At 45.3% G+C, this 108590-nt stretch overlaps 2 protein-coding genes across 2 annotated transcripts; both read right to left on the minus strand.

The window, feature by feature from the left end:
• Positions 1-16795: 16795 nt before the first annotated feature.
• On the minus strand, positions 16796-39444 carry LOC141048620 (cytochrome P450 4A4-like). The gene is made up of 12 exons (XM_073544387.1): positions 39180-39444; positions 35580-35724; positions 32818-32862; positions 31233-31360; positions 30615-30739; positions 28974-29125; positions 28269-28375; positions 26610-26800; positions 23262-23395; positions 22428-22492; positions 21405-21487; positions 16796-17795 (listed from the first exon to the last, which is right to left on the minus strand). The coding sequence occupies exons 1-12, from the start codon at positions 39369-39371 to the stop codon at positions 17618-17620; spliced, it is 1545 nt and encodes a 514-aa protein (XP_073400488.1). The 5' UTR covers positions 39372-39444; the 3' UTR covers positions 16796-17617.
• A 2222-nt stretch (positions 39445-41666) lies between these two features.
• On the minus strand, positions 41667-92183 carry LOC141048621 (cytochrome P450 4A6-like). The gene is made up of 12 exons (XM_073544388.1): positions 91891-92183; positions 77610-77754; positions 74696-74740; positions 74405-74532; positions 74205-74329; positions 73564-73715; positions 72774-72880; positions 69811-70001; positions 69266-69399; positions 55207-55271; positions 44671-44753; positions 41667-44347 (listed from the first exon to the last, which is right to left on the minus strand). Exons 1-12 carry the CDS (start codon positions 92080-92082, stop codon positions 44158-44160), a joined length of 1557 nt encoding a protein of 518 aa, XP_073400489.1. The 5' UTR covers positions 92083-92183; the 3' UTR covers positions 41667-44157.
• Between the last annotated feature and the right edge of the window lie 16407 nt (positions 92184-108590).

The following is a 108590-nucleotide window of genomic DNA, read 5'->3' on the forward strand; positions in this document are numbered from 1 at the left end:
TGGGCGCTTGGTGTCACATGTCATTTCACCGTGTTACAGCCCTGAGACCGTGAGTGTCAAACCTCTGGAATGGCGCCGGCACGGGAGGTGAGTATAGGCTTTATTATTTTATCAGGACAGAACATTTAGTCTAAGAAGGGATGGTCCTAGTAGTGGACAAGCCCTTTAACTATAAATTATTAATGATACTCTAAGTTATTCCACTTTATTTTCTAATGCGGGACTGTACACATTCCTGTATTATTTCTCAGGGTTACATCACTCCTCTCTTCTGCTCCTCTTTTTATTGCAGACATGTGTTTTTGCATTTCGCACTCCCCTATTTTGTCAATGATTTCACGCCCAGGGACACACCTGTCACAGGACGGCTTCACAGTGTGAACTCTGCTCTCTTAATGACTCAGCAGGTTGTTCTCTGCAATGATGGGAATTGCAAGTAAAGTTAATGAACTATCTCCAAATAATAAGGAAATTATCTAAAATGGGGTTTACAGGGTCCCCTGATATGAAAAAGTTTAGTAAATACTTTCATTCCCTATGGAATAACAATTCTGTAGCATCTCTTGTTAGAACTTTGCATTGTCCTGTCCCTCTGTAATTCTTCCGGTAAATGGATGAAAGCATTGACAACTGATTTCCTTTATCAATAAAGTGTCTGGAGACAGTGTAAGGGTGCCGTTACACTAAACGATGCACCAGCGATCCCGACAACGATACGACCTGGTCAGGATCGCTGGTGCATTGCTACATGATTGCTGGGGAGCTGTCATCCAAGGATGCTGGTATCCAAGGTAAATATCGGGTAACTAAGCGCGCGTGTCGCTTAGTTACCCGCTGTGTATCTTAGATACCAGCGTGCTCGCGCATCGTTGGTCTCCCGCTGTCAAACGCAGCAATGCGCGCCAGCCAGCGGGAGACCAACGATCAAAAAATGGCCCAGGACATTGCTGCACGATCAGCGATACCCGGCGGGGGGGGCGGTCGCTGATGTGTGTCACACAGCGATTGTTAGGTGTCGGATTCCTGGCACTGCACAGCGGGAATCCAGAGCCAGACATCCTGTGGTCTCTCATTCTCCTCCAACTGCTCAGACTCCTGCTCAGCAATCACGGCGAGCCAGGCATTTCCCTCAGACTCGTTCTGTGAGATTGGATGTTGCTGCCACCTCTGGTGCAGCAATGGTAGCGCAACCTGCTTTGCAGGGAACTGCTCCAGAGGCTAAGCCCTCGTGCCGTGCTACTGGGCATGCCCACAACTTGTCCTCTCAGTGGAGAGCAGGGGTCACATGTGCAGGTCCTATGTCGGATCTGATTGGTCCTTCCCAAAGCACTGGAAGGTCCCGGAAGCGCATGGCTATAAAAAGCCCGCATGGCGGCTCGGCCATGCGCTAGTGTAGCATATTATTCTGTGTGTGTATGGTGATGGATGTATGGACTGGTGACTGACTCATTATGATCCCCTCCCTTGGTTATTACGAATGGTGACAGTGAGTTGGATTAGTCAGGTTGTGGCAAGCTGCACGCCACTTGCTCCACGCCTACACTAGCGTCCGTCGGCGCCCGGTCCTCGGCGCCGACACTTGCAGCTCCCTCTGCCGCTGTGTTGTAGTAACAGCAACTGATGGTGTTCGCGGCTGCGACGCCATACGCAGGCATCTGTGACGCTAACAGGGCCAGCGCCTTTTCTTTAGCGTTCAGGTGACGTTAACCCGAGCGCAATACCACACCTACTAGGTGCATCTGCCATTGTTCCGCAGCGGTCTTGTCACCTACCGCACGGTGGACCCCGGGCGGCGAACGCACCTACTATTATTTATATTTGGTGCATTCCGCCATCCATAACATTACACTAGCGCCAGGGTCTGGCTGGCAATGGCAGACGTGCAGCAGCTGCAGCGCTACATTCGGCAGCTGGAGAGCAGGTTGGCGGCTATTGAGAGCACCAACTCAGCTGCGAATGCTGCGCTAGCTGCTGCTCAGACAGTCGCTGAGGCTGTCTCACGTGTGCCCACACTTTTGCCCTTGCCGACAATGTCTCGCCTCCCGCTCCCCGATAAGTTTTTGGGTGATAGTGCCTCCTGTAGGGGATTCGTTAGTCAGTGCTCCATTCAGCTGGAGTTGCTGGCTCCACGGTTTCCTACAGAGTGGGCTAAGGTGGGATTTATTGTCTCCCTGTTGTCTGGCCGGGCATTACAGTGGGCCACGCCATTGTGGGAACGTGATGATCCCGTGGTACAGGGAGCTGCTCAGTTCCTCACGGCTCTGAAGCAAGTCTTCTTGGAACCACGGGTCACACACGATACGGCTCTCCAACTGTTATCCTTAACACAAGGGTCACTTTCGGTTAGCCATCATGCTGTCCGGTTTCGGACACTGGCTTCCGAGTTAGAGTGGCCGGACAAAGTGTTGGTCCCGGTGTTTTGGAGAGGCCTAGGCTGAGCACGTAAAAGATGCTCTAGCTACTAGGGAAATTCCCACAAGTCTGGAGGAGTTGATCGCCGTTTCCACCTGCATTGATCTCCGCTTCACGGAGCGTGGGTTGGAACGAGCGCAATCCAGACTTAGGGTTAATTTGGCTCCCACCTTTACCGAGCCGCTGATATATCCTGCACAAGAGCTCCCTTCCTCTGAGCCTATGGAGGTGTCTCGCACCGGCACTAAGTCGCGTCCGATGTGAAGCTCTGTGCGCTGTTATCAGTGCCGACAGTTTGGCCACTCGGCTAGCACATGCCCTCAGCGGCCGAAAAGATGACCGCGTTCAGTGGCCGTAGGTGGTGGTCAATCCAAGGTGGGACCCTTTTCACCCAAACCGGTGTTCCGGGGTACTTTAGATAGTGGGTCCTCCATGTCCTCGACTTTTGCCCAGAGACACGCTATCCCTCTGGTGTTACTCTCCCAACCTCTGACCATCAGGGTGGTAAATGGGTCACCGTTACCATCTCAGGTGACCCATCAGACAGCCCCACTCGGACTCTCTATTTCACCCTCACATCAGGGGACTCTGTCCCTGCTTATTATGACCAATGGCATCGATCAGGTGCTCCTCGGAGTTCCCTGGCTTCGTTGCCACTCCCCTCATATTGACTGGGCTTCGGGGAGGATACTGGGTTGGGGCAAGGACTGTGAGGGAAGGTGCCAAGGGGCAGCGTTCAGGTGGCTTCCACTGAAGTGCCTGCAGATCTCTCCGCGCTCCCCAAACCCTACCACCAGTATGGGAACGTCTTCTCTAAGAAGTCTGCGGAGACGCTCCCGCCGCACCATTCCTATGATTGCCCGATTGATCTCCTGCCAGGCACAGAGCCTCCCCGAGGCTGTGTTTACCCGTTATCACTCCCTGAGACGGAGGCTATGTCCCAATATATCCGGGAGAACCTGGCTAGGGGTTTCATCAGAAAATCTGTGTCACCTGCTGGTGCAGGGTTCTTCTTCGTACAGAAGAAGAACGGAGAGTTACGCCCCTGCATTGACTACCGAGGTCTCAATGCTATCACGGTTAAAAACAAATACCCCCTACCGTTGATCTCGGAGTTATCTGACAGGTTGCGGGGGGCCCGGATCTTTACTAAATTAGATCTGTGGGGTGCATACAACCTGATCCGCATTCGCGAAGGAGACGAATGGAAGACAGCTTTTAATACCAGGGATGGCCATTATGAATACCTGGTTATGCCCTTTGGCCTTTGTAATGCGCCAGCTGTCTTCCAAGATTTTGTCAACGACGTCTTCCGCGACATGCTCTCTACCTCGGTGGTGGTCTATCTGGATGACATACTCATCTTTTCGCCAGATTTGACCACCCACCGGAGAGACGTCTGCAGGGTCTTCGACCGTCTGCGGGAGAACTCGCTATTTGCCAAGCTGGAGAAGTGCCAGTTTGAGCAGGAGTCCTTGCCGTTCCTGGGCTATATCATCTCGGCCCAGGGGCTGGCCATGGATCCTGCCAAACTACAAGCGGTAATGGACAGGCAGGAAACCCCATTCCCTCAAAGCGGTGCAGCGCTTTTTGGGGTTCGTGAATTACTACCGCCAGTTCATACCACACTTTTCCACACTGGTGGCTCCTTTGGTTGCTCTCACCAAGAAAGGAGCTAACCCCAATGCTTGGTCAGAACAGGTCTCCAAGGCCTTCTCGGCTATAAAATCACATTTTGCTGGCGCTCCCATATTACATCGTCCCGATGTGGATAAGCCGTTTATCCTTGAGGTAGACGCTTCTTCCTTCGGTGGAGGAGCAGTCCTTTATCAAAAGGATGCTCAAGGTCGGAAGCATCCCTGCTTCTTCTATTCCAAGACCTTCTCACCGGCGGAGAAAAATTACTCCATCGGCGACAGGGAGCTGCTAGCCATGAAGTTGGCTTTTTCTGTGTGGAGACATCTCCTGGAGGGAGCCCGGTTTCCCTTTCAGGTATATACGGACCATAAAAACCTGGTCTATCTACAGACGGCCCAACACCTGAATTCCCGTCAGGCCAGGTGGTCACTCTTCTTTTCCCGATTCCGCTTCACCCTCCACTACCTCTCTGGAGAAAAAGAACAAAGTAAGGAGAGACAGCGAAATTACCCTATATTTATAATCTTCTTCTTCTTTATTATATAGCGCTAACATATTCCGCAGCGCTTTACATTTTGCACACATTTTCATCACTGTCCCCGATGGGGGCTCACATTCTAAATTCCCTATCAGTATGTCTTTTGAAGTGTGGGAGGAAACCAGAGTACCCGGAGGAAACCCACGCAAACACGGGGAGAACATACAAACTCCTTGCAGATGTTGTCCTTGGTGGGATTCGAACCCAGGACCCCAGCGCTGCAAGGCTGCAGCGCTAACCACTGAGCCACCGTGCTGCCCTTATAGATTTAAATAATAATGTGAATAAACAATAATATATCGCTGACAGGTATTGGACTAATAATAGGACAGTCGTGTTAAAAACACCAAACTACAAAAACAAAACAAAAACGACCATAAGTCCAAAGAAAATATTGTTTATTGAGTCATTATAAAACATTATTAAAAAGAAGTTCCATTAAAATAATTGTATAATACATATATCTCTGGAGAGAAGAACGTCCGTGCGGATGCTCTCTCATGTTCAGTGGTCTCAGCGGAAAAAGGAGAAGCTGAGCCTCGGTTAATTCTCCCGCCGGAGAGTTTTACGACCGTGGCTCCAGTTGCTCTCGAGTCAGTACCACCGGGCAAGACCTTGGTCCCTCCTCAGCTACGGCCGGAGGTCCTCACCTGGGCACATGCCTCCAGGGTGGGTGGCCATTTTGGTAATAAACGGACCACTGAAACTCCTGGCAAGGTCATATTGGTGGCCACATATGGCTCGAGATGTCAAGGAATATGTGCAAGCATGTGTTTCGTGTGCTCGGAACAGACCCTCTAGACCAGGGGTCCCCAACCGCCGGTCCGCGGCCCAGCACCGGGCCGTTGCAGTGCCCTTGCCGGTCCGCGGACACAAGGGGAGCCGGGGGGCGGTGCAGCAGCTGATACTCACCCTGCATCCCGCGGCGGCTTCATCCAGCGCTGAGCGGTCACGTGCTACCGCTCATTTAAGGTCATGAATATGGACGCCACTCCTCTCCTATAGGCGTGGCATCCATATTCATGGTCCTTAATGAGCGGTAGCACGTGACCGCTCCGCACAGGAAGAAGCTGAAGCGCCGCGAGATGCAGGGACGTGCAGCGACGGGAAGGAAGTTCAGCGACGTGAGGGTAAGTATGATGGGGAGGATGGGGGAGGATGGGGGAGCCATAAATATAAGGGAGAGAGAGTGGGAGCGGAGCCATATACACAGGGGAGGGAGAATGGGAGCGGAGCCATATACACAGGGGAGGGAGAATGGGAGCGGAGCCATATATACAAGGGAGGGAGAGTGGGAGCGGAGCCATATATACAAGGGAGGGAGAATGGGAGCGGAGCCATATATACAAGGGAGGGAGAATGGGAGCGGAGCCATATATACAAGGGAGGGAGAATGGGAGCGGAGCCATATATACAAGGGAGGGAGAATGGGAGCAGAGCCATATATACAAGGGAGGGAGAATGGGAGCGGAGCCATATACACAGGGGAGGGAGAATGGGAGCGGAGCCATATATACAAGGGAGGGAGAATGGGAGCGGAGCCCTATATACAAGGGAGGGAGAGTGGGAGCGGAGCCATATATACAAGGGAGGGAGAATGGGAGCGGAGCCATAAATACAAGGGAGGGAGAGTGGGAGCGGAGCCATATATACAAGGGAGGGAGAGTGGGAGCGGAGCCATATACACAGGAGGGAGAATGGGAGCGGCGCTATATATACAAGGGAGGGAGAGTGGGAGCGGAGCCATATACACAGGAGGGAGAATGGGAGCGGCGCTATATATACAAGGGAGGGAGAGTGGGAGCGGAGCCATATACACAGGGGAGGGAGAATGGGAGCGGAGCCATATATACAAGGGAGGGAGAGTGGGAGCGGAGCCATAAATACAAGGGAGGGAGAGTGGGAGCGGAGCCATAAATACAAGGGAGGGAGAGTAGGAGCGGAGCCATATACACAGGGGAGGGAGAATGGGAGCGGAGCCATATACCCAGGAGGGAGAATGGGAGCGGAGCCATATACACAGGGGAGGGAGAATGGGAGCGGAGCCATATACACAAGGGAGGGAGAGTGGGAGCGGAGCCATATACACAGGGGAGGGAGAATGGGAGCGGAGCCATATACACAGGGGAGGGGGAATGGAAGCGGAGCCATATACACAGGAGGGAGAATGGGAGCGGAGCCATATACACAGGGGAGGGAGAATGGGAGCGGAGCCATATATACAAGGGAGGGAGAGTGGGAGCGGAGCCCTATATACAAGGGAGGGAGAGTGGGAGCGGAGCCATATATACAAGGGAGGGAGAATGGGAGCGGAGCCATAAATACAAGGGAGGGAGAGTGGGAGCGGAGCCATATATACAAGGGAGGGAGAGTGGGAGCGGAGCCATATACACAGGAGGGAGAATGGGAGCGGCGCTATATATACAAGGGAGGGAGAGTGGGAGCGGAGCCATATACACAGGAGGGAGAATGGGAGCGGCGCTATATATACAAGGGAGGGAGAGTGGGAGCGGAGCCATATACACAGGGGAGGGAGAATGGGAGCGGAGCCATATATACAAGGGAGGGAGAGTGGGAGCGGAGCCATAAATACAAGGGAGGGAGAGTGGGAGCGGAGCCATAAATACAAGGGAGGGAGAGTAGGAGCGGAGCCATATACACAGGGGAGGGAGAATGGGAGCGGAGCCATATACCCAGGAGGGAGAATGGGAGCGGAGCCATATACACAGGGGAGGGAGAATGGGAGCGGAGCCATATACACAAGGGAGGGAGAGTGGGAGCGGAGCCATATACACAGGGGAGGGAGAATGGGAGCGGAGCCATATACACAGGGGAGGGAGAATGGAAGCGGAGCCATATACACAGGAGGGAGAATGGGAGCGGAGCCATATACACAGGGGAGGGAGAATGGGAGCGGAGCCATATATACAAGGGAGGGAGAGTGGGAGCAGAGCCATATATACAAGGGAGGGAGAGTGGGAGCGGAGCCATATATACAAGGGAGGGAGAGTGGGAGCAGAGCCATATATACAAGGGAGGGAGAGTGGGAGCAGAGCCATATATACAAGGGAGGGAGACTGGGAGCGGAGCCATATATACAAGGGAGGGAGAGTGGGAGCGGAGCCATATATACAGGGGAGGGAGAGTGGGAGCGGAGCCATATATACAAGGGAGGCCGGGAGAGTGGAAGCAGAGCCATATATACAAGGGAGGGAGAGTGGGAGCGGAGCCATATATACAAGGGAGGGAGAGTGGGTGCGGAGCCATATATACAAGGGAGGGAGAGTGGGAGCGGAGCCATATATACAAGGGAGGGAGAGTGGGAGCGGAGCCATATATACAAGGGAGGGAGAGTGGGAGCGGAGCCATATATACAAGGGAGGGAGAGTGGGAGCGGAGCCATATATACAAGGGAGGGAGAGTGGGAGCGGAGCCATATATACAAGGGAGGGAGAGTGGGAGTGGAGCCATATATACAAAGGAGGGAGAGTGGAAGCAGAGCCATATATACAAAGGAGGGAGAATGGGAGCGGAGCCATATATACAGGGGAGGCCGGGAGACTGGGAGCGGAGCCATATACTGTATACAAGGGAGGGAGAGTGGGAGCAGAGCCATATATACAAGGGAGGGAGAGTGGGAGCAGAGCCATATATACAAGGGAGGGAGACTGGGAGCGGAGCCATATATACTAGGGAGGCCGGGAGAGTGGGAGCAGAGCCATATATACAAGGGAGGGAGAGTGGGAGCGGAGCCATATATACAAGGGAGGCCGGGAGAGTGGGAGCAGAGCCATGTATACAAGGGAGGGAGAGTGGGAGCGGAGCCATGCATACAGGATGGGACGGGGAGCCATGTATACAGGATAGAAGAGTGGGAGCAGAGCCATGCATACAGGATGGGAGGATGGGAGCGGAGCCATGTATACAGGATGGGAGAGTGGGAGCAGAGCCATGTATACAGGATGGGACAGGGGAGCCATGCATACAACAGGGGGAGCCACACAGAGCTGGACGGGGGGACCACACATACATTTTCTGATGATTAGAAAATAATCAGCATGTACAGTACTCCAGTACAATTGTTCTTAAGTGCTCAATGCTCCATTTCCTTGTAGGTTCCAATCATCATTAGCAGTGACGGTCATCAGTAGAAGTAGCCCAGTGCTCCCACTGAAACAGAAACAAGCCAGGTGCTCCCACTCATTCAAAACCTATGGTGAGTTGAGTCACATTAAAAATGTTATAATTAAATGATAAATATGCACTGCTAAACTACAACCGCGTCCATATCCCCGCCCCCTTATGACCAAAGCCCCGCCCCTGTCACACCTCCATCCCCGCCCTGCCGGGCCATGGAAGAATGGTCTTGGTTCAAGGCGGTCCCTGGTGCAAAAAAGGTTGGGGACCACTGCTCTAGACAGAGGCTGGCGGGGCTGTTGTTTCCCCTGCCAGTGGCGGATAGACCTTGGGAGATGGTTGGCATGGATTTCATAGTTGGCCTGCCCAAGTCTGGTGGCAGTACGGTCATCTGGGTGGCCACCGACCATTTTTCCAAAATGGTGCATCTGGTGCCACTCGCACGCCTGCCTTCCGCTCGAGGTCTGGCCACCTTGTTCATTAAGCACGTATTCCGTTTACATGGCATGCCGGACAAAATCGTGAGTGACCGCGGTCCCCAGTTTGCGTATCGGTTTTGGAGGGAGCTCTGCAGTTTACTCAGCATTGAGCTAAATCTGTTCTCCGCTTACCATCCCGAGACGAATGGCTTGGTCGAGAGAGCCAATCAGACCTTGGTCACCTATTTACGGCATTTTGTCTCTGCCAGGCAGGATGACTGGGCATCCTTGCTACTTTGGGCTGAATTTGCCCTAAACAATGCGGTGGCTGATTCCACTGGTCAGACGCCCTTTCTCCTAAACTATGGTCAACATCCACGCGTCCCTGTCCCGATGCCAGTGTCCTCCACCGACTCCAGGGTGGCAGACTGGGCAGTGGAGGCCCGGGACATTTGGGATCGCACTCAGGATGCTATCCGGGCATCTAAAGAAAGGATGAGGGCGTCCGCCGACACGCATCGGCGGCCCGCGCCAAGCTTCTCCCCTGGCGACATGGTATGGCTTTCCACCCGAAACATTAAACTGCGGGTCGAGTCTCCCAAGTTTGCACGGCGATACATTGGACCATTCAAGGTCATCGAGCGACTTAGCTCGGTGGTCTACCGCCTGGCTCTTCCTCCACATTTTGCCATTTCAGACGTGTTCCATGTGTCCCTCCTCAAACCAGTTCACATGGTCCGGTTTTCTGAGTCATCTGCCGGGTCATCAGACTTATCGTCTGATGAGTTTGAGGTTAACACCATCGTGGGGCGCAGGTTTGTCCGTGGCAAAAAATTTTATTTGGTGGACTGGAAGGGTCATGGGCCCGAGGCTCGGACCTGGTGGAAAACATTCATGTACCGCTCCTGATCGCGGCCTTTGAGCGCAGTGAGGCTCAGAGGGGGGGGCCCTAGGAGGGGGGTGATGTTAGGCGTCGGATTCCTGGCACTGCACCGCGGGAATCCAGAGCCAGACATCCTGCGGTCTCTCATTCTCCACCGACCGCTCAGACTCCTGCTCAGCATTCACGGCGAGCCAGGCATTTCCCTCAGACTCGCTCTGTGAGCCTGGATGTTGCTGACACCTCTGGTGCAGCAATGGTAGCGCAACCTGCTTTGCAGGGAACTACTCCAGAGGCTAAGTCCTCCTGCCGTGCTACTGGGCATGCCCGCAACTTGTCCTCTCAGTGGAGAGCAGGGGTCACATGTGCAGGTCCTATGTCGGATCTGATTGGTCCTTCCCAAAGTACTGGAAGGTCCAGGAAGCGCATGGCTATAAAAAGCCCGCATGGCGGCTCGGCCATGCGCTAGTGTAGCATATTATTCTGTGTGTGTATGGTGATAGATGTATGGACTGGTGACTGACTCATTATGATCCCCTCCCTTGGTTATTACGAATGGTGACAGTGAGTTGGATTAGTCAGTCCCAGGTTGTGGCAAGCTGCACGCCACTTGCTCCACGCCTACACTAGCATCCGTCGGCGCCCGGTCCTCGGCGCCGACACTTGCGGCTCCCTCTGCCGCTGTGCTGTAGTAACAGCAACTGTTGGTGTTCGCGGCTGCGACGCATCTGCATCTGTGACGCTAACAGGGCCAGCGCCTTTTCTTTAGCGTTCGGGTGACGTTAACCCGAGCGCAATACCGCACCTACTAGGTGCATCTGCCATTGTTCAGCAGCGGTCTTGTCACCTACCGCACGGTGGACCCCGGGCGGCGAACGCACCTACTATTATTTATATTTGGTGCGTTCCGCCTTCCATAACAGCGATGTCGCTGGTGAGATCGCTGTGGCGTCACAAAGTCAGCGATGTCGCTAGCGATCTCGCTGTGTGTGACGGGGCAGTAAGGCAGTTGAATTAATGCTGACATTGTTAAAGGGAGTCAGCACAAAATGACTGTTCAAACCAAGCTCATGCACTCTGTACACACTTGGTGTGGACAAACAACTCACTACATTTTCACAGATACTTGCTTTCCATCCATCTCTGCTTAAGATGGAAAACAATTAGGTGGGATGGTGCACTAAAACCAAGGGTACACCCAGCAGATGTGCTTGGTTTTAATAATCATTTTGTGCTTGTAAGAAGATGGACACATTGCCCAAGTTCCACCTTGGAGATACAAGTGTTGTTGTACTATCTAATGAGAATTGTAACTTTGTTTGGGAATGTTGATAATGTTTGTTGTTGACAATAGGGATAGCAAGAGTTACTGCTTGGGACTAGCCCAGAGTGGGAAGGCCTAAGCTGAAGGGAAAGAGACCATTTCCTTTTGAGTGGTAAGATAGGGCCTGGAGTGCATAGAGAAGAGACCTAAGGTCTGAGATGAGCAGTGCCGCATTCCTTGGGTGTTCCTAGCCTTAACTTTTTAAAAACCCAAATTGACTAAATTGGAAAAAGAGCTCAAAAAAGCCATTAAATGATAAAAACATCCGAAATTTATCAGAAACACTGAGGACTATTTAAATGTAAGAGTACACGGATAGCACAATCTACTGGGACCACCAAGCCTTATACACACCGTGGACTTCAACCCACAGGTTCCCAATCATCTGGATCTTGGACCAACTCTACAAGATTCTCTTCCTTTTTTAGGAAGAAGATGAAGAAACCAAAAAAGAGCGGATTACCCTCACTGGAGAAACCGCAGATCCACTTTCTAAAGGTTTGTCTTTTTATCCGAGAACAGGTTTTGATTATTTTGGACTTGATATAGATCTAAAAAAAAAAATTACCATAATCTGAGGCTTTTTCCACACTTTGCAGGTTCGGAGAGATTTCAGGTTACATGTAATACAGATTCAATATTAAAATTGGATGATTTTGGTTTGAGATCTAAAAGTAATTTTAATCCTCCAAAATTGTATCATCCCATGAAACATATGTACCGGTAAATCTGGTTGATACAGACATTGGAGTTATTTTACAAAGGATAAAAAATTATAACTTTCATATATAGAATAATTTAAGCAAAATAGAAAGAATAGCTTTGAAATCTATTACAGAGGATAATGCTTTAGTAATTAAAACTCCTGACAATGGTATTTTTGTTTTTAAGAATGAGCAAAAAATTAATTTCTATGAATGAAAGCATTATTCTTTAAAAATAATGGAAAATATTATGCATGTTTTATATTGTTCATAACAAATTTATATATATATCAAAGTGTATAATTTTATCCCTTTGAAATCCTGTTTAGTATATTTGTTGGTTAAATGGTTAAACCATAGAGCTTTGAATAAAGACTTTGTTAATTAGTGCCAATCGTCTGGATGTATACATTAATTGGGAGGTTACTTTATAATGTGATGAAACCTATTTAAGCTGTAGCTTGCACAATGTCTTAGAATTTGTTTGAAAAAGGCTTGTGTCTAAGCAAAAACGCGTCACATTTGATTATACATGCTGAAGGATATTATTTATACAAGTGAGTACCGGTCTTTTGTGCCATTTTGATGTGGGACTAGGGATGGGCGAATCCTGAAATACTCGGACTCGCTAGACTCTAACGAGTCCGACTCGGAAACTCGCTATTCGTTGCAAGTCTAGCGAGTCCAATGTTAATGAATGGGGATGCGAGTATTGCAGCGATTCCTGTGCTGCCATTTTTTTTACTCTTTACTCTCGCAAGTGGCCCCTAGCTTAGCGATTTAGAATTCATCCCTAAAGCACAGAAAATCGTTTCTACATCACGCTAGAAGCTAAACGGGAAGTCGCCTGTGCTAACCGATTTACTGCACAGGCTGACCTGATATTCTGCACACACAGGCAGATCTGATCTGCACACACAGGGCGATCTGATCTGCACACACAGGGCGATCTGATCTGCACACACAGGCCCACCAAAGATGTGTAGCAGACGTGATACAGAGAGGCTGATCGGCCTGGTTGAAGAGTGGCCCCAGCTGTGGCAGCCCACCCACCCTGGCTATGGTGATGAAAGACAGCGAAATATGGCTTGGAGGTCCATCGCCAGAAGTATGTTCCCATCATTTGATCATGCTGGAGAAGATGGGCAGGCAAACATGGGTAAGAGTTATGTGATGTCATTTCTTCTATTTTCTTTTACTGTACCCTTTTTTGGATTAGGAGAGAGTGAGATTTCTTGTGTCACCATTGGCGTCTGTGACGCACTGAAACCGTGGCTATTAGCTGGTGGGATAGATAGCAGCAACGCACTGGTCTGCCACAGAAACAATAACGCTGCAGGGGTAAATATGACCTCAATAATATCTGGTGGAAAAAAAGAAAATTTGCTCAGCTATGCTTCTGATTTCAGCTCTGATGGAAGCTGAGTGAGTAAGCTAAGCTCTGAGGATGGTGCTGTATGCACTGTAAGGCTGCTCCTGCCTTTCTCCCTGCCTACAGTCCTCTACAGTACTCCTCCGTCCTGGTAGTTCTGAAAAGAACTTTTGTGTTATATGTGAGGAATCTTGAGGTCCTACACTGACTAACAGTCCCTAGATCTGCTCTATGTCTCCAACTCGCCCTGCACTAGCTCAGATCGTCACAGGAATGTGCCCAAAATGGCAGGGGCAGGGTTTATATACAGCCTTGCCTGTGATACGTGACATAGGCATCACGATGGACAGCAGCCAATCATAGTAGTGCTCTTCACAGTTTTCTCACCTAACAAACTAGGCTGTCTCTGAAAATTAACATATTCTGTATTCTGCGAGTCCCGAATACAGTATATAGGAGTCCTAGACTCGCTAAGACTCGCTACTGACAGCGGGACACAAAATCGCTAAGAAACTAGGATTGCTTGTATTACACTCTGAAAAAACTAGGATTGCCATTGATTTGCATTGGACTCGTTACTGTGCGAGTAATCGCTTGGAAACTCGCAGAGTGCCGACTCCAGCGAGTACCCTACTACTCGCAGAGTAACGAGTCCTAACGAGTAGATTCGCCCATCCCTATGTGGGACGCCATCCTTAGACACAGGTTTAATTTTATCACGACTGCTGATTGGAATTAATTTATAGTGAGAGGAGACTGAGAGAAAGAGATAGCGTGATCCGGAGCAGAAACGAGGAAGAGTAACTGAGAGACAGAGTGATTTACTGGAGATGGATCCTGGGCAGAAAGGCCAAGAGTTGATAACTCCTAAAGGTACTGGGCCTAGACAGCACTGAGTATGCTAGAATAGAGTTCCCTGCACCGAAGTTCCAGAGTGTCAGTAGAAGGGAAGATAAGCATCAACCATAATGGCACCATAGCTCCCCTAACGGGAAAGAAGAAGGATGAAAAGCTGGTTGAGAAAAAACTAGTGTCAAAGCTGGGTTGTGGTGAAGTAGTGAGGAATAGTGAAGACAGAGGACAAGTAAAGAGAGAGAAAAGAAAGGTAAATTAATCTGTGTGAGGAAAATGTTACACATTATCAAGGAAACTTTCGAGAAGATATGTACCTGTATCTACTGTATTTATACCCTTCCCAAGTTAACGTTCAGTAAAAAGTTTGTTTTGAACTGGTGATCTCCCTTCTTGAACTGTCAAATATCTGGTCCTGGCAAACCAGCATGGTCAGTTACATCCGGCCTGCACGGGTATAGCGCCTTCATAGCCCAAGTCCATACATCCAAACAGGACCCCCAAAAGAGCAGAAGAAACCGGTATCAAGAAGGCTTGCAGAGGAAGATGAATATTGGATGGTACCTGCAAGCCAAGGGAAGCTACACTACCTCCCCAGGATGACCCAGAGAACAGGCCAGAAGTTGAACCTGCGAGAGAAAGGTGTTACGAGACCCAAGTGCTACTGTAGGAGTAAGCCAAGAGGGGTCCTGTAAAACTGAGAGCACCAATGCTGGTGTCACACCCACCAGGTATATGGAAGATGAATACATCTGGCAACGCATTGTGATAGAGTCACAGGAGTGTGCCTGGATACTATCTATTCTGCCCCCCCACAAAAAAAAAAGTTTTTTAAGGTCTGAAGTGATCTTTCCCGCTTGAGGACTGGCGACTTTAAAGAGAGGAAGAATGTAAGGAGATGAACAAGAGAGAGCACCCATGCAGATAATGCCTAAATGAGTAGCTGCAAGCAAATACTGCCAAAGACTATAGGGAATGTGAAGGAAAAAATAATTACAATAGTAGGAACCCAAGAGTGAAGTACATGTTCCCTCAGGGAAGAGATTGGAGAAGACACCAGGTCAGGTGATAGCTGTGGCACGGTTAGTAGTTATAAAAGGTCTAGGATGGCAGTGAAGTGGAGGAGTTGGCTCCTGAACCTGTAGCAGGACAGATGTGGTCAACAATGAGCTACATGCTTGGTTTGTCATCTTTTCATTTTTTTTCATTTTTTGATGGTTTTTTAATGTGACTAATAAAGATAACTTTCTATGATTAGTTTAATTTTTGATGAGTCAACAGTGAGCTGGCTTATAGCTGTGATTATAAGAGATCAGATGCGAGTGAAGAGCCAATCTGAGTTGTCAGATACAAGTGAAGAGACGAGAGACCTGATAGAGAAGATCCAAGCCAGGCCTGAGAGGGAGATCAGCTGCAGAGGAAGGACTTTCGTGTGAGCTGTTACTTCCAGTGAATACATAATGTACAGAGTGTGGGCCAGGGTTGCGCATCAGGGAATGAAGATGGTAGTGTGACGAGCGTGCAAAAAGTAACTTACCAATCCGCGATTTGTGGCCTAGCGGGAAATACTGGTGACCCCTGTTAGGGATAGGGCATGTGTGATGTTTTGAGCCTCCTAGAGAAAGATAACAGTGATCGGCCCAGTAGTGAGAGTGACGCCCATTAGGCCTCTTTCACACATCCGTCTGTCACCATCAGTCAAAATCTGCCGTTTTGCTAAAAAAAATGGATCCGCCATTTTTTTCTTGGCGGATCCGTTTTTTTTCCCATTGAGTTGCATTAACGGCGGATCTTGACGGATGGTCATCCATTGGATCCGTTTTTATACGGATCCACCAAAATTTTGGCGTCCGCCGACTTGCCCGGACGGACAATGCAACGTTTTTTTGGCCAGCCGGATCCGCATTTTACAGTGCGCATGCCCGGAGGAATTGACTCAGCCGGAAATTTAACCCTAAACTCGTTTCTGGCGGCTGAAAAATCTCTCTCTCTCTCCTTTTACGGTTTCCTTTAAATTTCTGCCTTATCCGGATCCGTCAAAATAACGGTCCGGTGACACCCGTTTGTTTCAATCCACCAACGGATCCGTTTTCCCCCATTTTGACGGATTTCAACTGAGCTAAAAAACAGATGTGTGAAACAAGCCTTAGATTGGGGATTTAGGACTAGCCAATACCTACTATAATAATATCTTAACTATAAATATAAAAGAGTGTGTATATATATCGCTGTATAGATATCTTGTTTAATTACATTACTGTGTTCTGATTGTTCCATATTTTACTGTACTGTCATTGTCCCCTGTTACTCTTGACAACATGCAAGGTTCCAATTATGGTACCGCTCTCTGACACAGTATCTATATGCTCTCATAGGGCATAAAGACAGAGTTTCCATGATTACTAGGATCAGTAATACCAGGAATTCCCTTTGATAATTATACTTTCATAGATGACTTGGTTAAAAACTGGACCGTTCCCTTGGTTCCTCCGTATACAAAAAAAATCCACAAAAACAGATTTTCTTTTTTCTTTTTTCAAAGTTTATTGCAAAAACACATTTTCCTATTGATACATATTCAGTTTCAATTGATAAAAATAAAATAGAAAATATTATCTAAAAGAGTATAAACATTCCATCATCCCAGAGCTCAGACCATGGGATTGGGTGATCTATAAAGGTGAATGCTTATCCCATTTCTAAGGAGCGCTGAAATAAGCCGAGATTCGCTGCCACTGATCATAGTGTGAAATATCTCTTTTACAATCTCTCTGGTTCATGTTTTATTTGACTAGGGGACTTTTTTTTATCAGGCTTCTTTTACTAGTGTCCATGGTTGCAAACCAAAATTTTAGAAAAAGCTTCTACAAATTGACATTTAACAGAGCACTACGTGACTTTTTTTTCAGGATGAATCCCAAAGGAAAAACTGCTGTATGCGTCCGTATGAAATCAGAGCCATACCAGAAGCACAGTATGGATCCATAGACTTCTATGGGTGTCGTAGCCATAATTTGTCAAGAGACCTAAACGCTAGAAAACATTTTTGGGGCAAAATAGGTATAAAGTTGAAGCGAATGGAGACACGCTTCACTAACACATACAACCTGGTGTGGTTCTGTTTTTGGAAAAATCAGTCATGTTCTTCTAATCCCTGACAACCTCTGCAACTCAGAGCATCATGGCCCAACAATTTTGGAATTAATGGATTCTCACCATTGGGAGATTATATGTAGACGCTGATTACATCTATGTGAGAATACAGAATTATTGACAATTATTAATATCTACTTTTTTGCATTTTTTATACAGTTTGAGTTTTAGCATCTTCAGATCAGTTATTACTTGTCATCGTCAATCTTCTTTATATTGAGGTATATCCCGTTCACGGAGCGTAAGACTAACTGGGGGAGAGTTAATGGTTCTTTCCCTGGGACCGTGTGTAACTCAAACTTCTGTAAAGTCAGAGCGACGGCGACCTTCATTTCATTCATTGCAAAATTCTGACCAATGCAGTTCCTGGGAGAGAGAAATCACAGAATGAATAGTACGGGAAACAATGGATCAACATGAACAGTAAAGTGCAGGTAATGCGAATAAAAATGATGTGCGGTCACAGGAACCAATCAGATCACTAATATGTCCCCTTTAATCTCTGATAGCATATCATCTACTACAGCGGGCACAGCTGTAATTACTGTATATCGGTATGATGTACCCAGTATACCCATGTTGATGATGCTTTACTGGAACTACGCTTTGGGCAATGTTATATGTTTGCTAGTAGCATATCAGTAGTTCTGGGTGTCTGGCACTACTGTATAAACACTTCCATGGAAAGTGATGAGCAAGGAATGGCTGATCCAGGGACCGCTACTGTAGAGAGGCCTGGGGATCTGGGCATCACAGTCAGGCCCTCCTGCAGTGCCACCCACTCTGACAACCTCTCAATCACTCATCACAGCCAAGCCCAAGTAGGTGTGTAACGTGGCGCGGGGCGGTAGCCATGGACGAAGTATTCTTCTTTCACAACCCAGCACGATACCCGAAGATGGGGGTCCTGGTTGGGTTTGTGGGCTTTAGCTTCAGGGCGTCATGCCCTTGCAGGCAGCATGATGCTGGTGACTTCGGCAGGCCAGGACCAGGTCTTCCAAAGTTCAATGAGTGAGACCACTTAAAAAGGAACTGTCTTTTACTGAGCAATAACTTGGTGGGAATTATAGACAACAGATAGCGGCTGCATAACTTCATGAATGTTACTCTTAGTATATGGTACATCTTCATGCACATTTTCTCTATGCTTCCTTATTTAATCCTCTGTCTTCACCAGCACTCAGCACGGTACGTCAGGAACTTCCCTCGTCCAACGAGTCAGTATGTGAGTGTCCTATACTTCAACCTGCGGTTCTGCATCCTTTTTCCCTTAGTGTAGCTACTTGGCCACTATGGCCCGTTACTCAGCTTTTGTGCTGGTCGACACCTTGGAACTAGCACCCGGGGCACTCTTATTGTCTCACATTCCCTGATCTTATTGTCCCATTACCTTCCGCACTCGCAAGATCAGTATTGCGCTGCTAGGTTTCCTGCCCGAAATCCTGTCTCTGGAGAATCACTCACACTTTCTGTCACTGTTTCCTGCATCTCGCTATTGGTTCCCTCTGTCTCCACCCACTCCAGAGACACCAACATCATCCGAATCTGAATACTTATAAGACCATAGGTCTGCTTCTGCTGCAGGCTGGACCCTATCTGACCTCCTGAGAGGAAACTGTCTATGTCCCTTCACTTTAGCCCTTCCCACTCTGGGCTAATCCCAATCATTAACACTAACTCTCCCTACTGTTGGGCAGAATGCAATACTGTCACTAATAACACATGTCACGAATCTCACCACACATTCAAATACATTACAACAATACACGCGTCTGGAGCGCCCTCACTAACCAGGGCCGTGGGGTACTCGGTACCGGGCCGGTTGATCTTCTCAACGGGGGTTGTCACGGCAGCGGTGACCCGGTCCATGGCCCTGGGGCTCCATTGCAAAGGGGGTTGTTTCAGTGTGCTTATGGTGGTGAAAGTTCATAAGTGATTCGTGACGCCACCTGTGATTTTCGGCAATAGAGATGTAAGCCGACGCTGCAGACAGATCCTCTGGGACAGATGGTGTGGTGCAGCAGTGATGTTAAAGCCTCCACAGGCAGTGTAGGTGAAGTGACACTTAGATGGTGTAGTGCCAGGCGCAAGGGATGTAGCAGTGCTGGGCAGGTTGGCGCAGGAATAAGTGAAGAACACCAGGGCATGTAGTTCCAAAGCTTTACTCATAGTCTGTTGCAGGTACAGGGGCCTGCATCCGTGCCGTGTCCTCCGGGTCAGGAGCTCAGCCAACTTCCAGGCAAGATGAAGTACTCCTTTCCAACACTCCGCCAACATATGTGCCTTTTTTGAACGTCTCCTCTTATAGCGCCTTTGAATGAAGTACTCCTAGTACTGAGTTACACTGGATTTCCTCCTGTCAGATGTTCCTATGAACTCTACTTGTACAGCAGACAGCTGTAGCCTGCTTCGGGGACTCCTTGCTACTGAGTCCCGGCTCACTAATATGTTGCTGTTGTGCCCCCAAGTCTTGTGTGGGAATAAAGTGGTCACTACTTCCATTCCTCCGGTGTCTGCTGCAGGACCATTAGTATCCGTACAACCTCGGGGACCGGACCCCGGCCTTGCGCTTAGAATTTGAAAAGGGTTCTCCTCTAACCCTGGTCCTTGTTCTCTTATTCTCCTCACGTTCCATGCTAATCCTTCTTCCCAATGGAGAATCAAGCTTCCTTTCTCTGTCTCCTTCCTGTGCCAGCAGACCCAGATCACTGTGGCCTGCTGCAGCACTTCCTTCTTCCATCCCTCTCCCGGGGATCTTCTCTGTCTCACACTCCATCCGTCTACATCCTCACTCTCTGACTGAGTGAAAGGACTGACTGACTAACTCAACTCTTCCCGCTCTTCTGTGTCAACTAAACTCCACCCACCTCCAAGCACGTTTCTTGCTCCAAGCAGGGAGCCACCAAGGGGTGCTATGCTATACTCCAAGCAGGGAGCCGCCGAAGGTGCTTTGCTACACTACTGTGTGGTGTGGGGTGCAGGTGTTGGAGTGTGGTCAGGTGTCTCCACCTTACCTGGATGGTGGGGTTCCACACCTCAGGAGGAGGTGCAGTACCTATGTGGTGACTGAACCCTCAGGGGCGCCACACGTCTCTTAGGGGAAACATGAGCAACACCTTCACCTTCTTACAGATGTCAGAATAGTCAGCACAATAGGAGGGCTGTAAATGATGAGAGGTGTGGTCCATGGCTCTTCTAGTTACACTCCTGCTGTGTTGGGCACTTGGGTTTAAAGAGTCTCAAGTCATTTGCACAATATACAAGGGCTATGTCAAGGAGAGAAAAAAACAACTGTCTTTCCTGTGATATTTAAATCATAGTTCAAGGTGATGTTTTTTAAAAATAACAACTGAAACAAAATGGAGAGCTACTCTATACAAGTGATTCTCCTATCAACAGACTCAATCTGTCTTTGTATTATTATTGCGAACATTCATGTGAATGCCTGACATGAAATATTACACTGACTGTTTTTCACTGCTGTCATGTCATACACACTATCATGCTGTATGTTTTATAACATTCATTCCTTATTTCCAAGGCTATTGTATGAGCTGCGACGTTATTTCACTATCCAGATTGGAAATGGAAGCTGCGTTCCCTGTCTTGGCTTTTATACCGGCTTTAATAATCCCTCCTAATTGGCTGAGCTATACCGTGTAATGTGATAGCTGCACAACATTATGGGGAAGCCCACACAGTCATGGCTGAGGTCATGTGAGCATTCTCTGACTGCCTCTTCCACTGTGCGACCCATATTTTTACATACTGTTTTATATCTGCTTTCAATAAAGTTTCTTTTCATACACATATTTTCTGGCTGTTTTCAGTTTTTTGGCTAAGAATTTTGCTTTAAGGGAAAGTTTAGAAAAATCAGGAGGATGAAAAGCTGATGAGTTGTTTTTTTTTTTTTTAAATCAACCCTTATAATACTATAGAACATGCTACTTCTCTAGTTGGTAGAAAGTGTTTTACCTTCCTCCGGCAGAGAATGGCAGGAACGCATGGGAGTGCCTGTTGGATGCACTTTCTGGAGAAAACCTAAGGGGGTCGAAAACCTAAGCAGAAATAAGTAATAGCATATTTTAATGCAATATATTTGATATTCAGAACCCTTTTTGTTGCACTATATGAACATTACAATTAATTGTCATTCATTTACAAACTAACACATTTTGTGCTGAAATCACATGACTGACATACATGCTGTATAGCGAGCTGTCAATCACAGTGTCGGGGAGTGACTACAGTATAGTGCACGCCCCTATGACTGAAAGCGAGGGGTTCCCAGGAGCATACAAGATAATTTCCTTCAGGTAGCTGTGTTTTCAGGAAACAGCATGTTAATGCTATTTAGTTACCTGCAGATTAACCCCTTATCTGCAGGTAAATATTTTTTTTTGCACATGACCAGTTTCTTTTAAATATACATTTGTGGGGTCAGCAATCTTGGAGTTACAGTTTCACAACATCAGGACCGCGGCAGGTTGATTACCCCCTACTGAATAGGGAATATATAATGCAACCTTGAAGCTAGGGAGATTAATTAAAGCCACTAGTGAGTCCCTAACATTTAATGGGGTTATCTGGGACTATTTATTTCTTTTACTATGGGCATAGGAACTAACCATCAGGTAGTTGCTACCTACCTGACTGCTGTTCTCGGTACCGATCTCTGCTGGCACAGAGCAGTCAGACTGCTCCTGCCGGTGATTCAGCTGCTTCTGCTGCCTAACTGCAGGGAGCTGCCTGTCAATCAGCGTAACATCAGCAGTCACGCCCAGTCCACAGACCAGCCCAGAAGAGGAAGAGCTGCTCTGGTTATATGGAGCAGCTGAATCACTGGCAGGAGCGGTCAATGATCGCTCTGTGCCGGCACCATGTAGAATAGATAGGTAGTTAGTACTACCTGCCTGTTACTTTTAAGGCCCTTAGCTGAAAAACAAAATAGTTCTGGATAAACCCTTTTAAGTAATAAGCAAACAACTGCCGACTTACCTCTGGATTCTCCCAGACACTTGAGCATCGGTTTATTGCATATATACTGATGAAGACATCAGTGCCTGCATAGAAAGTGGAAAGACAGATCACATACAGGACACATCCGTATGGGCAAATCCTGATTATGTGATTTTGCGTTTTTGAGATGTTGGATTAGACTTTCTGGCAGTCATATAATGTACTGCTGGTCATACATATGGGATAAATATCAGCAGTTCCTTCCAATAAGAGAAGAGTTTATGAGCAGTGATGAGTTAATGTGCTGGGATAAGGTGTTATCCCAGCATGCTGGGGTGCTAACCGAGTGTTTTCGGCGTGATCGAATAATATGCTAGGGTCCCCGCGGCTGCATGTCTCCAGCTGTTCAACAGTCACAACACATACATGGATTACCTAACAAACAGACAATTCCTACATGTGTTGCGGCTGTCGAACAGCCATGAAACACGCAGTGGTAGGAACTAGAACATATTTTTCGAGCATGCCGAAGACACTTGGTTAGCACCCGAGCATGCTCATATAGCACCTTATCCGAGCATGTTCACTCATCACTATTTACGAGTCAAACTATGATTGATGCTGAAATTGGCATAGTAAATGGCCCCCAGAACCCAAAAGGTCCCTCTGCTCCAGTGAGAACATCAGGGCTATGATTGTCATCTACACGACCATCTAATATGACCTCTGACATATGGAGGAGCAAGTATCCTTTGTTACTCAAGAGGTAAGCATTACTATAGGTCTTTGGACACCACTTATCCCACCCTCAGCTTATACGAGGATTCATAGCCAGTAGTAAACATTATATAGATATTACACACAGCGACCGACCTTTGGGCAAGCTCCGTCCATCGCGGAATGTGATCGGCTCTTTTAGTTCTCGAGCCACTCCTGGGACAGGCGGATAAAGGCGCATGCTCTCCTTTATACACATGGAGGTGTACGTCAGTTTACCCAGGTCCTCCCTGGCACACACATGCACAAATATTGATGAGCTCTATTAAAACTTCACAAATATATAACACTGCACATGTACAGAGTGGGTCATTTATATGGATACACCTAAATAAAATGGGAACGGTTGGTGATATCAACTTCCTGTTTGGGGCACATTAGTATATGGGGGGGAAACTTTTCAAGATGGGTGATGACCACGGCGGCCATTTTGGATCCAGCGTTATTTTATTCAATGGGAAGAGGGTCATGTCACACATCAAACTTATTGAGAATTTCACAAGAAAAACAATGGTGTGCTTGGTTGTAAGGTAACTTTATTCTTTCATGAGTTATTTACAAGTTTATGACCACTTATAAAATGTGTTCAAAGTGCTGCCCATTGTGTTGGATTGTCAATGCAACCCTCTTCTCCCACTCTTGACACACTGATAGCAACACCGCAGAAGAAAAGCTAGCACAGGCTGACAGTATGTGATGTTTCAGATGCTGCACATCTCGTATCTTCACAGCATAGACAATTGCCTTCAGATGACCCCCAAAGATAAAAGTCTAAGGGGGTCAGATCGGGAGATCTGGGTGGCCATTCAACTAGCCCACGACGACCTATCCACTCTCCAGGAAACTGTTCATGTAGGAATGCTCGGACCTGACACCCATAATTGATGGTATGGTGTGGTATATGGGGTACAAAGATAGTGGGGTCATTCTTCATCAATGGAAACCTCAATGACACTGGATCTCTGAAATTGCTCCATGATGATGTGTTGCCCTCTTTATGCACTGAAGATGGCACGTTCCCTGAGTTTTTCCAGCAAGATAGTGCACCACCACATTATGGGTGTCAGGTACGAGCATTCCTACAAGAAATCTGACCCCGTTAGACTAGCATATCTTCTGCGGTGTTGCTATCACTGTGTCAAGAGTGGGAGAAGAGGGTTGCATTGACAATCCAACACAATGGGCAGCACTTTGAACACATTTTATAAGTGGTCATAAACTTGTAAATAACTCATGAAAGAATAACGTTATGTTAAAACCAAGCACACCATTGTTTTTCTTGTGGAATTCTCAATAAGTTTGATGTGTCACATGACCCTCTTCCCATTGGAAAAAATAAAGTTAGATCCAAAATGGCCAACTCCAAACTGGTCATGGCCATGGTCACTACCTATCTTGAAAAGTTTCCCCCCTCCCATATACTAATGTGCCACATACAGGAAGTTGATATCACCAACCATTCCCATTTTATTTAGGTGTATCCATATAAATGGCCCACCCTGTATAATTACAGTGTATAATAAAAAGAACAAAACAAAGTAAAACGTGAGATTTTTCTATATTCACACTTTTAGAAAAACATCGTTGCAGATTTTGCAATGTACGTTATTGCAGTGGACTCTTCATGGATAAGCTATGGACTGGCTCCATGGAAAAACAATGGGGCTTGATATACTGTAGATTACCTTAAAAATCCACAGTGAATTTGCCTCTGGCTGATTTGTGATATCAGGTCTTCAAGAATCTTTTTCTTAAAAACATGTTGAGCTCATAAAATGTGCTGTCTGTTTGAGCCTCCAAGACAACACATATAGCTTAGAGCATCGCAGGAAAGTAAACCAAGTGGCATGGTCAAGATGGACTGCAATGCTTCGTATGACAAAAACCTTTTCTGATCAACTCCTTAATGCCCCCATAAACATAAGGCATAAAGTCTGCTGATTTCTTTGGGTTCAACTGACCATCTAAAGTGCATGGAGGTCTCCAGACTGTACCCCAACACATTATGAGGGGTTATATAAGGGGGAGGTTGGAATTCAATCACTTGGTCCTTTGGATCGTCAGAGATGTTTCTACCAGCGGCTCTATCATAGAGAATGTATGGGGAAGTTGGGAGAGACAGCTGTTCAACCAAAGATCATTAAGCCTACAGTTATCTAATGTGTATGGACATTGAGGTCCAGGATACACAATCTGATTCAAAAAAGAGGAAATACATTGATAAATTACCACTAGTTTAAAAATTTCAGTCTTTGTACATTTAAGGAGTAACTAAACTTTTTTTTAATTTAATTACTGAAAAGAAATTGCAAAGATATCCATCTCAGTTATATACTCCTTTATCTTATTTTATATTTTTCTCTCTCAAAAACCTTGCTGCAAGTGCTGTTTATCTGCCTAGTTAATGCTCTTTTAGAAGCTGCTTTGACCTGCTGCCATAGTAAGAATCCGTACTCAAACACTGTATAAAAAGACTCTCTCTGTGTGAACTTTTCTGCTCTCTTCCTCCATGCTCAGATAGTGAGAGTGCTTGTAAACAGTGTTTGCGTATTGATTCAAAGCAGCTTCTACAGAGCATGAGCTAGGAAGTTAAAACAGCACTTTCACCATGGTGTTTGAGAGAGAAGAAAGAAAAATAAGGTCATGGAGTATATTACAAACATTCATACGTTTGCAAGTATTTACATTCAGAAAAAAAAAGTTCAGTTAAATTTGGAATTTGTGACATCTAGCCTTCACTTCCATAGCCAAATGCATCATGCAAATACATCTCATGAGGGTTACAAATGTAATGATCATTTAAAACACAATGCTCTTTCTATATATAGCACGGAAAACCATTGCCTTGCACTGGAAGCAATCTGCACCCCCGACGGTGGAGGAGTTTATTAATAGAGTCAATTGTTCTATAAGGCTGGAAAAAGGAGTGTATGTTAAAAGAAAAGCTATCAGAAAATTTGATAAAATCCGGAGCCCCTGGCTTAACACCCCGTGTTTGCCATCCCACATATTGCTGCTGGAGAATCTGTTCCCTATGCTTCATTAATTATGGTACCCCTTATTCCCTCTTGGTTCCATATGATCTCTTGCTTTATGAATAGGTTTCATGAATATGTCTATTGCTCATTTTGTACTATGTGCCTGACTGTTCATAGTTCTATGCTGTACAAGTCTTATTTTGTTTCATATTGTTCCCCTTAAAAATTGTTTGTTTTTTTTTTGTTTTTTTTTCTGTGTTTCTTCCTTTTTTCTACTATACATTTATAGGTCACATTCTTAGTGACCCACGGTCATATTAGTTATAATTTGATAATGGGGGGGTTGGGTTGTGTATAAGAGGTATGTCTCAAATCTGTATGTTAAAACTGTGTGTGCCTTGTCTCAATTTTGTAAGTTAAAACTGTTTAATAAAAATATGATTTAAAAAAAACACAATGCTCTTACCATTCTACTATTTTCCTTCCCTGCAGAACTTCTCTGATCTCCTCCCTACATTTCTCCTGGTGTTCGGGGTATTTAGCCAAGGAGTATAGTATCCAAGAGATGCCGCTGGCAGTTGTATCGTGTCCTTCAAACATGAACGTGTCCACCTCTGCCCGCAGATCTTCATCAGATAGACCCTGACCATTTTCATCCTATAAAATAATAATACAAACGGCAAATTACTGCTACTTAGTGTCACGCTGTGAAGGTCTTCGGAAAGGAAGGGGTACCTCCAAATGTCACTGGAACCTTAACAATCTCTGCGCCAAGGGTACTCTTGATGGTAGAGAGGCTCGAGTTTCTGACCTTACTATGCTCCTGTTATTCCCTGTGCTGTCCCTTCTCTCTCCCCTAGGAGGACTGGGGCAAATATGTAGTGTATCAACACATAGGACACACAGGGATAAAAGAAAGCAAACATACAAACACTCACCAAAGGTATAAAGGTATAAAGGGAAGGATAGGAATGTACCAACCAGATGGGAATGGGATAATATGGAAACCATACACCCAAAACCAGCATGCATCAATCTCCAGTAGCAACACGATCTCCAATACAGCACAGATTCTCCAAGGAGCTAGGAAGCAAAACTTTCACTGGCAAGACAGAGAGGGTCTGGACAGGTTTTTATAGGAAGATTTGAGGACCAAATCAGAAGCACCTGAAATGGAGCTGAAAGTTTCTAACCAGCATAGAAGGGGTAATTAACATCTTCAGCACCAAAGGAAACTGAATTCATTTAATATGGGATAAAAACACACAGGCTAAATGGAAGATCTACAATTCACAATACACAGTGATCTTCTACCCCTAGATCTCCCAGGTTGGCGTGACACACTCGTGACACTTACTGTAGTTGTGATGTTTAAGGAATACTTAGAGGGTACAATGAAATTCAAGAATTCTTCTAATTTTGGAAGGCATTTTAACATGTAGTGTCTTCTCATCCAGGTGTGAGCTGAGAATGATCTGGGCCATCAGGTATTATAGGGCATAGGTCCCTTACTAACCACTACAGCCGTTAGGCCTGGGCTACACTCTAACTTTTTCAAGTCAGTCAATGTCAACCCTTAATAGAGCCAACCAGAATCTTCTCCAAAAGGAATAGACCTCCATTTGTAGACAGCTGTTTTGGGAGTTCTTGCCCCAAAGTCAGTGAAAAGTAGGAGACTGGTTGGCCGGGTGAGAGGTCTTAGACAGAGGTCTAGGGGGAAAATTTATACCTTGAGAAGAAATCCAAACTGACGTAGGAAAACTTAAAGGCCATGCAATAAACTTTCAGTTTTACCCAATGATGTTGTCACTTTACATTACACCCGATTCGCAAAAAATCTGGTGTCTCTCATTCCTATTCTGAGTTTCAACAATACCCATTTGAGAAGCCCTTAATTAACACTTGCAGTCATTTGTTTTGCAGGCTTTGCACTTCAACAAATGCACAAACTGTACAAGTGCTGTGGTCCAAGGCCAGCAATAGACTCTCAGACACTAAACTAATGCCCGAATGGTAATTTTGCCCCTGCTATTGACCTGGTGTGCTGGCCCCATGACTTTTATCTAAGTAAACTTTTATTATGTCATACAGACATGTATTGAGTGCAAAATGCCACCATACCCACCTTAGCACAGAGGAGGATATCAAGGAAGTCCAAGTGTCTCTTCTTCTGGATCTTCTCCAGCTCTGTATCTTCCTTCAGAGATTGCTTCCTCTCTTTAATTACTTTATCTGAGAGACATGCCGAAAAATAAAAATAACAATGGAAAGTCCAAGACCAAGGAGCAAGAACAAGAGAGGCCGTATTCTCCATGATCAACAGTTTGTTGGGATTTCTAAGGCCCCCATATACATTGGATTAAATTTGGGCCGACAATTTGGAAAGCAACACAACTGTTCAAAGTGTGTAGAGGTCCCTAATTCTCCTGACAAAGACTAGACAGTATGAATACAAATGCCTCTCTCAGGAAATAAGCCGCTGATTAAGGAGTCTAGCAACGTTTTTCTCTCGAGTGAAGATGCTCAGACAAGCCTTGCTTTGTACTGGATAGTCCAATGAGAGAACAGTGAACTGATCGAACTTTTGGACAAAAGCTAAGAAGATGTTCATTCAGAGTTTTTTGAGGTGTCCAAAACACATGAATTATTAAAAATAAAAACTGTTTTAGGAAATTCTCCTTTTTGGTTTAGTTTTTGGAGAATTACACTTTTCTTGAAATGTCTTCAAAAACTTCTGTTTTAACACATTCTTAGGTGTTTAGGAGCACATAATAATCTTGTATTTTACCTGACAATCATTATGTATGATAACAAAGGGCATCAAACTCACCCGTGTGTCCATGTGCTATTTTTAGTGCTCTTCGAAAACGGAATCCATGAGGGCTCAGGTGAAAAATTAGGTCATTGTGATAGGGTAGAAAAACAAATCGGAAGTCCACCAGAAAGGAGAGATCATACACAGCTTTGATGTAAGCATTCTCACTGAGGATAAAACAGAAAATGAGCTGAGTGCACACCGATATGATAAAATTTACTCTGGTTGACCGGGCTGTGTTTCAATGAGGATTGAAGTCTCACTAGATGATAAGTGGATAAAACTAACTTAAACCAATTATTAATCATTTTCAATGTTAAAACCCAACAGATGGCTGACAAACTCTTCCAGACATTGGACATTATTGTATGTCCTATGTCGTATTGCCGTGCATTATGTGGCTCAGGACCTGAACCTGCATCATACCCGGCAGACACTTGCTGTGTTACACAGCCATCATCTGCCTCTAAGGCCAGCAAGTGGAGCTGAGTTCCATTTGTTGCTGTTAATACCTTAAATACCTTAAAGCGTGTGTTACACCATTCCACTCACCCATCAGCCCCCTCGTGGCACAACGAAGGGTGCTGATGGTTTGCCAACATAGCCAGTAGTCTACTGAACACCCCCCATCTTGCCATGCAGATCTTCTTGTGAAGAGCAACCTGAATCTGACGTTCATGGAAGCCAGTGATTTTTATGATATATACTGCATTACTGGTATTACAGTATGTAGTACAAGTGTCCAAACTATTGTAGGTTCAGGTCCCATAAGAGGACTAAAAAGCAAAGAAAAAAAAGTTTTACAAATTAATCAAAAAATATTTGAATCACCTCCTTTTTCCTCAATTAAAAATATAGAACAAAATAAAAATAAAAAAAATAATATATGTGGTATTGCTGCATCTGAACATGTCTGATCTATCAAAATATAAAATAAGTAACAAATTGGTAGAGAGAAAAATAAAATGCAATAAGAAGCAATCAAAATATGTCTATGGCAAAATGGTATCAATAAAAATGTGAAATTTTGCACAAATTATGATTTGTTAACTATGTTAATTAGAAGACTTTCTATTGTTAGTAAAGAGCTAGAGAGAAATGTGTACAAGTGTCGCACATTTATTTTGTACAAATTGCGATTTCCTTAATAGTTATAATATTCATTAAAATTCTTCCGCACCTGTGGGAGCTGCGACCTATCTAGAGTATGTAACCTTTTTGCAATTTTTATGGAGAAATGCAAATCATAAATAATTTGTATTTCACACCAAAAGGTCAAACTCTCTCCCTTTTCTTGTTATGTTTATATTTTGATGTAACTAAAAAGAAGATGGTGAAATACTGTTACATTTGGCTTAAGGCATTTACCACATTTAAATTTTGGAATTTGCGCCCAAAAAAGTTGCAACATAAATGATGATAAATGTCCTACACTGATATTAAAATCTGAAATCTTGCATTTCCCAAGAAGTCCCAAATATTCATATATCTACATCCCTGGTTGCCACTTCTAATTCTCAACAGAAGACCTACCCACAATGACACAGAATATCACAGGACTTTGTATCTCATGGAAAACGTGTAAAACAATGTCAGGTATTATTACATCCCAGGTATTCCTGGCAGGTAAAGTGGCATTTTACATTTACTACATACCTGTCCATCTGACAGTTGCTTTGATAACTGAAGGCACATTTCATGATGCTGTCCAGGGTCATGAGGCTGACATGATGGAAGAGCTCCACTGGGTTCTCTTTGGGGGTAAGACATTCCCATTTGTCCTAAAACAATGAGAAAAGAATAGAAAAAAATACCTAAATGAAGACTACTTTCTTCCTGAGCCTTAAACAGGACCTGTCGTTAGTTGAAAAGTGACGACTTTTTGCTCTTATTTTACTCCCGCTACTCCCTTGAGTAATCCATTTATTTATTTATTTATTTTTAAATCCATCATAAAGTTCTAGAAATATGGTCCCTATTCTTTAGTGCTAATGTTAATGGTTTTTATTAAGGGGGCTTGACTCATAAGATCATCGGGGGGGGTGACTTCAGGATAGTTTGCATTATTTCCCTTGAACCACACCCCCTTGTTAAAGACTATAAAAAGTAGCACTTAATACAAAGGCCTTTATCTCTAGAACCGTATATTGGATTAAAAAAAAAAAGAAAAATGGAATATTCAGGGAAACAGCGGGAACAAAACAAGAGCAAAAACTGGCCACTTTTGACATGTTCCAAAGTCCCCCCTTTAAATATATATATTTTTGTAATTACCAGCATGACGGTGACACAGTCGGACATCAATTTGACATACGGCTTCAGAACGTCATAGTGGAATCCCGGGGTCAGCAGCCGGCGGTGCTGAAACCACTTCTGTCCTGACAACACCAGCAATCCTTTCCCTACATGACGCAAGTATTAAAAATGAGATTCGTTAGCCTCTCTGTTCATACATTAATTATATTTTTGGCCTCAGTGTGGTGGCTATGCCTTGCGGTTACCATATGTTTGTGATATGGAAAAGTGCAGGAGCTTTTGCACATTCCCTAAAGAGCCATCCATTAAAAAATGTATGGTATATCAAGAGGTTTTTTTAAAAAAATTTTGTACCACGGAAATTTACCGTACATGCAATCAATGCATCTGCTACTATACTAGTCAGCACTAATTCTATTAATCTCTTAAGGACTGAGCAATTTTTCTTTTCGTTTTTTCCTCCCCTTCTTCCAAGAACCATAACTTTTTTATTTTTCTGTCAACATAGCCGTATGAGATATTCATTTTTTGCGGGATGAGTCGTAGCTTTGAATGGCAGCACAATGTACTGATATATGGCAAATAAAAAGTCACAGTTGTTTTTTTAGGTGCTATATCTACAGCTTTTTTTTTTTTTTTACGGCTAAAACAAATTCAGAACTTTGTAAAACAAAATTTAGTTTATGAGGACTATCTGTTATATGTGTGTACGGTAAATCCGTAGCTTTTGATTACTTTTTTATTTTTGGGGTCAGTGTGTGAATCTGTACTTTTTTTTTTTGACTTTCACCTTTATAGGACAAATATTTTTTTAGCTTTCATTGGTTCTGGCATTTATGCATTAAGCAATACCAAATATGTTATTTTCGTTTTCTTTTTTACATTTGGAAAAAAGGGGAGGGGGTGATATATACTTTTACCTTTTTTATATTTTTTTATGTTTTTATGCTCTTTTAGTCTCTCGATCACCTATACCACACTCTGCAATGCTCTAGTATTTCAGGGTATTGTAAAAAAAAATGCTGCCCATAGCAACCAACCACAGCAACCAATCATAAAGTAGCTTGCATTGTTCAAGAAAGGGATACAGCATGAAAGCTGCTCTATGATTGGTTGCTAAGGGCAGAAAAGACAGGTTTTCTTTTAGACAGTCTCCTCACCCCGATATTTAGTAAACTAGGAGGATATAAAGGGAGGCGAGGAGTCTGAGCGAAGGCAAGAGGGATTTGATAGGGGATGATGTCATCTTCTAAGTTCACAGGAAATTGAAGACTGACTTCCTGTTTACACATTAGCTCATGTACTGGACTGGTGGTCAGATTGGAGATCACATGACTCAATTTTTAAATGAAAGTGGGGAAATACACAAATGTAAGTGAAGGTGGATGAACAAATAAAACAGTGAAAAATACTGAAGATGAGTGAGGATTATATGTTTTAAAAATAATTCTTGGAGTTGTCCTTTAAGTATTTATTGAAATCTATGCTAACGTCATAGCTGGAAACATGCAATGGACTCTACAGACATGAAACGGTCACCCAACACCATCAATAAGTAGCTTACTGGCATGTTTCATGTAGTAGATTGTACGAAATGACTTACCAATCCATGGTGTGATAAAGTAGTAGCCAAAATTATCCTTGGGATCTATAGAAGAAGATGTTATATTAAACCCTGAATATTATAATTACAGGAAAGATCAATTTTTTGAGATAAGCAGTAATCGATAACCTGACAGCTTGAGGAGATTTAACCCCTTAACCCACCGAGCTTTTTTCGGTTTTGCATTTTTGTTTTTCTTTCCCCTTCTTCTCAGAGCCATAACTTTTTTTATTTTTCCGTCAGTATGGCCATGTGAGGGCTTATTTTTTTGCGGGACGAAATGTAATTTTGAACGACACCATTGGCTTTACCATGTCGTGTAACAGAAAACGGGTAAAAAAAATTCCAAGTGTGGTGAAATTGCAAAAAAAAGTGCAATCCCACACTTGTTTTTTTTTTGGCTTTTTTGCTAGGTTCACTAAATGCTAAAACTGACCCACCATTATGATTCTCCAGGTCATTACGAGTTCATAGGCACCAAACTTGTCTAGGTTCTTTTTTATCTAAGTGGTGAAAAAAAATTCCAAACTTTGGTAAAAAAAAAAAATTACGCCATTTTCCAAGACCCGTAGCGTCTACATTTTTCATGATCTTGGGTCAGGTGAGGGCTTATTTTTTTCATGCTGAGCTGATGTTTTTAGTGATACCATTTTGGTGCAGATACGATCTTTTGTTTGCCCGTTACATGCAATGTCGCAGCAACAAAAAAAGTAATTCTGGCGTTTTGAATTTTTTTCTCCCTACGCCATTTAGCAAACAGGTTAATCCTTTTTTTATTGATAGATCGGGCGATTCTGAACACACCGATACCAAATATGTGTATGTTTGATTTTATTTTTATTGTTTTATTTTGAATGGGGCGAAAGGGGGGTGATTTAAACTTTTATTTTTAATCACATATATTTTTTACTTTTGCCATACTTCAATAGTTTCCATAGGAGACTAGAAGCTGGCACAACTTGATCGGCTCTGCTACATAGAGGCGATGAGCAGATCGCCTCTATCTAGCAGAATTACTGACTTGCTATGAGAGCTGACCACTGGGTGGCGCTCATAACAAGCCGGCACTGATAACCATAGAGGTCTCCTGGAGACCTCGGGTTGTCATTCCGACACACCGGTGACCCGCGATCACATGACGCGGGTCACTGATGCGCGTATTTCTGGCCCTATGGCAGGAAGCGCCATTTAAATGCCGCTGTCAGCGTTTGACAGCATTTAGCTAGTTAATAGCCACGGGTAGATCGCAATTCCACTCGTGGCTATTGCGGACACATGTCAGCTGTTTTTAAAAGCTGACATGTCCCGGGAAAGATGTGGACTCACCGCCGGAGACCGCATTAAAGCGGTGGGTTACCGACATCGGCATAATAATACGTCCGATGTCAGAAAGGGGTTGAAGGTGTATTCCTACTAAAACCTACCAAAAGCCTTTATCACTTATTGCTAGATCAATAGACGCCAGACTGCAGGGTCCTCCAATGATCTCTAGTAGGGATGAGCGGACCTGTGGAAGTTCGGGTTCATCGGGTTCAGCCAATCTTTAGTCCAAAGTTTGGTTTGGTACCAGAACTGGACCCAAACTTAAACCAGAACTCGAACCCCATGTAAATCAATGGGAACCTGAAATTTGGAGCTGGACAATATCTCTCTCCTTCCGTCTCTTTCCGCAGGGGAAGTTCATTTTCAGAGCTCAGCACCGGACACTAAATATCCGGTACAAACCAGTGGTCCCCAACTCCAGTCCTCAAGAGCCACCAACAGGTCAGGCTGCATTTTCTTTACCCGTATGGCCATGAATAGGCTGATTCTGAATGGAGTGTAGATCGGGCGTGCATCCTGCCGCTCCATTCAAAGTCTATAGCAGTGATAACAGGGTTCCTAGTGGGTGAACCCTCTCCGATCTTGCATGCAAATGGCACGCCATTCATACCATAATACAGGCAGATTTTCTACTCAGAAAATCTGAACTAAATATTTGAAGGAAATACATCTTGTGTTAACATACCCTAAGGCTGGAGTCACATTAACCTGCGCAAAATACGGTCAGTATTTTACATGCGTAATACGGATGACAGACCCCTAAACAGTGCTCCGTATGTCATCCATAATCAAGGTGTGGTCGCGTATTTTGCGCATGTCAGCATCCGTATGTAATCCGTATGGCATCCGTATGGTGAGATTTTCTCGCAGGCTTGCAAAATGGACATATAATGGAACCCTATGACAGTTTTAATAAAGAAATGAAAGAATAGATATAGACACATAGAATGCATATATATATATATGTATATATATATATGTATTCTATGTGTCTATATCTATTCTTTCATTTCTTTATTAAAACTGTCAGTGTGAGTTTACTGTATAGCACACTGAATTGCCGGCTTTGCTAAAAGACACCGGGTGCGTATTTCTCGCAGGTCACATGTGTGCTCTGTGTGTAATCCGTATTTTTTGCGCACCCATAGACTTGCATTGGCGTACTACGGGCGTAGTACGCTGACAATCGCAGCATGCTGCGAGTGGCACGGAGCGTAGGATACTGAGGAGAAATATACGCCTGGTGCGAGGGACCCCATAGAGAATCATTGGTCCGTGTCTAATGTGTGCTTTTTGCGCCTCTCACGCACCCGTATTCCTCGCCAGTGTGACTCCGGCCTAAGACTACAGTTTGTTACTATCGACACGCATAACTCTGCACAGGAGCTGTAGACACAAAACATTTTTTATTCTACAAGTTCGTTTCCCCATAGTTTTACCTTGTCTGGACAGGATAGCCTTTGCATAATCGGGGTGACATATCGTTAGAGATGCAAAAAAATTTCCCAGCCACAGTGGAAAGGCGTATGGGTATTGATCTGCATAACCAGCTATGATGTCCATGTCCTTGCCGTCCCCATGGAACTAAGGATGAAAAAAATCTTTAATTAATTAACAATATAAATTTTACATGATAATTTTAAAAAATTTTGATGTTTTTCGCCTATAACTTATTCTTTTAGTTTTTTTATTTTTAAATGTTTATTTTTTTAGGTTTTTGCCTTTTTTTTTAATAGTCATCATTGTGAGCAAGGTTTTGATTTCCCATATTTTTGCGCCCAGTTTATCAAAGTTGCAATATTCTTAAGTCAATGTACTCCAAGAGTGATTTTTTTTGTACCTTTTACTTTTTTATTGCTCAAATTTTGCTACATTTTAGTGTGACATGCAGCTTTATAGCACAAAAATGCTTAAGGATAAAAAATGTATATATACTGTAGGAACAGAAAGAGCGCAATAGGGTTTTATCTGGGTTGATATTGAAAGAAATAAAAGAAAGTCACTCACCCTTTCCAGGAGTGATTAAGCATGTAAGATCCGTGGTCAGCTTGCTGCACATCGAAAGGTCCACTCCGTGACCGCCAAAGCATCAATCTTTTTATGGAACTAATACATGGACATTAGTGCGCTGCTTGACAAAATGCCGAATCCAGATTATGTTGAAAGATTAACCATTTATTTTCCCAACGCGTTTCGAAGTAGATATTACTTCTTCCTCAGGGGATGTATGTCATCCCCTGAGGAAGAAGTAATATCTACTTCGAAATGCGTTGGAAAATAAATGGTTAATCTTTCAACATAATCTGGATTCGGTATTTTGTCAAGCAGCGCACTAATGTCCATGTATTAGTTCCATAAAAAGATTAAGGATAAAAAATACGGTAATATTCTGTGCAAAATTCATCAACCGAGTGCAATATTGCTGTCTTGGGGTCATACTTGACTCCGAGCTTTCCGTTGCCCCCCACATTCGATCACTGTCTCGCTCTTGTCATCTGTACCTCAAAAACATTTCTAGAATTCGACCTTTTCTTACTTTTGACTCTGCAAAAACTCTTACTGTTTCTCTTATTCATTCTCGTCTCGACTATTGTAACTCTCTTCTAATCGGTCTCCCTCTTACCAAACTCTCCCCTCTCCAATCTGTCTTGAATGCTGCAGCCAGGATCATATTCCTCACCAATCGTTACACCGATGCCTCTACCTTGTGCCAGTCATTACACTGGCTACCCATCCATTCCAAAATTCAGTATAAACTTATTACCCTCACCCACATAGCCCTCCATGGCTCAGCACCACCCTACATCTCCTCCCTTGTTTCAGTATACCACCCTACTCGCGCCCTCCGTTCTGCTGATGACCTGAGGTTAGCATCCTCAATAATCAGAACATCCCACTCCCATCTCCAAGACTTTACACGTGCTGCGCCAATTCTTTGGAATGCACTTCCCAGGTCAATACGGTTAGTCCCCAATCCCCACAATTTTAAGCGTGCTCTGAAAACGCATTTATTCAGACTGGCCTACCGCCTCAACACATTAGCCTAATCTATCCCTGTGTGGCACAGCCAAAAGTTTTACCATAACCAGTTTCCCCGCATCATGTTCCCACATGCTTTATGCATCCATTAGCCCTCTGTGTCTGTACTGTTACACACTTAACATTATGGCTGGTCCATACAATCAGGGCAACTGTTACCACCCACCTTTCGTGTCTCCCTCTTTCCTCATAGACTGTAAGCTTGCGAGCAGGGCCCTCATTCCTCTTGGTATCTGTTATAATCTATGTGATTATTGTTATGCTGTAATGTCTATTGTCTGTACAAATCCCCTCTGAAATGTAAAGTGCTGCGGAATATGTTGGCGCTATAGAAATAAAAATTATTATTATTATTGTTAAGAATTTGGCACAAAAAGAAAATCAACAAATACCACAGGACACAAAAAACAAAAATGCAAATGATGAATCAAGACCATAAGCGTATGAAATCGTTTTTCTAAAGCAGAGAAAATCCTTTATGGTGGAGAATGAGATATTCAAAATATATTTCTGTAGGTGAGAGTGTAAAAACATTTTATTAGGTGCTGTATAACCCGTGTTATCAGGCTGATAGCAAATAAGAGCGGCTCAATCTCCAAATCGAAAGATTCGATAAATAATTTAACTGGAAGTGATCTGTATGGGAGAAGTTTTTAATTTTTAACTTTGTCGGCCATATCACAATCCTAAACAAGTCATGAGATGCATGTAGATGTAATACTGCACCCATAAGACCTGAACGGGGCCACATTAAACCTCTCTATGCCTCCACTTTGGGAGACCCTTTTTGTTTGAAGAGTATCTGATAATAAGCAGATGATAAGACGCCCATCTTTTTGGAGAATCAGCATGTGTCCTCTTTCCCTGCAGCACCTCCGCTGGGGAAATGAAGCATTACATGATTCTAATTGAAATCTACTCTGTCTGTGTAAAGGCTCATTCACACGTCAGTGTTTGGTCAGTATTTTGCATCAGTGTTTGTATGCCAAAGCCAGGAATGGAACTTACCGAGAAAAAAATATAATTGAAAGACTGACTCCTGTTCCTTATTTTGGAGACATTCCTGGTTTTGGCAAACAAATACTGATGAAATACTGATCAATAATACTGATGTGAGAAAGAGGCCTAAGGGTGAGTACACACAGTGCGGATTTTTCCGCGCGGATTTGCAGGTAAAGTGACCTGCAGTTTGACACCTGGACAATGGAACAGTGTCAAACCGCTGCGGAATCCGCAGAAAGAACTGACATGCTGCGGATTTAAAACCACAGCAAATCCATGCAGAAAAATCCGCAGCATGTGCACTGCGGTTATGAAAACCCATTGGATATCACTGTACTGTACAATGTTTGAGGATCTGCAGCGGATCCGCAGCGTATGCACATACCCTATTGGTGTTGGGTCCTGCTGAGCAATATATATTCTTTATAGATGCTTTTTGCCAATAGATGAGCCCCCTTTAATGAAGTATTTTCTAGTCCTCTTTAAAGGGGTTTTCCCACAAAAGATATTTAACAGCTATCCAGTGGATGACCACGACTGTTTAATCTTAAATACAGTGAGGAGGAATGGAGGATTTGGACTCCTAATAATTGTGGGGGTCCCAATGATGTGACCCTTGGTGATTAAGACATTTATTACCTATCCTATACATATTGTGGGAAAACACTTCCAGCTCTAATAAAAAAAAATGTTTAACCCTCTCTTGGCAAAAGGGGAAACTTGCACCTGTATCCACAGCATAAATTGTCTTAAACCCATAGCTCTTGTCGATTTACGCTGAGGATATATTTCGCAGCATGTCTATGCAATTTCTTTAAATATCATGCACTTTGCTCGCACTGTGTAACTCAATGGTTTTTCTGCGAGCAAACATGCAGCGGACAATCTACTTAGTCTTAATATCAATCCGTGAAGCGCTGCATAATCTACATTATATTTTCCACAAATGTGACCCTACAGATTATAGAACATAGCGAAGGACATTGCAAGCCTCTTACCTCATTAGCGTTGCCAAACAGCCAGTGACGCTTGGGACCCTCAAATGGTCCAAATGCTTTTATCAGCTGCCGCCGCTTCAGATAGAGCCTGGAAGCTTTTATCAGCACATACAGGAGGCAGAACCAGGCGGCCCAGGACCACAGATCAGAGGCACTAAGGGGGAGCAGTCCATAGAATACAGGGGATGACATGGCCGAGACGAATCCGAGCTCTGCTACATTTGGCTGCAATGTCCCAGTGCAAGTGACAGGCGGAAGATCCTGCCCTGATGAGGCAGGTTCATAGGACATTGTAGAGAGGAGGAGGAGGAGGAGGGTTAGTCATATGGAGGGAAGCGAGAGGAGAACTGGAGACACACACCATGAATGAGGAAACTATAGGAGCTCTTTGGCACGCAAAGCGAACACATATATAATTTTATTTTTCAAATTTCTATTGAGCGGATTAATGGGTATCAAACACAAGAAGAAACAAAGTTTTGGGGGGAGGTTTTTTATTAGCAAGTCCGTCCCAAAATCCTCCACTAAAACTGCTTTAAAAACAAAGTTCATGTCACTACTTTGGTTGTGTCGACACAAAGGTTTTCGATGTGTTGAAAAATGATACATTTTTCAAGAAGAAATTCCTTTAGGAAACACTCCTTTTTGGGGAATTTTTCTTTTTCCTGAAGCATTTGTTGAGTTAGACTAAGGCGTTTTTTGGAGCATTTTTTAATGGTTTTCTTAATGCAAATTTTCAGCTGTGTTTTACAGCATCAGCAAAGTCTACAAGATTTCAGAAATCTCATGCACACATGTTGTTTTTTTTTGTCATCAATATTTTGTGCTTTGCATGTTTTTTGTTTTCCACAATGGAGCACGTCACTTCTTTCAGCATTTTTTCATCCATTGAAATGAATGGGTGGTGAAGAAAGGCACAAAAAATGCAAGGAATCAGGTTTTGCTGCGTTTTTTGTGCCATAACCTTATACTATAGAATAAGATTTTTTTTTTCAACACTAAACTTTATCAGCATGCACAAGTGACTAATCTAGCATGTCAAAACTGCAGCAAAAAGCGCACAAAAAATATAGCAAAAAACTCAAGAAAAAAACAAGGAAAACATGCTTTTTTTTCCTGCAACTTATTTCCTGCCAAGAGATCAGGTTTTTCTGCAGAAAAAAAAACACCTAGTGTGAACTTTAGACTGCATTCCCATGATGAAGTTTTGCTGAATCTTATGTGCAGATTTTCCCTACAGAATTGCATTAGATGTGGACAATTTACAGGTAAAAAAAAATGCATGTAATCCACAAATGACTGTAGGGATAAAGTTTTGTCAAGTATCAAAATCGAAGCAGATTTACTTAAAACATAATAAAGCAAAAAGAGACAAAAACTATCGCATCAAAAACACATAAAAAAACCACTCAAAAACGCAATGAAAAAACCTAAGTTTATCTTCAAACACTTAAATTAAAACATAAAAAGTGTGTACAGAGCAACGCGTTTCAGTCCTGATACCTTCCTCAAATCAGTATACAACCACTAGAACAGGGTTCCCCAACTCCAGTCCTCAAGGCCCACCAACAGATCATGTTTTCAGGATTTCCTTTGTATTGCACAGGTGAAGCAATTATCACATGAGCAATTTTAAGGAAATCCTGAAAACTTGATCTGTTGGTGGGTCTTGAGGACTGGAGTTGGGGAACCCTGCACTAGAATACCAAAAAGCATTAAAGGGAATCTGTCACCAGGTTTTTGCTGCCCCTTCTGACACCATCATATAGCACAGGAACCCTGTATGTGTGCAATAAGATGAATAGATGATGGTGATATGAATACATTGAAATCTAATAATAAAGTAGTAGGATAAAATATAATTCTCATAGTCCAGGAGATCCAAACTGAAAGACAGGTACAATACACCATACTAATAATAAATATGTGAGACATAAGGAATTACATTTTAAAGTTCTGTATACAAGTGTCTGGAAGTGCATTGGGGAGTGACGATGCACTTACAGCTCCTCATCCTCACCCTGTGTTTCTAACTTAGAACTTAGTAGCACACTCCTCTGGCTGATTAATAGGTCAGTGGCCATATACCAGAGCAAAGCACCTGTCAACCAGAGGAAAGCTGCTAGGCAGGGAATACAGCCCGAGGCTGAGGAGCTGTAAGTGCATCGTCACACCCCAATGCACCTCCAGATACGTATACAAAAGTTCAAAACGTGATTTCTCACTGCTGAAGCATCGCTTTTGGGCTTATCTTTTAAAGGGCTACACAATTATATTAATAGTTTTGGAAGGAGAGGGGGGAGAAGTTTCCGACCAGTTCACTTTAAGCCCTTTTGAGACTAGACAAGTCGACTTAAATATCCAGTAGACCTCTCACTGTTGGAGTTTCCGCAGTCTGTTTGGAACATGGTATCTGTTCAATCAATGTTATGGTGGTTTTGCTTGAAATCATATTCGTGTTCTAAAGCAAAATTTCTGGAGACACTATGTTTTAAAAAAACTTTTATTCACCTACGAGCGGTGTGTGCTCTTGTGTTGCCGCAGTTGCTGGACAGTGCGGCCTACGGACCAAAGTGACCATGGACAACACTGCAGGAGATAGCTAACATAGTCTGTATGACAATAACAAATGTTCTGATACATTCACACTCATACGACTTGACAAAGGAAGGAAATAGACCTAGGTTTTGGATTTCTTTTTCCACAATGTGCTTGGGGCCAATACATTACAAAGGGTGAATGACCTCGGTCTGTATGTAATTTTGTATTTTTAGACTAATATTCCTTCGGTATGGGGTGAGTCCATAGGATGTCCCAATGCTGTGCCAATATGGTCCTAATGAAGGTGTGGCCTGAATTATACGTGGTCAGAAAATGTATGCTAAAAAGGAGCAGTTTCACGTCACTCGTTTTGCATATGGTAGCTAGACACTATGCCGGAGTATGTTTTTTGGCTGTATTTAGTACATCCGTAATGAGCTTGGAAAGATAATATTTCTCCTGAAAGGAGATGTGCAGCCTTGGGGATCCTCTGCCATCACTTTATGTGACTGCAGACTTATGAATCCTCATAGCGTGCAGCGTGTGCACTGTCAGGATTCTCCGATGCTGGTAGCGGGTCTGTTATGATTGAGTCACCGTAGGAGGCAAAAACAGAAATGCCAGCTAAGTCCAGAAAACCAGAGAGGTTGGAAGCTATCGGATTGCAGACCCCTGATCCTATCCAAAACAACTAACAGTAGCCGTGGGGGGTTCCTACGATGCCCTAGACCCCTCGATCACAGCTGGAGAATTAAATAGGCCTAAAGAAAGAAAGGGGAAATCTAAACTGCCCCAGAGCAGACCCCAAAGCAATAGGCAGCCCCCAACATATAATGACGGTGAAGCAAGATGAAAACACTAACACAGACAGAAAGATAGACTGAGCAAAGACGGGGCCCAAGCAAACTAGATAGGAAAGGACAGGAAGGCTGCTGTCTGCAATTCGTGAAAAACCCTATGAAAATAAGAGCCAACAGACTGACAGTGAAAAAGGCCCTGAAGACGCTAGGCTTCAAAAAAGCTATGTCAGTACTCAGGAATATTCTGAAGACAGAGCAACCGGCAAAAGGAAATTCAGCTCACCCCAGCAGGGAATGGCAGAATCCAGAAAAGCAAGGAAAACAAAAACAAAACGCAAATGCTAACATGCAAAGCAGAAAACTTAGCTTTAGAGGAGCAGGAATCAGACTGGTGTCCTAGAAGTCCACAGAGAAATCACCCGCAGGGCAGAAGGGCGTCGGCAGCCTTATATCCAGTCCGTGACTCCACTCAGCCAGTCATCCTCATTAGGCTCAGGTGCTTGATAATCAGGCTCATTACCTTCCTTTACCAGAATAGGGAGTTCACCAGACCTCAGTGACGAAGGGGAAAATGAACTCACAACAGGGCGGGAGCTTGACCACAAATATGCGATTTGCATACATTTGGTCACAAGTCAACTAGTCGTGTGTGGCCTCTCTCAATACAGGGGAATTGAGAGGCCAGACACGTCTAGTCGAATGCGGATGGAAGTATGCACATCGCATACTTGCAATTACGTGACCACCCACTTCTGACACTGGAGAATCCTGACAGCTTGCACTGTGCGCGCTCATGAAGATTAACAAGGCTGAAGTCACATAGATTGACTGCAGACTTGAGTCCTGATCCTGGACAACCCCTTTAAATCGTTTTAAAAATAGTAGTAAATGTTTTCTTATTTGCTCATTTTTTTCCCACACTCTTTTAAAGTAATCAGATAGAATATTACGTAAGCAGGATGGGTAGTGGGCACTCCCTTGTTATGAGAAATAATTTGTCTGCACATGAAAAATTGGCCATAAAATTAAATTTTCAGGACATGAACATTGCAGTGAGGGCAGCGGAAAAGCATGGTGGTGTAGTCATACAGTAAAGGTCGGAATATATGCCTGAGTCACTCAGATTCTTACACACCATATGACAAGAATCCCTGAAGACTCTAGCCATCTCTGGTTGCCAGTATCTGTTCTGCAGCTGAACGATCTCCATGCAGCTGCTGACTCGGCAATGTTATTCAAAAAAGTCATTGCAGAGTCATATGCAAGCTACATATATGTTCTAAGTCACTGGGTGCTCTGCAAGTAGTTAATACATTTCCCACATAAAGTAAAGGTAAAACTCTGGCTGTCTGCTGCCACCACTAGGGGGAGCAAGGCAACTAGTTGCATACATGGAACTCAATAATAAGTTTTCAGAAAGCTCCTAAACACCCCCTAGTGGTGACTGCAGACAGGCAGAATGTTGTCTTTTACCCTTATGTGTACACAGAGGATTTGGAGCTCGGTAGGATACTTACTATTGATACTCATTCATCCAGCTCATACTGTGAAGTTTTACTATAAACTTATCCTTGAAAATTTCTAAATTAAAAATAATTCTAAAAATGATATAATGATATGAAGAAATGTATAACACATTAGATATTTTTTGTCTTGTCACAGTTTATCTTCTTCAGATAGATGTGTATTCCATTTATGGAGCGTAAAATTATTTGGGCTCGTTGCAATGGTTCACTCTTAGGGTCCGGAAGTAACTCAAACTTCTGTAAGGTCAAAGCAGTGGCAACTTTCATTTCATTCATTGCAAAATTCTGTCCAATGCAGTTTCTGGGAGAGAGAATATAAAATTGTAAGGTACAGTTGTATGTAATACAATGTATGATACATGAAAACAGTGAGGAACTATGGGGGTACTAGACAGCACTTGTGGGGAGCTGGCAATGTTATGACACAGTAATGGCTCCAATAACTCCAGCAGAGGACAACCCCTTTTGAAACTGGTTTTACAGACATTCATGCCTTTTGGGCCATGGATGCGTAGCAGAAGAGATAATTTATACAGTCCCCCTGAACAACAATTCATTAACATGCAAGTCTTTGGGGTTTTTTTATTATGCAGGCTCCTATTTTTATTATCCTTCTCGTATTACCTTGCTCCTGCAGAGAATGGCACAAAGGCATGAGAGTGTCTTGACGCCGAATTTTCTGGAGAGAACCTCAGGGGATCAAACACCTAAAAAGACACAGAATGAGTAATGTGAACACCAGCGCATATCACCCTTTCAGGACAAGTTAGAAACATGGAACTCTTGAAGTCGACCTTTCACCAGTTTCACCATGTTAAACAGGCCACATTATGGAATAGTGGCTGCAGAGCCGGGTAAAATATATGTTTTATTTTTAATTCCTACACTCCATTGCGTGGACATTTTCTTATAAAATTTAGGTTATAATGCATCTTATAGTTCAACTGGGCATTCGATTTGTCACTGTGGGTGTGCACTTCTTCCCCTGCATGAGGTTGACCAATCACAAGCAGGCAGTATCATGCAAGGGAGAAAAGATCACGCCCACCTCTCACCAGTGACCGCTGCAGCTGCTGTGTAGAGATACTGTAAGAAGGGGCCAGGATGGTAGTCATGGCCGAGGACATCAGGGCCTTGGTGTCCTGGCCTCTTTCTACAGAAAAATTGTCAGCTTCTACCGGCGTACCTGTTCGGGGTTCTGATTCACCATCAGGAATTTCACTGCGGTGCGACACAGCTCCTGCACACTCAGCTTCTGTGCACAGGGTAGAAAGAACGGACACAGATACCAGTTCAGATGCCAACCAAACGATTTTACTTTTCTCTTCAATGGTCCCGGACACATCAGTTACATTACAGTCCACACAGCATTCCTCCTACATTTTCCATTTCCTGCTTTCTTTGGCCTCACGCCCATTACAGGGTAGTAGCGACCTTGGCTGTACCGCAGCATCACTCCTGTAGGACCTCAAGACGTTCATCCATTTCGCCCCAGATTTGCAAGTTTCAGCCCTATTTAAGATCTGCCACATGGTGAATATTCTGCGCCCTGCACGACTTTTGGACCATGCATTCCTTCACGTTCCTGCCTCTGTCGTAAACTGAAATTTCCCGGGTCCAGTCTTATCCAGCACCCGTCTGACTGTGCCTGTGCTTTTCTTCTTCATAACGTTGTGTAGCTGCTATGGTGTCCTGGGCTTAGAGCCCTTGTCGACACTTTGGGCGTGCTCGTCCTACTAAACTGTTCCTATCTCCTACACTTGCTTAACCCATAGCAGCTCCTCCTACAGTTAACCCTATGTGAATTTCCTATAGATATACCTAACAGGACCCACTAGTATACCCCCATCTAGTGGCCCACTACAGAACTACACTTACCCATATCTAGAAATTCTATACTAATAGTGCCCTCCACTATTGAACCTGAAGGATACACCTGCGTACCCTAACCTATGCATTTATATGTAAAACAATACAACACAATATACAGTATTACAATATGTACAACATGGTAACACATATAATGTGGCAGTACCAATGAGAACGGCGGTAATACACAATAGTGTAGCAGTACCGGAGCATAATTATATCTGTTCAACATTTACAATATATATATATTAGAACTCCTTAAAGGGGAGGTGGCATTAAAGAGGACGTTTCAGTTCACTCCCCTACATTCCCCCTTTACTAAAATTTGGTTGTCCCGACCAAACAAGCTACAATGTTTACACTACACGTAAACCAATCTGAAGAGTCTTCTTATTCGGTACAATAATGCACCGCAGTATGTAGTGCAAAACTGGCTCACAATCCTCCAGGTTATGTCCATTGATATATATACCTATATTTTTATATACAACATATTTACATCATATGGCCCATTCTTTTTAGGAGCAGTCAGTCTCTTTGAGGTAGCGCTCCCCCTTTCCTTGACGGGAGCAGGCTTTCCCACTAGTTAGGAAAACATCATCATTTTCTCAAACGTGTGGCCCGTGGTTCAGGCCATCCAGTACTTTTCTGGCAGTTTCTGCTTTTCCAGCAGAAGTGGCACAACAGGTGCAACAAAAACACGTCGGGCCATGTCCCCATAGAGTGGGGCATTTTCATTATAGGGACGCGGAACAGTCCCTCCATAATATATTTTTTCCAGGCGCATCGAGCGCAACTTTTCCTTAAAGAGACAGTATTGTCATGGGTCAGTAGGAGGAAAACAGGAGACGTGGAACCTGGGCCCCTGAACTGCCCCTCAGGCTAAGGGGGTGCCCTGACTCTCCTTAACTTGGGGGTACACTTGATGGTAGTGAGGCCCAAGTCCCCGACCTGTCCCTATCTCCTGTTTAGCCCTGAGTTAAACCCCCCAACCCCCTCCCCAGGAGGCGAGACAGGGAAAACATGTACTGCACCAAATAACAAACAGGGAAAGAGAAGACAGACACCTAAGGGTAAAATAAACTAAAAAACGAGACTTAGCTTCTCTCTGCTGCTAATGGTCTGAGCAGCAGAGTAAGGCACGAGAACAAGGGGATAGTTGGAGCTCCACTGCAACACAGCCTGCTCCTGAGTCCAGCTTGGTTGGTCTCCAAATGAATAATATCACCAACAGTGAGTTGCAGCACCTGATGACCCTTTATAGGAAGCAGGGAGTGGTCACACCTGATGACTGACTAAACATGTAGTAACACCAGCGGCCACTGGGGGGAACCCATATTAATTCCCGAGGGCCAGAAAGGAAAAAGGTTTATATAAGAGAGTCCAGACTTTGACAGCGATCCAAAAATGGATCGAGACAAGTACTTAGCGGCGGACGTTCAGGTGCGTTGCATCCGTAGCCGAATTCCACTGTCAGTGGCTACTGGTGTACGACTCTGCAGCCACAGAGTCGTGTGCCATTCAGGGGAGAGGTGCAGCATGGGACGTAGATGGTTGTGGGGCAGCCTGCTCCGGCTGTGGGAAAAGCCTAATGTCATCCTCGCTTAAGAGCGTTACCGCAAACGCGTAATACCCCCACCGACAGTCTTCTTTAAACAAGGATACTTCATTGCCCTCCTCCAGGGCCCTGCCAAATCTTATGGAGGCCGCGTTTACGTAGACCTTTGCGTTGGTTCCGTCTTCTCTGATGAAGACATACCCCCGCTCAATGTCCACGTATGCTACCGACCTCGGGTACGCAGACCTGCCAGGGCACTTCCACCCTGCCGCAGCTCAGCCCACTCCTCCTTTTCCTATTGTTTCTTTTTCTGTATCACATCTTCCACCCAGGCCGCCTGCCTGGGGGTGGGGAAAGGCCCCTCTGGTGTTAGGGGGAAGTGGGGAGAGCCCAGGTCTGCAGCGACGGAGGGTGCTGCGGAGTCCGCTGGGTATGAATATGCAGCTACACCCCCCTCGGGGATGCGCTGATAAGCGACAGCGGCTGAGTAAGGGGGCGGTGAGTGGGACCATCTGTCAAGGGCAAGGGGATGAGGGTCACACCCTCTCCGGAGGCTAGAGAGTGGTCGCACCCGTGCCGGGCCCGCTGGCTGCTTTGGTCACCGTTCCTACCTCTGGTGTTGGCGCCACTGGCCTCTGCTTTTCCAGCTGCAGTTCCTCTCGGGTGGGCGCCGTTTCCGGTCCCCGATGAATCAATGACGAGGGTTCCGGCACACAGGGTTCCTTCTGTCGGCGTCAAGCCGGAAGCTCCGCCTGCTGCTCCGCCATCAAGCTTCGTCCAGCCGGGGATCCCGCACTCTCGGAGCCCGTGGTCTTTCCCGGACGCTCACTTTGCGGACGGGACAGCTCTGTGGAATTGTCCACCGGGGACTCTGCCAGTTCTTCCCAAGGCCTGCTGGACCGCATCCTTCCATCTTCCTTCCTCCAACGCCACTTTATGCGGCCCACACCTTGACTACTTCGGGTGCAGGAGTGTTGCATTGCACCTGAGTTGCCATTGCTTACTTGTACTGCACCACCGCTTCCAGAATCTTCTGGGAAGCCACACCCATTTCCAGGTGGGTACTCCCCTGTCAACTCCACCCAGGTGCAGGAATTCTGTAAGGGAGGGTGAGGTTTTCTTCTTTTCAGCCAGTCCCACCAGGGGAGGGCCAGGGTACAATGACAGGCAACTTTTGGTGCGAAGGGGGCACGGAAACACCCACGAACGGTGAGGGTTATGTCTTCTTCTTTATCTTCGGCGCCATTTCCCGCCAACTCCATGGCCGCCATCTTGGTCAACACAAAATCTGGTTGAGGCACAGTGTCAGTCCAATCTGTTAGATCAGTCACATCCGGTGGTACACAATCTTGCATACTTTCTTCTTTTCTACACTTCAGGGTCACAACTTCCACCCCCACTTTACTTGTCATCTTTCTCTTTGCGGGTTCTCTGCACTGCAAGGTAGTCGCATCCTGCTGACTACACCAAATGTAAGAAGGGGCCAGGATGGTAGTCATGGCCGAGGACATCAGGGCCTTGGTGTCCCGGCCTCTTCCTACAGAAAAATTGTCAGCTTCTACCGGTGTACCTGTTCGGGGTTCTGAGTCACCATCAGGAAATTCACTGCGGTGCGACACAGCTCCTGCACACTCAGCTTCTGTGCACAGGGTAGAAAGAACAGACACAGATACCAGTTCAGATGCCAACCAAATAATTTTACTTTTCTCTTCAACGGTCCTGGACACATCAGTTACATTACAGTCCACACAGCATTTCTCCTGCATGTTCCCTTTCCTGCTTTCTTTGTCCTCACGCACATTACAGGGTAGTAGCACCCTTGGCGGTTCTGCAGCATCATTCATATAGGACCTCAAGACATAGGGGATCTCTTTCATCCGTTTCGCCCCGGATTTGCAAGCTTCAGCCCTATTTAAGATCTGCCACATGGTGAATATTCTGCGCCCTGCATGACATTTGGACCAAGTACTCCTTCTCGTTCCTGCCTCTGTCATAAACTGCAATTTCCCAGGTGCTCCAGTCTTATCAAGCACCCATCTGACTGTGTCTGTGCTTTTCTTCTTCATAACGTTGAGTAGCTGCTATGGTGTCCTAGACTTAGAGCCCTTGTGGACACTTCGGGCGTGCTAGCCCTTCTAAACTGTTCCTATCTCCTACACTTGCTTAACCCATAGCAACTCCTCCTACAGTTAACCCTATGTGAACTTCCTATAGATATACCTAACAGGACCCACTAGTACACCCCCAATTAGTGGCCCACTGCAGAACTACACTTACCCATATCTAGAAACTCTATACTAATAGTGCCATCCACTATTGTACCCGAAGGATGCACCAGCTTACGCTAACCTATGCATTTATATGTAAAACAATACAACACAATATACAGTATTACAATATGTACAACATGGTAACACATATAATGTGGCAGTACCAATGAGAACAGCGGTAATACACAATAGTGTAGCAGTACCGGAGCATAATTATATCTCTACAACATTTATAATATATTTATATTAGAACTCCTTAAAGGGGAGGTGGCATTAAAGGGGACGTTTCAATTCACTCCCATACAATACAACAGAGCACAGTTTATCACCAGATTAATAAAAAAGGTCTGAACATGTTGGATCCTTCTCTTCCTCATCATTATCTGTCAGTGAAGAATCAGAAAACCCCCAGACACATTAGACTGTCAGCCGACATCGGTGGGTTCGGTCAACTTTAGCCTAATGTGTACAGGGATGTCAGAAAAGCATTTGTACTTTGTATACTAAAGTCCTGTTATACTTTTTTACGAGTTCTGAGTCTGCGGAATGGATTCCAATACAAAGCAAAGGCAATTGGTGGCTTACTGCAAAGGAATGAAAGTTAGTTCAGAGATAAGAATTACATCCTTGGAAATTGGTGTCTTTTCAGCTATTCATACATTTAGGCCAGGTTTACATGTTCAGTATCTGGGTCAGCATTTTACATCAGTATTTGTAAGCCACATCTTAAAAAAAGTTTAATAGAAACACGTCACCACTTCTGTATTTATCACCCACTCCTGGTTTTGACTTACAAATACTGATGCAAAATACTGACCAAATACTGAATGTGTGAATGTGGCCTTATAGTAATAATCCAGGGAAGGCTTTTAAGGCAATGGATTCTCTCTGGGTTTACATTGAACAAATTGTAACATATTAAGGAAAACTTAATATCAGGAGCTTGAATGTAATAAAGAGAATAATGGGAAGCTGCAGTCTAGGGCCAGACAGTGTTAGTGGATTTTAAAGAGGTTGCTTACTACTTTTACATTGATGAGCTCTCCTTACGATAAGTCAATTAACCCCTTTCTGCCATGGACGGGATAGTACGTCATAGCGATCAGCAGCACTCACAGCGTGAGCGCCGCTGATCGCGGCCGGATGTCAGCTGATTATCACAGCTCACACCTGGCACTATGTGTCAGGGGCGGTCACGGATCACCCCCGACACATTAACCTTTGGCACACTTGATCAAACATGATCGCAGTGTACCGGGGGTTTAGGGAAGCATCGGAAGGGAGAGGGCTCCCTCCGTGCTTCCCTGAGCCCCCCACAGCAGCGCGATGTGCAGCGCTGCTGCGGGGGCCTCCTTCCCTGCAGGTCTCCGGATCCAATATGGCGCCGGGGACCTTCGGGGGGCCTGCAGGGAGGCGGCTTCCTCATGCCTGCTGAGCGCAGGCATGAGGAAGCCTGCTGCAGTGCCTGACAGATCGCTGATCAGCGATCTGTCACATCACAGTGATGTCCCCCTTGGGACATTGTAATAAAGTTAAAAAAAGTGTAAAAATAATTTATAAAAAAAACGCTAAATAAATTGAAAAAAAAAAAAATAATTTCCCTAATAAATTCATTTTTTGGAAATAAAAACCCAAAACAATAAAAGTACACATATTTCGTATCGCCGCATCCGTAACGACCCGCCCTATAAAAATGTCCCACTAGTTAACCCCTTTATTGAACCCCTTAAAAAATAAAAATAAAAAACAAAGCAAAAAATAATGATTTATTATCATACCACCGAACAAAAAGTGTAATAATGCGCGATCAAAAAGACGGATATACGGTAAATATCCATGGTACCGCTGAAAACGTCATCTTATCCCGCAAAAAATGAGCCACAACACAGGATCATCAACGAAAAACTAAAAAAGTTATAGCTCACAGAATAAAGCGATGCAAAAATAATTATTTTTTATATAAAATTGTTTTCATTGCATAAAAGCGCCAAAACATAAAAAAACGACATAAATGAGGTATTACTGTAATCGTACTGACCCGAAGAATAAAACCGCTTTATCAATTTTACCACAGGTGAAACGGTGTAAACGCACCCCCAAAAGTAATTCTTGAAATGCTGGTTTTTGTTCATTCTGAGTCCCAAAAAACGGAATAAAAAGCGATCCAAAAAGTCACGTGCCCGAAAATGGTACCAATAAAAACGTCAACTCGTCCTGCAAAAAATAAGACCTCACATGACTCGGTGGGTCAAAATACGGAAAAATTATAGCTCTCAATATGTGGTGATGCAAAAACTATTTTTACAATAAAAAGCGTCTTTTAGCGTGCGACAGCTGCCAAACATAAAAACCGCCATAAATAGTAAATCAAACCCCCCGTTATCACCCCCTTAGTTAGGGAAAAATAATAAAATTTAAAAAATGTATTTATTTCCTTTTTCCGATTAGGGTAGGGCTAGGGTTAGGGCTAGGGTTAGGGCTGAGATTAGGGTTAGGGGTGTGTTGGGGTTCGGGTTGGAGTTAGAATTGGGGGTTTCCACTGTTTGGGCACATCAGGTGCTCTCCAAATGCAACATGGTGTCTGATCTCAATTCCAGCTAATTCTGCGTTGAAAAAGTCAAATAGTGCTCCTCCCCTTCCAAGCTCTGTCATGCACCCAAACAGTGGTTTGCCCCCACATATAGGGTATCAGCGTACTCAGGACAAATTGCAAAACAACTTTTGGGGTCCAATTTCTCCTGTTACCCTTAGGAAAATAAAAAATTGGGGGCAAAAATATCATTTTTGTGGAAAAAAATATGATTTTTTTATTTTCACGCCCGGACATTATAAACTTCTGTGAAGCACTTGGGGGGTCAAAGTGCTCACACACATCTAGATAAGTTCCTTAGGGGGTCTAGTTTCCAAAATGGGGTCACTTGTGGGGGGTTTCCACTGTTTAGGTACATCAGGGGCTCTCCAAAAGCAACATGACTCCAGCAGACCATTCCATCAAAGTCTGCATTCCAAAGCGTCACTACTTCCCTTCCGAGCCCCGACGTGTGCCTATACAGTAGTTTTCTCCCACATATGGGGTATCAGGGTACTCAGGACAAATTGGACAACAACTTTTGGGGTCCAATTTCTCCTGTTACCCTTGGGAAAATAAAAAAATTGGAGACTAAATGATCATGTTCGTGGAAAAAATATGATTTTTTTATTTTCACGCCCGGGCGTTATAAGCTTCTGTGAAGCACTGGGGGTTCAAAGTGCTCACCACACATCTAGATAAGTTCCTTTGAGGGTATGACATCATTTGTGGGGTGTTTCCACTGTTTAGGCACATCAGGGGCTTTCCAAACGCGGCATGGCGTCCAATCCCAATTCCAGCCAAAAAAGTCAAATGGCGCTGCTTCCCTTCCGAGCTCTGCCATGCACCCAAATAGTGGTTTACCCCCACATATGGGGTATCAGTGTACTCAGGACAAATTGCACAATAACTTTTGGGGTCCTGTTACCCTTGGAAAAATAAAAATTGAGGGTGAAAACAAAGATCATTTTTGTGGAAAAAATATGATTTTTTAATTGTACGGCTGTACGTTATAAACTTCTGTGAAGCCCTTGGGGGTTCAAAGTTCTCACCACACATCTAGATAAGTTCTTTGGGGGGTCTAGTTTCCAAAATGGTGTCATTTGTGGGGGGGTTTCCACTGTTTTGGTGCATCAGGGGCTTTCCAAACGCTACATGGTGTCCGATCTCAATTCCAGCCAAAAAAGTCAAATGGCGCTGCTTCCCTTCCGAGCTCTGCCATGCGCCCAAATAGTCTTTTACACCCACATATGGGGTATCTGCATACTTAGGACAAATTGCACAATAACTTTTAGGGTCCTGTTACCCTTGAGAAAATAAAAATTGGGGGTGAAAAGATCATTTTTGTGGAAAAAATATGATTTTTTAATTGTACGGCTGAACTTCTGTGAAGCCCTTGTGGGTTCAAAGTTCTCACCACATAACTAGATAAGTTCCTTGGGGCATCTAGTTTCCAAAATGGGGTCACTTGTGTGGGGTTTCCACTGTTTAGGTACATCAGGGACTCTCCAAACGTGACATGGCGTCCAATCTGAATTCCAGCCAATTTTGCATTGAAAAAGTCAAACGGCGCTCCTTCCCTTCTGAGCTCTGCCATGCGCCGAAACAGTGGTTCCCCCCCCCCACATATCAGGTATCGGTGTACTCAGGACAAATTGCACAATAACTTTTGCAGTCTAATTTCTCCTGTTACCCTTGGTAAAATAAAAAAATTGGACCTGAAGTAATTTTTTGTGAAAAAAGTTAAATGTTAATTTTTTTTAAACATTCAAAAAATTCCTGTGAAGCACCTGAAGGGTTAATAAACTTCTTGAATGTGGTTTTGAGCACCTTGAGGGGTGCAGTTTTTAGAATGGTGTCACTTTTGGGTATTTTTTATCATATAGACCCCTCAAAGTGACTTTAAATGTGATGTGGTCAGTAAAAATAAAATGGTGTTGCAAAAACGAGAAATCGCTGGTCAACTTTTAACCCTTATATCTTCCTAACAAAAAAAAAATTTTTGGTTCCAAAATTGTGCTGATGTAAAGTAAACATGTGGGAAATGTTACTTATTAAGTTTTTTGTGTGCCGTATCTCTGTGATTTAAGGGCATAAAAATTCAAAGTTGGAAAATTGTGACATTTTCAAAATTTTTGCCAAATTTCAGTTTTTTTCACAAATAAATCCAAGTTATTTGAATGAAATTTTACCACTAACATGAAGTACAATATGTCATGAGAAAACAATGTCAGAATCGCCGGGATCCTTGGAAGCGTTTCAGACTTTTTACCTCATAAAGGGACAGTGGTCAGAATTGTAAAAATTGGCCCGGTCATGAACGTGCAAACCACCCTTCGGGGTTAAGGGGTTAAATAATATCAGTGGAGGTCCGCCACCCGACACACCCATCAACAAGTATTATCACCCCTGGAAGCCGGATGTATATAGTGTGGAACAGCACAGCTCTGTACCGAATGTAGTGGTCACTGCGAAGAACTTTTTTCAGTATGGGGCTGATCTGCAGCACCCGGCAGTGACCACTAAAAAGTGAATGTCAGTGCCGTGTTAGGCTCCATATACTACATGCAGATAACAACCGATCGGTGCAGCCATGATCTTATATTGATGACCTATCCGAAGAATAAGTCATCAAAACAAAAGTGCTGGAAAAAAAACTTTAAGCATTTTCTTTATATAATGTTACAATAATTCCCCAGGACTGTGGGGAATTACTCACATCATGTCCAGACACAATGACCAACAACATCCCATGTAACACCTGTCCCACTATTGGGGCAGTGGCTGTGATATTTGGTTGAGATACTGGATACTTATAAATGCCAGGTCCTGTTTGATAAAGCAGAATGGAGTTATAGGAGATGGATGGGAATATTACACATTTATAGTATTACCTCTGGATCCTCCCAGATACTGGGGCACCGGTTTATAAGATATATAGAGATGAGAACAATGGTACCTGTAGAAAGAAAGCATAAAAATTCTCACATAGATATATGATAGATAGATAGATGATAGATAAATAGATAGATAGATAATAGATAAAGGATAGATAGATGATAGATAAAATAAAATAGTAGATACTGACACCAGAAAGTAGTAAAATATAAAAATATAGCAAAATAATAAATGTATAAAAAACATATAAATAATCAAATTCTCACTTTATATTTTATTATCTACAGTCATATGTTAAAGTTTGGGCACCCCTATTAATGTTAACCTTTTTTCTTCATAACAATTTTGGTTTTTGCAACAGCTATTTCAGTTTCATATATCTAATAACTGATGGACTCAGTTATATTTCTGGATTCAAATGAGGTTTACTGTACTAACAGAAAATGTGCAATCTGCATTTAAACAAAATTTGACCGGTGCAAAAGTATGGGCACCCTTATCATTTTCTTTATTTGAACACTCCTAACTACCGTACTTTTTACTGACTTCATGAAGCACTAAATTGGTTTTGTAACCTCATTGAGCTTTGAACTTCATAGCCAGGTGTATCAAATCATGAGAAAGGGTATTTAATGTGGCCACTTGCAAGTAGTTCTCCTATTTGATTCTCCTATGAAGAGTGGCATCATGGGCTCCTCAAATCAACTCTCAAATGATCTGAAAACAAAGATTATTCAAAATAGCTTTTCAGGGGAAGGATACAAAAAGTTGTCTCAGAGATTTAACCTGTCAGTTTCCACTGTGAGGAACATAGTACGGAAATGGAAGAACACAGGTACAGTTCTTGTTAAGCCCAGAAGTGGCAGGCCAAGAAAAATATCAGAAAGGCAGAGAAGAAGAATGGTGAGAACAGTCAAGGACAATCCACAGACCACCTCCGAAAAAACACTGAGAGACATTAATGTAAAGCATCCTTGCACAGGTCTACGTAAAGTGTGGGAAAGACTTGATGAATGCTATGGGACAGTAGAAGTCATAGAGAATGCTTTATATAAAACAATTGATGATTTTCCTAAGATAGGACCTAAAGGTTATCAAAAGCTTAGAGAACTGAGTGATTTATTGGTTGAGTTACAGGTTGCCCAGGAGGAAGGAGACTTGCCCGGATTGGCATTTTTGGACACCGCTAAGGGTGTCAATCTGATAGTACAGAAACTTCCTTACAACCTACAAGAAACGTGGTTCACGGTATAAACAAAATCATAATGTACCTTTCCCTCCTTTCACTGTATTTGTTGATTTTGTCACCCAACAATCTAGGATTAGAAATTGCCCTAGTTTTGACTTTACTCTGTCATGTTCCACTGCCCCTGGTGCAAAACCCGGTAAGACACCCGTGGCAGTACACAAAACTTACATTGTTTCCACAGGCCCTCCTCACAATGTGAATAAACCCCCTCCAGAAGAGAAGAAGCTTCAGGATGTCAGTAAAAATTGCCCTCTACACAAGAAACCACATCCTCTACTAAAATGCAGATTCTTCGGGGAGAAGTCTTTAGAGGATCGCAAAGGATTCCTCAAGGAGAACAACATCTGCTTCAAATGTTGTGCCACAACCTCTCACTTCGCCAGTAACTGTGAAGCTAGCATGAAATCAGCAGAATGCAGCAGCATGGATCACAATACAGCCTTGCACCCTGGAACACCTACACAAGTGTTCTCGCAAGCAGAGGAGCACAATAGGAAGCAGAAGGACACTGACGAAGACACCCTGGAGGTCAGCTCTAAATGTAGAGAGATCTGTAAGGGATTCAGAGGAGGAAGGTCCTGTTCAAAAATCTGCCTTGTTCGAGTCTATACTGCAGGCCGCAAGGACAAAGCCCTCAAGATATACGTAATCCTGGATGACCAAAGTAACAGGTTTCTAGCCAGGTCCATCTTCTTTGACAACTTCAGCATTGTAGGCCCTGGTTCTCACTACACCCTGAGGACGTGTTCAGGCACCATTGAGATGGCGGGGAGAAAAGTAACCGGATACAAGGTGGAGTTCATAGATGGCCAAACCTGCCTATTGTTACCGACCATCCTGGAGTGCAACCAGATTCCTGACAACAGGTCAGCGATACATTCACGGGAGGTGGTGACACATCACCCCCATCTAAAATGTATAGCCCACCTGATACCTGAGATGGGTCCAGGAACCCCAATAGCTTTACTCCTGGGAAGAGATATACTACAAGTCCACAAGACAAGAGAGTGTGTAAACGGCTCCAGGAGCACTCCATATGCACAGAGGCTCGACCTTGGATGGGTCATAGTAGGAGACGTCTGTCTAGGAGGAGCACACAAGCCTCAGTCAACAGGATGTTTACCAGCACACTAGAAAATGGACGTCCGTCTCTCTTCCGGCCATGTCACAATAGTTGGTTGGTAAAGGAATTGCCAAACAGCACTCCCCTACCTTGCCCTTTCTCAGTACCAACCGACGAAGACCACACCTGTGAAGGTGAACTAGACCACATGGGATGTCTTCCACAGGAAAAAGGAGGACGACAAGGTAGCGATGTCCATAGAAGATAGGATGTTCTTGGACATCATAGATAGACAAATAGTCAAAGACGAATCGAACAGTTGGGTCGCACCTTTACCATTTCGACCTCAGAGAAGGCACCTACCCAACAACAGGGAACTGGTCTACAGCCGATTCATCTCCCTCAGGCACAAGTTTCAGAAGACACCTGAAACAAAGGAACACTTCTTCACCTTCATGGGGAAGATATTCCAGAACAACCACGCAGAGATTGCACCTGCACTTCGGCCCTCAGAGGAGTGTGGGTACCTGCCCATCTTTGGAGTATACCATCCTAAGAAGCCAGGTCAAATACGAGTGGTATTCGACTCAAGCGCCAAATGCGAAGATGTTTCGTTGAATTATGTCCTACTGTCAGGTCCAGACCTCAACAACAGATTTCTGGAAGTACTACTCTCTTTCCGCAGAGATACGCTGGCATTTATGGCTGACATACAACAGATGTTGCACGGTTTTCTCGTCAAAGTGGAACACAGAAACTACTTGAGGTATATCTGGTACGTGACAACAATCCGGACAAAGACATCACAGAATACCGGATGAGGGTGCACATCTTCGGGAACAGCCCTTCCCCAGCAGTCGCTGTCTAGTGCCTTTGATCATCTAACCATCCCCTGGTGTGCTGGCCCCAGCTGCCAAATTATACCCAACCATCTCCCACAATCCCTCTCTCCTGACCCTGTAGTGTGGCCTATATGTAGTAGTTGCTAAGGGGAAGCACACAGTGTGGGGTACAGCACGCAAGCATCCCATAAGCAAAGCATCACAGAAGATAAGCATCCAGCAAAACGGCAGTTATACATGGCATGGAATTAACATTCATCTTCTCTCTTCACACAGGTAATCAACTGAGCCACCCTGCATGTATTTACTCCATTCACTGCCAGCAAGCAGCCTGAATGATACAACTTCCCACCTCTGCTGCCTCTATTTCTCTGCTGTAATATATCCAAATGGTAATCAACTGAGCCACCCTGCATGTATTTACTCCATTCACTGCCAGCAAGCAGCCTGAATGATACAACTTCCCACCTCTGCTGCCTCTATTTCTCTGCTGTAATATATCCAAATGGTAATCAACTGAGCCACCCTGCATGTATTTACTCCATTCACTGCCAGCAAGCAGCCTGAATGATACAACTTCCCACCTCTGCTGCCTCTATTTCTCTGCTGTAATATATCCAAATGGTAATCAACTGAGCCACCCTGCATGTATTTACTCCATTCACTGCCAGCAAGCAGCCTGAATGATACAACTTCCCACCTCTGCTGCCTCTATTTCTCTGCTGTAATATATCCAAATGGTAATCAACTGAGCCACCCTGCATGTATTTACTCCATTCACTGCCAGCAAGCAGCCTGAATGATACAACTTCCCACCTCTGCTGCCTCTATTTCTCTGCTGTAATATATCCAAATGGTACAACTCCACACTTCTGCTGCTTGACCATTTTGCTGCATATTTAAATGTGCTTGCTAAAGCTTTGGTATAATTCATTTGTTGCACTGTATGTAATACTTACTGCTTTAGATCTGTGACTGGGGCCTTTCTAGATCTTATCAGTGGAAGGTGCTATAGCATTTTGCCACATCTTGGTCTAGTGCCTTTGATCATCTAACCATCCCCTGGTGTGCTGGCCCCAGCTGCCAAATTATACCCAACCATCTCCCACAATCCCTCTCTCCTGACCCTGTAGTGTGGCCTATATATGTAGTAGTTGCTAAGGGGAAGCACGCAGTGTGGGGTACAGCACGCAAGCTTCCCATAAGCAAAGCATCACAGAAGATAAGCATCCAGCAAAACGGCAGTTATACATGGCAGTTAGTCAGGGCAGGAGTCAGGTAACCCACACCTTGCCTTCCCCTTTAACCATGTGCTTTATTTTTATCCTCCTGTGTTCCCTTGCCATCCACATTCATCACCCTATCCCCCCTCCATCACGACTCATACACATCAGCCCCTCTATACTTCCCTCTCCCATGTACAGCTCCCACACACTCCTCACCTTCCTGAGAAACCTCAGCCCATCTTGCCCAAACACATCGCAGAAAAAAACTACTTACAATTCCAACAACTATTGGCTCTTTATCTTCCTTCTCCTACTGATTTCAGGGGACATCTCCCCCAACCCTGGTCCACCATCCCCCAACCTCGACCCCTACCCTACCTCATATCGAAACCACAATAATCTGATTAACATTACTTGAACTCCCTCATCTCAATCTTTTAATTGTGCCCTCTGGAATCCACGGTCTGCTTGTAACAAGCTTCCTTTCCTACACAACTACTTTCTGAACAACTCTCTTAATCTGTTGGCCCTCACTGAAACCTGGATTCAGGATTCTGACACTGTCTCTCCTGCTGCCATTTCCTACGGTGGCTTACAATTCTCTCACTCCCCGAGACCCACAAACAGACCTGGTGGTGGAGTTGGCATACTCCTGTCCCCACAATGCACTTTCCAGGTCATCCCCCCAGTCCCATCACTCTTATTCCCTTCTTTTGAGGTCCACACCATCAGGCTCTTCCGTCCCCTCTCCCTCAGGGTAGCGGTCATATACCGGCCCCCAGGCTCACACACCCTCTTCCTTGACCACTTTTCAGCCTGGCTGCCACACTTCATGTCCTCAGAACTACCAACCCTCATCCTGGGAGACTTCAACATCCCCATTAACAGCCCTAATTCCACATCTGCATCCCAGCTTCTATCACTAACCACCTCTCTAGGCCTCTCACAGCTTTCAACCTCTGAGACACATAAGGACGGTAACACCCTTGATCTGGTCTTCTGCCGGCTCTGTTCAATCTCCCACCTAAACAACTCACCGCTTCCACTCTCTGACCACAACATTCTCTCCTTCACGCTCACAAATCCTCGCCCACCCCAGCTCATTCCTACCTACCACACAGTCATAAATCTACAAGCTATTAACCCTCAGACACTTTCAGATTCCCTACACTCATCTCTGTCCCCAATCTCCTCTCTTTCCTGTCCTAATCTGGCTGTTCATCACTACAATGACACCCTTAGAAGCACCCTTGACCAAGTAGCTCCCCTCACCCTCAGAACCTCCAAACACAGAGTAAAAGAGCCCTGGCTCACATCGCAAACTCAACTTCTCCAGCGATGCTCCAGGAGTGCTGAACGCCTATGGAGAAAAACCCGCACACCAGAAGACTTCATCCACTTCAAATTTATGTTAAGAACCTATAACGCTGCCCTTCACCTTGCCAAACAGACCTACTTCACCACCCTGATCTCCTCACTAGCCAACAACCCCAAGAAACTTTTTGACACTTTTCACTCCCTCCTCAGGCCAAAAGCACAAGCCCCTATCACAGACATTTGTGCTGATGACCTGGCCTCCCACTTTACAGAAAAAATAGATAATATCCGTCAAGAAATCTGCTCCCAACCACCAAGTGCTGTGACTCCCATCCCTTCCTACATCTCCCCTGGCTCACTCTCCACATTTGATCCCATAACAGAAGAAGAAGTCTCCAGACTCCTCTCTTCTTCTCGTCCGACTACATGCACTACCGACCCCATTCCCTCACATCTCCTCCAGTCTCTCTCTCCAGTCGTCACAACCCACCTAACTACAATCTTTAATCTCTCCCTCTCCTCGGGCATTTTCCCATCCTCCTTCAAACACGCCATCATTACTCCACTACTAAAGAAACCTGCTCTCGACCCATCCTGCACAAACAACTACAGACCAGTCTCCAATCTCCCCTTCATCTCTAAACTTTTGGAACGCCTAGTTTACTCCCGCCTTACCCGTTACCTCTCCATTCACTCCCTTCTAGACCCTTCACAGTCCGGCTTCCGCCCCCTACATTCGACTGAAACTGCACTCATCAAAGTGACCAATGACCTTCTGACAGCAAAACGTAACGGTGACCACTCTCTGCTCATTCTTCTTGACCTATCTGCAGCTTTCGATACTGTTGACCACCATCTCCTACTCTCTAGGCTCCAGTCACTAGGCATTAAGGACACTGCACTCTCCTGGTTCTCTTCCTATCTCTCTGACCGCTCCTTCAGTGTTTTGTTCTCTGGCTCCACGTCATCTCCTCTTCCTCTTGCTGTCGGGGTACCTCAGGGCTCAGTCCTTGGCCCCCTTCTTTTCTCTCTCTACACGGCCCCAATTGGACAGACCATCAGCAGATTTGGCTTTCAGTACCATCTTTATGCTGATGACACACAACTATACACGTCTTCCCCCGACCTTACCCCCGCTGTACTACAGAACGCCAGTGACTGTCTGTCCGCAGTCTCCAATATCATGTCCGCTCTCTATCTGAAACTCAACCTCTCCAAAACTGAACTTCTTCTGCTCCCGCCGTCTACTAACCTCCCTAAATCTGACATTTCCTTCTCCGTGGGTGGTACCACAATAACACCACGGCAGCAGGTGCGCTGTCTGGGTGTTATGTTTGACACCAATCTCTCCTTTACATCCCATATACAATCCCTTGCCCGCTCCTGCCGCTTACACCTAAAGAACATCTCTAGAATCCGCCCTTTTCTCACTATTGAAACAACAAAAACCCTCACTGTTGCATTGATCCACTCTCGCCTGGATTACTGCAACGCTCTATTAATTGGCCTCCCCGTCACTCGACTATCCCCTCTCCAGTCCATACTCAATGCAGCAGCCAGGATCGTCCATCTGGGTAATCGGTACTCGGACGCGTCCGCTCTTCGCCAGTCCTTACATTGGCTGCCCATTCATTATAGGATCCAATTCAAAGTACTTGTTCTCACCCACAAAGCTCTCCACAGTGCGGCACCCCCTTACATCTCTTCTCTCATTTCTGTCTATCGGCCTAGCCGATCGCTGCGCTCTGCAAACGACTTTCGACTAACCTCTGCACTAATCCGTACCTCCCACTCCCGACTCCAAGACTTCTCCCGTGCTGCTCCTATCCTCTGGAATGCTCTACCCCAAGAAATCAGGACTATCCACAATTTGCATAGTTTTAGGCGCTCACTCAAAACACACCTGTTCAGAGCGGCCTATCACATTCACTAATCAAAGTCATTCTCTGTGTAAGTGTGCGTGCGTAGCCCATTCACTATCTCCATCCATCCTTCACTCCTGCAAGATGGCTGGACCTTCATTGTAAATACACCATTGTAAATACACACCTGTACTCTGTATCTCCCTCACCTCATTGTAGATTGTACGCTCTCACGAGCAGGGTCGTCTTATTTCGTCTTATTTTGCTTTAATTATTGTATTGTTAGCGTTGTTACTTATGACTTGTGTTTTGAAACTGTTAAACTGTAAAGCGCTGCGGAATATGTTGGCGCTATATAAATAAAGATTATTATTATTATTATTATCTATGGCCTCCGAAATTCCGCCAAAGAGGGCGAGGAGAAGTATGGGTCAGACGTCAGATCCTTCGTAGAAAAGGACTTCTATGTAGACGACTGTTTGAAGTCCACACCGACAAATGAGGCTGCAACCAGTCTACTAAAAAGGTCTCTGGAAATGCTCGCTCAGTCTAACCTAAAGTTACACAAGATTTCCTCCAACAGCCGAGAGTTGATGGAAGCCTTTCCCTCTCAAGACTATTCCAGTGATCTAAAGGACCTAGACCTAAGCATCGACTCTCTTCTCATGCAGCGGAGCCTTGGATTGCTTTGGGACATGACGATAGATGCCTTCACCTTCCAGGTCAGTAAAGAGGAGAAACCCTTCACGCTCAGAGGAGTTCTCTCTTTCGTGAATAGTCTATACGACCCCCTGGGATTCGTAGGTCCAGTAACTATCCAAGGAAAAATGATGCTGAGAGACTTTACCAAAGACACGTCTAATTGGGACGATCCACTTCCAGCAGAAATAGCAGACCTGTGGGAAGAATGGAAGAGTTCTGTCGAGGCCTTGACCAACCTTCGTGTGAAACGGCCATATGCTCCTGTGCCATCCACAGAAGTCAAGACACAAAGACTTTGTATCTTCTGTGACACATCAGTCAAAGCGATCGCAGCAGTAGCAAACCTCAAAACCATGGACATGAATGAACAGAGCCACATTGGGTTTGTGATGAGCCGGACTAAACTGGCACCACTCCGTGAACACAGAATACCCAGAGTGGAACTCTGTGCTGCAGTCCTCGCAGTCGAGTTGGCCGAGCTTATTTCAGATGCGATGAGTCTGGAGACCAAAGATGCAGAGTTTACACCGACAGCAAGGTGGTACTAGGATATATCTGCAATGAAACGCAACGCTTTTATGTACGTCAGCAACAGGGTACTGAGGATAAGAAGATCCACCTGCCCTAATCAGTGGCACTATGTGCCTACTCACCTCAATCCTGCAGGCCATGCGATTAGATCCGTTGCTCCAAGTCATCTTAAGGACACCACATGGTTCACAGGCCCTGCTTCCTTGTACCGTTCGATGCTCCACATCGACAGGCCCGATACATTCGAACTAGTGGATCAAGATGTCGACGAAGAGCTCCGTCCTCAAGTGTCTGCTCTGCATACAGGGATTTCAAGCCATCACCTGGAATCTCATCGGTTCAGCAGGTTCTCAACCTGGAAGTCACTTGTTCGAGCCATCGCTTGTCTACTTCATGTGGCCCAGTCCTACAAGTCAGCATCACCTGCAAGCCAGGGATCTTGTAGAGGTTGGCATCACTGCAAGCATGCGTATACCACCCTCAACCTGGAAAGAGCCAAGGTTACAATACAAAAGGAAACCTAACCCAGAGAAATAGACAACCTCAACAAGGGACAACCTATTCCTGGAGACAGCGTGCTAAAGAAGCTCGATCCAATTGTTGACCAAGACGGGCTGCTGAGAGTAGGTGGCCATCTTCAAGAAGCCGAGGTAGAAGTTTCAGAGAAACACAAAGTAATAATCCCTGGACGTCATCACGTCACAACCCTGCTCATTCAGCATCATCATGACTTAGTGAGACACCAAGGCCATTTGTTTACCGAAGGGAATCTGCGGGCGGCTGGACTATGGATAGTCGGAGCAGAGAAGCGTGAGCAAACTCATCTTCAACTGTGTTACGTGTCGCAAACTCAGTGGCATGTTCCAAAATCTGAAGATGGCCAATCTTCCATCCGACAGACCCACTACCGAACCCCCCTTCACCAAAGTTGGACTAGATGTATTCGGTCCTTGGTCCGTGGCTACTCGATGCACTAGGAAGACCAATACTGAAGCAAAGTGTTGGGCAGTTCTATTCACTTGTCTGTCCATCAGAGCTGTTCATATCGAAGTAATCGAGTCTATGAACACTTCAAGTTTCATAAATACGTTTCGACGCTTCAACGCAATCAGAGGCCCTGTGAAGCATATTCGCTCCGACAAAGGTACGAATTTCATTGGAGCGGCAAGAGAACTCCAAATCTCTTCCAATTTGGCCATTGCTAATGTTGAAAGGTACCTAGGCGAGCAAGGATGCCCCTGGACTTTCAATCCACCACACTCTTCGCACATGGGAGGTGCCTGGGAGAGAATGATAGGCATAGCACGCAAGATACTAGACTCCATCTTCCTACAAGTGAACACCAGACTCACACTTGAGAGTTTAACTACATTCTTGGCCAAGGTATCAGCTATCATGAACGTCAGGCCACTGTCAGCACTTTCCAGCGATTCCGGAGACCCGTCAGTCCTTACTCCTGCAATGTTACTCATGCAGAAAACCTGTGTCCCGAGAGCTCCACTCGGAGAATTCAACGATAAAGACCTCAACAAATGACAATGGAGGCAAGTGCAAAGTGTGTCCAATGTCTTCGGGGAGAGGTGGAAGAAGCAATATCTCTCCACTCTACAAACCAGGACAAAGTGGCAAAAAGACCGCCCAAACATTCAACTAGGCGATGTGGTACTTGTCAAAGACACTCGGTCACATCGTAACGAGTGGCCACTCGGCCTAGTCACCAAGCCTCTTCCCAGCAAGGACGGGAAAGTGCGCAAGGTAGAAGTCAAAGTGTGCAAATTTGGGGAGAACAAACTGTTCCTCAGGCCAGTTACTGAACTTGTACTGTTATTGTCCCAAAAGAGCCAAATAGTGGTGTCCGTTGATGCGTGTTTCTCCCATTCATGTACAGCAAGACATTTCTTAAGTGCTGTTTCAGCTATGGCCATTAAATGTCATAGTTGCTCTTCTTTTTCCTATTCATGGATTCAGAATCCTTTTCCTTTAATAGCTTATCTGTTCAGAACTGCCCCTTCATCTTCCAGAGCTGAAGCATGTAGCCATTTTCCCCCTGATCCCTGAGCTGCTCACACGTGTCCAGCTCCCTGCAAAACCACTGCTTATATCAAGCGGATTCCGTTTTTACCCGAATCATCCACATTGTGTACAACAATCTCTGATTCATCCACAATTGTGTTCAACAACCTCTGATATCATCTACTACTGTGTTCTACTATACCATCTGTTATCATCTCCCGTTGTTGTCCATATCATCCCAATAAACATAGACTTAAGCACCCATACAATCTTTTTACTGGGAGTGGATGAAGGGTTTAGCCGTATGCTGGAGTCCACACAGCGTCATACGTGGAAGAAGGCAGAACATATAGTAACCCATAAAGGTAATAAAAGTCCATATAAAAAACCTCTAATAGCAATAATGGCAGTGGATAGATGGAACCATAAAACATTTTTCCAAAAAATTGAAGTGCAAAGTTTAAAAATTAACAAAATGTGCAAAGCTGCAATCAACAAAACAAAACTAGAAGTGCAAAGTGTAAATAACAAAGTATACCAAAGGGTATATTATAAACAGGGCACAATGTCTTCAGATGATATGATCATGTGAACACACATGAATCAGATAATTATAAGGAGCAGATAAAGATATGCCAGAGGTTATATTAAAAATAGGACAAAATACCTTAAGGGGTTAAGATCCTGAGCGCATACAGGACACCCTGTACTCAAATTTCTTGTCTGGATTTCTCTATCTACTCTATGCTCTTGGTATTCGGGGTTTTCTTTATAGATAGATAGATAGATAGATAGATAGATAGACAGATAGATAAATAGATTAGATATGGGATAGATAGATAGATAGATAGATAGATAGATAGATAGACAGATAGTAACATAGTTAGTAAGGCCGAAAAAAGACATTAGTCCATCCAGTTCAGCCTATAAAATTCTGTCAGAATAAATCCCCAGATCTACGTCCTTCTAAAGAACCTAACAATAACTGTAAGATACAATATTGTTATGCTCCAGGAAGACATCCAGGCCTCTCTTGAACCCTTCAACTGAGTTTGCCATCACCACCTCCTCAGGCAGGGAATTCCAGATTCTCACTGCCCTAACAGTAAAGAATCCTCTTCTATGTTGGTGGATAGATAGATAGATAGATAGATAGACAGACAGACAGACAGACAGATACAGTTGTGGCCAAAAGTATTGACACCCCTGCAATTCTGTCAAATAATACTCAGTTTCTTCCTGAAAATGATTGCAAACACTAATTCTTTGGTATTATTATCTTCATTTAATTTGTCTTAAATGAAAAAACACAAAAAGAATTGTCCTAAAGCCAAATTGGATATAATTCCACACCAAACATAAAAAAGAGGGTGGACAAAAGTATTGGCACTGTTTGAAAAATCATGTGATGCTTCTCTAATTTGTGTAATTAACAGCACCTGTAACTTACCTGTGGCACCTAACAGGTGTTGGCAATAACTAAAACACACTTGCAGCCAGTTGACATGGATTAAAGTTGACTCAACCTCTGTCCTGTGTCCTTGTGTGTACCACATTGAGCATGGAGAAAAGAAAGAAGACCAAAGAACTGTCTGAGGACTTGAGAAACCAAATTGTGAGGAAGCATGAGCAATCTCAAGGCTACAAGTCCATCTCCAAAGACCTGAATGTTCCTGTGTCTACCGTGCGCAGTGTCATTAAGAAGTTTAAAGCCCATGGCACTGTGGCTAACCTCCCTAGATGTGGACGGAAAAGAAAAATTGACAAGAGATTTCAAAGCAAGATTGTGCGGATGTTGGATAAAGAACCTCGACTAACATCCAAACAAGTTCAAGCTGCCCTGCAGTCCGAGGGTACAACAGTGTCAACCCGTACTATCCATCGGCACCTGAATGAAAAGGGACTGTATGGTAGGAAACCCAGGAAGACCCCACTTCTTACCCCGAGACATAAAAAAGCCAGGCTGGAGTTTGCCAAAACTTACCTAAAAAAGCCTAAAACGTTTTGGAAGAATGTTCTCTGGTCAGATGAGACAAAAGTAGAGCTTTTTGGGTAAAGGCATCAACATAGAGTTTACAGGAGAAAAAAAGAGGCATTCAAAGAAAAGCACACGGTCCCTACAATCAAACATGGCGGAGGTTCCCTGATGTTTTGGGGTTGCTTTGCTGCCTCTGGCACTGGACTGCTTGACCGTGTGCATGGCATTATGAAGTCTGAAGACTACCAACAAATTTTGCAGCATAATGTAGGGCCCAGTGTGAGAAAGCTGGGTCTCCCTCAGAGATCATGGGTCTTCCAGCAGGACAATGACCCAAAACACACTTCAAAAAGCACTAGAAAATGGTTTGAGAGAAAGCACTGGAGACTTCTAAGGTGGCCAGCAATGAGTCCAGACCTGAATCCCATAGAACACCTGTGGAGAGATCTAAAAATGGCAGTTTGGAGAAGGCACCCTTCTAATATCAGGGACCTGGAGCAGTTTGCCAAAGAAGAATGGTCTAAGATTCCAGCAGAGCATTGTAAGAAACTCATTGATGGTTCCCGGAAGCGGTTGGTCGCAGTTATTTTGGCTAAAGGTTGTGCAACCAAGTATTAGGCTGAGGGTGCCAATACTTTTGTCTGGCCCATTTTTGGAGTTTTGTGTGAAATGATCAATGTTTTGCTTCATTCTCTTTTGTGTTTTTTCATTTAAGACAAATTAAATGAAGATAATAATACCAAAGAATTTGTGTTTGCAATCATTTTCAGGAAGAAACTGAGTATTATCTGACAGAATTGCAGGGGTGTCAATACTTTTGGCCACAACTATAGATAGATAATACTGTATATAGATGAATACATTGATAATAGATAGCAGATAGAATATAGATGATAGGAAGATAATAGATAGATAATAGATATATAGATAGATAGATAATATATATATGAATAGATAATATATAGAAGATAGCAAAAAGATAGATAGATGATAGATAGATAAATAAATAATAGATAGATATATAATATATAGATATAAAGATAATAGATTAATAGATGGATAGATAGACAGATAAAAAGCAGTACTTTTCCATGCAAAGATGAGTGCAAAGTCCCCAAAATTAACACTAAAATCTCTTGCATACAAAACTAAAAAAAAAAAATAGCGGCAGCGTTCTAAAGTTAGATTATGAAAGAAACGGTGCAGACTCCTTTTTTGGGAGTTTTTAAATGTCGATAAATAGAGTCACTTTTTTTTCACGATGTCACCCACCTGTGGGCAGGCTCCGTCCATCAAAGAATGTGATTGGTTCTTTAAGTTGGCGAACCACTTCTGGTACAGGAGGAAAGAGGCGCATGCTTTCCTTAATGCACATGGTGGTGTATGGCAGCTTTCCCAGGTCTTCCCTGGCATGCAGAATGAATAATAAAACATAAATTTCAGGCATGCAGACAGCTTTACAGGATAAGGAAACAGGTTGAAAAAGATTTAGGCCATTTGGTTGGACAAAGTTTACCGCCTGATGGGGTGCATGGGTCATCTGGAGAAAAATGGTCCAGGTACGAGATCTGTCCAGCTTTATGGGATGTATAGTACAAATGCCATAGGGTTATTTTACATAGAACTTGGCCTTGAACCTGTTAAATATTGGGTGGGTTTCATCAATACAGCTCATGAGAACAAGCAGAGCTGCAGTATAAAGCACAGGGAATGGGAGAGGGAAACATAGAGAGAAAACGTGCGAGCACCCTGACCTCCTCCGATATAATATATGACAGTAATCATGTACATAAGTGCTGAAAATGGGAAACACTCACCAGTCCACTGTGATCCGATCTCCCAGGACCTCTCTGATCTCCTCCCGGCATTTCTCCTGGTGCTCGGGATATTTAGCCATGCAGTATAATATCCAGGAGATGCTGCTGGCCGTTGTATCATGCCCTTCAAACATAAAAGTGTCCACCTCTGCCCGCAGGTCTTCATAAGATAGACCCTGACCATTTTCATCCTGATAATAATAATACATGTTACGTATGAAGCTCAACCGGCTCCAGGCAATGATGAATAAGAGATGCTGGATCCCCGGTGACTGGAGAATGGGTTGTTCAATTGCAATAGCAAACTTTGGAGCTACTATACAAACTAGGTTTTCAACCTTAGTACCTGTAGCCCAGCGAGACAAGTCGTCAATGTCAATCTAATGAATATTATGAGCCGGTGGGGGATACATAAGTTGGGTGAGGGAAAAGGTCACATAGAGGCTGTTGAACTCAAGCCGGAGAGTACGGTAGACCCACACTGCGTGGTTCTTCGTAGGGAGGAGGAAGATCCTTATCCCCCTTCTATCCAGGTCAGCCTCTTTTCCTCCATGACTAAATGACGATGCAGTCAATGTTAAACGGAGGGCGGCAGTAATAACCAAACCGGCAAAGGAATAACTTTTGCCTATATAAAAAGACCAATGTTATTAAAGACTATGCAATAATTAGTAGTCCCGTTGTTGGAGCTTTTGCATTTGGACCCATCAGGTTCACGTTACACTGTTGCTAACAGGACTAGTATCCTGATGAAGGGGAAACCCAAAACGCGTAGTTTTGACTCTAAGTGACTTTTAAATGTATTGTAAAGGATTTTTTACCTTACAAGCCCTGTTAGGTTCCTGCTTTGCTTGTTTATTACCTCCACCGTCATTTAACATTCACTGCATCCTCCATTGTTCATGCAGGAGGAGAGGCTCACCTGGATGGAAGGGGGATAGGAATCTTCCTCCCCTCCCAGCTTGCATCTATCGCGGTCTCCGGCTGGCACTCCGGTTTTTGGTTTTTAGCTGCCTCATATTACAGCCCCTCATTAAGGATGTCTGGACCTGGTAGCAGCAGGCTGATTGAGTTTTAGCATGGTTGTTCACATTCATCATATCTAATATCCTTCCTCCAAAAGTGCTCCGTTTTAAGCCTCTTTTTCTTGTTTTTTTCTAATAAAAGCTATTGTGTAGTGTGAACTGGCAAACTGTAGGGTGAGAGTACGCTAGCTGGACAGTAGAGGTTAGTTAGGAAATGTATACAGCTCAGATAAAAAATTTTCTCAAGCGGTTAGTTTGTGCAGGCAGCGGTCTGAAGGCCGGAGGTTAACCTGAGAGTAAAGAGGGTTCTTGAAATTCATTACTGTGATTGCCAGCTATGCTATGCTAAGAGCTGCACTGAACTGTCAAAGTAGAAAAATATGCTGAAGGCGATGCCTCTACCGAAAAGTGGCCTGAGACACATCGAGGACTTATGGACTGCTGTCTGATGACTACCTTGGACAGTGTAAGAGCAGCGCCCTGGCGAAAATTGTCACCCCTGGAAAAGTACAGCGAGTCTCACCCTGATCTACAGTGATTAACCATGCCAACCTGTCTACTCTTAAACCACCTTTGGTGAATTTAGCCTGGCCTGACAGAAAAATAGATGACGTGATAGCTCCTGCACCTTATGACGACTAGGTTTGCTTTACCCAGAGGTGATGGACTTCATTGTGGTCAGTACTGATATGACCTAAGAGAGAGAGGAGGGCCGTTACCTAGGAGTGCGACTCCAAATTCTATTGTGTCCTGCATCTATAAGTGACAATGCTTCTAGATATGAGCCACTGTGGACTACAAACACCCTTTGCCACTTTGCTTTTGAAACTGTTCCTGTTGTATACCACAACCAATAAGCTCAGTGCTCCAGTATTTTTGGGTTATGATCAAGTTCAGCGCTACTATAATGTTGGGTAACTGCGAAGCTCAGTGCCACTGTATTGTCATGAAACCTTCAAGCTCTGTGCCTTAATGTTGAAATGTATCCATGGAGCTTTACATTTTATGCTTTCATGTAACCACTGACAACTGGCCCCTTAAACCCCAATCAGAGGGCTCTCATATATCTAAATCACAACTGTTACTGTGCACTGAGGAGGGGCAAACACCCTCAAACACGTGTCTGCAAATAGAGATTCTGGTTTGACTTGTATCCAAAGTCATGTGGCAAGGCTGCTTCCAGTAGGTGGAACTAGAGTTCTAGTCTCCTTCCTCTCTAACGAGGCAATCTGCACAATCAAATATGTAACCATCAAATGTGTGGCCTCATTGGAAGACTGAAACAAATCACTTTCCTACCTCAAGTTCAGCAAAAATCAGTTTCAGTTTCCTCTTTCTGTGTCTGTGTCCATCACCTTTCCAGCATTGTTTGGCAAGGGGTCCAAAGATGCACATAGAAAACTGACCCACTTGGCAAAGGGAGGGGAGAGAGTAGTAATCACACACTTAGTGCTGACATAAACAAGACCGCTGCGTTTTTTTCCTGCAAGCTACCTGGACAAACAGGATCAAGAGAGAGACTAACCGACACAACCTTTTCTCTAAAAATAAAAACCTGATGTTGCCTGGACATGTTTAGCCAAGTGTTACGAAGGAATGTATAAGATTGTATATGGCATCTTTCTTGGAAAATCAAACCTTGACTTTAGGTCCTGGTGGACACTGGGGTGGCAGCCAAGATGGAAGATTAGAGAAGAGTGTGGTCTACTTAAAATTTGCTGAAGGGAAGCCATCAACTCCTAACCCTTATGATGTATTATGGTTCGGCAGGTTGAGAAAGGTTGGTGGGGGCCCTTCTCTTTTTGGCGAGGGTTTGCAGTAAACAGCAACCTTGTGCACTTTTTTCGTATGCCACGCTGCACTTTTTTTTAGTAGCACAGGAGGGTTTTAAAAAAATATCTCTCCTATCCGGGTAATACATGGGGTGCTATTATCTACCTTAGCACAGAGCAGAATATCAAGGAAGTCCAGGTGCCTCTTCTTCTGGATCTTCTCCAATTCTGTGTCTTCCTTTAGGGATAATTTTCTCTCTTGAATCACTTTATCTAAATTTAAGTACCGTACATTAATGGAGATTATTGCCCTAGTCTGACATCGTTAGATCAAGTCCATTGTCATACTTTGTATCTGGAAATTATGGCAAAGTCCAGTTTGTTAGAATTAGCTGCAACTCAAAGTTCATGACTAATACAAACAAACATTGTGGCAATAGCTATAAACTAAAAACACATAAAGTGAACCTATCATCTTTATTTTTTATTATTATTTCTGCCCTTACACAATCGGCACAGGTCCAGGTCCTGAGACCACCACCAATTGCTCAAAAACAAAAAGTTCTGAAACATACAACTTATCAAGCCAAAGTACTCAACTCCTGCATAGAGCAGTGTACGGGCTCAATACAAAGTCTCTGATCCCAAGGACAAAGTGGTGAACAGACTCACAGACTGTCTATTGAGTCCATGCTCCGCTCCATGCACTTCATCCTCATGAGCTGCACGTTTCAGAGTGTTTCTTTGGTTTTTTTTTAAGCAATTGCTGGAGGTCTCAAAAGACCAGAACATCCACCTATCAGCAACATGTGTAAAGTGGGATAATAGAATAATTAAAAAGAAATATTATAAGCATACTTTAAAACTAAAATAAAAAGCAATTTCTCATTAAATCATCTTTTGCTATTCTTTAACTCCCTTGCAGCAGGTTGGGGAAATCTAGATGTTACACTCACCCGTGTGTCCGTGAACTATCTTTAAGGCTCTGCGAAATCGGAATCCATGGGGGCTCAGATGGAAAATCACATCATTATGATACGGGAGAAAGAAGAATCTGTAGTCCGCCAGATATGATAACTCATATACAGCTTTGATGTATGCACTCTCACTATAAGACAAAAGACCGGAATGTTATCATTGTGCACAATTTTAGGGTAATTAACATATTTAGGAAATCATAAGACCATTTCATTGCTGGTCATATTTTAGGAGCCGAGGCAGTCATTAGGACAGTAGGTGATACAACAACCCATGATCGTGTTGCAGTGGGATATTGGTTGACTGAAAGAGCCCGCTTCCTCTGTCTAACCGCTTATTTGCTAGGTTTGTTATTGACTGCAGAAACTGCTTCATATAGAGTGGGCTCCTGAAGTTGTACAGGATTAGAAAAACATGGGTGATTTCTTCCATCTGACCATGGGTTAAGTTTGGTGTTTCACTGTTTTTGGAAGATGTCTGGTCCACACCTTGCAAACAGAAGAAGTGGTGCCGTTATTTGAAGAAAGCACCTGTGTTTCTGTAATTCTGTACAACATTTTTTTTATCAAATGGAAATTCTTATTACCAAAAAGGGTTATTTTACAGGTTTTTGACAAACCTGTCCAACTGGCAGTTGCTGTGACAGCTAAAGGCACATTTCATGATGGTGTCCAGTGTCATGAGGCTGACATGATGGAAAAGCTCCACTGGGCTTTCTTTGGTAAGAAGACGTTCCCATTTATCCTGAAAGAAAATAACAGGAATGAGTTTCAGAATGGAATACTATGTTCCTTGTTAAATAGATATTTCTGTCCTTACCAGCATGACAGTGACACAGTCGGACATCAGTCTGACATACGGCTTTAGAACATCATAATGGAATCCAGGTGTCAACAGCCGGCGGTGCTGAAACCACTTCTGTCCTGACAACACCAGCAATCCCTCCCCTGAATGATGAAAAACTTAAAAATTAGCTTTATGAGGCTTTAAGATGTGATCTAAGTTTTTGGAAGGGGGTGTTTGATGGTGCTCATAGACATAAAGTTGATCACTGTATTCCGGCAAGCATCTAATGTCTACAGGTACATCAGCTAGCACTAGATTACATACCGATCCACGGAGTCAGAAAGCCATAAGTAAAACTATCCTTTGGATCTGTAAAAAAATGGAATATATTTCAAGAGACTATAACTGAAAAGAACATTTAAGAGTATGTGCATACTGAGTCTGTTTGTTGAGTTTTTGGATCGAAAACTGAACAGAAACTCCAAGTATTTGAAAAATTTGAGTAAGATTTGGAGAGTTTCCACTCAGTTTCTACTCTCAACTTTTCTTAAAAAAACCTCTGTCTGAACAAACCCTAAAAGGGCCAAAACATGTGTGCAGCCCTTTGACCCCAAACAGGGCTCCCAGCTCTTGAATGGAGCAGTGATGGACACAGAGATGGAAGGATTACCCTGAACAAGACAGGAAAGTCTAGCGGTAAGTCTTTTATAAAGAGAACAAGTTTAATGATCACACAGTAGTTTGTAAGAATGTAGACAAATGCTCCCAGGGGTATTAACCAGGGGAAAAAATATGTCCATTAGGGCAAATGCCAATTGCCCCATATTAGGGGAAAAAATCTTTCTCAACTCCACATACGGCAATCAGACTAGTTCTCTGGATCAGATTATAAAGGAGAAAGTTTATGGATTAAAAGTGCGCTGCTTGACAAATCAATCCTTCCAGGTTTTATGAACTGTACTTTTATTTCCCAACGCGTTTCGAAGTCTATACTTCTTCCTCAGGGGATGACATGTACAGATAGGCACAGCTATCACTGGTTTTATACATTCAAAGTTCAAAATTTGGCGCCAAAGGTCACATGTTACAAGGAAAAGAAGTCAAAGTTCATCAATGCAGAAATGTATAAAATACAATAAAATATACTGTTTAGCAGACAAATAATTCTTTTAATTCTTTTCAGACAATTTGAGAACGAAAAAAATGAATATTAAGGACAAAAAAAGGGGAAAGAAAAAAGGAAAAAAGAAAAAGACTTGTATCGAACCAAGAAGAAGAGGGAGGTAGAGCAAGAAACCAAAGCTCAAACCACCATACCAAACGGGAAAGTTGTGGAGAAAAAACGGAAAGAAAAAAAGGAAAATCAGAAAAAATGTGTAAAAAGTTCCTTGTATGAAAATTTAATAAAAAAAGGTTTTATTATTAATAAATTATATGGTGGAAGTCAATTAATTAAGAACGTGTCATTAATATGTAGGAATATAAAAAATATATATATATATATATATATATATATATATATATATATATACATAGTATAATAAAAATCTCTGAAATGCACCGAAATAAATACCTAAACTTATATAATTAAAAAAATTTTGATAAGGGATAAGAAATGAAACAGATAAGGGCTCACCAAGGATGAGGGAGCCTGCAGATAGAATCGTAATGTTCGGCTCCCTCATCCTTGGTGAGCCCTTATCTGTTTCATTTCTTATCCCTTATCAAAATTTTTTTAATTATATAAGTTTAGGTATTTATTTTGGTGCATTTCAGAGATTTTTATTATACTATGTATATATATATTTTTTTTTTTTTATATTCCTACATATTAATGACACGTTCTTAATTAATTGACTTCCACCACATAATTTATTAATAATAAAACCTTTTTTTGTTAAATTTTCATACAAGGAACTTTTTACACATTTTTTCTGATTTTCGTTTTTTTCTTTCTGTTTTTTCTCCACAACTTTCCCGTCTGGTATGGTGGTTTGAGCTTTGATTTCTTGCTCTACCTCCCTCTTCTTCTTGGTTCGATACAAGTCTTTTTCTTTTTTCCTTTTTTCTTTCCCCTTTGTTTGTCCTTAATATTCATTTTTTTCGTTCTCAAATTGTCTGAAAAGAATTAAAATAATTATTTGTCTGCTAAACAGTATATTTTATTGTATTTTATACATTTCTGCATTGATGAACTTTGACTTCTTTTCCTTGTAACATGTGACCTTTGGCGCCAAATTTTGAACTTTGAATGTATAAAACCAGTGATAGCTGTGCCTATCTGTACATGTCATCCCCTGAGGAAGAAGTATAGACTTCGAAACGCGTTGGGTAATAAAAGTACAGTTCATAAAACCTGGAAGGATTGATTTGTCAAGCAGCGCACTTTTAATCCATAAACTTTCTCCTTTATAATCTGATGATTTGTGGTCACGGCGTGGCCCTTTGGATGTGCAGCAGGCTGACTACCTACTTCTGTGTGTCTGAATCTCTCCTGAATAAGGTGAGTATAATGAATTGAGTTTATATCAAGCTTTACTCGGGTAAGACCCTATTGCGCTCTTTCTTTTTCAGCTGTTTTACCATAGTTCTCTGGATCAACATTCCATCACAGAGTACTGTACCCATAACCTGTAAGTTATGTAACCCTCCTTGAACTTTTTTAGTGAATCAACCATTACAACAATCACATGGCAGAGACATTTATAATCTCACTGCTCGCACAGTAACTCAATGAATGGTGACTCTATGGCTGGTTGTGTTGAGTTTCAAGAGGTGTAGTGGAACCTGCAGCTTATACGAGGGAATTATTTTTTAAGGAGCCTGCATGATCCCACATTTTGGGCATCTAGTAGACTTGAGGCCTCAAGCAAACCTACAGGCCCCAAAGTTTTGCCTATAATGTTTCTTTCAGACAATTTAAAAGGGTTGTCTCGAGATAGGTCCTAACTTGCTATCAACTAGGCATCCACTGATACCAAAATGGGGCTTTGGTGTGCCCAAGATTAATGAATAAAAAGAAGCCGGACCGTTTATTGCCATCAGGAAAGCTGGAGATAGCCAAGTAGAACACCTGGCTACCTCTGGCAGTCATATAGACTTTGAACAGGTCATTGCTCCTTTCAAACTGGGCGCTTCGGAGTCCTGTTCTCGGTGATGGTCTTGTGGGTTGGTGATTACTTTTTAATTTAGTACAAGACAGATGGTCAGCAGTCTGATGATTCATAAAGGCTCTTACCTTGTCTGGACAGGATCGCCTTTGCATAATCGGGGTGGCATATCGTCAGGGCTGCAAAGAAATTTCCCAGCCACAGTGGAAAGACGTACGGGTATTGTTCGGCAAAACGAATCATAATCTGCATGTCATTGCCATTCTGAAGGAACTGTGTTTGGGATAAAGACAGACAAGATGTCATAACTGAGATAGTCACAGTGAACAGCAATGCTTTCTGCAATCTCCATGTCAGTCATGCCACCGACATTACAGTCAGCCTCCTCGATAGCTGATAACAAGAAACAGTTCATTTTACGATCGGGACAAAAAAAAAATGGAGACATCGTATACTAGAGGTCTATCGTGATTCGTGACTTGAATTAGTGTTTTCTCATCTGGGGCATTTGGGAGAGGATATGCCATAAATATCCAACTGGGACTAGTGCCGATAATAATAATAATAATAATCTTTATTTATATAGCGCCAACATATTCCGCAGCGCTTTACAGTTTAACAGTTTCAAAACACAAGTCATAAGTAACAACGCTAACAATACAATAATTAAAGCAAAATAAGACGAAATGAGACGACCCTGCTCGTGAGAGCGTACAATCTACAATGAGGTGAGGGAGATACAGAGTACAGGTGTGTATTTACCATGGTGTATTTACAATGATGGTCCAGCCATCTTGCAGGAGTGAAGGATGGATGGAGATAGTGAATGGGCTACGCACGCACACTTACACAGAGAATGACTTTGATTAGTGAATGTGATAGGCGGCTCTGAACAGGTGTGTTTTGAGGGAGCGCCTAAAACTATGCAAATTGTGGATAGTCCTGATTTCTTGGGGTAGAGCATTCCAGAGGATAGGAGCAGCACGGGAGAAGTCTTGGAGTCGGGAGTGGGAGGTACGGATTAGTGCAGAGGTTAGTCGAAAGTCGTTTGCAGAGCGCAGCGATCGGCTAGGCCGATAGACAGAAATGAGAGAAGAGATATAAGGGGGTGCCGCACTGTGGAGAGCTTTGTGGGTGAGAACAAGTACTTTGAATTGGATCCTATAATGAATGGGCAGCCAATGTAAGGACTGGCGAAGAGCGGACGCGTCCGAGTACCGATTACCCAGAGGGACGATCCTGGCTGCTGCATTGAGTATGGACTGGAGAGGGGATAGTCGAGTGATGGGGAGGCCAATTAATAGAGCGTTGCAGTAATCCAGGCGAGAGTGGATCAATGCAACAGTGAGGGTTTTTGTTGTTTCCATAGTGAGAAAAGGGCGGATTCTAGAGATGTTCTTTAGGTGTAAGCGGCAAGAGCGGGCAAGGGATTGTATATGGGATGTAAAGGAGAGATTGGTGTCAAACATAACACCCAGACAGCGCACCTGCTGCCGTGGTGTTATTGTGGTACCACCCACGGAGAAGGAAATGTCAGATTTAGGGAGGTTAGTAGACGGCGGGAGCAGAAGAAGTTCAGTTTTGGAGAGGTTGAGTTTCAGATAGAGAGCGGACATGATATTGGAGACTGCGGACAGACAGTCACTGGCGTTCTGTAGTACAGCGGGGGTAAGGTCGGGGGAAGACGTGTATAGTTGTGTGTCATCAGCATAAAGATGGTACTGAAAGCCAAATCTGCTGATGGTCTGTCCAATTGGGGCCGTGTAGAGAGAGAAAAGAAGGGGGCCAAGGACTGAGCCCTGAGGTACCCCGACAGCAAGAGGAAGAGGAGATGACGTGGAGCCAGAGAACAAAACACTGAAGGAGCGGTCAGAGAGATAGGAAGAGAACCAGGAGAGTGCAGTGTCCTTAATGCCTAGTGACTGGAGCCTAGAGAGTAGGAGATGGTGGTCAACAGTATCGAAAGCTGCAGATAGGTCAAGAAGAATGAGCAGAGAGTGGTCACCGTTACGTTTTGCTGTCAGAAGGTCATTGGTCACTTTGATGAGTGCAGTTTCAGTCGAATGTAGGGGGCGGAAGCCGGACTGTGAAGGGTCTAGAAGGGAGTGAATGGAGAGGTAACGGGTAAGGCGGGAGTAAACTAGGCGTTCCAAAAGTTTAGAGATGAAGGGGAGATTGGAGACTGGTCTGTAGTTGTTTGTGCAGGATGGGTCGAGAGCAGGTTTCTTTAGTAGTGGAGTAACGATGGCGTGTTTGAAGGAGGATGGGAAAATGCCCGAGGAGAGGGAGAGATTAAAGATTGTAGTTAGGTGGGTTGTGACGACTGGAGAGAGAGACTGGAGGAGATGTGAGGGAATGGGGTCGGTAGTGCATGTAGTCGGACGAGAAGAAGAGAGGAGTCTGGAGACTTCTTCTTCTGTTATGGGATCAGATGTGGAGAGTGAGCCAGGGGAGAAGTAGGAAGGGATGGGAGTCACAGCACTTGGTGGTTGGGAGCAGATTTCTTGACGGATATTATCTATTTTTTCTGTAAAGTGGGAGGCCAGGTCATCAGCACAAATGTCTGTGATAGGGGCTTGTGCTTTTGGCCTGAGGAGGGAGTGAAAAGTGTCAAAAAGTTTCTTGGGGTTGTTGGCTAGTGAGGAGATCAGGGTGGTGAAGTAGGTCTGTTTGGCAAGGTGAAGGGCAGCGTTATAGGTTCTTAACATAAATTTGAAGTGGATGAAGTCTTCTGGTGTGCGGGTTTTTCTCCATAGGCGTTCAGCACTCCTGGAGCATCGCTGGAGAAGTTGAGTTTGCGATGTGAGCCAGGGCTCTTTTACTCTGTGTTTGGAGGTTCTGAGGGTGAGGGGAGCTACTTGGTCAAGGGTGCTTCTAAGAGTGTCATTGTAGTGATGAACAGCCAGATTAGGACAGGAAAGAGAGGAGATTGGGGACAGAGATGAGTGTAGGGAATCTGAAAGTGTCTGAGGGTTAATAGCTTGTAGATTTCTGACTGTGTGGTAGGTAGGAATGAGCTGGGGTGGGCGAGGATTTGTGAGCGTGAAGGAGAGAATGTTGTGGTCAGAGAGTGGAAGCGGTGAGTTGTTTAGGTGGGAGATTGAACAGAGCCGGCAGAAGACCAGATCAAGGGTGTTACCGTCCTTATGTGTCTCAGAGGTTGAAAGCTGTGAGAGGCCTAGAGAGGTGGTTAGTGATAGAAGCTGGGATGCAGATGTGGAATTAGGGCTGTTAATGGGGATGTTGAAGTCTCCCAGGATGAGGGTTGGTAGTTCTGAGGACATGAAGTGTGGCAGCCAGGCTGAAAAGTGGTCAAGGAAGAGGGTGTGTGAGCCTGGGGGCCGGTATATGACCGCTACCCTGAGGGAGAGGGGACGGAAGAGCCTGATGGTGTGGACCTCAAAAGAAGGGAATAAGAGTGATGGGACTGGGGGGATGACCTGGAAAGTGCATTGTGGGGACGGGAGTATGCCAACTCCACCACCAGGTCTGTTTGTGGGTCTCGGGGAGTGAGAGAATTGTAAGCCACCGTAGGAAATGGCAGCAGGAGAGACAGTGTCAGAATCCTGAATCCAGGTTTCAGTGAGGGCCAACAGATTAAGAGAGTTGTTCAGAAAGTAGTTGTGTAGGAAAGGAAGCTTGTTACAAGCAGACCGTGGATTCCAGAGGGCACAATTAAAAGATTGAGATGAGGGAGTGCAAGTAATGTTAATCAGATTATTGTGGTTTCTATATGAGGTAGGGTAGGGGTCGAGGTTGGGGGATGGTGGACCAGGGTTGGGGGAGATGTCCCCTGAAATCAGTAGGAGAAGGAAGATAAAGAGCCAATAGTTGTTGGAATTGTAAGTAGTTTTTTTCTGCGATGTGTTTGGGCAAGATATGCTGAGGTTTCTCAGGAAGGTGAGGAGTGTGTGGGAGCTGTACATGGGAGAGGGAAGTATAGAGGGGCTGATGTGTATGAGTCGTGATGGAGGGGGGATAGGGTGATGAATGTGGATGGCAAGGGAACACAGGAGGATAAAAATAAAGCACATGGTTAAAGGGGAAGGCAAGGTGTGGGTTACCTGACTCCTGCCCTGACTAACTGCCATGTATAACTGCCGTTTTGCTGGATGCTTGAAGAGGTGGATGCCGATCTTGAAGAGGTGACAGCATTCAATATATGTAGCTCTCTCATTTTTACGGTAACTCCAAAAAATGGCCAAGGGCACTTACATGTGATGGCTAATGAACTTTTGCAAGAAAGCCAAAATCAAGAACAAGATAAGTGACATATGGGGGAAATGTGTATATCAGACTGATTCTGAACATATATCAAACTTGTAAGAAGTGTTCGAAGAAAGATTCCCAGTCTGCTCCCCCATGACGTTACAAACCAGACAGGCCCAAATGCATCTGCACTAATACAGGGTGCAGCAGACCCAAGTAAAATTGCAGCTGCACAGGTGCATAAATACCAAATGAAAGAGCCAGCCTACAATCAGGGTTTGGCTGTGTGGTACACCAGTGCAGAAAAAATAATCCGCATGTGGCAGTGTTCACACAGGGAATGAACACTGCCACATGCGGATTATTTTTTCTGCACTGGTGTACCACACAGCCAAACCCTGATTGTAGGCTGGCTGTTTCATTTGGTATTTATGCACCTGTGCAGCTGCCATTTTACTTGAGTCCGCTGCACCCTGGATTAGTGCAGATTAGAGTTGAGCGAAACGGGTCGAAAAATTTCAAAAGTCGCCGACTTTTGGCAAAGTCGGGTTTCATGAAACGAAACCCGACCCTAGGATGAGGTCGGCCACGAGGTCGGCGACTTACGCGCCAAAGTCGCGTTTCAAAAGTTTATTTTGCGCTCTTTTTCAGCCAATCAGGATCCACGGACACTGTAGGCAACGTGATGACATAGGCAGGGGTCACCACCATATTTCAGAAGGGCATGCAAGTGATTGGCTTGCTTTGGTGGGCGTCACAGGGGGTATAAAAGGGCGTGCACGCCGACCGCCATCTTACTTCTGCCGATCTCAGTATAGGGAGAGGTTGCTGCTGATTCTGTAGGGAGAGCGTTAGGCAGGGAAGAAGACAAAAAAACTGCTTCTGCTGCTAGCGATTTGGCCTGCACAACACACCAGTCACTGTGTGTGCAGTGCAAGGGGAGGCTATATAGTGGTGTATCAGTGGTGTTGGTTGTTGGGCTGCCTTCTAAGGCTTCCTGACATTCCTGCATTGCTGTTTACCCACTGCTCCGCAAACTGCTTTTTTAAAAGCAATCCCAATTTTTTTTTTTTGTCCTGCTGAGAAGAAAAAAAAACTGCTTCTGCTGCTAGCGATTTGGCCTGTACAACACACCAGTCACTGTGTGTGCAGTGCAAGGGGAGGCTATATAGTGGTGTATCAGTGGTGTTGGTTGTTGGGCTGCCTTCTAAGGCTTCCTGACATTCCTGCATTGCTGTTTACCCACTGCTCCGCAAACTGCTTTTTTAAAAGCAATCCCAATTTTTTTTTTTTGTCCTGCTGAGAAGAAAAAAAAACTGCTTCTGCTGCTAGCGATTTGGCCTGCACAACACACCAGTCACTGTGTGCAGTGCAAGGGGAGGCTATATTGTGGTGTATCAGTGGTGTTGGTTGTTGGGCTGCCTTTTAAGGCTTCCTGACAGGCTGGCATTGCTGTTTACCCACTGCTCTGCAAACTGCTTTTTTAAAAGCAATCCAATCTCCCTTATCCTCTAGTCACTTTTGTCACAGCTGTGCCATCGAGCCTGTGACATAGCGCTCAGATATCAGTGGGCCTCACACAATTCAAAAGTGTCCAGTGTCCACAAGTGTCTGCAGAAATTCAAAATCTCCCTTATCCTCTCGTCACTTTTGTCACAGCTGTGCCATCGAGCCTGTGACATAGCGCTCAGATATCAGTGGCCCTCACACAATCCAAAAGTGTCCATCCAGTGTCCAAAAGTGTGTGCAGAGATTCAAAATCTCCCTTATCCTCTAGTCACTTTTGTCACAGCTGTGCCATCGAGCCTGTCACATAGCGCTCAGATATTCATTGGGCCTCACACAATCCAAAAGTGTCCAGTGTCCACAAGTGTGTGCAGAAATTCAATATCTCCCTTATCCTCTCGTCACTTTTGTCACAGCTGTGCCATCGAGCCTGTGACATAGCGCTCAGATATCAGTGGGCCTCACACAATCCAAAAGTGTCCAGTGTCCACAAGTGTCTGCAGAAATTCAAAATCTCCCTTATCCTCTCGTCACTTTTGTCACAGCTGTGCCATCGAGCCTGTGACATAGCGCTCAGATATCAGTGGCCCTCACACAATCCAAAAGTGTCCAGTGTCCACAAGTGTCTGCAGAAATTCAAAATCTCCCTTATCCTCTCGTCACTTTTGTCACAGCTGTGCCATCGAGCCTGTGACATAGCGCTCAGATATCAGTGGGCCTCACACAATCCAAAAGTGTCCAGTGTCCACAAGTGTCTGCAGAAATTCAAAATCTCCCCTGTCCTATAGACACCTTGTACCTTGTTTTACATTACTATATAGTTTGTTGGATTTTGTCTACATTTCTACCAAAAATGAGGAAGGCTGGTGGAAGAGGCCGTGGAATTGGGCGGGGGTTGGCAGCTGGTAATGATGGTGTTGGTGGTGGATCTGATGGTAGTGGCAAGAGCAAAATAGGACCGAATGCAGGAGGTGTTGAGCCTGCGTCATCGTCTGGCTACATAAGGCCTCGAACGCTTAGTTTTCTAGGAGTTGGCAAACCGCTTTTAAAGCCAGAGCATCAGGAAAAAGTTTTGTCTTACATTGCTGACTCAGCCTCCAGCTCTATCGCCTCCTCTTCTTCAGTTGTAAAAAGTAAAAGCACTGAGTCGTCATTGGAGGCTCATGTTCATGAACCACACCTTTCCTTGCGTCCTTCACCCCAACCAAGATTGAAGGATGACGCAGGCCATACTACTGATTACTCCATGGAGCTGTTTTCACATACCATGCCTGGATTATCAAGTCAAATGGTGAATTACCCAGGCCAAGATGAATCTGACATGGAGTGCACTGATGCACAGCCGCTGATGGATGATTCTGCTGGTACATTCACTCAGAGCACTACATTGTCCTCGCAGTATACAGAGCCAGATTCTGACCCTGATGAGACTCAGGTGCCCCTTCCCGCACACTATACCACCATACACGGTGACACAGAGGAAGGTGCACATGACATAGAAGAGGAGGTGATGGATGACCCAGTTGTTGACCCAGATTGGCATCCATTGGGGGAAGAGGGTGCTGCTTCCAATAGCTCAGATGAGGAGCATCCACAGCAGACATCGACATCGCAACAGCTGTTATCTGGCAGGCCCGGAGCACTCCAAAGACAGGTTCCAAACATCAAAAGAGTTGCTGGACAGCTTGTCCAGAGGGTCAAAAGATCACAGCGTGCTAGGCCGCAAAATGTCTGCCAAAGTAGGAAGAGTGCAGTGTGGCACTTTTTTGAACAAAATCCTCATGATCAGGCCAAGGTTATCTGTAAGAAGTGCGCAAAGACCTTTAGCCGAGGGAAAAATCTGAAAAATTTGAATACCAGTTGCATGCTTAGACATTTAACCAGCATGCACTTGCAAGCGTGGACACAACACCAAACCTCAAGTGCCACATGTGCAACTGATCACAACGAAGGTAGTCAGCAACGCTTCATTGTTTCCCCCACTGTAAGCCCACCGGTTAGCAGAGCAGCAAATGTTGAGGTGTCGTTGCAAGGCCACAGCAGTCAGGGAATCCCACTGTTATATCAACGAAAGACTGATTCTAGGCCATCAGAAAGAACACCAACTCCATCACCATCATCAACCCTCTCTCAGTCCGCCCTGTCCACCGCTACTTCCACCATATGCAGCTCTCAAGTCCAGCTCACCCTCCCAGACACTATGAGTAGGTCAAGAAAGTACTCAGTCTCTCATCCGCGTACACTGGGTTTGAACGCCCACATTGCCAAACTAATCTCGTTTGAGATGATGCCCTTTCGGTTGGTGGAAAGCACAGCTTTCCGCGAACTCATGGCCTATGCAGTACCACGCTATGACCTACCCAGTCGCCACTTCTTCTCTCGCAAAGCCATCCCAGCCCTCCACCATCATGTGAAAGACCGCATTGTCCATGCACTCAAGCAGTCAGTGAGCGGAAAGGTGCACCTCACAACTGATGCATGGTCCAGTCGGCATGGCCAGGGCCGTTACGTGTCCATCACTGCGCACTGGGTTAATGTGGTGGATGCAGGGTCCACAGGGGACAGCAGTGGTGGGACAGTGCTGCCTAGCCCACGGTATAGGAAACAGTTGGCTGTAGGCGTTCGACCCTCCTCCTCCTCCTCCTCCAGAAGCGAAAGCTCGTCCACAGAGCGCAGTCGTACGAGCACTCCATCTGCAGCTGCCACTGTTGCACACGATGTGTCCCCCTATCGAGCAGCTAGTGGAAAGCGTCAGCAGGCTGTGTTGCAGATGATGTGTTTGGGCAACAGACACACCGCCGAGGTGCTGGCCGAGTACTTGAAGCGACAAACTGAGTCATGGCTGGGCAGTGTACATCTTGAGGCAGGCAAGGTAGTTAGTGATAACGGCCGTAATTTTGTGGCAGCCATAGCCCTTTCAAAACTCAGCCATATACCTTGCTTGGCTCACACCTTGAACCTGGTGGTGCAGTGCTTCCTCAAAAATTATCCGGAGTTAACAGCCCTGCTCCAGAAGGTGCGAAGACTGTGCGCACATCCGTCGGTCGCCTGTACACTCCGTTCGTATGCAGAAGCTGCACCGATTGCTCCACCTTCCCAACCACCGCCTCATTATCGACATTGCAACAAGGTGGAACTCCACCCTGCACATGGTGGAGCGGCTGTGCGAGCAGAGGCAGGCCATAATGCATTTGTGGGAGGATACACGGCCAGGCACTTTGAGAGCAGACATGGAGTTGACAGGTGTGCAGTGGTCGAAGCTGAAAGACCTCTGTAAAGTCCTTCAGTGTTTTGAGGAATGCACACGGCTGGTAAGCGCAGACGACGCCATCCTAAGCATGAGCATCCCACTTATGCGTCTGCTCATGCAAACTTTGACGCACCTTAAGGAGCAGGCGTCTACAGCCAATGTTGATGAGGAGGAAGAGGAGGAGGGAATCCTTGATGACATTTAGCCATTGTCTGCTCAGGGACCTCTCCTGGACGAGGTGGAGGAAGAAGAGGAGGAGGAGGAGGATGATGGGGATGATTACTTAGGGGAGGAGGATGCATCTCATGGGGCAAGTGAAAATGTTGGCGTGGCAAGGTCTGGTACAGGGTTTGTGCGTGACTGGAGGGATGTGGATTTGCAGAAAGTGCTCCTCCAACCAGCACTCGCAGTGCATCATTGACACTGGGAACATTGGCCCACATGTCAGATTATGCCTTGCAGATCCTAAAAAGGGACCCACGCATTGCCAAAATGATGAACGATGACGACTACTGGTTGGCCAGCATCCTGGATCCACGCTATAAAGGCAAATTACAAAACATCATGCCACAGGAGAACTTTGACCTAATATTGGCTAATAAACAAGCAACTCTGGTAAATCGGTTGCTTGAGGCATTCCCAGCACACAGCAGCGGTGATGGTTCTCACACGAGCCGTACGGGCCGGGGGCAGCTTGGCAGAGGTGTTCGTGGTGCACACAGCAGAAGTGGCGTTGGAGACAGGGGTTTCATGACAATGTTGTGGACTGATTTTTCAAGTACCGCTCACACAACTGGTAATACTGCATCGATGGAAAGTGACAGGAGACAGCAGTTGTCAACTATGGTTACAAACTACTTTTCCTCCCATATCGATGTTCTCCCACACAGGTCATTCCCCTTTGACTATTGGGCCGCTAAACTGGACACCTGGCCTGAATTGGCACAATATGCCTTACAGGAGCTCGCTTGCCCAGCTGCAAGTGTGCTATCGGAAAGAGTCTTCAGTGCAGCTGGATCAATCCTGACAGAAAAAAGGACCCGTCTGTCAACCCAAAATGTGGATGATCTAACCTTCATTAAAATGAACCACGCATGGGTTTCCAAGGATTTTTCCCACCTTCCCCTGATGACACATAGGGTGACAGAAAAATGGCTTGCTTTGGTCCACCTCTTCCTGGGACTTGACCTATTTCACCTTTTGCATCAGCTGAATGTCCAACATCAACATATGCCACTTTCTAAAACTCCCTAACTGTGCTGCCTCCCCCCCCCATGGCCGAGGTCACCACCTAGCGCACGACACCGTGCGAGTGCCGTTGCCCTGGACAGGTGGGTAGGCCGACTCTTGGGCGCGGGCACTGGCACAGGGTCCTTCATAGTGCAATCAAGTGTCTCTGACGGTGGTGGTGCACACCCGCCGTCAGACAGACCGCCGTACTATGAGGGGCCCAGTGCCAGTACCGACGCCCACGAGTGGGCCCCCCTTGCTTGGGCAGGGCCCCAGCATTTGCAATCTTTACCTCTCCCTGCTCCTCCGCTGTGTTGTCTGGGCCGTCAAATCCATACTGTGCCTGACACCGTCTGAGCCTGCCTCCTGATGTATAGACATATATTTTGAATGTGTACGCTATCCATACATGTTATCTGGGGATACGGTACCCTTTCTAACCTTTGTGCAATGACGTGCAATCCATACTGGGCCTAACACCGTCTGAGCCTGCCTCCTGATGTATAGACATATATTTTGAATGTGTACGCTATCCATACATGTTATCCAGGGAAACGGTACCCTTTCTAACCTTTGTGCAATCACGTGCAATCCATACTGGACCTAACACCGTCTGAGCCTGCCTCCTGATGTATAGACATATATTTTGAATGTGTACGCTATCCATACATGTTATCTGGGGATACGGTACCCTTTCTAACCTTTGTGCAATCACGTGCAATCCATACTGGGCCTAACACCGTCTGAGCCTGCCTCCTGATGTATAGACATATATTTTGAATGTGTACGCTATTCATACATGTTATCCGGGGAATTGGTACCCTTTCTAACCTTTGTGCAATCACGTGCAATCCATACTGGGCCTAACACCGTCTGAGCCTGCCTCCTGATGTATAGACATATATTTTGAATGTGTACGCTATCCATACATGTTATCCGGGGAAACGGTACCCTTTCTAACCTTTGTGCAATCACGTGCAATCCATACTGGGCCTAACACCATCTGAGCCTGCCTCCTGATGTATAGACATATATTTTGAATGTGTACACTATCCATACATGTTATCTGGGGATACGGTACCCTTTCTAACCTTTGTGCAATCACGTGCAATCCATACTGGGCCTAACACCGTCTGAGCCTGCCTCCTGATGTATAGACATATATTTTGAATGTGTACGCTATCCATACATGTTATCCGGGGAAACGGTACCCTTTCTAACCTATGTGCAATCACGTGCAATCCATACTGGGCCTAACACCGTCTGAGGCTGCCTCCTGATGTATAGACATATATTTTGAATGTGTACGCTATCCATACATGTTATCTGGGGAAACGGTACCCTTTCTAACCTTTGTGCAATCACGTGCAATCCATACTGGGCCTAACACCGTCTGAGCCTGCCTCCTGATGTATAGACATATATTTTGAATGTGTACGCTATCCATACATGTTATCTGGGGATACGGTACCCTTTCTCACCTTTGTGCAATCACGTGTAATCCATACTGGGCGTGAGAACGGCTGGCGAGCTGTTAAGCAAGCTACAGCACCTGTGGTTTGCACACGTAAGTTTTTCATTTTTTCAGGAATGACGGTTAGGCCTAATTCCGGAACTGCGGTTGACCTGCACTTACTGGGAAATAATTGTTCGCGGGTAATAATTGTAATCAGTGATCCCCATCACTAACGTTGTTCAGCGGGTTATCTGCACCTGTAAGCGACAAACGCTGGCCTTTTCAGTGTAGCGCACATGCAGCCACGGACATGTAAGGGCATGACACACCAGTTATTGGCCAATCTCATGTGCCAGAGCCTCACGTGTCCCTCTAGTAAGCCGGAGTCGGACCGCGGGGCATGACGGAGTCTCGTTCGTTAACGGAATTAAGCTTGCAATGTGTGCATCTGTTCTGTAGCTGGCATGGTTGAGGTTTCCCATGTGGAGTCGAATTTAACCGTAGGCTCCACTCCTGGTGGTGCCCTTCTGGACATTCAGGTTCAGCTTTGCAACCATACTGCCCACGTAAAACAAACACTTTGCCTTCATGAACGCTGTTTGGAGGGTCATGACTCGTGGGAATAACGCCGCCCAATCAGTTAACCTGCTAGAGAGATCGTTCGTTGCTCCCAAGCATGACATCACACTCCCTAGGAAGAAGGTAGTGCCACTGTGGCGACCGTACTCCTGGGGGCGACACAAGTGCACTGATGCCCAGCCACTGCTCGATGAATCTGCTGGTACATTGACCCAGACCACTACATTCCCCTCGCACGCTACACGACCTGAATCTGACCCTGATGAAACTCAGGTTACCCTTCCCATATACAGTTCCATCTTACACGGTGACAAAGAGGAAGCTGCAGATGAAAGTGCAGGTTCGGCCCACCCGCCATCAGACACACCACCGTACTATCAGGGGCCCTGTGCCAGTGCCATCGCCAACGAGTGGGCCCCCCCTGCTTGCTCAGGATCACAGCACTTGCAAAGTTGAAATACTGTGCAGTGAGATGGAAGATGGGGACGACGAGGAGTCCAGACAAGTACAGGGATTCCCTAGCGAGGAGACTTATTTGATTGTTTTCAATGTTGGGACAGCAATTTTTGGGGAGCACTATACTCTGGAGAATGATAGATGGGGCCCACCATACACTAGAACATTCCAAAGGTGGACATCAGACACTGGTGCAGCATTTACAGGGCCCATTATACACTAGAGCATTAGAAATGGGGCCCATTATGTTTGGAGCATTATTTGGGCCCATAAGACAGTGGAGCTTCATCCATGGGGACCAACATATACTGTAGCATTATGTGGAGCTCATCATATACTGTTTCAAACATTATATGGGACCAATGATTCTGTATGGAGAAATAGATGGGCCTCGTCATGAGATGTAAAAAGTGAGGTATTTTTCATTGTACTATACCGCTATTTCTCTGCCGTATCGGAGCATGATGAGTTGTGGTATGTGTTAAAGGGGCGCTCTTTCGCCCAGAGCACATGAAAACCTGCAGCCAGCCCTCCCCCCCCACAACTTTAGCCAAATAACCCCCATTTTTCAGTGCGTAACTTGTATTATGAAGTTAATTAAGGTTGACAAGCTTAAGTAAGAAGAATTGATGCTTTTGGCATTCAAATGGGCACTGTAGGTGTGTTTCCTGTCCTCCTCTCACTGCCGACTTTTATTCCCCATTGACTTACATTGGGTTTCGTGTTTCGGGACGACCCCGACTTTTCCCTATAATCGGACGATCTTGCTCGACCCGACTTTTGGAAAGTCGGGTTTCACGAAACGCGACCCTAAAAAACCAAAAGTCGCTCAACTCTAGTGCAGATGCATTTGGGCCTGTCTGGTTTGTAACTGAATTTTTTGGAGGATTTTTTTTTCCTCTTTTTGAGGTTTTCACATCCCCCATGACGTTCCCAGCACCGCGCTGAACCACAGACCATGGCACCTCTCACCTCTGGCTCTCCACATTATTCTCAGTGACCCAATATACAGCACTTCCCCAGACTATTCGTCACTCTTTTCCCAGCCTTCAGCTCACTGTCACGATAGATAAGACGACTGTCACTCCCACGAGGAACAAGCATCGGTATAACTGTCCCGAGATACTTCACATGGACCAATGGCACTCAGACACTTGGCGCTAAACCACTCCCATGCTTACCAAAATTTACAGGTCCATCAACAGAAAAGTAAAAAAAGGTTATCATGTCACCACGCCATTAGTACCACTCAATGAACACCAGAAAATCAAAACCCAAAGAACACTGACAAAATTACATTTTTTTTTTTTACATTTTTACTCCATTTCCATTTTCAGCACATTACATAGCAAAATAAAATATGTCATACAAAACAACAGCTGGTCATGAAAAAAAAAACAAACAAGCCCTGATTTGGCTTTGTCGATGGAAGAATACAAAAAAAATTGGCTCTTGGAATAAAGGGAGGAAAAAAACATTGGTGCAAAACTGAAAAATTACCGAGTCCTTAAGGGGTTGAAGTGCAGGCTACAGATGGTGCCAAAATTATTATCCACTGAAACCTCCCACCAGACTTTCTGGATTCTTAGATACCAGAGTAATGGAACTTTATTGCACTTTTGCTCATAAAATAAGTGTGTTTGCTTATGGAATTGCTGTGTAATCGGTATGGTAATATTTGATAAAACCTTCCACAAAGTTAATCGCATTGCACGCCTCTTACCTCCTTAGCGTTGCCAAACAGCCAGTGACACTTGGGACCCTCAAATGGGCTAAAAGCTTTAACAAGTTCCTTCCATTTTAGATACAGTCTCCAACCTTTTACCAGTACAAACAGGAGGCAGAACCAGGTGGCCCAGGACCACAGATCAGAGGGACTAAGGGGGAGCAGTCCAAAGAATAGAGGGGATGACATGGCCGAGATGCAGCCTGAGCTCTGCTATATTTCTCTGGATTGTGTTGCAGCAACAGACAAGCTGAGGATCCTGCTCTGATGAGGCAGGTTCACAGGACATTGTACAAAGGAGGAGGAGGAGGAAGGCAGCATGCCAGAGGGAGGGAAGGAGCCATAGGCAGACACATGGTGATACATGTGTAAGGGGATGAGGAAAATCTGTTTGTAATAGATGTCTACTTATTGGTAGTGCTACACCACTATGGTGTGTTACCACTAGTTCCTTAATGGTATTGCTACACAGCTACGTGTATTACCATGTACTGTAAAATGTATGACACGTATAATTGATTATTTGTTTCTTTGTTCTGCATGTATATCTGTGGCGCCCCTGAGGATTCAGTCGCCACAGAGGTACTGCACCTCAACCAGAGGTGTGGCATCCCACTTCCCAGGTAAGGTGGGGGCACCTGACAGTACTCTAACACCTGCACCTAACACACACCCTATAGCAGCAGGGCACCCTAGATGGACTCCAAAGGAGGAGGATCTCGACCCTGCCGGGTAGTAAAGGGTGTTGGGAGGTGGGTGGAGTTAGAGGGTTCAGAGAAGGAGAGTAAAGTTAGAATTCAGTGAGTCTTCCCGTATAGGAAGAAGTGGAAGGACGTGTGTGGAGCAGCTCCTGGTCTGGAGGAGCTGCTGGAAGGGAAAGTGACAGAAGGAAGCTCCCTGTAGTGGGAAATTGTGCTAGAGGCACGGTGCAGTGACCATACTGCCCATGAGGCCCCCTAGCCTAAGGGAGATATCATCAGACTCAACTAGCAAGCCGAAGGTAGAGGCACCTTTACGTACTTCAGCCATGAGCCACAGTTATCTTCTCTGGAAAGGCAGCCATAAGGGAGCAAGGAAACGCAGAGAGTACGTTATCCGACAAGGTCCGCGGCTGCTGGCTTGGGACACTGACTGTGAGGTATTGGGAAGGAAGAGAAGTAGAACAGCCAGCACAGTGAGATGGCCAGGAGAGGCACATACTGAAGAGAGTGCTGGAAAGGTGTTCTTCATCTGCCTTGGAGTTGACTGGGTTCCTCACCTGGAGGTTGCAGCAGCAAGCGGGCATCTCTGCACACCAGAACTGTGAGTAAAGCTTTGGAACTGCACCTAGCTGTGTCCTCTGAATTCTTCCTGCAACACTCTCTCAGCACTGCTACATCTATCATTATCAAACACAACATCTTTATTTCAACCACTGCCCTGGGACAATAGCTCTGCCTGTGGAGAGCTATTCCAACTCTGCTGAATCACGCCATCAGTCCCATAGGATCTGCACTGCAGCACTTGTCACCTCTGACCAAAAACCACAGGTGGCGTCACAAACACTTTACAAACTGTTTATATTTTTCCCTTGTAAATATTCCCTTTTTATTGGACACCCAGGGCCACGGACCGGGTCACCGCTGCCGTGACACTGCCCCTTTAAGAAGCTACCTGTTACCAAGTATCCCCACTGCCCTGGCGGGCGCCCCATATCCTTTGTCCTAATACTGTTTAATGTATTTATGTTCATTAGATAGGGACATTGTACTACCCCGGGTTGGCCACTAGATGGGGGGCATGTTTATGTTCATAGCTCATAGATAGTGTAGCTATTGCAAACACATAGTTAGTTGTAGGGGGGTCTGCTGTCTGTTAAGCTGAGGTAGAGGCAGAGGGCCATTGGCGCCTGAAGGGTCCACATGGGCAATAAGCCCAGGACTTGGCAGCAGTCACACAACGTTACAAGTGAGAAGCCCAGCCTTCCTCCGCACCAGCACAGCACAGCAATGGGCTAGTACAGCCGAATGTGGCAACTCATTGCTTGGGCACACACCTTTAAGACCAGGGCAAAACGGTCTGGGGAACCCACAGAAGCAGTAAGTACAGATGGAGAAGCGGGGCCAGTACAGAGAGCAGTACATCAGACCGGGGCTCATCTTCAGTGGCTACTGGCTTCGGTGACTAATGATCTTGTGTCTGGGGCGAAACAGACCGAGGGATACTTGGCCGTGGCTGAGCTGAATAGAGAGGAAACTGGGAAACCGTCAGGGATGTTCTGACCTGGGTCCATGCAGAGTAACTGTGAACGAAGTGCAGGAAAAAAGAAGGAACCTCGTTATGTGAAGCCTATTGTTAATGCTGTGAAGTCTTTGGAAATGCTGTGTAATGAACCAAGTAAAGATGTCTTTGTTGAAGTTATGATGGCTTGTGTCTCAGACTCAGTTGATGTGAATTTTCCTGGAAATGGTCTTCCACTGCATGAGGAGGACCCTGAAGGAGCTGAATCCGGAGACACAGGTTTGCTGTCTAGCGAGCATGATTTTTCTGTGAGGAGAGGCCAGAACACCAGATCCCCGGTGTCCTCGGCTACGACTACTGTCCTGGACCTCCCTTACACATGGAAAGTTTTTTATTTTTGCATCTTATGTGCAGATTTTCCCTACAGAATTGTACTAGATGTGGAAAATCCGCAGGTAACATAATGCATGTAAGCTGCAAATGACTGTATAAATAAAGTTTGTCAGGAATCAAAAATGAAGCAGCTTTACTTAAAGCATGATCAAGCAAAAAGAGACAAAAACTATAGCATTAAAAACATGTAAAAAAAAACCTCAATAACACTATGAAAAAAAACCTAAGTATATCTTCAAACACTTTAATTAGGCCATAAAAAGTGTGTACAGGGCAACGCGTCTCAGTCCTGATGCCTTCCTCAAATCAGTATACAACAACTAGATTACCAAAAAAGCGTTAAAGGGAATCTGTCACCAGGCTTTTGCTGCCCCTTCTGAGAACAGCATCAGGTAAGGCAGGAACCCTGCATTTGTGCGATAAGAGGAATACATGAGGTGTTGATGATGGTGATATGAATAAATTGAGCGGTATGAAATCTAATAATAGTATGATTTAAGATAAATTTCATAGTCCAGGAGATCCAAACTAAAAGGCAGGTCCAATACACCATAATAATAATAAAAATACGAAACATAAGGAATGACACTTTACAGTACTGTATACAAGTGTCTGGAAGTGCATTGGGGAGTGACGATGCACTTACTGCTCCTCATCCTCACCCTGTGTTTCCAACTTAGGCCTCTTTCACACATCAGGCTTTCGCCGTCAGGCGCGATCCGGCGCTTTTGACAAAAACCGGATCCGGCGAAATGCAATGCCGGATCCGGTTTCCCCCCCCATTGACTTGCATTTGCGCCGGATCGCGCCGGATGGCCATGCGTTTCATCCGGTTTTCGCCGGATCCGGCAATGTGTCGCAATCCGGCGTCTGGAAAAAACGGCTACTGTAACGTTTTTTGTCTCCGGCGAAAAAGCCGGACACGCCAGATCCGGCGTGTCCGGCTTTTTCACACAATGAAAGCCTATGAGCGCCGCAATGCGCCGGATCCGGTTTTTTTGGTCTGAGCATGCTCAGTAGCTCTGCCCACAAGACACATATATAAAAGCATGACAGTGGGACCCTCAGCCACACCCAACATGCCACCCAAGACAGGAACCAGGCGCAGAAGAAGGCAGGAGACCACTGCAGCAGCACCATCAGCACCACCACCACCCCAAATGGAGCAGCATGCTGAACAACAGGAGGGGAGTCCAGCAGCAGATGAGAGATGGTAATTATCAAATCCCCCATTCCTCCAAACTAGGGCCATGGAATATCAAGATATTCATTGGCCCTTTGTTTCTCTTTATTCAACAGCCGCCCAAGAGATGCAGCAGCAGCATCAGTGGCAGCACTGGCAGCACTGGCAGCAGCAGTAACACCACCCACAGGCATGGAGTGTGGCCAGCAGGAAGACAGCACATCATCTTCTGGGAGCCCTCCCTCGCATCGTCAGCGTTTGACGGTAAGTTTTTATTTCCAAAATCCATCATCTCTGTAATATATGTCTATTCATTGCCTTTTATTTCAAAACAGGAATCACAAGATGAAGAGGAGCTCCCAGAAGAAGAAGGAAGGGGTGGACAGACACCTGGAGTGGGCTCACAATTGGTAAGTTTTTTGCATCAAACGCAGAAACACAACATCACACTACACACAACACACAGAAAACAATGTTCTGCAGACCACACACAGCAAACAAATGCCTACATCTAAAGACATAACATTTTTTGTTTTCTTCTCTAGTCTTCCCAATCTGGTGCTCGGCCAAGAGGTCCTCGCAGTGCCTCCCAGGGTCGTCGGCGACAGCAACGCGGCGGTGACCGGCGTGTAAGTATAAATATTTTTGCTTTGTTTTTTTGCACTTTTTATTTCATTTCTTTTGTGGAGGCTAATTATGTTATTTTTGTCTTTTTCTTTAACAGCCTTCACAGCGTGCTCCCGACTCTGATGGTGAGGATGGAGGGATTGATGTGGACCACCTCATCGATCTCGTCAGAGAAAGGGAGCCGCTATGGAATATGGCTGACCGCTGCCATGCTGACCTGATCGTTACCCGACGACTCTGGGAGGAAATCTGTTCGCTCCTTGTGGACCGCTGGGAGGACCTCGATGCTCGGGCCCAGATTAAAGAGCGTAAGTATATACAGTACCGGTTGCTTGATGTAAACCAGTGTTTCCTGAACTCCAGTCCTCGTGGTCCCCACGGATCATGTGTTCTGGATTTCCATTTACTATGGAAATCCTGAAAACATGACCCCTGGGGACCATGAGGACTGGAGTTTGGGAAACACTGATGTTGTATACTAACCACTCCTTTCTCGTTTCAGGGGACAGAATTGTGAAGCGGTGGCGGTCTGTGAGGGATCGTTTCAAGAAGGAGTTCAATAAAGAGATGCGGGCCCCGAGTGGATCTGGAGGACGCAGGAGCAAGTACAAGTACGCACAAGCCCTGTCGTTCCTCCAGGAAACAATGGTCACCAGAAGGTAAATATTACACAGCACATGTGAAAAAAAATGTTTCTATGTAACTTTTTTTTTTCAGCCAGGGCCATACCATGTCAGTATTTTAATTGTTTTTTTTTTTCTCTTTATTCCACAGCACGGTGAGCAGCACTCGGGAGCCTGCACGATTGGACCCTTCTGAGGCGATCCCTGAGGAGACCGGCACCGAGGGACACTTCGACCACCCCGGTACATCTGCACCTTCCCAGCCTTCCCACACATTCGACCCATCTGTCCCATCCACCAGCACAGGAGCATCGTGGCCGCCTACATTACATGAAGCTGCTGGTGAGGAGATCGCTTTCCCTTTACCCCACCCTTCTGCCCCTGCCACCTCTAGTACACCTGCGGGTACTGGGCGGCAGCGGCAGAGGGGTCAGGAAAAGACTTATGCGCCAGAGTTCTTGCATCTGAATGCATCTTTCCAGAACTGTCTAAAAGTCTTGTCAGAGCAAATCTCCGCAGGCTTTCAGCAGATCAACTCCAGCATTCTGGAGGTGAAGACACTTCTGCAAACCATGCATTCAGAAGCAAGATCTTCTCCAAACCACACCTTTTTCACGTCTGTTGTGGAGCGCATGGAAACGCTCTCTCCTACCCAGCAGATGCATGTAATGCATTCATGCCACGGTGCTCTCCAGCACGTTACCTCCCAACCTCCTCCTCCCACCACAGTAGTTCCTCCACCTGCACCCCCTCCAGCCACTTTCCATCCTCCCCCTCCTATTACATACCATCCACCTCCCCAGCACCAGCCACCTCCCCAGCACCAGCAACCTCCCCAGTACCAGCAACCTCCCCAGTACCAGACATCTCCCCACTTCCAGCAACCTGCCCCGTACCAAACTCCTTCCCCGTACCAAACTCCTTCCCCATACAACTTGCCATCAACATCATCTGCTCCTACAGTCCCTGCCCAACCCTCCACTCCACCGCCCACCACCTCTTCTGCCTCCCACAAACATGTCCACCCATTCTGTAGCTTTTTCCACACCTTCACCTCTAACTGTTCCTTCCCCACCACGATCCCAGTCCTCTCTCCACACTCCCAGTGTCGAAGTGTCCCGCAGCCCCTCCAGCAGTATTTCCTCCCCACACTACACAGATTTGTAATGTGTTTTTTAAGAAAAATGCGTATTGTTTTTAAAACCTTTATTAAAAAAGTTTTTTGCACATTAAAAACATTTTACAAAAAAAAAATATTTTAAATAAAAGTTAAATTATCGTTTCAGAATGGTTGTCTGTCATTTCTTTCTGCGGCGAACTATGTTTAAAAAAAAGGTTAAATACAGGGTATTTAAAAGGTAAAAAGGTATTCAAAACCAGGTATATAACTGTGGGTAAATTTTAGCTTTTTGCCACAGTTGTGTTCCTGGTTGTGTTTGAAGCAAAGTATTTCACCTAAAAAGTTGTGTTTATTGTTGGTGATTTCCTAACAATGTACACAACTTTTGTTACAAGGTGAAATACTTTGCATAAAACACAACCAGGTACATACTTGTGGCCTAAAGGTAAAAATAGTAAGACCATGACAAGATAGCCAACTTTGGTTGGCAAAGGTATATACTGTTGGTACAGAAGGTACACAAGTTTGGTTAAGGGCACAAATCTTTCACACTCTGTCATCCTGCCAGTGTACTCTGCCTTGAGGTGACATAAAGTATAGTGCAAAATTGTCCCTCATTACTGAAACCGTCACAGAAATTCTAGTGGTAATGTCATGGTAATCTTGCAAGGTGGTTTCTTCAGAGGTGACCTCAATGGAAATGGGTTCCTTGCAGATAACAAAATTGTGGAGTACCACGCAAGCTTTGATCACCTCGTCCACAGTTTCTGTCTTGAGGTTGATCGCAGTCAATAGGACCCGCCATTTGGCTGTCAGAATACCAAAGGTACATTCAACCATTCTTCTTGCTCTTGTGAGGCGGTAATTAAAAATGCGTTTTGTTCTTGTCAATCCTCTGCTAGAGTACGGTTTCAAAAGGTGTTCTGACAGCTGGAAGGCTTCATCCCCTACACAGACAAATGGCATAGGTGGACCAGATGTTTGCGGCAGCGGTCTAGGGGGTGGGAACTGGAAGGTGTTTCCATACAGTTTACGCCCCATGGCAGACAGTTTGAAAACTTGAGAGTCATTGGAGCGGCCATAGGCCCCAATATCAACAGCAATAAATTTGTATTCCGCATCAGCGATGGCCATGAGGACAATTGAAAAATATTTCTTGTAATTGAAATATTCCGATCCCGATCCGGCTGGCTTTACAATGCGGATATGTTTCCCGTCCACAGCGCCCAAGCAGTTCGGAAACTGACATATCTGTTGAAACTTTTCTGAAATTTCAATCCACCTCTCTGTTGTGGGCTCTGGTAAAAACTCTTCAGCTAAGGAGTCCCACAGTGCACGGCATGTGTACTTCACTATTCCAGATATGGTGGAAATCCCGAGTCTGTACTGGAAATGCAGTGATGAAAGGGATTCTCCAGTTGCAAGAAATCTGTGGGGAATTAAAAAACAATCAATTAGTTTAAAATCACAGCATTACATACCAAAACTGACCTATAACACTTGGAGATACAAACTACCACCAACAAGATTGCAGTGAAAGTGTGCTCTGATGCGAGCATATCCAATAAATGTGGCTTACCTTAAAGTCACCATCAGACGCTCTGCAGGTGAAACAGAGAAGCGGTAATAGGTGTCTGCTTTTCTTATGAGGTGTGCAATGCGCTCCACCAAGTAATCAAAATTCTCCATTTTCATCCGAACATATCCAAAAAATTTATCCGGGTTTCGTCTAAGGTCCATGCAGAGTGTAGAATAGACCCCACGCGTCATTCTCTTGGCTGTGATGGGGTGGATCCACAAACGTCGTCTACGATGCCTGATGCGCTGCTGTCTCGCTCTCTCCTTCTCCAGAACAATCACCCTCAAACGATTCGCCTCCGCTGTAAAATCCGCCAAATTCTTCAAAATATTTCCAATCACAACATCCATCTTCGCCAGTAAAACTTGCTCTTCTCTCCAACCTGCACTTTCTCCTCTACAACCTGTCAAAGAAGGGCTGTAGGAACACGCTATATATAGTTTTTCAGTAGCCAATCCCGTTCGGAAGGCCACAAGGGTCAATTTTAAAAACCGGATCCGGCGTAATCCGTCAAAAAACGGAACAAAAACCGGATTAACCAGATGAGACGGATCCGGTTTTGTCTGTCAAGAACAAGACGGATCCGGCAGAAAAACGGATCCGTCACATCCGGTTTTACGAAATATTTGCCGGATCCGGCGCTCCGGCACGACGCCGGATCGCGCCTGACGCCGAAAACCTGATGTGTGAAAGTAGCCTTAGTAACACGCTCCTCTGGCTAATTAATAGATCAGTGGCCATATACCAGAGCAAACCATCTGTCAATCAGTCAGGAGAAAGCTGCTAAGCAGGGAATACAGCGTGAGGCTGAGGAGCTGTGGGTCGCCCTCCCAGGGCTGTGGGGTACTCGGTACCGGGCTGGTATCAGCGGGGATGTGTCACGGCAGCAGTGACCCGGTCCGTGGCCCTGGGCGCCCAATTAATAGGGGAGATTGAGTGGTGGAATGTAGTGGATTAAATGAATAGTTCGTGACGCCACCTGTGGTGTTCGGCAATTGAGATGTTAAGCCAACGCTGCATGCAGATCCTCTGGGACTGGTGGTGTGGTGCAGCAAAGATGTTGAAGCTCCCCACAGGTGGAGCTGTAGTCCCAGGGCAGTGTAAAGTAGATGATAGTTGGGAGACGTGAATGGTGCAGCAATGTAGCAGTGTTGGGAGTGTTGGTGCCGGAATGAGTAGAGGACATAAGGGCTTGTAGTTCCAAAGCTTTACTCACAGTCTGTTGCACAAACAGGTGCCTGCCTCTGCGCTGTGTCCTCCGGGTCAGGGGCTCAGTCAGCCTCCAAGCAAGATGGAATACTCCCTTCCAACACTCCGCCAACATGTGCCTTTCTGAACGTCTCCTCTATAGCGCCATTGAGTGAAGTACTCCCTGTACTGAGTTACACTGGAGTTCCTCCTGTCAGATATTCCCAAGAACTATACTTGTATGGCAGACAGCTGTAGCCTGCTTCAGGGACTCCTTACTCCTATGTCCCGGCTCACTATCCAAGTTGCTGTTGTGCCATCAAGTTTTAGATGGGAGTAGTGCATTTACAGCCCACTACTCCACCGGTGTCTGCTGTAGGACCCTTAGTATCCATACAACCTCGGGGACCAGGCCCCGGCCTTGCGCTTAGAACTTCTAGGCAGGGTTCTCTTCTAACCCACGTCCTCTGTTCCCTTTTACTCCTACGTTCCGTACTAGTCTTTTCCTTCTTATGGAAAATCAGGGTTCTCTTCAATGTCTGTCTCTTTCTTTCCTTTCCTGTGATCTGCTGCAGCACTTCCTTCTTCCATCCCTCTCCCAGGGATCTCCTCTCCTCCACTCCGAACTGAACTCAACTCTCAACTGAACTGACCTGAACTCTACTGAACTGAACTCCTAAACCTTCCCACTCTTTTATGTATTCTAACTCCACCCGCCTCCCAGCATGTTTCGTGTTCCAAGCAGGGAGCCACCAAAGGTGCTCTGCTACACTCCAAGCAGGGAGCCGCAATGTGGCTTTGCTACACTACTTTGTGATGATGGGTGCAGGTGTTGGAATGTGGTCAGGAGCCTCCAACTTACCTGGATGGAGGGGTACCACACCTCAGGAGGAGGTGCAGTACCTCTGTGGCAACTGAACCCTCAGGGGCGCCACATTCCCCCCGTTAAACACAGCACATCTGCGGGCTGCAAGTTAAACAAAGTTGACAGTACAGGAACATACAAAATTTTTGTAATGCTGAATAAACATTTCTTATACTAAACGTCCCAATGTGGGAGGGACGGTTTCTTGAATGTTGCAAACAGTTTTAACTAGCTATCTAAATTCAAGATTATGCGACCTAATTTAAAGTGCTATAGCAGCAAACTCAATATCCAACATCAATTCACATTTTCTAGTAACACATCTCCTTTCTGTTACTTGGCATATTCTCTACTTTCTTCCTTACAGGACAACCGCTGGTGTCTGGTTCATTACCTGTAACTTCAATTCTTTATTCATATTTTAATTTTTAGTATACAATTTACTATATATTTCTGTCTCATTATAACTCTATAAAATCTGTTATTAATACTTTTCAATATACACTATCATTTCTTAATTCTTATTCAAAATAACCTTAAACATTATTAACAAGTGCAATTGTAGACACTGGTCCGGCCAGCATGTCTGGAAATGTCCCTATGGCGAGGTAGTTCTTCTTCCATGAAAAGAGTCCTATGTAAAACCAAGAGAGAGCACCTAAAAAGGTGCAAACTATATACAATAACAGTTCTGGACTATTCAGCGTTCATGATCTCTGCAGTTCAATGTGGAAGCTGCCAATATAACTGGGCAACACTGGAAAAACAAAACTAGAGCATGATGATCAAAAATAGAAAACAGGTACAAAAGTAGAAAACAGTAGGCACAACGGTGCAAATACCCTCCTGGGCAACGAGAGTTATTTTACTGCAGGTTACTAGTGGTGGTGGTTGTCTCCTGAGGTTCTGGAAACTGGTTGCTTGGGCTGTTTCCAGGGGAGATGCTTTGGGTGTCTTCATCCTGTTGCTGACGGTCTACCACTGGTTCAGTAGAAGTAGCAGCCGGTACCAAGGGATACCGTTCCTCATCGGGGGGTGGGCCTGCTGCCCTGGTACGAGGCCTGACACCTGGGGAAGCCGCAGCCTGTTGGCGCTGATAGGCGACTACATGGGGACTCGGTAGCCAAGAGATCTCGACATCCCGAAGTGACCTAGACTCATCCCAGCCCTCAAGGCGCCGAATCATGCGTGCCTGTTCCAGCCGTACCCTCCTCAGTAGGGATCTCCTCCACATCCCCATCTCCGACAGTCTAGTGCCCCCGGATGGCTCGTCCAACATTCCCATTTCAAGCTCCAGCAGACCCACCTCTGACAGTGTGAATTCAGATGGCAACCCGTTGGGAGGGCCGGGATATATACCTGATACCTCCTGGCGGTGCAACTTCGGGTCCGGTACAGGCACAGTGCGGTTCCTGGTGGCAGCGGGGGTAGTAGCTGGCGACTCCCGGTCCGCGGGGGCCTCCGGTGGGACCTGCGCGGCTGCATCAGGTCCAGACGGGAACTCCTCTTCGGATCCCCAGGCCTCATACAACCCCTCCGGTGGTGGCGGCAGAGAGGGGGCTATGGGTGCTGCCGGTGGTATGACAGCAGTTGCAAGTTCCATGGAGTCTGCCTGGGGGAGATCCGGTGCAGCAGCGACGGGTACCAGTGTTGCGGGTACCGCCGGCGTAGGTCCCTCCTGGTTGTGCTGCCAGTTCATCCTCCATAACGCCTCCTGCCTCAGCTGCAGACGGTGTGTCAGCCGGGTCCTCTCTTCTTCCAGCTGCTGGCGGTTCATCTCAGGAATTGGGTTGGAGCCTTCAGCCATGGTGTCGGGGAGATGCAGCATAACCTCCTCACGCTCCGCAGGCCTCCTCCCTTCTCCTTCCAAGATGGCGTTCTCGCATTCTTCTTCCTGTTTCAGCTCTTTTCCTGCCACTGGTGTTATGATTGAGTCACCAAGGAGGAAAAACAAAAACAAGCTAAGCCACAGAAAACCAGAGAGGTTGGTAACTAAGTGGATTGCAGACCCCTGATCCTATCCACACAACTAGCAGTAGCCGTGGAGCATACCTACGATGATCCTAGACGCCTCGTCACAGCTGTAGAACTAAATAAACCAAAAGCAAGAAAAGGGGAAGTCTAAACTGCCCCAGAGCAGACCCCAAAGCAATAGACAGCCCCCAAACATGTATTGTCGGTGAGACAAGATGAAAACACAAACACAGAAAAACAGGCTGAGCAAACGATGGGGCCCAAACTAACTAGAAAGGACAGGACAGGAAAGACGCTGTCTGCAATCACGCACAAAACCCTGCCAAAAAATGTCCAACACTTTCTGATAACAAAAACCCTGAAGTCACTAGACTTCAATTCCCTATATCAGCACTCTGGTATATTCTGAAGACAGAGCAAAAAGAGACCAATCTGATCAGGGACAAAAAGCAAACTTGCATAAACAGAGACATAAGAATGGAAATTCAGCACAGCCCCAGCAGGGGCTGGCTGACCACAAAAAATGAGTAAACCAGACAAATCTCATGTGAAAAAATAGCAGAGCACACTTAGCTTGAGAAGGCAGGAACAGAACTGGAAACCAGAACCTCAGGGCAGGAAAATCACCAGCACAAAATTAGGGAGTCGGCTGTCTTAAATCCAGTCAGAGACTCCTGATGTCCACTCACAGTCCTCCTCCTCAGGTGGCAGGTCTCTGCCATTTAGATCAGCTTCATTACCTACTGTTACCACTAGAGGGAGCCCGGATGGAGAACTCACGACTTCTTTGTCAACACATCCAGCTCCACCACCCTCACCAGAAGCCAGAGGTAAACCAGAAAATGAGTTCACAACACACTGGCTTCCGCTCCTCCTTCTGGGGGCGGCGTCTTCTTCCAACTCCTCCATACCAAGCCAGTATACGAACCCCTCGGGGGGTGGGCCATGTTGTTATCGCATAGTAATTCAGGCAGGGGAGGCCCAGGACAGTTCAAGGTCTTTTCTTAGGACCTCCTGTTAGGAATCTGGTTTCTTATATGCCTACGCAGGAATCCAGATTCTCACATCTATCCCCAGAGGCTAAGTCCTTTGTTCCATCTTCTGAGCATGCTCACGGGACGAGCTCCCATTGGAGTTCGGGAGTCAGGTGCTCAGGTCCTGCTCCGGATCCTATTGGCTCCTTTTGGAGACCTAGTCATTTCCGGCAGGTTCCGCTTGCTATAAAAAGTGTGCATGGCCATTCCGCCATGCGCTAGTAATTTAATACTGCTGCTGTATGTATGGTGATGGATGCTTGGACTGGTGACTGACTTATTATGAAACCCCTTCCCTCTGATAATACGTTTGTGTGAGTGTTTGAGCATCAGCCAGTATCAGTGCTAGCGCCAGCGTGCTCAAGCTCCATCTGTTCCAGCAGCTAGCGTCCTGCATCGCGCTTGCAGCATAGCGGTGCTTTCTCTGCGGCTCATTTCTCGCCGCGCTGCGGTTGCAGTTTGTCGGGCGTTCGCAGTTGCGACGTTCCGCATCTTATTTTACGGTAGGTCTAGACTGAGTAGTCCTGTCGTTTAAGGCTACTCCTGTGACCTTAAATACCGTATCTGTATCGCTGATTAGTCTGTGACACAGAACAGACTCAGCGTTTTTGTATGCTTTGTGCTTGCAGCTCTGTGTGTGAACAGAGCTTGCCTCAGTGCATGTTGGGTGCAGTTAAACCCAGTGCACGTTACTGCCATAGTGCTCTGCCTCTGTTAGCAGCGGTTTTTCCATCTGCCGCACGGTGGACCCCGAGTGGCGAAGGCACTTTATTTACATTTTTATTTAGTGTCTTCCGCCACTCCTAACATAATACTAGCGCCAGGGTCTGGCTAAGAGATGGCAGATCAGCAGCAATTATTACAGTGTGTGCGACAGGGCTCTCGCAGCTGCGCAGGCCACAGATGCTGCTGTTCAGGCACTCACAGACGCGGTAGGGCGTATGTCCATGTCCGCCCTTGCACCGACAGTCACCCGCCTCCCATTGCCTGAAAAGTACTGTGGGAATGGCGCCTCCTGCAGGGGTTTCATCAGCCAGTGCTCAATACACCTGGAGCTGCTGGCTGCGCAATTCCCTACGGAACGGGCCAAGGTGGCCTTTATCATTTCCCTACTGTCGGGCAAGGCGTTGGAGTGGGCTACGCCTCTGTGGGAGCGTGGTGACCCCGAGATTCGGACCGCTGCCAACTTGCTGACAGCTATCAAGCAAGTTTTTCTCGGTCCACGGATCACGCACGATACTTCTCTACAGTTGCTCGCTCTGTCCCAGGGTTCTCTCTCGGTTAGCCAATACGCCGTCCGTTTTCGGACATTGCCATCCGAGTTGTAGTGGTCTGACAAGGCCCTCATCCCTGTATTCTGGAGAGGATTAGCGGAGCATGTAATGGATGCTCTCTCTACGAGAGAAATTCCTACCAGCCTGGAGGAGTTAATATCTGTCTCCTCGCGGATTGATCTCCGTTTTTCTGAGCGTGGTTTGGAGCGTGCGCACTCCAAACGGAGAGGTACTCCAGCTCCCGAATTTTTTGAGCCTCTGGAGCTGCCTGAACCAGAGGTTCTACCCCCAGAGCCCATGGAGGTGTCTCGTCTCTCTGCTAATACACGCCCGGCTCAGGAGTCCGTTTGCGGTTGTTACCGCTTACACGCTTCTTCTCAGGAAGACTGCGTCCTGCAATCCTCGGATTCCATGCCGGTTCACAAGACCTTTGTCCCTCCTCATTTGAGGTCTAAGGTTCTCGCGTGGGCACACGCGTCCAATGCGCACAGCCATCGTGGCTATATGCAGACCAAGAAACTGTTGGCTGGGGCGTATTGGTGGCCGCACAGGGCTCGGGACGTCAAGAAATTAATTCAGGCTTGCACCTCATGTGCTCAGCTTAGCCTCCCTAGGCGGAGTGTGGCGGCGACCGTCGACGCTCGGCGGCGCCCTAATGTAACTCCCGCTCCTGCTGTCTCCCAGGTGTCCCTTTTGAAACCTGGTGACCTTGCCTCCGCTGAGCCCTTCCACGTGTCCCGGGTCACTATGTCATCTCCTAGGACACCAGGCTCGCTTCCTTTCGAGCCTAAGTCCTACGCCATTATTGGGCACAGTTCGGTGTTTCGGAAGGCTCAGGGAGGGGGGGGTCGTAGGAGGGGGGTAATGTTAGGAATCTGGTTTCTTATATGCCTATGCAGGAATCCAGATTCTCACATCTATCCCCAGAGGCTAAGTCCTTTGTTCCATCTTCTGAGCATGCTCACGGGACGAGCTCCCATTGGAGTTCAGGAGTCAGGTGCTCAGGTCCTGCTCCGGATCCTATTGGCTCCTTTTAGAGACCTAGTCATTTCCGGCAGGTCCCGCTTGCTATAAAAAGTGCGCATGGCCGTTCCGCCATGCGCTAGTATTTTCATACTGCTGCTGTATGTATGGTGATGGATGCTTGGACTGGTGACTGACTTATTATGAAACCCCTTCCCTCTGATAATAGGTTTGTGTGAGTGTTTGGGCATCAGCCAGTATCAATGCTAGCGCCAGCGCACTCAAGCTCCATCTGTTCCAGCAGCTAGCGTCCTGCATTGCGCTTGCAGCATAGCGGTGCTTTCTCTGCGGCTCAGTTCTCGCCGCGCTGCGGTTGTAGTTTGTCGGGCGTTCGCAGTTGCAACGTTCCGCATCTTATTTTACGGTAGGTCCTGTCATTTAAGGCTACTCCTGTGACCTTAAATACCGTATCTGTATCGCTGATTAGTCTGTGACACAGAACAGACTCAGCGCTTTTGTATGCTTCGTGCTTGCAGCTCTGTGTGTGAACAGAGCTTGCCTCAGTGCATGTTGGGTGCAGTTAAACCCAGTGCACATTACCGCCATAATGCTCTGCCTCTGTTAGCATCGGTTTTTCCATCTGCCGCACGGTGGACCCCGAGTGGTGAAGGCACTTTATTTACATTTTTATTTAGTGTCTTCCGCCATTCCTAACACCTCCCCTGTTGTCACGTCCTTCTTCACCGCGCCAGCGGCCATTTTTAGTGTTCATTTTACAGTCTATTAAATTGGGTCTTCTGCACATTTTCAAAAACTTCAAGTCTTAGACACACAGAACCCGATGGCATCGGGTCTCGTCATCCTGTTCGTGACGCCAAAAATGGGTCGCCCTCCCAGGGCTGTGGGGTACTTGGTTCCGGGCCGGTATCAGCGGGGATGTGTCACGGCAGCAGTGACCCGGTCCGTGGCCCTGGGCGCCCAATTAATAGGGGAGATTGAATGGTGGAATGTAGTGGATTAAATGAAAAGTTTGTGGCGCCACCTGTGGTGTTCGGCAATTGAGATGCTAAGCCGAAGCGGCATGCAGATCCTCTGGGACTGGTGGTGTGGTGCAGCAAAGATGTTGAAGCTCCCTACAGGTGGAGCTGTAGTCCCAGGGCAGTGTAAAGTAGATGATAGTTGGGAGACGTGAATGGTGCAGCAATGTAGCAGTGTTGGGAGTGTTGGTGCCGGAATGAGTAGAGGACACAAGGGCTTGTAGTTCCAAAGCTTTATTCACAGTCTGTTGCACAAACAGATGCCTGCCTCCGCGCTGTGTCATCCGGGTCAGGGGCTCAGTCAGCCTCCAAGCAAGATGGAATGCTCCCTTCCAACACTCCGCCAACATGTGCCTTTCTGAACGTCTCCTCTATAGCGCCTTTGAGTGAAGTACTGCCAGTACTGAGTTACACTGGAGTTCCTCCTGTCAGATGTTCACAAGAACAATACTTGTACGGCAGACAGCTGTAGCCTGCTTCGGGGACTCCTTACTCCTAAGTCCCGGCTCACTATCCAAGTTGCTGTTGTGCCCTCTAGTCTTAGATGGGAGTACTGCATTTACAGCCCACTACTCCACCGGTGTCTGCTGTAGGACCCTTAGTATCCATACAACCTC

Source organism: Dendrobates tinctorius, unplaced genomic scaffold, assembly GCF_039654945.1.
Source record: "Dendrobates tinctorius isolate UK_male_01 unplaced genomic scaffold, ASM3965494v1 ptg000138l, whole genome shotgun sequence".
NCBI classification, from domain to species: Eukaryota; Metazoa; Chordata; class Amphibia; order Anura; family Dendrobatidae; genus Dendrobates; species Dendrobates tinctorius.

Coding starts and splice junctions, on each gene's coding strand:
- LOC141048620 (XM_073544387.1), bottom strand. CDS start 39,371: ATGTCATCCCCTGTATTCTATGGACTGCTCCCCCTTAGTGCCTCTGAT. Junction 35,725..39,179: donor TGTTTGGCAACGCTAATGAG/GTAAGAGGCTTG, acceptor TTTCATCCTTAG/TTCCATGGGGACGGCAAGGA. Junction 28,376..28,973: donor AATAGCACATGGACACACGG/GTGAGTTTGATG, acceptor CATGTCTCTCAG/ATAAAGTAATTAAAGAGAGG.
- LOC141048621 (XM_073544388.1), bottom strand. CDS start 92,082: ATGTCATCCCCTCTATTCTTTGGACTGCTCCCCCTTAGTCCCTCTGAT. Junction 77,755..91,890: donor TGTTTGGCAACGCTAAGGAG/GTAAGAGGCGTG, acceptor TCCCAAACACAG/TTCCTTCAGAATGGCAATGA. Junction 74,741..77,609: donor GGCGATCCTGTCCAGACAAG/GTAAGAGCCTTT, acceptor ATTTTTTTACAG/ATCCAAAGGATAGTTTTACT.